The sequence below is a fragment of the Leptonychotes weddellii genome, chromosome 14, assembly GCF_054177405.1.
Source record: "Leptonychotes weddellii isolate Sample4059 chromosome 14, ASM5417740v2, whole genome shotgun sequence".
Taxonomy (NCBI): domain Eukaryota; kingdom Metazoa; phylum Chordata; class Mammalia; order Carnivora; family Phocidae; genus Leptonychotes; species Leptonychotes weddellii.
Window position 1 is genome coordinate 24,761,183 of NC_138382.1, and position 138,261 is coordinate 24,899,443.

Here is a 138,261-nt window from a genome sequence, read left to right on the forward strand (position 1 = left end):
GCATGGAGCACTGGGTGTTATGCACAAACAATGAATCATGGAACAGTTCATCTAAAACTAATGATGTAATGTATGGGGATTAACATAAGAATAAAAAAAATTAAAAAAAAATTGGTCAAAAAAAAAAAGAAAAGGCTAATGGTACCTTGTTTTTTGTTTTTTTTTTAAAGATTTTATTTATTTATTTGACAGAGAGAGAGACAGTGAGAGAGGGAACACAAGCAGGGGGAGTGGGAAAGGGAGAAGCAGGTTTCCCATTGAGCAGGGAGCCCGATGCGGGGCTCGATCCCAGGACCCTGAGATCATGACCTGAGCCGAAGGCAGTCGCCCAACCAACTGAGCCACCCAGGCGCCCCTAATGTTACCTTGTAAATACAATTTAAAGTCCACACAATTTTTAGGTAATCATTATTTTATCAATGCAGTACATTTATAATACTTATAAAGAGAAATAGTATTCAATAGTTTGTGCCAAAGCACAGTGTTTCCTGCTTTCATCATGCTCCATTCCTTTCCTCTGGGCAACTACTATCAACTTTTTAAGCCATTTTTTCCTGGCATTTACATGTCCATAATTCAAAGTATTGTGTGTACCCTGACCTCTTTTAATTTGCCCATTTTATCTACTTGCTTGATATTACCGTAGAAGATCCATCCCCTCAGCCTTCCCTCCTCTGTTCCCCAATATAATTATGTCACAAATTTTAGAATTGATTAATATTTAGTATTTACATTATTAAGATTATATAAATATTGTTCTCAGCTGAGTATTACAGAGTACTCTGATCATAGTACCTTCCTTACTTTTCCTTTTTGTAGTTAATGATTGCCTTTCTTTTTCTTTTCCTTAGTTTTCTTTCCCACACCTTTTAATAACCTCTCAGTACAACTTTACATGGACAGTCCTCAGGCTTCCTTGTGAAGAAATCTATCTGTTCTATTATTTACTTAGAGACTTACTTAGAGACTTCCCTCCTGAAGACCTCCATTCTCCCTCCATCTGGGCCTATGGTACAGCTATCATCCTGAGCCTTCTTTTCTGTCATCCTTGGACTTGCCTTGCTTTTCTCTGGGACTGTATTATCTAGTTCCTAGATCTTATATCTTCTCAAGGGAGGCCTGGAAAGGATGGGGCAAAGAACAGATATATACCCCCCCACACACACATATATTTGTATACATACACATTCATTTATCATATGTTGTTTATTGCGGTACCATTTGTATTCAGTAAAAAGCACAGATCTTAACTATATAACTCAGTGAATGTGTATCCCTGAGTAAGATACAGAAAGTTTCTATTTCCCAGAAAGTTCTCTTGTGCTGCTTCCTAGATAATTCTACCCCATACTGTCAAAGCAACCACTGACCTGATTTCAATCACAATAAATTAGATTTGTTTTGCTAATTCTAGAACTTTATATAAAAAATATTTTTGGAAATCTGGCTTCTTTCACTCAGCATAATATTTTTGAGATTTATCCATGTTGTTATGTGGTTTGTTCATTTTGATTGCCAGAACAACTGTACAGTTGACCTTGAACAACATGGAATTTAGTGACACCACCCCCATCCTATGCAATAAAAAATCCACATATAACTTTTGACTCCCCAAAAATGTAACCACTAATAGCCTGCTGTTGATCAGAAGCCTCACTGATAACATACACAGTCAATTAACACATACCTGGGAGGACAAGCCTCCCCAACAGTGGAGGGGGCATGAAATAGATACTTTTTTTTCTTTTTTAAAAACTGAGCAGAAGGTACAGAGATTTCTCACGCACTCCTTGCTTTCACACATGCAAAGCTCCCCATAAACAACATCCCCTACCAGAGTGGTACATTTGTTACAATTGAACCTGCATAGATACATACTTTGGGTTTGGATTTGCTTCCCTACACACCTTGTTTCTTCCAGCAATTGCATTCATGATTTATTGAATACCTTGCACATCTTTGTGTTTTTGACAAAGAAGCTCATGAAACTCCAATGAAGAAGTAAGGCAATGGAAAAATGAAAATAAGTTTCACTTCCCACATATGCATTTGACTTTGCAGCAAAGAAGCCAATTAAAGATTTGGTGTGTTGCCAACAACATCTTGTGAAGTTGGTATGTTGTCTTATGGGATAATATTATATACTTGGAATCAATGACCAATAGTGTGGTTTCTCCCAATGCCAGAATTAATGAGTTGAAGAGGGCATGACACCTCTCATTATTGGATTTATCATCCACTTAAAAATTTTTCCTTATTAAAAAAAAAAAATTTTTTTTCCTTATTGCCACTTGCAAAGTTTGTTTATTGGCTCTGTAATTTTAGGGTCTATTGATTTAGAACCTTAATTTCTAAGAAAGGAATGCTCCCAATGGGCACACAACACTGAGTTAGAAGCTATGACTTTCCTCTTGATCATTTGAGGCTCTTCATACCACTAAGTACTCAAGAAAAAGTTGGACTAAGCACTGGTTAGGTTGATTTATTCTGCTTCTCCAGGAGAATAGGATTTACATCACATAACTGGAGTAGGGAGGAGTATGAGTGAAACTCAGAGGACACATCTAATGGTTTGACCATGTTCAATGGTAAAAATTAGTGGAAGACCACAGCAACCCTATGCAGTGAGACAAAGGGCTCATATTTCTGTTAATAAAGATTTGGGCCAGTCCACTGGATAAATAACCCTGAAAAGTAAGCCCCCAATCAAAAGGGAACACAGAATGAGTAGTGGAATGGGAGTGAAACCATCAGTACCAGTTAAAATCTTACAACCAGTTACAGACATGAGGATCATAGCATCATTCTCCTTTTTTAGTATGAGCTGGCATCACTTTAACCAATATAAACAATATAAATTTTTTAATATAGGTTTCTATGTATTTCATTCCAGTCCACTCCATTGCAAAGGCCACACCACAGTTCTTTTTGAGGTATGCCATTCTCTCCAGACTTAATTATTGCAAATTAGGGCACATGAAGCTATTGTGGAACCATGTGCCCTTTGGCTTCTAGGAGCTCTGTTATCTAGCTTAATGGGTCTTCTAGATGCTTACTTATTTATCTGCATGGAATAGGAAACTATAAAACATGGCAAACATGTTACACATATAAAAATGAGTCATACAAAACTTATAGAAGAAATGTTTTAATAAAACCAACAATTAAAAGATTTGTTCAGTAGTAGAAGACAGAATCCATGAACTGCAAAACAGAACAGAAAAAATGATCCACTATGTCACATATAGAAACAAAAAAAAAAAAACGGCAAATATAGAAAAGAAGGTAAGAGTTATGATGTACTGAGAAAATTCTAACATATATTTGATTTTCAAATGAGGAAAAAAAATAGCAAAGGTAGTATTGAAAAGGTAATGGATAGGAATTTTCTAGAACTGACTAAAGACATGTATTCACATATTTGAGAGGCACACTAAACCTCAAGCAGGCTATATTCATTTTCTGTGGCTGCTGTAACAAATGATCACAAACATAGTGCTTTGAAACAACAACAGAAATCCATTATCTCACAATTCCGGAGACTAGAAGTTTGAAATCAAGATGTCAGTGGGGCTGTACTCCATCTGGGAGCTCTGGGGGAGAATCTATTTCTTGCCTCTTCCAGCTTTGGATGGCTACCACCATTCCTTGGTGTCCTTTGGCTTATGGACATACCACTCCAATCTCCATCTCTGTAGTTACATTGCCTCCTCCCCTGTGTGTATATCAAATCTCCCTTTACCTTTCTTTTATAAGAAAATTTGCTGTGGCATTTATGACCCACCTAATAATCCAGGGCTATATTCTCATCTCAAGATCCTTCATTTAACTACTTATGCAAATATTCTTTTTTTCAAATAAAGTTAATGACACATTCCAGAGATTAAGACATGGACATATTTTTAGGGAGGAGATTTTCAACCTACCACACATTAAATAATAATGATGATTTCTTTTCAATGGATTAATGGACTGAAAGCCAGAAGTCAGAGGAATGATTCTTTAGATGTGCTGAAAGAAGGTAACTATTACCTAGAATTCTATACCTAGGAAAACTATCTTCCAAAAAGGAAAAAGACATAAAAACATTCTTAGGGAAAAGAACTGAGAAATTTTATAACCAGCACACACTTATTAACTTTAATTCTAAGGGCAATACTTCAGGCCTAAGGAGATTGATCCCAGATGGTAGGTCTAAAATATGTATAACTTCTAAGCTAGCAAAAGAAGAAAAATGAGAGTGATATAAAAATAGTCCATAAGAAAGAAATGGAAAAAAGTTGAGTAAAATATGCAGAAAAAGTGGGTTAAATAGAGGGTACATGATAAGTTTGTATATTTAAATGAAAATATACCAATAATTATAATAAATATAAATGGACTTAATTGTTCAGATAAGAGAAAAAGATCATCAGTCTGTCATATACTAAAACAAACAAGCACTCAACTATGTGCTGTTTAAGAGAGGCACATATAAAGAATAGAAAAACATATACCATACCAATATTAACCAAATAAAGCCGGTGTAGCTTTATGAATATTAGATAAAATGGACTTTGAGGCAAAGAGCACTATGAGAGATAAAGAGAGCCAGTTCATAATGATACACTCTAGATTTACAAGAATAATAATTTTAAATTTGTATATGCCTACTAGTATAACCTCAATATATTTAAATTAAAATTTGACAACTGAAATGAGAAATATACACACCATAATCATGGGAGGAAATTTAAAAACATGTCTCTCAGTAGCTGAAAAAAATCATGATATAGAAGATTTGAACAAAGGGGCACCTGGCTGGCTCAGTTAGTAAAGCATGAAACTCTTGATCACAGGGTTGTAAGCTTGAGTCCTACATTGGGTGTAGAGAGTGCTTAAAAATAAAATCTTTAAAACAAAAGAAGATTTCATCATGATTAACAAACTCAACCTAAATTATACATAGAATCTGTCTCCAGGAACTGCAGAGTATGCAGTCTTTTCAAGCAAACCAGGGGCATATAAAAATTGACAATCTAATAGGCCATAAAAGCAAGTCTCAATAAATTTTACAGAGGAGTGTTCTCTGACAGCAATGAAATTATGTTAGAAATTGGTCACTAAAAGTTAAATAAATAATTAAAAGAAAACATTTTTTTTTGGTTGGAAATCAGATAAAGACACCTAAATATATTGAATCAAATAAGAAATTATAATGGAGGGGCGCCTGGGTGGCTCAGTTGTTTAAGCGACTGCCTTCGGCTCAGGTCATGATCCTGGAGTCCCGGGATCGAGTCCCGCATTGGGCTCCCTGCTCGGCGGGGAGTCTGCTTCTCCCTCTGACTCTCCCCCTCTCATGCTCTCTCTCTATCACTATCTCTCTCAATAAATAAATAAAAATCTTTAAAAAAAAAAAAAGAAATTATAATGGAAATGAGACAATATTTAGGCTGCTCGGCGGGAGGCCTTCTTCTCCCTCTCCCACTCCCCCTGCTTGTGTTCCCTCTCTCGCTGTGTCTCTGTCAAATAAATAAAATCTTTAAAAAAAATAAAAATAAAAATAATATTTAGAAAATATTAAAAGCATGCAGAATATAAAAATCTCTCCAAATCCCGTAAATGTGTAGTTTTGGTGTATTTCCTTGAGATTTTTAGTGTGTGTGTGTGTGTTTAAAATAAATTTGATCATGTGGCTTTGACAAAAGTAATATACATGCACTGAAAAAAAGTTTAGAAACTATACAGAAGTATTTAAAAAATCATCCATAATCTCAAAAGCCAGTGGACCCCTTCCAGCTTTAATCATCTTGCTTCTTTATAAACATTTTAATACAACCCAAGCAAAGCAGCTTTGAGGCTGTACATTTAAGGTGAGGGTTAGTGAAGCATTTTTCCACTTCAATGAAACTAGGAAATCAAATGGGGTCTCCTTCACCCAGTCAGCGAAGGAAGCTGGAGCCGCATAATAAGGCTCTGCAGTGGCATGTATAATTAAGGGGGTATGTTGGTAAATGTATCATGAGCAAAAAAACAATTACAAGATCTAAGGAGCCAAGCATGATGGATTGCTTCAGAGCAGGCTGCTTACCAAGAGTGGCCTATGTCTTGTGCAAGACAATCTCTGCAAAGAAAATCACATTGTTGAGGATCCAAAGGATGTATTTAGATGGACGAATAATACATTTAAAAAGTCCCTTGGATGGCCATCTGAGTGGTGCTGCCCTCTTTCAGTTTCAGAATTTCCACCTGTAATTTACTTCACCAAACCAAACTACCCTAGGTCCAGTTAGTTTGCAGTCTATTTTTTTTCCCCATTGCCACCTTGGACTAAGATCTTTAAACCATTGTTATTTTTCTCCACACATATTTACCTTTTTCCATCAAAACAACATATTAGAGTCTACAAAAGTTCTTTAAGATAAAATTCAAATTCTGTCAGTGTTTATGTGCTTGGTCACAGATGTTCCATTGTAAGTCAGTCAGAAAACAGAACTTTTCTCCAGGTCTATAAAACTGTGGTTATGCCTGTATCAAAACAGAGGAATGAAAGTGAAGTCAAATTTGGATCATTTACTATCGTAGAGACAGATACCTCAAAATAGTGAGTTGCTTCAGTATCTGAATAAAAATATAAAGATACAGACAAAACATAAACAGACAATAAATTGGATTTTCAAATTTTTATTCAATTCCTTGAGTGTTATAAAGACACAGTAAGTGCCCAGAATTAAAATAAAAATTGGAGGCAGAAAGGCAGCAAGGAACTGAGCATCCAGCTCAGGGTCTATGTCAGAGTCATTTCATCTTCCTATCATCCTTAGAAGAGTTGCCGGAGCTTGTGCTCAAAATATGTTTGTTTGTTTGTTTGCTGGAGTGGTGGGGGGTGGGAGGGTTGGGGTGGCTGGGTGATAGATATTGGGGAGGGTATGTGCTATGGTGAATGCTGTGAATTGTGCAAGACTATTGAATCACAGACCTGTACCTCTGAAACAAATCATACATTATATGTTAAAAAAAGAAGAAGATAGTGGGAAGGGAAAAATGAAGGGGGGGATATCAGAAGGGGAGATGAACCATGAGATACTATGGACTCTGAGAAACAAACTGAGGGTTCTAGAGGAGAGCAGCGTGGGGGGATGGGTTAGCAAAAAAAAAATATGTTTGTTGATGGACGGACTGAATGAATGAGTGAATTAGTGTGTGAGCACATGGAGCTGTAGCCTGTGCTGTAGACTGTGTGTTGTAGCCTATGAGTGTTGCTGAGTCATTGATTTTATGACTGTGTTGGCACTAAAAAACAAAACAAAACGAAAAACCTTTTAAAATATAAAATCAGCAGATGAACAACTTTACTCATGAATGTGTGCTAGAGGTTGTAAACACAAAGATGGATAAATCTTCACAAGGGGAACATGTTGGGTTGAGATTCAATGACAAGTGAACATTAAATGCATTTGTGAATACTGAGAGCCATGGGAAGAGTGAACAGCTTTTAACTGAAGATCTGCCGATTCCATACACCAAAATTAAAAATAGCTTTAAATTCTACTTATTATTATGAAAACAGAGGGGGAGGCAAATCATAAGAGACTCTTAACTATAGGAAAAAAACTGAGGGTTGCTGGAGGGGAGGTGGATGGGGGAAGTTAAAGATCATGCAAAAATAAAAGAGAAACAAGATGTTCAGGAGACATAATGGCTCACAAAGACTAACAGCATCTCTTCCCAACTCTGTGTTCAGTGACAACCCATTGGTAGCTTGAAATCCACCATGGAGGGAGGATAGATACCACAGAAACTGGCAACAGCTACAATTCAGCCTACTTTCCCCCTGGAGATCTGGGTGTTAAACATTTATCAGCACACCACTGCACCAATCAATTCCTTCCCTGCCCCCACCACAACTGTCAACATCATCTATTAAAGAAATTGTATTTTGCAAGCTGACATAAGAAAGCACTCTTTATCTAAAGACACTGCCCACAAAATAGCTAGAAATTGAAAGATCAAGATGACTTCTTACAAGATAATTGTAAAAAGAAAACAAACATGTTGATGGTCACATTTGAACGGATAAAAATTCTCCTCCCAAAGCCCATTCACAAAGCAAAAGAAAATTTAACACAACTCTTTAAACTGAATTAAGTATCCTAAAGAAATATATGGAAATGGATTTTTTAAAATCTTTGAATCATAAATTTAAAAAAACCTAAGAATAGAAATGGTTGTAAAACAAGAAGAAATGCAACACGAATTGATTGAGAGATGTTAAAGAAAAAGATGCAATTATCTGAGAAGGTAAGAATAAATTAAAAGTCCCACTGGAGAATAAATTTCAATGGAAATGTAATAAGGGACATCGAAAAAAAGTAGACAAACAACCAAGAGAATTAAAATGAGATAAAGAAGTTAAAAAGATCCAAGAGAAAGTGGCTAAAATGGAAGGCAGATGATAAAGGTCCAACACATGAATAATGTGGTCTCTGAAGAAGCAAACAAAACATTGGAATGGAACTAGTATTTAAATTTATCATCTAAGACCATTTTCTGGAAATAAAAGAACATTTCAGTCTACATATAGAACTACAGGGTAACTTTGAAAATTGACATGAGACAATTACCTCCAAGACATATCCTAGTAAAACAATTAGACTTTAAGGTCACAAAACAAACAAACAAAAACAAAAACAAAAGACATCCTCAGAGCCTCCAGGCAAAAAGATCCAGTAACTTACAGGTAAGAAAATCAGGCTGGGCATCAGCTTCTCATGAGCCACATATGAAGTAAAGCAACAGTGAAGCAGCATTTTCATGATGCTCAAGGAAAGAAAGTGCTAGTCAAGGATTTTATACCCACCTCAGCTATCCAAACCATGGAATACTGTGCATATGCCCTTCCTGAAGATTACAGGAGAAAATGCACTTCATCCAACTAAGTGATAACAGAGGAGATTTTAGCAAAATAACCAATGGTGAACACTTAATATAGTCAATTGCAGAGCTAGGAGTAAAACAAGAAAGCAAACATGGGTGGAAAACATAAATATTATATGTTCTCACAAAGTAGAAAGAAACATCCAAAAATGTGAGGAGCCAGGATAAAGACAGGGAGAGCAGAATAAGATTGTTGCCTATCATAGTAAGTGAGAGTCAGAAGATACCACTGATGGGTCAGATAATAAGAAGATAAGTAAGAAAAAAGGGACTTAAGGAAACTATACAATATAGAAATACAAAGGAGAACAAAAAATTCTCAAATACCAAAAAAACATTTAAAATTAATATATGTGATAGAATTAGTAGAGAAAGAAGCATAGCAAATATAGTATAATATTCACTGTAATTATAACATAAAAAAATATGACAGAGTTGAGACCAAATGTTGGTCATCTTGTTAAATGTGAATGGGTTTAACTTGCCTCTATGTGAAAAGATCTTCAAATTGGCTTATAGGCTTATATAACAAAACCCAACTCTATGCTGTGATCGAAAAGACATACCTAAAACAGTGAATCAAGCAGAGTAAAAATAAAGAGATGGACAAAGATTTACCAGGCTAAGGACATGATAAGAATTCAAGGGTCATTATTGTGATATAAAACAAAGTAGAATTTAAGCCAAAATCATTAAACAAGATTAATAAGGGCACAGTAAAGTTAAAACCATAACTCACAAAAGACTGGAACCTCTATTGGAGGGGAAAATGCTATAAAGAAAATTATCGGGGTAATACTGTCATATTTGGAATATGGACTGTGGTTTAGATAAAAAAATGTCATAACAAAGTCAAACTTCCTAAATAAGAGACTAGCCTTGCTCTTAGGAAATACACAATTATTAAGTAGTAAAGGTACATGACATATGCAACTCACGACCAGTTAAAAAAAAAGTAGTGAACCTGGGTAAAGGGCAAACGAGAGTTCTTTGTATTATTCTTGTAACTTTTTGTTAAATTTGAAATCATTTTTTTTAAAAAGGTAATTTGTGTGCATTGGTTAAAACTCATCTGAAGGTCCACTTGACATTTATGCATTCCTCCGTATATAAATTTTACCTAAAAAATTCCACAAGCCATAAACAAATATTGAATTCCAATTAATAGATGCACACTGAAGTGCTTCAGGGGGAAGTGTACGTCAGTGACTTCCAGATCCTTGCAGAATAAGATGGCCTGCTGGACACGTGAGTGGGAGGGATGAACGGTTTCACATGTGATAAAAGCAAATAGCAAAGTGTTCATCACAGAATGTAGGTCGTGCGTGTTCGATTCTTTCAACTTTTTCTATATGTTTGAAAATGTTCATAACAAAATGGAAGGAAGAAAAGGTAAGTCAGGAGTTTGATGCTGTGTAGACTTTATCAACAACTAGAGGGCTGACCAGATTTTCCACTTTCCAGCACCTTCTCTGTTTACTTGGCCTCTGACAGCCTCTACCATCCCCGTCTGGTCCCACGAAGTCTTGGAAACCCCAGGACGGCCACCACCAGCTGTATCTCACCTGGGTCTGCCGCTCTGTGGATGGGCAAGTTGGTTCACCTATAGAATGGGCCCCACCAAATTAGCTCTGTTTTCCTTTGTCTCTACCTTGGAATAAATTAGGCCAAGGCTCTTCACACTTTGAATTTGTTTCCTTTAAAACACACACGCACACACGCACACCTGTCTTCGCCTGGGTGAGGCAAAGCTAGTTCTTACTGCATGGAAGTCTGGTTCTGGTTTATTTTTTAGGGTAAGAAAAAAGGTCATTAAAATTCTCTCTGATGGTTGCGTCGGTCCTTGTGGGGGGAGGGGAGAGACGGAGCCAAGGGAAGAAATGTCCTGGTAAGCACAACCCCACTTAAAAATTTTCCCTTTCTTTTTGTTTTTCCTTTTTTCCCTCTTGAAGCTGCTCTCCGTGGAGTCAAAGCATTTTACAAAAACAAACCACTCCAAAGCTTTCAAGTCCAGGGAAAGCTCAAGCAAAGTTAATTAACATGAAGGTTCTCACAAAAGTTAATTAACATGAAGGGACTCACAAAAGCTGTCTGTTGGCATCTGCTCGCCTCCCAGTTGCAGCGGTCCCTTTGTCTGATGGCAGACCCCAGCCCGGTTCTGCCCCACAGCATCTCCCAGGGGCCAGGCTGCCTTCGTTTCTCCCAGAGTGCCTGTGAAGGCTTCACGATGTTCTAAGAGGCTCCTTGCTTCCGTGAGGATCCATGGCTGCTTGTATGCAGTCCCTGAAGAAAGCTAGTTTTCAAAAGGGAAAAGAGGAAAGAAGGGTTGGGATGAAATCTCTCTTCATAACATGACAACTATTTCTCACGGAGTAATGAAGACATATAGATACACATAAAATCACCAGAAACAATAATATACTGAAATGGCATAATATAATAAACAATGAATAATGCAGCACATTAAGTAATAACGTAATTATTAAATAATATTACATTGATATCAATAAATAATACCAAAAACTATTTGTAAGAATCATATCATGAAAATGTACACCCTCTCTGACTTATATGAGGTACCTATTTTTTTCATAATCTGCAGTTTAATTGATCAATAGATCATGAAGTTTTTTCAGTATCAGTAAACATAGAGTTTCTGCAGGCCCACAAGGATTTTCCCGATCTCGCAGAAAATCAAATTGTCACAAATAAATACGTATATAGGTCTTGCTATGTCACGTTATCAGGCCTCTCATATGTATACAGCCAAATACATGTGTGTGGGATTTATTGAACAAACCACATGAAGCAAGGTTATTTCTCTTAAACAGAGGCTTACTATGAGGATTCTTTCCCAGAAAGAAGTTGTACAATTGTGCCAGGAAAATCCATCAATTTAGATTTATGGAGTTATGTATCATTTACCTAGAACTTTGATATTGGGGATGTTTGCTAGGAATGCTGATTTGGTTCTCTCTAGAGACTTCAAAATGTCTATTTCAGAGTTCCTAATGGTTACAAAGGAGTCATACTGACATATGTGTAAATCTTTCTTCATTCATGAACTGCCCACAGTGAACCATCATGGTTCTTTGCTTATCCAGAAGCTGGCCTAGGTGTGTTCACTGGGATTTATTTAGGACTTTCTGGGGTACAGGACTGATGTGACCAGGACACAAACAGAAGATCCAAGGAAGAACTTGATTTTCATTGCAGATATTGCCTATTATTGTTGCCAGCTTTGTTTTCTTTGTTTTTTGTTTTATTTCGCAAATGCTTCTTATAATTCCAAATATCACTAAGACCACAGGGTTTAACAGCCCGGTGACTGCTTGGCTAGCTTCCATAAATAGAAGATTTTGAAGCAACTGGCTCAGGAAGAAGAGAGAGTTCCACACACTGCAGCCTTCCCAGTGCTTGAGGCGATGTGAACAGGTAGAAACACAGTGGGTTGCTTTTATTTGCTCCTGCTTAGAGAGGACCTCCAGTTTCAGAGAAGTCTGCCCCCAGTGACAACAGGGGAAACTGTGGATGTAATAGGCAAGTGCAAATTTAGATAGTAGAGACCAGAAATGTTTCTAGACAAGTCCCAGACAGGAAAAAGTCCCAAATCTGAAAAGGTAAGAAAGACCATTCTGGATCACAGGAGGTGTACTGTGGGGTTTAAGAGCCTGTCGTGGATTTGAATACTGGCTTTGCTGCCTAATGGCTGGAGGATGTTGTATATTACTGGGGTGGACTGATGCCCAACATCCACCCAGCCATCTTACCTCTTAGAGGTGAGGAACTAAAAGCACTTCCCAGACTCCCTTGCAGCCAGGAGTCAGGATGTGATAAATCACCTCCCAGCCATCCCTGTGCAGTCCGAGAAGGCAGAAAACAGAGGGGAGTCTGAGGAAAGATTTGTGTTGCTTCTGGTGTTCCTCCTGGTTGTGGTGGCTTGGTTCAGGAGCTGTCAAGAAACTTTCCAGTGTCACTGGTGGCTTCTTCATCTTAAGAGAGGCAGAAACCCTCTTGGTAGTCTGCTTCTGCAGCTTTGGCATTGTTCCTCAAACCCCAGCCCCCAGTTTTTTTCTCCAGCCTTCTCAGTAATTCTGTTATTGTTTTCAAGCATTCGTTACCTTGTAGTGACTCTCTTCTTGCTTAAGCCAGCAAGAATGGATTCTGTTCTTCATAATGGAGTCAACAGAGTTCCTTATCCTCTCTGTGGTGGCTTCTGATGGTCTCCTTGGCTAGGCTCAACTATGGTCCCTAGCATTCTCTTTCATTAGTTTCTGGTTAGGGTTATTCTCCTTCAGGAACTGGGGCGTCGGAAGGGAAGCAGTGGCCATTTTATAACATGTACCCCTTCTCCAGTATTTAATCAAACGCTAACACAGGTGCTGCTGTGAAGGAATATTACAGCTGTGATTAAAATCCCTCATCAATCACCTTTAAATTGATTAAAAAGGAGATTATCATGGGTGGGCCTGACCCATCAGTTGGAAGATCTTCAAGAGAGGTTTCAGGCTTTCCTTGAGTTTAAAGACTCTCTTCAGGTCATGCCTCTGGGGTTCCAGCCTGCTCATTATCTTGCCTTCCTGTCTGCTCTACGGAAGACCTTAGACTTGCTTAGCCAGCCCCACAACTGCATTAGCCAATTTCTTTAATAAATCTGTCTATCTATCTATCTGTCATCTACCTATCATCTATCTGTCATTTCTTTTATTGGCTCTGCTTCTCTTGTTGGACCCTGACTGGTACACTCTCTGAGCCTCGGTATGATTAGTTGCACGATGGAACTTAGTGTCTCATACCAGGCTTGCTCGAAGGGTTACATAAGAAAGTGAATGTAAAGCCCAGTACCCGGCAAAGGTATCAACTCTATTTTGGACACTGTCTCTGCTCCCATCTGATCCTGGACATTTATTCACAGGGTGCCAGTAGCTCCGCCAGATCGGTAATTTCAAAACCTGGTCCTGCCTCCCGCAGAAATATCAAAGTGATCCTGCCAGTTCACAATGATCTGTCCTGCTTCTGAATTTCTAGGTTCTGCTTACCTGGTCCTGAGGCTTACCCCCATTTAGCATCCTTTAACCATCTGACACATAGCATTATACCTCATTTACTCCCTCCTAACTCCCACCAATGTACCCCAAATTAGGGCATACACTGGTTAGATTGACTCCAAACTCAGATTCTGTCATAAGCTACATAATATTCTTTGCAAGTAAAATACATACATTATTAGGATCAAAGGACCCATTTTAATCTTCCTTTCCTCAGCTCACCCCCAAGAACAGGTGGTGATGGGAAAGGGAGGGGATACAGCCAAATCCATGGTTATTCTGAGACCAAATGGAGCATCTCTTTAGTACCAAAGACCTGGAATCTCAGAGGTTAGGCCATTCCTTAGGATGGTCATTTGTTTGGTTTTATCATTATTTGTATTTTCAGATGGGAAACACTCCCAATATTCCTGTATGTCTCTCTTCTCAAATGATTAAACATAGATTTCCCACATGACCCAGCAATCTCCAAAAGAAATGAAAAAAGTATGTCCATACAATAATTGGTACATGAATGTTTATAGCAGCACTATTCATTATCACGAGAAGGCAGAAATGACCCAAATGTCCATCAACTGGCTAATGAGGAACAAAACATGGTATAGCCATCAGTGGAATATTATTTGACCCTAAAAAGGAGTGAAGTACTGATTCATGCTACCACCTGGATGAACCTTGAAAACATTACACTAAGTGAAAGAAGCCAGTCACAAAAGACCATGTACTATATAATTCCATTCGTATGAAATGTCCAAAACAGAGCAGAAAGTAGGTTACTGGTTGCTTGTGGCTGAGGGAGACGGGGAGGATAGGGAAGTAACAGCTGAAAAGGAGATGAAAATGTGCTAAAATCGACTGTGGTGATGGTTGCTCAAGTCTGTGACTATACTAACAACCATTGAATTGTACACTTTAAATGGGTGAATTGTATGGTATGTGAATTACATCCCCAAACAGCTTTTAAATGAAAACAGAGAGTAGGGATAAAATTTATTCAGCAAACATACTCTCACTTTTGATGACTTTTATGTATTAGTCAGCAAATACACATGCTTCAAGTACACCTGTCCTATCCCCAGATTCCAGATTCTTCCCCTAATTTAACTGCTCATCAACTGACTAACCACCACCCAACTCATTTGCCATCACCTTAAGGTCCCTGGCCAGCGAATGCTCACAGCCTGGCCCAGCGTTAATATCCGTATTTGCTATTACTACTACTCTCTTGGAATTTGCAGCACTGCCTGGTTCTGCTACCTCTTTAACTGCTCCTCTTTTCTCTTTTCATGGGTTCCTTTTCTTCTTTTTGCCCCCTAAGTTCCATCCTCCCTCCTTTCCATCTCCACTCTCTCCTGGCAGGTGCTCCTCAACTATGCTTTCCATTCCCACTCTTCCCAGATGGATGTCGGTCTGGACCTCTGGGAACATCTCTTCAAGTGTTTAAACACCACCGGTTCGGAACTGCCCCCGCCCTCTCCCGGACTGCATCCTCTTCTCCTCCGTCCCTCACTTCAACTGCAGGCATCCCTGTCCTCACAGCTGCACACTCAAGCAGGAAGCCTGGCTGTGGTGAATGCTGGGCTGCTCCCGCCGCCCAGAGACTCAGCATTCTGCCCCGCTGTGGGCTTGTTGACAGCTGATGGCTCAGCTCAGTCTCTCTTTGGGAGTTACACTTGGTGGAGGAAACACACCTGACCCAATCTCATGCCCCCTTTCTGGTGGCAGCGTGTATCCAGTGACTGGTCGAATTGAGAGTGTAGAGCTCTATAGTCTCTTCACCCTAATTTGATTCAACTCCGCAGGGCCATCTTGGCCTCCACAGGACCAGCAGCATGGCAGTTCAACTTCTCCCTCTGCCCAGGGCTGCTGCTTCCACTGTCCTATAGGGGTTGACCCTGGGAGCACTCCCCAGTGAACGTCCCACACACGTCTCCTTCTCAGAGTCTGCTTCTCATGGAATCCAACCTGCAACACTGTCAGTCACCTTTGACTTCCTCAATCTCTTCTCCTCTCAGTGAAAAGCCACTGTCGGTGTCCTGTGAATCTGTGGCTCCCCTATCAAGCCCAATGCTTGAATAGGTTTAGGTCATTCAGGACAAAAACACAAAACAAAAAAACCAAAAAAACCTGCCTCCAATTGGCCAGAACACTAAGACTTTCAGAACTGAAAATTTTGAGAATAGATTAGCTTTAGGTACAGCTGGATCCAGGGTTCAAATGACGTAAGCAGTTTTGACTTCATCCTCTTCTTTCCTTGGCCCTGCCTTTTGCACTATGGGCTCCTTTCTCAGAAAAGCTATCTCTCCACTCAGCAAGGAGGCTGCACATTTCTCAGTGGAAAGCAAATCCTACCAAAGCACATCTACTCAGAGAGCCTCACAACATCAAACAGATTCTGATTGGTTCATGCTCCCATCCTTGAACCAGTCACTGTGGCCAGGAAATGATGCTCTTATTGGACAGTCTGAGTCACATGATCAACCCTGAAGCCTGGATGGCTCTACCTGAAGCAGATGAACTGAAGGTCAGGAAAGTGCTGGTTCCTGCAGAAGAAAATTGGGTTGGGAACCCAAGCAGTGAGCGGATGTTGGGAAACACAAGTAATAGGTCTTGCTGCTGTAATTGCATTTGGCAGCCCCTGCAACAGCTTCCTATGCTCTTCCTGCTTCAAGGTTCTATTTCTGTACCTCTCATCCATCCTTCAGAGCTCTGAAACACAGGCACGATCAGGTATCTGCTTAACAGTCTTCAAGAGGGCAAACGAATAAGGCCACTGTCAGGCTAGCCTTCAAGGTCACCTTCTTCCCATGTGCCCTACACGTGCCCATCCTAAACTTTTGGGAGCTTAAGAATCAGGGGGCACCTTGGTGCCTCAGTCAGTTAAGCACCTGCCTTCGGCTCAGCTCATGATCTCAGGGTCCTGGGATTGAGCCCCGTGTTGGGCTCCTTGCTCAGTGGGGAGTCTGCTTCTCCCTCTCCCTCTGCCCCTCTCCCCACTCATGCTTGCTCTCTCTCTCTCTCTCTCAAATAAATAAGTAAAATCTTAAAAAAAAAAAAAATCACCTAGAGAGGAGCACCTGGCTGGCTCAGTTGGAAGAGTACAACCACTGATCCTGAGTCCGAGCCCCATGTCAGTGTAGAGATTATTTAAATAAATAAAACTTAAAAGAAAGAAAGAAAGAAAGAAAAAGAATCACCTGGAGAACTTATTAAAACAGATTCCTGGGCCTCAAACCCAGAGATTATGATTTGGTAGAGTTGGGGGTGGGGGAGCCTGTGAGTTTACATTTCTAGCAATTTCCCAGGTCATGTTGAAGTCACTAGTCCTAGGACCACACTCTGAGAACCGTAGTTCGTGGGTGGCATCTGCTCCAATAGACCTCACATTTTCCAGACACACCCTAAATTTCTTATCTTCTGGGACTTAGCTCAGCCTCTTTCTTTTATTGATAATGCCCTTCCCAAAGTGTCTACCTATTGAAATCCTATCCTTCAAGGCCAAATTCAAATGCCATCTCCACGACATCTTTCCTGATCTAGTCATCCCTTTAAGTCCCATTTTGCTTGATTTATTCCTTTTTAAAAAACGATGCATCATATTCTATATTATATTTAGTTGTACACCTATCTTCATTTATCTAACATATTTCTTTTTAAAATATAAAAAAATTTGTTGTCTTTTTTTGTTGTTGCTGTTTTAAAAGTTGATTTTTTTAAGCAATCTCCACACCCACCGTGGTGCTCGAACTCATGACCCTGAGATCAAGAGCCACATGCATGCTCTACCAACTGAGCCAGCCAGGCACCCTGCCTTTTTTTGTTTTATTTTGAATAATTATAGAAATGGTGAAATGCTTGAAAAAAATAGGAGAAAATAAACACACACACACACAAGTCAACTTTGGGACAATCTGGGGGATTTGAATATGAATCGGGTATTATGTGACATAAAGGAATTATGTCAATTCTGTTTGGGGTAGTAAAGCAGGGTGGTTAGGTTACCAGAGGAGGAGAGAGGGAGAGGGTTGGGCAAAATGGGTGGGGTGGGCGGGATGGGCTTTCAATTATGGGATGAATAAGTCACAGGGATGAAAGGCACAGCACAGGGAATATAGTCAATGATGTTCTAATAGTGTTGTATGGTGACAGATGGCAGCTACACTCATGGTGAGCCTAGCATAATGTATAAACTTGTCAAATTGCTGTTTTGTACACCTGAAACTAATGTAACATGGTGTGTCAACTATACTTCAAGCAAAAAAAAACAATCCTTCTTGGTTAGAGATACATAATGAAGTATCTGTTGGTGGAATGGGATGATGTCTGGGATTTGTGTTAAAATACTCCAGCAAGCAACAAGAAGTTGAAGGACAGACAAAACAGAACGGGGAAATGTTACCAATTGTTGGAACTGGATCCATGGGGGTTCATTACTCTCTGCTATATTTGTGTGTTTGGAAATTTTGCTGTAATAAAAGGCAAAGTAAAACAAAACAAAAATGCACCTATATGTGTCCTTATATTTATATATTTGTAGGGAAATAGGAGGAATTAGATTTTAAGGTTCTTTGTATCAGGGACTGTGGTCCTGTTACTCTTTTTATCCTGCCCAGAATCGGGAACGGTGCCTGCATCTAGAGAGGGTGCTATGCTCAGTAACCAGCTGTGATGGGAACGCAGAGAAGAGGCAAACAGTAGTCATAGAGTTCCCACGGGTAGTGCCTAAGGCTGGCGGCTCAGAAATCCATGACTTGCATTACAATTTCTAGCGAAACTGGTAACCTTCTAGTGTTCTCATCTGTCAAGTGGCAGAAATTATAGTAGGTACTTTCTGGGTTTATTCTCTTAACAAATACTGTACTGAACTGAATGCTATGTTCCAGGCACAGTTCTAGCCTTCGGGGACACAGTGGTAAATACCAGAGCCGAACATCCCTGTCTTCAAAGAGCTAACATTCTACTAGGGTGAGCTAGACAATAAATAAGTTGGCTAAGTAGAGAGGATGTTAGAAAACACCAAATGCTGTGGAGAAACTTAAGCAGAAGAGGGAGACGGGGTGCTGGGGTGGAGGTGCGGGTTGTATTGGCAGTTTTAAAGTGGGGGGCAGGCAGGCCCCCCTGAGAAGGCCACCTTTCAACAAAGACCTGAATTCAGTGAGGGGGTGAGCCCTGTGTCTGTCTGGGAGACCAAATGTCCAGTCCTGGTGGAGGGAAGAATTAAGTGCAAATGTCCTGCGGGAAAACAGTGCCTGGTGTGTTTGAGAAATAACAAGAATTAGCATCATTGTCCGTACAGTGGCCAGAGTGTGTACATGATTTAATGGGGAGACATTATATTCTAAATCAGGGGTGGCAAGCTTTTTCTGTTAATGGCCACACAGAAAGTAGTTTAGGCTTCGTAGGCTCTGTGATTGTCTGTCACAACAGCTCAACTCTGCCCCTGTGGCATGAAAGCGGCCACAGACAATACAAAAGTGGATGAACATGTCGGCGTTCCAATAAAACTTTATTTACAAAGACAAGTGCCCGGGCCCGATTTGGCCCGAAGGCTGTAGTTTGCCAGCTCTTCCTCTCAATACATCTCTCCCTCCACTTCCTTTTGCCTCTCGGACTTTGGTGCTATTTCCTGCTGGCTCAGAGCCTCCGCCGAGGCCACATCCGGTGGGTTTGTGCGGAGAAATCCCCGCGGGCGGCCACGCGCCGAGCACGCGCCTGTGGTTTTACTGCTGGTGCCCCTGCCCCCCGGGCTGGCGCCCCGAGCATCCGGGCTCTGGAGGGCTCCCCGGGCCTTGGAGCTGAGTCGGCCTTGACCAAGAAAGGGAGGGCGGCCAGGCCTCTCAGGGGAGAGAGGAGGAGATTCGGCCGGGGTCACAGCTGACAGGTCGGGACTCGTTCCCCGGGTGCGAGTGTGCGGGCAAGCGCGGGCCTGCGTCAGGTGGGTCCTGCGCTCGCCGGTTGATGCGGGCTGTGTCCCCGCCGCGGGAGCATCGTTCATAAATTCAGCCAGCCTCCCTCGCTTGCACGTTGAAAATGCCACCTTAATTGTGTGTGCCTTATGATTACGAGCCATTAGAGACCATTAGTAAATGAACTATGAGATTTCAATCGTGAAATGCAGACTCTCTTGTGAAATGCAACCCTCGCTTCACATATTAATTGCTTCTAATTAAGGAGGAACATTTTAGCCAATTAGCTTTTGGAATTTAAGTGTAATCAGAAGGATAATTCGGAGATTTGCTAATTGCTTCCTCCACTGCGGCCGTTTGCCTTTAGTGCAGGCATACAGTGTGTGCACCTGGTTGTGCACCCACGCGGTAGCTGAGGGGCCCGAAGTGGTGGAGACGTCGGGCACCCCACCTTTGAAATTAACACGTAAAACACCGGGGGGTGGGCGGGGAAAGGGAGGCCATAAGGGAATAAGAACAGCAGACTGCACCAGATTTGGGTCCTAAGTCCGACTTGACTCCAGAAGGTGCTGGCTAATGTTGAGATGGTCATTGCACGTCCCCAGCCTTTTTGGATCTAAGATGGCCAAGGCCTCGGACAGTTTTGGCCTTCCATGATTCCTGACAAATTCCCATGATTCATGATAACCTTCCATGACTCCATGTACGGTGGGAGCTGAATAAGAAAAGAAAAAGCATCCATTGGATAGAGGGGCCAAGCGTGCTTATTGATGCTTTGGTCCCAATACAAGTATTATGGGCTGGATTCAATGGCTCTTGCAGCCCATGGATGTTTTAAAGATCTTTGTCTCTTGGCATTCTAGTCCACTCTTTTTTTTCATGCCTCTTCCTCATTTGAATGGTCTTTCCCGTTTTGGCGGCGCTTTGGCCTTTTCCATGGTATTGGCCTCATTCTCTGGACATCTGAGCACGTGCCTTCTAAAGGAAAGCTGTTTTCTCTCTCAGTTCCCAGCAGACCGCCTCCTGCTCTTCTCCCTTCCTGCCTCATCTTGCTTCTCCTCTTGCTGCAAAAGAGGCTCTCACCAGGAGTCCACTTACTGCTGCCGCTGATTGAAATTTGTAATTACAAAGATTATCCTTTTGGCATCTTCATGTGGGCTTAAGGCTGCAATCCTCACCAGTCAGAACTTGCTCATCAATGTCTCCTCCATCTACATGATTTTTCTCTTTATAAAAATAAAACCGGTTCTTATCCACCACCCCCCTTTCCACAAGAATCCAAGCTGTTGTCCATTGTGTACAAAGATGTTGCTGTTGACAGAGGTATTTTCTGGGCTTGCTTTAGTGTGAACTGTTCTCTGGGTTTATATTTTGCCTCAGTGATAGCTAATATCACACTCCTACGCCCTTGGTCCTCGGTCCTGTGGCTCGGAAGCAGATGAATGAAGAGAACACACTCGGGGAAAGAGGAATGTAAGGGGTTCAATCAACTCTGAGAAAGATGCGGCTGTGCTTGCCTCTTCTAGTGACACGGCTCACTGGGGTGTGTCTCTGTCAGGGCAAAGGCTCCCTCTCCCCGTTGAAAGGCCCATTCTCTTTGCCCCAAGAAAGGGAATTCCTAAAGGGTAGGTGAGAATCCGCGATAACAAAAACGCCCTGCCATGTAGAACGCCGCACCTGCTTTGGCCAGGCCAGCTTTGATTTGGGTCATCTCTACTGCTCACTTCTTTAGGTAACAGAGAGCCCTGGGTCCATCTGTTTTCCTGAGGTCCACCGTGTTCCTAACAGATCAGAATGTCCCTTCAGGATCCCTAAAATGGCAGTTGTCATTTCCTGGCAGGGAACCTTCACAGAAAATGGCGTCCAACACGCTCTCCATCACGACAATGTGAACGATGAAGCAGATTTGTGTTCGAGGTGTATTCTCATTAGGTGCAACCTTCATTAAAAGTAATTAAAACTTGGCAAATATTCTTTTTGGATGATTAATAGGCCATCTCCACTTCTCCTTTTGGGAGGTCAGTTGCCAGTTACCAAAAATGAAACACCTGCCTTTACATCAACGTGGCTACCGCCCGAAATTTAGCAGCATGCAGCATTCCCAAAGCTGTTAAATGTGCCCCTCGTGCCAAAAATAATGGGGCCTTATGTTTACCTAAGTCCTAAATAAATATGGTGGATTTTGGGACACAAATCTGATTAAAAACTTCTCCCCAGGCCAACATGAAAAACGAAATTAGCTTACTTAGGTATATGTAATTTATACAGAATATAAAATTGGATGGCAATGAATGGTCATTTTGGTGGTATAAAACACGTTTAAAAGAAAGCGTCTCTCAATTTGAATTCCAATTAATGCAATTAATATTTTCCATGCTCAGTTTCAGGGAGTACCTACTCCCCATGACCATGTGAGCATTATGTGTGAAGTTCACCACCGAAGGGCTTTAGTAACAGACTGTTGATTAGACCAGGAGAGAGGAGGATGAAGTTATAAGACAGGAAACCCTGCTTAACACTTTGACTATTGTTTTTTGATGAAGCATCCATTAAGGAGGACATTGTATTACCCGAGTGGCTTATTCAGTGTGGGGTCCACAGAGGTTTCCTCTGGGCCAGACCTCATCACAACCATCACTGCTTTCGACCTTCAGAAGTCTGCAAAGGACACGCATTCTCTTTAGTTTATATACAGATGAGGATACGGAGGATCCAAGGTTTCAAGCGACTTGCCCAAGTCAGAGCGAGTCACCTGCAACCCTCTCAGCAGCAAGGGTGGACGGGGGTCTGGCCTGGAGTGGCCTTCCTCCCCTGCCCGTGAGGTCAGGAGCCCACACCCTCCACAGCGGTGGTAGAGCACTGAAAAGGAACTCCTCTCTCTGGACTCCCAGACACAAATGCAGTTGGCAGGTCTCCGCTCTTTCCCATGGATGAACATGTTTTTGCAGAAAGACAAGCACAGAGGGGTCGGCATCTCTCCATTGTTTTCAGATCCGGCCTGCACTGGCCGTGTAGCCCGTGACCCATGGCCACATGCAGCCAGAACGGGTTTAGGGATCGTCTCTGCTGTTGCATCCGAACCACCAGAACCAACCAGCTGGTTAACGCACGGATTCCTGGGCCTCACTCCCGGCATTCTGACTCCATAGGTCTGGGGTGGCCCTGAAGATTCTGCTTTTCTGGAAAGCTTCCGAGGCACGCCAATGCTGCTGGTCCATGAACCCCACCCGAGTATCACTGAACCAGGATAACCCTATCTTAAAATGGGTGGACGAACACAGTAAATCACCTTAGGCTCCGTAGGCTGTGCAGTGGGTCACAACTATCCAACTGCCACTCTACCTGGAAAGCGGCCAGACTACCTGTATGTCAATGCGTGCGTCCGTCTTCTGAGAAATCTTTACAAGAACGGGAGGCCCGCGGACTGCAGTTTGCTGACCCCTCACCAGGTGTTTGTGACAGTTTGGGTCTCGAGTTCTTCCCCACCACTCCTTGCTTTCCGATGGGTAGGATATTCCTGGTCTTATTTTTCTCCATGACTACGAAGAAGATGAGATATAATCGTATCATAAACACTCAGAAAAAGCCATTCTGTATCAGGTTCAACTAGTCCCATATTGTCAGCTACCTTCATTTATTTTAATAATCATCACATTTATCTTGATCAATTTTCCCTCTAGTTATTAGGCATCACATAAAAAAGATAAGAATGTTAAGAGATGACAGAGGGGATCATCTTGAATGGTATTTAGGAACTTTCTTGGTGTCAGAAAATAACCTAGAGTTCTTATGTCAAGAATGCTTTCACGAAGTAGAACAAGAAAGGATTCTTGAGCAACGTTACTAAGACAAAACAACGAAGTTTATGGTGGCCTGACACGCTGCCTTTGTAAAACACTATAAATAAAAAAACATTCTATGGGGACACCTGGGGCGGCTCAGGCGGTTAAGCATCTGCCTTCAGCTCAGGTCATGACAAGGATCCTGGGATTGAGTCCCGCATTGGGCTCCTTGCCCAGCGGGGAGCCTGCTTCTCCCTCTGTCTGCTGCTCCCTCTGCTTGTGCTCTCTCTCTCCCCCTCTCTGACAAATAAATAAAAATCTTTAAAAAAAACAAAACAAAAACAAACATTCTATGAATAAGGGCGCCTGGGTGGCTCAGTTAAGGGTCCGACTCTTGCTTTCTACTTAGGTCATGATCTTGGGGTCCTGGGGTCAAGCCCCACATTGGGCTCCTCGCTCAGCGCGGAGTCTGCTTGTCCCTCTCCCTCTGCTCCTCCCCCTGCTTGCACGTGCACACGCACGCACACACACACTCTCTCTCAAATAATAAATAAAATCTTTTAAAAAAATTCTATGAACAAAGACATAACCAACAAGTTATATTATTTTTTATTCATGTTAGAATTTCTATCAGTGTTTGAACATTAATATTTAGAGAGTTTGTACATTTTTGCCTTCCAAGGTTTAAAATGAGAACCACACTAGGTCACAAATGGTAACTAATACACATTTCACAATTGCATGAATATTTACTCGATCTCTCACTCTCTTAACACTGTTAAACATTTTCTTTTCCTTGCTGTACTTTACAATGAAAAGTGTGCCCCACTCATGTCTCAGCAAAGTTCCAGACATTATGGATTCATCACATATAAATTCTTTAAAAATATACTTCTGTCAAAAGACTTGATGACTACTATGTACACTACAAAAATAAATTTTCATATAAATAAATTATATGGCATACTTTTATCTTTGTAATTGAAATGACACAAACCCATTTCTGCCCAAACGGGCAGACAATGAGACCCAGTTTGAATATTTATTTCCTTTAAACTCCTTACACTAACACCTACCATGAGTCTTTAATGAACATGTTATATACTCTGAACTATTTAACATTAGTAAGCACTCTATACAAATAAAAATTCTGTTCAAAAGTAAAACATAGCTGTAATAGTGTTTCCAATAGAAATAAAATCCCTGCATTGTTTGTTATAAACTGGCGTGACAAATACTGTAGGAAAACATTCTTATGATACAAAATTATAAATATCAGCAAAGATTTAAAAAAAATTAAAACATCCAAATAAACAAACAAGACAGACAAAATAAAACTATTTTAAAAAGAGAGAGAGAGAAATTCTGGCTGCCTGCCCGCCCCTGAGTTCTCCCTTTGCCAATGTGACTGTGGGAGAAAGTTCTACCCCGTGCAGAAAGTGGGGCCGTGCGAGATCTCATGCACCACACAAGCTGGGCTCAGGAAAGGAGCGAGGAGGGCATGCCACGAACCAGAGGGAAGCAGACCTCAGAATTTTGCACCGTCTCTCTCTTGAACGCAGGACCTAAGTTTTCTGAGCAGAGCTGGGTGTTAGGTGGACAGACAGTGTGGCTGACAGAGGCTCCGAACAGTAGACGCGGGCCCACCGGGGCCCCTGGCACATGAACACACACACCTGGCGGCCCCAGGGGGCTTCCAATTGGTATCTTACAGTTTTGTGGCAAGTTTTCGGGTCTGAGGTCACTATACTGCTGGGTGCTACTGGGAGCCCACTGCCTTTTGACCGAAATTTTCTGTGGGGAACAGGAGGGCACAATGGGCACCGCCATCCGTGTGCTCCTACAGCAGCTGAGTCTGGGGACCGACTGCTTCCCGGACACTTGCCGGGCCCCGGCTAGGAGCGGAGGAAGACCAAACCTCAGAGCCGGACAACACAAGCAAGACAGAAGCAAATCTTTAAAAGTAACGCCTGGTTGAGAGATCTGCCTCCAGACACGTTCTTCAGTGGGGTGTATGCAACGAATAGCTCCCTGCTCTTGGATCAGTGTCACATCGAGAGAACACTAATAAGGCCGAGAGGAGGGACACAGTTTATTTAGGAAGTGTGTGCCCATGACGTTACTATTCACACACTGAGAAGGATCCTTCAGAAGCTCTTACCTTGCAGAACTTCTGACTCCACATCACCAAACTGGTGGCTCACTATTTATTTTTCAAGAAGATACAGACAGATCCAGAAAGCCCCGACCAACTGTGCAATTTAGGAAGAGGGGGGAGTTTAAATTGTAGGGACTCAAAACATCATCTCTGGGTTTACTGTGGGCCCAGAATCAATAGGTTTTTCTACTCGTAGTAGGGTCATTGTCTCTGAAAGATTTCCAATCTGCCCTTAAGCTTTTGAGGGTGCATGTGTGTGTGTGTGTGTGTGTGTGTGTGTGTGAGTGTGTGTGAGTGACAAGAGGTACAACGAAGGCTGCGTACTCTAGAGTACACGTTCATGGCTCAGCCGAGGCTCACCACTAAGTGTGTTCTGTAATAACTCTTTAATACCAATGAAGATGAGCAGATGTTAGCTCTAAACCCTGAGGTTCCAACGTCCACCACAACGATCCATGCAACGGAGCCCGTCTCCTCTGAGGCATGAATTGGGAGTGTCTGGATAGCAGCCAACGATCGCAAAAGATGCCCTGGACCTGAAGCGAGTCTGGCTAAAGGATAAGGCGACATTCAGGGCTAGCTTTCCAGCAGCACCAAGCAATAAAGATATCCTGACTCTTCCAGCCCAAGGAGGGCAGAGCCCACTAAGGATTACAAGAACGTGAAAAGAAACAAAAAAATGAAAAAAAATAAAATAAAATCACAGTACAGTACATTGGGAAACCACACACGTGTTCACACACACACAGCCAAACAGAACCACATCCAACTACACCTGGAGAAGCCACCGGGGTTAACGTACTTTCTTCATATCTGCTCATTAAACAACAAAATTATCACGCATAGCGTGTTTGAAAGTTAACAGTAACATTTCATACTACCACAGGGTTGTGATATGCAAATTTAAAATATTTTAAACAGAAACCTTTACAAAATAATCCTATTACATAAGCAATATTTGCATAGAATTATACAGGTAAATTATACAATATTTAAGCAGCAGCAACATATGCTGAAATTTAAGACTAAGTTAAGCTTGGTTGTGGCACAGAGACCCATGCACAAATGGGGGGGGGACCCCGCGGCGGCCTCCCCACCGCCCACTCTGGGGGCAGGAGTGGAGAAAGCCCAGATCGCACTACTTTACATCCGTTCCTTCGTATATTACATATGTGTACACCTCTTAAATATTTATAGAACTATTTCACAAAATAATACAATCGGTTACAGTAACGCGGAACTGCTCTCCCGGTGCGCGCGTCTGTAGGACTCTAAGCCGTTCTCTTCAAGCAGTTCGGGGGCGGGGGCGGGGGGTGTGTGGTTGGGGGGGCTTCCAATCTTTGGCCTCTTTGCTTCAGATTTTACTCACCCTTTAAAAGAAAGAAAGAAAAAAAAGTCAAACGAAGCAACAGGTGTATGGGTCCGTATTTAGAAAGCACAAAATCAAGGAAACTGATCAATGGTATTAGGGATCAGGATGGGGGTGCTGGGTGAGGGCACGAGGGGCTTCTCGGGGTGGGTGGCGAACCCTTCCCTGGTGTGAGGGCCAGCGACATGGATTCACGGAGCCGTGTATCATACATACCTGTTATGGTGCTTTATATAAAGATAGAGAGGTGAAAGCTAGCGCCCTTGTGGACTTGCACTAACGCTCAACAGCTCGGCAGCGAGGGGAGGGACCCCATTTAGGACTGGACCGGTTCCCCAAGGACGAAAGAGCGTGGACGTGGCGCTCCTTGCCTTGGAGATCAGAAGCCACTGGGGTTCGGTTTGGGCCACACCAATGCCCCGGGGCTCCCAGAGGATGCAGCCTGAGAAGCCCCAAGGAGCTCTGCTCTGGGTCCCCCTGCGCGTCCGGCCCCTGCTGCCGAGGAGCAGCGACTCCCGGGCCAACCCACCTGCCCCACGCACCTCAGTTGGAGCTGCTGCCCCGGGGCCTCTCCTCACACTCCACGTCCTGCAGCTCTATGACTTCCACCTTGGAGTCCCTCCTCTCGCGCCGGACGTTCAAAGGCACGTGGGGGTCCTCAAACAGCCCGTGGTCAGTCTCGGGGTAGTCCCCGTAGCCCGGGCACAGTCCCCCTCGGGGGCTCCGCGCCGAGCCGGGCCCGGGGGCAGGCGGGGGGTGTACGGCAACAGTCACGGACGCCGAGGCCGTCACAGTGGTGATGGGCTGGCAGTAGCTGGGCGCCGAGCTGCCCATGGCAGTGAACGCGGGGTGCCGAGGGTTGTTAGAACGGGCTCCCCGGGGGCCTGCGCGGTCCCTATTGCTAGGGCCGGAATGCCCGTCAGTAGAAATTTCGAAAGCATCTCTGCGCGGTCTGTAGGGGGGTGGCCGCAAGCCTTCCCTGGGGGGCTCCCTCCGGGGCTGCTGGCCTGGTCGTCCGGGAGGCAGGGACTCTGAGTCCAGGGGGGGCTGCTGTCGAGGGTTTGAGGGTGGGTGATGTCTCGCTTCGGGATGGACCACCTGCAGAGGGCGAGGGCAGGTTAAAACAGGCGGGAGGATGCTAACCCCAGGCGGGGCATCGCCCCTCGCTGCGCCCGGCCTTCCCTTCCTGGCTCGGGCTCCCGCCGGCCACCCACACACAGTTCTTCACCGAGCGCTCAGTCAACCCCACAAATGGCTGGGCGAAGCCCGGGGGAGCCAATGGGGCCTTCCACCCACAAAAGAAAAACCTGTTCTTTTACAACCTCCACGACGTGGCAGAGGAAGGCCTTCTTTGGACCCCGGGCCTAGACTTTCTCCTGCACAGCTGACCGGACACATACGGCTGAGGTCCATAAATGCAGGGCTGTGGTGGGAGGGGCCCTGGGCTGCCTGGTCCCACGGTTTGCGCCCCACCCTGCGCTGCAGGGTCAGGTCGCAAGCTCCTCCTCTTGGAAAACTGCTAAGCATCTGGCTCCGGCCGGCCCAAGCGCAGCCTGTTGGCAGGACTGTCTACACCTACAGTGTTGAATACGGTAGCCACTAGGAACATACGGCTATTTACACTTAAATGAGGAAAAATGCCAAATTCGGTTCCTTCGTTGCGCCAGCCACATTTCAAGGGCTCAACAGCCACATGTGGTCAGTGGCTACTATATGGGCGAGCCCAGAGGGAGCATTTCCATCGTCGCGGAAAGTTCTATGGGGCAGTGCTGCTCCGTCCGGTTGTTAGGAATCTGGTTTCTGGGTCTCTATACAAAGCATGGAGCAGCACAGTGGCCACATCAATCAAAAGGACCGTGACCAACTTCAAAGTCGTTCAGCTTGTACCTATTTTTAGGCCCCCGCTGAACAAAACCAGATTCACACTGCAGCTCAGCAGGCAGCGCCACGGGGGGTAAGAGGAGGAAAATTTAGGTTATTTGGTTGGCCCCTCTCTCTTTCATGCAAGGGCTGCTCTGGCCTGGGACTGGAATACCCATTTCCTGGAGGGACAGCAGGAGGCCCTCAGTTGGAGCAACACGAGTCTTAGAACCTTCCTCGGGTTTTGTGTGCTGTGCTCTAGGCCTGGGGGGCTGAGGACATCCTGGGGAACAGAGAGAGTGCAGGACATGGCTGGGGCTCTGGGAGCCTCTGAGAAGGGGCTTCCAGGCTGCTCATGGCTTTCCTGAATCACTGAAGGCTAAGCTTCCCACTTCTGGTAAAGTCTTAGGCATCAATAACTGAAATCATTTTGTACCAGGGCATTTAAATGTAACAGAATTGGGAGGAAAAAGAAATCACTGTTGGCAATAAAAATACCATTACATTAAAAAAAAAAAAGTATTACTCTAAAATGACACGCAGCTTTAAAAAAAAAAAAAAAAAGGGCAGCAGCAAGGCACGCTTCCCCTCTGGCCCTGAAGCTCAGATTGTACTTAGCCTGAACAAGACACATGCCAATGCTGCTCATAGCTAGGGTTACTGGCCCCCGCCCTTTGCAACCCGCAGGACACCCCGCCACACGGAACTGATGTTTTTATAGTTTAAGAGGCAAATACTGGCAATTTCATATGATTCTACCTAATCCCTACTTTATTTTAAAGTCCTCTCTGTCTGGGATTTGCTGCTCAAAGGAGGCAGGGGCTGCCCTCCTAGGGTGACTTACAGTGGAGCGCGCAAAGACAGGGTTTTCTGTGGCTTCCACGATCACTTGGTGGGCAGGGCCCCCGGTGCCCTGCTGGGCCTCGTAGTGCCGAAGCTCTTCACTGATGCCTGACACCGTTGTCTGAGAACTGTACTCCGAGTCAGAGGAATCAGACCCATTGTTTGCATGACCGGGGGGCACGGCAAAGCGGACCACACTGGGGGGCGGCTCGGGGGAAGGGGTGGGCAGTCGGTTCAGCCCGTTGGCTGGAGATACCTATTAAAGGAGATTCCATATCAGAAGTGTTATCATCCATTTACCTGCTGGTCACACTCAAAGCAAAGCAAAGCAAAGCAAAGCACAGTCTTGCTCAGGGCTCTCTGTACCCGTCCCCCACTGCCCCGGCCTCTCCCACTCCCCTGTGCTCACCTCCCCCACTCTGCCACCTTGAGGCCCATCAGGCCTGGCAGCTGGAACACAAGAACTGCCCTCTGCTTTTACACTTCGGAAAGGCAGGCTGTGCCCTTTTTACTTTTCTTCAAGCCCGGATATTCATCTTGAGTGGAAAATGCTTCATTGATACAGAACTATAAGACTCGGGGCGCCAATCACTTGGTTTAAGACACCAAAACAAACCCAGTACATCCCCCAAAGCTGAAGAGAAAAAAGCCATAGTCATCGAAATGTTTACTGAAAAAGTAAACAGTAATGTTGAGATACCTAAACATCTAAATTCACAGGGACCCTGGGACAAGCGGCATTCTGGTGGCCTGAGAGGTGTATGTGACAGCCGGTGCAATTACTGACCTCGGGGTACGGGCCGAAGAAGGACAGAAGGACTGGGAGCAAAACCAGCCCGTTGAGAACACCCAGGATTGTTAGGATTGCCAGGACAGCAAAGAAATACCTTGAAGATAAAAGGGAAACAGGATCATTCACTGTGGCAAAAGTAAATGAAGCCAGGCTTCATGTGCCCAAATATTATGCAGCACGTCAAAACCCAAAATTAACAAAGCCCACACGGTTGCAGAGGCTCTTATAAAACTGTGGTTCACATTCAGCATGAGATTAGTTTTTTTTTTTCTTCTTCTTTTTTTTTTTTACCTTGTGACTCTCGAGGACTACATTCCACAACCCAAAGTGTTAGTTCGTGAAGGGAAGAGGGAAAAATTAGTTTGTTAATTTGCTGAAATCTCCTGGCATGTAATGTTATTTATGAATGTGTTACACAAACACAAAAATATGGAATGTGAGCTGAATGGCTGAGCGGATTGGAAGCACAAACACAATGCAGAGGGGCCCCCGTCCGTGAAAACCCAGCAGAAGCAAACAAATGAAGTGAAGGGTGTAGAATTTAAACAATTTAGCTCAGGAGGAAAAGCAGCCCACTTCTGCAGGCAGCTAATCCACTGTGAAATGCTTCTGCATCTTAGAGCAGAATCTCTAATTAAGTCTCGAGCGGATCAGGTAAGGCTTTCCCTGGGCTTTCATTAATCACAACTTTCTGCCTAGAATTCTGTGAGTTCCAGTTTTACCAAACGGCTCCAATTGCAACCTTTTTAGAACACAAGAACCAGCTTTCTGCAAAGAAAACGCTGCCCATTCTGTGGTTGCTGGGGCATTTGCGGGGGAGGGCGGCCCACAATGAGGGGGCTGCTCTGTGGGCCAATCTTTTGTTGAACAATTTAGCATCTCTGAATACTCTTGTTTTGCGTCAGCCAATTCAAACATAAAGGCCGCAGCACCATGAAGAAGAGGAGAGTGCGCAAGTGGCCCTGCTTTCCCACCATTGAGGGCTAAGGTCTGGGATCCTTCATGAATACCAAGGTAAACCTGTCAGCTCGGGCAAGCGGCTGGCCGACGCTCCCCACAGCTGCAGGGAGCGGGCTCCACGCAAGTGTACGTTTTCTGGAACTAACAATATCTAGGGCAATTTTGCTGGAAGGAGGCTGAGGTGGCGGAGAGCTCAGGATGTTCTGGGAAGAGGGAGGGCAAGATATCTATCTGTTAATGGTCCTCTTGATCATAAAACAGAACAGGCACCCAACTTTGCCATGACTATATATGTTTCGACATTAGATGAAAGGAGCGAGAATCCCTATAAAAATACAAATACCTTGCAGCTATTGTAAACACTAGAAACTTCTGAGCTGCATTAGTAAGAAGCAAGCCGCCAATGTCTTGCTCTAATGTAAACTGCAGGAACTTGAGGCTGAAGCATATATCAGCAGCAGCATTAAGACATTTGCATCCCATCCGTCTAACTGTAGCATAAACAGACCAATTAGATTTCTGACGGCTTAGCGTATACAATGTCTGCTCATTTAGTTGACCTTAGTGAGGGCTTTATCAGGTTAATCCATCCAGTTCTAGAAAATGGGAAGCCCTTTTAAGTGCTTGAAACAAGAACCCTGATATCTCTGGGAGAGAACAGGAAGCCACGGGTTCGATGAGAGCTGGGATTCTGCCCTCCATTCTGGTTCCCAGCTGGTTGCTCCACTTCTGGCAAAGATCCCCCTCTGGGGCTCACTCGGCTTCCCCACGAGGCTGAGTGAGATCCTCTGAGATCCCATCACGCCCAGCCTTTCCCATGCTTCTGAACTGCCTGTGAACTCCCTCTCCCCCCAGATTGTAAGCCACACTGCGGGGGACGGGGTCCACGTAACTTGCCGCTGTGTACCATGGCACTTACGAGGTGCTTGTTACATTGTGTCGAGGGAGACATCACGTGAAAGAAACTCTCCTTGACACAGGGGTTTTAGGCCATAAAGAAACATCTACTAATGCCCGAATACACGTACGCTAAGGAAATAAAGGAAAAGCCAAAGTCAAGTTAAGAAGCTGAAAATAAAACTCCGGCCAAAATCTTGATCTAATTTAGGCATACATCTACCTGGTATTGGCAAACAAGTATGTACTAATTGGCTTGTTAGTTGATTAACGGTGTTGTGTCGAGAAGACCAGCAGCATGGGTATCACCTGGGAGCTGGCTGGAAATGCAAACTCTGCTCCGCACCCTCCCTGCCCCCAACGAAATCCGAGCTGCATCTGCAGAGCCTCGGATGATTCCTAAGCACATTACGGTCTGAGAAGTTCTGGTCCACACTGTGATCGCCGCCCCACCTCTCCGTTAGCCCACACTAACTACACTGAGGGAACGCCGGCCCTCCTTCGAGGAAGGCTTCATCTCTGCTGCCCAACTGCCCAGTGGGGTAGGCCACAGACCAATGGCCTGATCTTTTTCCTGCAAGAAGGAAACTTGGACTGAAACTCAAAACCCTCTTCTTTTCACTTGAAAATGCAAGACCTATCACAGGCCCACACAGCGAGAAAGCCTGTTTAGATTCTCTCTCCAGATTCCTGAAGCATCCCAAGCCGGGCAGTCATGTCTCACATTCGGTTCTGCTTTACCACGGTTCTAATTCTGGACTATCTTTCGCTTATGGATGGTTCTGGCCTTGCCCTTCCACGGAGCAGCAGTGTTACATCCAAGAGCAGCTACTTCCCGAAGCCGTGGGGGCCGTTCGGAGCAAAAAATGGTCTTTCCCTGCAGTGCTCAAATTCTTTTCAGAAGGCAAACTTGCTCTCCTTTTCTATGTCACAAACTCATATTCTTCATAAATCCACAAGAAATTGCTTGCCCGGGTATCCAAAAAGAAGTATCCAAACTAAGTCTGGATTTCCAACATTTGATACCAAAGTCACACATTTACTGCTCCCTAAATCTTATCCCTAAATCTTCTTAAGAACTTGAATGTGAAGTCTAGGCATGCTACCTTTGCTTCTTAGAAGAACAAAATGTAGGTGACCATTTTAGGTATTTTGCTAAGTTTTCTTTTCTATCCATTTGAAAGAGAAGTGAAGGTCAAAGTCAGTGAGGGGGAACCAAGGTCAGAACTGGGGTACTGGGTGGTCCCCTGGTTTCACACTGTGGAACTCTTTGCTGCTAGTCACACTCTCCACTCTCCTCCCCAAGATGTTCCCTAAGACGGCTCTGGAAGAGAGCTTGTCCTTCTACCTCTCGGCAGGTCTCTGAGTTAAGAAACTCAACATTAGAGGAGTCACGGACTGTGGTGATCATTTTACAATGTACTCGTATAGCAAAACATCACGTTGTATACCTTAAAAAATATATGATTTTTATTTGTCAGTTACACCTCAATAAATCTGGGGGACAAAGAGTAGAGTCACAATGAAGACATGAAGACATCTACAGGATACAGAAGGAAATCTGCAACAGAGATCATAAGGGTGATAGTGACTGCTAGAAATTAAGAACCGTCTCCCCTCCTGCTTACCTGACAATGAAATCAAACTCAGACCCTGCGAGCATCAGCACTCCCAGCAGAGTGGAAACGGCGCCGTCCAGGACGGGTGCAAATATGTGCTCCAGGGCGAGCGCGGCCCTGCGGTTCTTATCACCAATGGCCGTTAGGAAGGCCTGCGCAATGAGAAGAGGCGGGATGAGCCGATTCCCGGACGGAAGCCCGTGGGCAGCTCTGTCCAACATGCCACCAGCTCTCTTACTCGGTCTGTACAGACCTTCTCGCATCTTCCTTTCTAGCTCCTGCAATATTTAATCGGGGTTGCTCAAGTACCTAAATCTAGGTTTATGCTAAAATGGCCTGTTCGTGATACTGTGTCATGTTTGGTGTTGATATAAATCTTGAACGACAAAAAGAGACAGAAAGCATATTTACTTTAAATTAAAAACCAAACCAAAACTATACAAACATGAGCAAAATGTCCTTTTCTTTTTGCTGCTGCCCCCCTTGGGTTTCCTCCCCAACCCGCATGGTCTCACGGCTTTCACATGGGAGGCCCACAGCGTGAAGATGACAGCATCCTTCCTGATTTGGGGGAAGGTCAAGATCTTACTTCTAAGTGGGCTTAGTTGAGGGTTGCGTGCAACTGGGTGCCAAGTACCCATTTCCTCATGATGATGCAGAACTTCCATTGCCGGGTTCAAACTAATGTGTTTGTAGTACATCTAAGCACCACAGAAGGATCACAAGAAAAATATAGGACGCGAAATTCAAATCGAGCCTGTTCTAACTCTGCGTGGTCATATCCCCCCGCTCCTTCACTTCCTAAAGCTCCACTAGGTCAAGAATACTACTGATACCAATGGCAACTTATATAGAGTAAGCCCCAGCATATTGGACTGTTGGCTTGATGGGGTGACCCAGGACCATTTTAATGGGAGTCAGTTCCTGTCATACCCTGCCTGGCCCTTCGGTGGGACCCCAACAGGAGTTTGGTACAAGTCCTTTCTCTGCCTGAAAGCTACAGGCTGCTCTGGGATATGCTGAGAAGAGAAGGTTCAGGAACTCTGTAGACCATAGCTCCTTAAAAATCAAGGCCTATCACACATTGGGTGCACTCCCATGCCTTGCATAGCTTGTGGAAGAACACTAAGGTTGTTCTCTTGAACAGATGAAGAAAGAAAAGTATATAAAAATGTGCTAGGAGTTTCCGTACTTTTCTCTAAAGTGCATGCGCTCTAGAATGCACATGCTTTTCCAGAGTGGGGAAGGCTTTAGGATCAACAGAATTGCCTTTTTGTCTTGGGAGGAAAGCACCAAGACAGTCTGCAACCATGTTACTTTGTGCCATACTTGGACCACAAGGCTGCAAGGGTCAAGTAGGGTTTTATCATCTCACACCCAACTTACGTTGTGGGAACAATGAACTGATAGGAACCCACTGATTCTTTGAAGAGTGCTCCTCACCAACCTTATTCCATCATTTTACAAACCTCAAAAGAGCAGTACCTGCCTGCTTTAAGTAGACCTTCACATACAGGACCAAGAACGCCATATCCTGTGTGTGGATGGTCTCGTGATGAAGATGGGGGCTACGAGCAACGAGCAGGGGTGATGGCTCACAAAGCCAAGCTGGCTCTTGAGCCTCCTTAAATTCTTGGAATTACATCTTGCATGAGCGGTGGAAGCATTCCTTAATTGTTTATCCAGCACTGGTGTGTGCATTTATGTTCATACTACCTCACGTGTAAGGCCCAGAGTGCCCTGACAGGCTGCAGTTTTCATTTCCACTGTGAAAACCTGTTCTAGAACACTCTTGCTTGCTATGCTGGCTACCAAAAAAAAAAAACGTGTTTTTCATTCCCATCAGAATAAAATGACTGGGTGGATTCTTCACTCTCATGTAAAGTTTTCTCCTTTTTGAAGAAATGATATTAAGCATTATTTATGTTCTAAGCTCTAGGCTGGTGGGCTCTTCTTTTTAAAAAATCCCCTCTCCCTCCTCCCAGCTCAGTGGAGGAAAAGAATTTGGGGAGGCTCAAAATTTAGAGAATGTTGCTTCTGTATTATCAGCTTTTTGTTGAAAATGGCACAACCTCAACAGAACAGTCTTTCTGAAACACAGAAGTTTATAGACTCTAAACTGCACGTCAAGGCCCCTGAAAGACTCCTTGTGGAGAAACTAAGAAGGCACAAAACAGAGCCAATGTGTAGATACGCACACGTGCAGACATGCATATGCCATGTGTTGAGCCCCAGGAAAACCAACGCTAGTGACTGCAAAAGCAAGACTAAAAGTAATGTGACCCAGGCTCAGGGCTAGGTTTCCTATCCGGGGCATTCCACACGTCAGTATTTCTTCAGTCAATAAATATTTATTGAGTGGCTACCAATCACCCCAAGGACTTAGGCTATAAGCATGAGTGTGGACAGAACATAAACCACACACTGCTAGGAGGCTTCTGAATAATTTTCTGATAAATGTACACAGTGGGTTTGTCTCTTGGTTTAAAGTCTCCTGATGTTTAACTTCCTCCAACAAACCGTTCACGGGACTGGACATGGTTGGCGGGGGGGGGGGGGATCCCTGTTGAGAGCCACCCTGGTTCTCTTATGTTCCTCTCTCTCTCTAATTTGGAGGCAGGGAGGTTGAAGGAGCTGGGTGGGCTCAGGTGGGAGAACCAGTTCCTCAGGCCTGCCTCACCCTCAGTCAGGCCGTCCTGCCACGCCTGTGAGTGTGGTCTCACTTTATCTCTGCTTTATAACTGTGGTTTTAAAAATTGTGTGCTTTTGTGTGCAATCACACACACTGACACCATCTAACTCAGGAACAAAGTTGACAACTTACACACCTCTCATGACACTAAGGACACCAAATAAGCAGAATCCTTCCTGGGCCCCTGCTGACCTGCCCAGTGAACTTTCACCTCCAATGCCCTTCTCCTTAGACTGCCCAAGAGGGAAGAAGCCCACCTAAATTTCAGCCCCTCGTCATGCCTGTGCTCTGAAGCCCCTTCACTATGACACGTTGTATGTGTGTCCTTGATGCTGGAGAAAACCCAAAAGGTCCCCAACCTGGAGACAACCAAAGCTAAAGTAAACATGTGGCCTCTCCATAACGTTCTCGATAGAGAGGTCTCCCATACCAGAGCAACATGAACGGTGAATTCCACTCCTATGCCGACGGAAGCGATCAAGATGACCACGGGCACGGCACTCAGCTTGATTCCAATGAGGCCCATCATGCCAAAGAGCTCGACCGTCATCAAAGCCAGGACCATCACCTTTAAGAAGATGCACGGGATGAGTGGACGGGCACAGACACTGGGTGCTGACAACAGGGGAAGGGCTCACTCCAGATCAAGAGCAGAGAAAACACCAGGGACCCAAACGTAATGAAAACGCTGACTTGCTTTCACTCTGGACACCTGTCTTTACTTTCTAATTCACCGCTGTCGCTGCTGAGAAGGGAGCCTTTGGGACAATTTGGGGATAGCTGTTTTGGGCCAGCAGCCTGTTTGAGGAGTGCAGAAAGGCAAAGCTTACTATTACTACCGTAAGCTGTTTTTCCAACATACCTGCTCTAGAAGGCAAACAAATAAAAGAAAAATTAAAAAAAAAAATTTCACAACTATTCCATTTGGGTCATCTAAGAATTACACAAACATGGACTGGTAACTAGCTGCAAATTTAAAATAGTTTAAAACAAGGTTATTTCCTTCTGTTTCGATCTTAATCATCAGAAACTGTCCTTCAATTTACAACAGAATGGAAACTGGAAGAGTTTTTGGTTGCCCCACCCTCCACCCTAAAGAAAGCAGATAGGACGGGTGAATAAAAGTTCTTTCTTCTATGTAAAGGCAGCTTTGCTTTTGTTTGGAGAGCCCACGGGTTAAGAGAGGATGACGAGGGAGAAAGGGGACTTCTGGTCAGCTGACAGGGGTCAGGTTACAGGCGCCTTCACTTTGAAGAAGTGAGGAGCAAGGCGGGTGGACACAGCAGACAGCTAAACCCAAGGAAAAGCTCTTATTTGCCTTCCGTCTGCCTTGTCAACCTCTGCGCAGAGATGCAAAGAAAATCTGCGAGGTAGACTTTGGAGTTTCTTGGGCCAAAGGGGAGAAAACACAAATGAAACAATAAACTTCCCACAGATGGAAGAGAAGGAGTGAATGATCTTTCCTGGCCGGGGGTGGGGCGGTGGACGGCGGTGGCAAGGGGAGGACGAGTCCAGTAACAGTTCCCTTTGCTTTCTTTTAAGAAGCTAATGAAAGATGGACAACATCAATTGCGTAAGCACCATGAAAACCCCTACAGACTAAACATTTACCTTTTAACATACCTGCTGCACAGACGTATGGTGCAGAAATGAGACCTGGTCTGTTTTTATAATTTTGTCATTTTGAAGCCTGTACCACAATTCGTGGAATTTAAACACTGCCATGATTTTATTAGACTCTACGTGAAACTTCAGATCTGAGAGTATTATACTTGGAAAAAGGATGCCAAAAAATCGGCTAGTAATACCAGTTCATCAACGTCCTTCAAACTTTAAAACCCACAAAACACACACAACCATCTCGAAAACCATTTTACCCATAGACCACTGCCCTAACTTCTCTATTTACCTCCCCCCCTCCCCTTTTCTAGAAGAATCTTTCCTATGTTAGGTCTGGGATGTAGTCACAAAAGGACCCTTTAAGTAAAAAAAAAAAAAAAAATTAGTTACATTTGTATTTAATAAATGCTCAGCGTGTTCACGTTTAATAAATGCTAGGAGCGGTTATAGAGAGTGTGTTTTAAAACTTCCCTGTCTTTACACAGGAAGTTGAAAGCTGTAGGAGAAGGGACACAAGATGAAGGCCATTAAAGGCTCTACCTAACCATGAACCTCGCCACCTCCAGCAGAATAAATATAGCAAGGATGATGCAATCTATACCCTCCTCCAGAGGCCCAGACATAAACACAGCTTCCCGGCTGCAGCAAGAGCTAGGCCGAAAGGAATCTGACGTCCACAAAAGCCCTGCGAATGAACTCACAATGATCCCGGCCGTCCAGGGGTTCAGGAGGAAGACGGCACACACCAGGAACGTGCAGGCCAGCACCACGCTGATGGACAGCAGGAGCCAGTGCCGGAGGCCGATGTACTGCTCCCAGAAGAGGAAGGGGTAGCCGTTGGGGTAGCTGGAGAGCCCCAGGCTCGTGTAGTTGTTGCAGATGGTTCTGACCTTTTCGATGGCTTCCACGAAGTCTGAGGTGTCCCGCAAGCCGTTGAGGTAGAAAGGGAACTGAGCGTATTCGATGGGCTCCGCTGCTGGGACTGGACAGGGAGACAGTGGGAAGAGGCCACGGCTGAAGGCTTGGGGCAACAGGACAGAGGGCGAACGGGCATGACCCAGGTTTGGGGGAGCCACCACACGCCCCAGGGTCAGCCCTCCCGGATGCACACCCCGCATGCTCCACCACTGATCACAATGAACGGAGAAGGGACTCTGCCACCAGGTCCCCTGACTGCACTTCTTTCAACGTGAAGCATAAACAGTACCGGGGACAGTCTTCGGGACTTTACAGTCTTAATCTCTGGTTTAAGAGAGCTTTAAGCAATAATCAACATTCTATCTTTTTTCTGGTGGGGGGAGGGGAGGGGAGGAGCCTGGGGCCTGTGTATTTATTTAACCTTTGATTTTAATCTTCTGGAAGCAGTCACTTTTGTGATGTGTCTAAACAAGAATTCAATGGCAGGAGCATTTTTTGTTCGACTGACACAAGGGAAAATACGAAGTTCAAACTGTTTTATTACGCAGTCACTTATGAGAACAAAATAGCTCGAAAGTCATGCTTTCCTGAGAAAAACGCTTAACTTTCTTATCCTTTTAGTGATCTAACACACTTAAACCTTCCATGCTTCTCTTTTAATGCAATGCTAAGTCTTCAGCAGCAGGGGAAGAAATCCTTACACAACAAGCATTTAGTTACTGCCGTTGTGTGTTCCAGACCCTTTGGGGTCATTCAGTTGACTTGCTAAACATGATTTGCCCTATTATAATCTCAACTATAAATTTTCATTAAGACAAGCCTTGGCTGCTTGCCACAAGGCTCTGGGGTTTAGATACAGAGAAGCACAACTCGCTTCCTCTCCGGTCATGTTTGCAAAGGGACCCGTCTTCTTTGTCACGTCCTCCCTCGGCCTCCTCTCCAAGGTGGAAGCTACTAGTATCTCTAACACCAATGCAAATTCCATCCATACAGGACCACCGTTCAAAGTCAGGGCTGAGCGGGGAAAGGAAGAGGACGCTGCTGCATACAGACTACCCTGCTCTGGTCTGAACAGCTTTGACAGAGTACAGGTGCTTGGTGGCTGATAGGAATGACCCAACTTGCCAAAAATTCCTTCCACACCAGAGTTGACAAAGCTAAGATAAACATATAATCCCCAGCAATAAAACTCTGCAATAGTAAAAGAACACTCAACCTGGAGGCGTCCCCAGCTTTCACATGGAACAGCTGGTGTGAAAGAGAGCTGCCTGGTGGGCGTCCTAGGGCGAAAGCTACAAACGGAGATAAGGGACTCTCATTTCCCAACGTGATAGGGCACGGCTTGTATCCATTACACATCCTCATCTGTCTCCCAGAGCTTTAAACTCAAAGGAATATATTGTTCTGTTTACACTTCTGAACCCTGGGTAAGCGTCAGCAGATGAGGGCCATGGCTGAGCTTGGGAGAACAGGGTGAGGCCCTGCGCGGCGGGTCCCCATGGAGGGCTACTTACTTCTGAGCCTGGTTTCTGGCATGTAGTCGGCTTTGTCGTGCACCCACTCAGGACGGTGAGGCCGGATGTTGGCCTGGGAGGCGGCGTAAGCCACAGGGTCATTGCTGACCCAAGCGGTCAGGTAGATGTAGAATGCGCTGGGATTGATGATGCCATCCGCGTCCACCAGGCGCCGTTTGGTCAGCTGCAAAATGGGAAGAAGAGGGGTCCTTCAGAATGGGGCTGGGAGCGGGGGGACACACTCCTGTCTGGAGGGGGGAAAAGAAGTTGAGCCCTGCACCAGCATTTGCAACAAAGCCGAGTATGCCCCCTCTTTGAACATATAAGAAAATCCCATCAGAACACCTTTGGTTTCTTTCAAAATGCACTTATCAGAGGATGCAATAATGGGTGTGTTTGTAACACACACACAGTTCTGCAGATGGTCCAGGAATTGACTGAACCAATTAAATCTGAATGCTAAAAGACTGTCTGCAGCCAAGGCAGAGAATGAACAATCTGGAGAAACATATTTATAGGAGGGGAAGGGGGGGAAAACCTGGCAAGAATCCCCATACACGTCTGTGTGCAGTTAACCTCTGCTGTTAACACTGAAGGAAATGCCACCCAGTAAATGGAGGAGAGCTATAAAAATAAAACAACATCTGTATAAATTTTGCTAACACTAGCCTCCTATGACCTGTGTATTCACAAAATGCCCATCGCCAGAGAGTGGAAGGGGTTGGTGCACAACCATGGTCTTTTCTGGGTACCCCGATTTCTGAGAGAGCTGGTCCCACTGAGCAAGCCCCATCCTAGGCCCCAGAATACTACACTCCCTCTCTCTAAAGGAGGTCCTGGGGGCTCTGCTTAGGTGCAAACACCGTGAGAGAGACATACACACACATCCACACACACTCACACACACAAATATATTTTTCCTGTTTACTTTAGATTCAGGCCTGACTCCAATGCTTTTGGCCTTCTTAACAAAATGAAAAACACCAGTGACAGCAGTTAATAGAGAAAGAGTGAAGGAAGAAAGAGTCGAGCGACAAAACGAAACTTCAGGGGTCTGGATTCAATTAATCCCCAGGATATGTAACAACTGCATGTCTTCAAGCCGTCTCTGGAATTACAGAGCACAGCTCATGGCCTCCGTGCACGCAGCATGCTTTTCTCCCTCCTGGGCGGAGGAAGTGATATCCGGGGGCCTGGCCCGATCCCCTTCACTCCATGGTGTCCCTGGTCCCGAAGGCCTGGCCCAGCCGCCGGGCATCCCCCTGCTATCTCTCCCACAGGTTCCTCTGCCCACATCCTTGTCAAACCTGACAGCGTGCCGAGCCGCATGCAGCCATAAAGCACCAAGTTCACACTCCATAATAACTCTGAACAATGTACTTTGTAAATCTGTCACCTTTAACGCCAGCAAAAAAGGGGAGACAATAAACAGAGCTGCTGGGAAGATCATTAGCATGACGGTTTTCTGCCTGAGGGGGAAGCAAGTAAGCTACGAGGAGCAGAGGGAGTGGGATCTGGGAGGGCCGGTAGTAGTGTTGGCCTCATTTGAAATCCGAAGGGTCCAAACACACTCCCCAACATGCCTGAGGAATCAAAAGGGATATGCTGGAATCCGAGCATCACAGAGAAGATGCAAATGCAGTTGGAGAATATGATTACTGAATAAAAACAGCTCTTATTACCCAGGGGAGTGAGCAGAATGGCGAGTGCACTCAGGTTCCAAGGACTGGCATTTCTGTTTGCCTCACTCGTGACAGAGCCGTCTGTCTGTCCTCCTTCTCCACCTGCTGGGCCAGGGTGACCCCAAGGAATCGAATGCAACCGATCCTCCCATCCTTCTAGAAACCTCTCTGATCTCCTAGCTCATCCATCCACCCTAAATTCTGCTCATTCAAATGACTGTTACCATTCTTCCAAGTTTGAATAGAATCAAGACCAACATGGTAATGAGTACTAGAATTCAAAAGAGAACAGTACAACACAGCATTTCTAATGTCTGAAAGATACTGCCCACTGCCTCGAGGGTTCTTGGTTGGAACCACGGCCATGGAGGTAGGTGGTCCACATGTCCCCACCTGACAGAGGAGCAGACTGAGGCACTCAATCAGCTGATGGGATGAAGTGAATTAGAGCCAACTCAATATTCTACCAGCCCCTGATGCCCCAGGTCTCCAGAGAGCACAGGCTGGGCGGGCAGGCTGTCAAGCAGTCTCTGTTCTATCATGCCCTGGGAGCTTCCAGGGTGTAGGGCAGGGAGAGTACCTGACTGATGTCAATGGGTTTATCACGGCTGCCGGTCTGCACCAGGAGTTTGTAGGCAAGGACCCCATCATCTGATCCATTTTTGTAATTGTTTGGCATGATTTTCCCAGTTTCCCAGTCACTGTCAAATGCATCCTGAAGTCCTAGAAAAGGCAAATGTATACAATGTATTATGATTCTTAACCACTATGATCCAGGCCGTAACGGGGTGGGCTGAGGACACTGAGCAGGACAAGGAAGTACCTGACATCAACCTCAAACACTCTGTGTGCTACTTGTTTTCTATTTCAAGTTCAAGTGACACTATTAGATTTTTCATGGATGAACTTCAGGTTGCTAATAATCACTGCTTCAAAAAGACAGAAGAGGGGAATACTTGCTTCTGGGAAACAAATATACATGTTTTACCTTTACATAAAAAAAGAAACCCCTTCTTCTCCCCCATGGCTATTCCGAAAGAAAGGAAGAGAGAGAGCTTGGGAGAGCTGGCTGGCTGGGTGAGGAAGCCACACAGGCTCATCAGGCATTTCACGCTGCCGTCAGGTGCTAAAGCCGTGGATTCTCCGATACAACCAGAAATCCCACGCAGAGGGGGAAACACGCATTCGAACTCCCAGCTTCAAACAAGCACTTAGCTGCTTCTCCAGCCCAGGGCGAGTGAACACGAGTCTGTCAATTTGTTCCATCTGTTCGACTTGTGGAGCTAATACAAGCTGTGGGATCGGCTGCCAGGTTGTGTAAAGATCACAGCCAACACCTATTCACTCTCCACTGTTCCTCTTTGCCACCCTTCCTCAGAAGGGGGGTGTGGGGGGGCGCGGGGAGGGATCTCGTGAGCGCCTGTGTGCGCAGGGAAATGCCTCACGGGGTAAATTTGGATCAGATTGAGAACAGGAAGCCACAGGCCAATACAAGGGGGCTCTGTGAGAACAGATGACAAACCGCAAGCACAGGGAGGGGAAGGAAAGGGCTTTCTGGGTGTGGGGGATGGGCGAGCCCACCAGCCCACCACACACAGCTGCGCTTGGCCTCTGTAATCAAAACCATCATTACAGACCTGACGGTTTGGCTACAGCTGTAAAGAGATAAGCGTGCTGGAAGAGAAAACAGGGCCCTGGTGACCTGGCCTTAGGGGCTGAGTGATCCCCTGTGCACACACTCTCCCCCGACACCCCCACCTCCTTTCCACTGCCCTGCTTCCCCCTGCCCCCCATCCCCTCCCAAGTAGAACTCCCAAGCCCCAGCAGCTCAGGAAACCACATCTTTTGAACAAGCTGCGCTTGCAAGGGTTAGACATGGCCAGTAAGAAGGGAAAAGGGTTCATTTCATGACATGCCTTGAGTGACTTCAAAGACACCTCCCCCCTCCCAGTACTGGTTCCCTCAGTGCTCAAAATAATTAAGCTCTTGGGGTTTGAAGCAGGCGGAGAGGGGAGCACAGGCCCCTGTCCCCCGTCTCTCTCTCTCTAAACCTTCCTGCCCACATTGCTGTGGGCATTGTTTTTACACGAACAATGTGGGGATGAGGCCCGTAGGCCTGGTGCTGAAAGAAGGCCATGTTGGGGCGAGTGTGGAGGAGCGGTGGGCGGGAGGGACCACCAGCACGGCCGGCTCCCGACTCTCACACAGACTGTTTTTCAGAGCGGGGCATGCACACAACAAGCCGTACTGAGCAGATGTTATTTTATTACCTAAAGCCTTTTTTTGTTTTTGAAAAAAAATAAGCAGGAGAGCAAAAACAAGCCCTCCTCCCCTCCCCACCCCCCAGAAGAGACCTGGTCTGTTTTCCTCACCTTAATAGAATTTTCATCACTTCATGGCCTGTATGAGACTTTAACCCTTTCCCTCTTGACCCGTCAATCCTAAGGAGCCACTCGTGCTCAGCGAGCGTGGGGCTGTCTCAGCATTTTACAATGATCACTAGTGTGCTTCTTACAACCACCTCACGAGACAGCCCTGTTAGCATCATGGTTCCCACTTTACAGATGAGGAAACTGAGGCGTGGAAAGCAACTTGAGCAGGGCCACCCAGCAGGGGTCCAGGCTCGGCTCGAACCACGGCTGCTCTAAATGGCCTGGACACACAGAGGTGCTCAGGAAGTTCTCTGCTGAAGGCACAAATACGATCAGCAGAGTTACTGTGGGCACCAATGATGTCTAGGGGAGAACGGTGTTCCGCAAACGTTGAGTGTAGTTTTAAGATATTTATGCACTAAGAATCGGGGAACACCCTAGATTGGATTTGGGGATGGCAACCCTGTGGGCAACTCAGTTCAACTCGTCATCCACGCTGCCAGCCTCCCGCGCCATCAACTGTACTTGGAATACAGACACAAATGAGAAATAGTCATTGACCTTAGGAAAGAGCGAAGTCCTCATGATTAGATTATTTTATTTTCTGACGAATTACCAAAAAGCTCAGTAACAATGAATTGGCCCAAGAGTACATGTACAACATAAGATTCTAGACACAAAGTGAGGGACAAGGATTTGCCTCCACTGCCCCTTGGCCAACATTTTATACTCGAACACATGTGCACTGTAGAAAACATTGGTATACCTATTTTACAGCAAAATGTAAACGTTCTAGCTAGAACTTTTCTCATTTTAAATTTTATACTAAATATTATTTTCTAGGGGGGAAGTTCTGAGCTACTTATCCCAATTGTCAATTTCTCTTTGATATGGGCCCCTAAAAAGAAAACACTGATTTAAATTTTATCTGCATAATTCAGTGTGAAATACAAACGAACACCATTGGTTCATGATGCACAGTGTGGTTTTTACCTGCAACTTCGCCTTACTTGCATGTGTGTTTAAAGATGACATGTGATGTTACCACTATGTATTTTTATGAGTTAACGCCCCCCAAACTTGTGGAATGTTGCTAAAGACCAACAGCGCAATATGGTTTTTAGTGATAATTCCACTGAAAACCAATGAGGGGTCCCAACACTTAAGAGCCTCCCAAAATGTTTTTAAACGATTCAAGGACAGCTGATTCCTTGCAGGAAGTGTTCAAAGACCCAATCAACCACCTGACAGGCCTGAAAACCGTCTAGGCAGCCCAACGGTCCCATTACCTGGCCATTCTGTGTCCAGTGCTCTCTGCTGGACCTCATAAGAGTCACACGCAGAGTTGTAGAGCTGGCTGGGACCCCGGCTTGGGAGCAAGAATGGATCTCATTTGGTCTAGGTGGGTGCTGTTCACTTAGCAATCAAAACAACATGATTCAATTGCACCTTTAAAAAAGTGCGATTCTCAAGCCCAACCGCTTTAGGTCTTTAAAGGGAGAAAGCATAGGGATAATTTACAATACGCTATAAAAAGGTTAGCCCTCACCACCGCCTGGAGACAGTACCCTCTGCCCTCTTCCCAAGCTCTGCCTAGCAGGCCGTATTGAGCATCCAAAGGAATGGCTGAAGACGCTGAAATCAATTCTACAATAACCCTCCTTGGCTCAGATACTGGCAGTGCTGACAATCGCTCTGTCACGGTGGCAAGCGATTTGCATGTCTTTGGCCAATGGGGGAAAATGAAAAGCAGGGAATCTCTCAACTGCCTGGTCCTGTTTTGACTCATTATCTGAAAAACACAACCTCCCAAACTACTGTAAAAAATAAGACTTGGAACAAATTCACGTTAGTCTCGTGAGCATGTTAAAAAAATTATATTAACGTCGTGCAGTTCTCTTTGCCTTCCTCAAAAGAAGAGGTCAAATCTGGTATACACACATGAACAAAATTCTAGCAACAAAAGTCAATGCCAGAAACTGTATTGAAGAATTTTCAGTCAAACTCAAGTTGTTTGCCATTTCATGCAAACGTCCAAGGAAATTGGCTGCTTAATCTTTACATACAAGTGTATTGACTTAAGACCAAAAAAGGCACTCAAATCTGTGTTTAAACAAGCCTAATTAAGTGGTAAATTAAGACAATCATTTGGATAACTTAAGCCAAAAAATGTTGGGGGCCATAATTATTTGGGTATTTCAGCAAAAGCATTTTTTGCCTGAATTGTGTGGATAATTATCTTGATTCCCCACTTCACTTTGCATGTGTCAACATGGAATAAATGAACAGATGTTCTTGGAATCACTGAATACATTCATATTCAGTTGGTAGTTAGGAACAAATTTAAGCCATTTTTTTTTTTCTCCAGTTGACTACTATTTCCTAGAAATGTTTCTAAGGACAAGGTAACAAATGCTAAGAAAGGCATTTTAAAGCACAATTCGATTATTTATGAAATACTGTGAGATGTGATTAAGCATTGATAAGTTTATTTCATATGCCAAATCAAAAGATGGTCCAAATATGGAATTTTACATTATATTCTCAAATGATGCAAAATTTACCGGTATAGTAAAGCCATAATTTGTCAATAAGTCAGTCTAGAAATTCCATCAACACTCTGATTTCACTTGATCATCAAACTAACCACCATCCAAAAAAATAGCACTAGAAGCATCAGCTCCCGATTTTATAACATATTTCCCATTTCCTAATGTGCACCCATAAATTCATACAGAAGTTCCCGAGTCCCCCATTTGAATTGTTTGCATCATTTTATAGGTAAAAGCCGGATTTGGGAGGCTGCCCCAGAAACAGTCCATAGAAGAATTTTAAGCATCACTTAGAAGTCAGTGAAACATGTTAGTGTTACGTAATAATCTAACACTTTAATAAAGTGAACAAAGGGAACTTGTGGAAGCTGAACATACCAAAGACCGAATGGTGAAAGTTTACAAAGGGCGAACACCCACTAGCAGCACCTCACCTTGGAGCCAGTCTCTGAAGTAGTGCAGCCACATTTTGGGAAGCTGTTTATTTTCTTCCAACATGACATACTTCACATTGCTGAAACTCTTGTGAAGGTCGTAAAGTAAGTGCTGGATATTTGGGTAGTCTGCTTTCTGGGTGACTATATACATGTTGTAGAAAGAAAAGTATTTGAATTGTGCAGCAATAAAGTCATATTCTCTGGTTTCCCGAGGCACAATGTCTGTAAGGTCCAGCCCATCGCGCACTCGGGTGGTCCCATAAAGGCTGACCCCCAGCAAGCCCAGAAAAAGGAAGATCACCACGACCTGTAACACAGTAAGAGGCATAAGATCAGAGCCAGAGGACAGGACCAACTCTCCCTTGACAAAAGCAAGCTGTTTGGTTCAAACCTCACTTTTACCCCCAAAATGGCCCTAATGAAGGATGTAGGGGTCATTCTCCAGAGGGAAAAACAAGTACTCATAGTAATCACATTTTCAAACAAGCTCATGAAAAACAAAATGTTTAAAACATAAGGAGTTCATCTAAATTCACAGAAACATTTGCTACATAGAGATTCACTCCTGTAGAAGATGAGCTCATTAAAAGGGCCCCACATGCTAAATGGACTGACTTTTTAGGAGGTCTGAAATAAGTCACACCCAAAGAAGCAACCTGATGAATTCCAAAGGAGACGGTTTTGTTATTTCTTGAAGACAGGAAGAATCTTCTGTTTTGGTAGATTACCTTGGCTTTTGGTTTCAAGAGGAAAGGAGCATAGTGTTTCTCAGCAAAAGATGAAAGTGTCCACTTGGTGCAGGGGGGCTCAAGGCAGTGGAGGCTGGAGTCGGAGAACTGGGAGAGCAGGTCCCTCGTGGAGCTGGTGCTCTCGGGGCTCTGGCAGCTGAGGGTATCCTGGGTCATGGTGACAGGCTGCACGGAGATCTCGGAGCGTGGCTCGGCAGTGGTGTAGTATACATGCGTGTGGGGGTCGTACTCTGTGCGGAGCTGCACTGTGGACTGCATGGTGATCTGGGTTTCATGGGTGAAGCTGTGGCTGCTGTAGGGGGGCGGGGGGCTGTAGCGGGTGTTATCATGAGTCTCCGTGTAGGCCTGAGGTTCAACCTGAATCACTCTGCTGACGCAGGGGCTAAGAGGGGAAGATATGTTGCAATGGTATACTGAAACAGGGAAACAGTCCTTTCATTTTTGCCAGTGACCGACAGTATCCATTTTACATAGCTCTAATTTAGAAGAAAAATATCACACTGTTGAGTTCCACAAACATCACCTGATTTAACCACCTGGACACAAGACACTAGTAAGTCAAAGGAGACCAAATGGATGGCCGATCCTGAATTTGGCTGGCAAAATCGAAGTTACATGCTGATGAACCCCTTTCAAAGCACAATTCCTAAAAAACACACAACCCCTCCCCCCAAAACCCGACAACACCCAAAGGGCTGTATTTTTTCTGGATGGTTGGTTTTCAAACCTTTGTTCTGCCTGAATCAACAGAGATATGACACACTCCCAATAATCAGACAAAGCGATCCATAACAGAAATAGTGAGCGTGTGCATCACAACCCCAGAGCTGTGAGTCTTTAGTCAGGGGAGGGGAGAGCCTGTGACTCAATATCCCCAACAAAGCATCCTCCATCCATTATCTCCTCTGCCTCCATCACACTGGTAACAAGCTCTGTTAGCTACATTTTCGTCCAAGTCTACAGGCTAAAGAGTTCTCTAAACCTACCACCCTGCACCCAACAAATAAAGGCCATAGCAGCTCATGAAATTGTACCTTGTAAAACAGCAGAAAATATCCAATCTCCTGTCCTCACGTCGATACAAATCCATGCTGAGAATCGCAGGAAAAATTAGCAGAACCATAGCAAAATTGAATACCACTACTACGGCTGCCTGGAAGCAGGGGGAAAAGAAAAAAAAGTAGAGGTCACCAATATGTCTCCTCCCAGTCAGAGGACTGCTCTGAAAATAAAAGAGGTTTTAAACAACATCTTTCTCTCAATTCCCTATTGAAGTGTTTAAACTTGAAATAGATGTTGGAGTTTCTCATCATTTTGCTTCTCTTCCATCATTAAGAGACCATTTGACTAGAACAGGCCCCATCATTCTGATTCTTTTCATCTTTTAGAATTTCATGAACCCATGATGTACAAACACAGGAATAAAATGAGCGTCTTGCTAGCAACCTAACCAAACCAAATCTACAAAGGCAGAATACAGAATATACTTGAGATGTTTTAATTGAAAACAAACATTCCCCATTCAGAACATTTCTAAGAGTTTCACGCTACTCTGATTTTATACTCAGAATATTTAGACGTAAAGTGGATTGGGTATATCAAAATGTCACCTTTAAAACATGAAATAAAATTTCAAACACGTCCCCTGAGGTTTTTAATAGGCACATTCCAAATAGCCTCTGGAGTAGCCTGTGGTGTGTGCGAGCACAGTAACATAAAAGGTCAAGGAGAGTAAGGCAGAAAGAAATTCCTGTGTGTGATTATAGTATGCAGAATAAATAAGTACAGATTCAAAAGTCACTCCATAACCTAGAATAAACATGGGGCTAGATTCTGTAGTGCTTTGGCAAATCTCCTGCTGACCTAGTAAAAATTACACAATTGGGCTGTTAATAGGGGAAAGTCAACAGAGGACAGTTGAAAGGGCTCGCCCATTCAGACAGGAATGGAAAGAAGCGGCACAATAAAAAAAAAAAAAAGGAACTGGAATGCTAAGTAACCAAGAAATCATCAGAAAATTTTTTGAAAATTAAAAGGTCTCAGGAAGTTTTTCAAAGAACTACTTAGTTCTAAGACGTCCTCCAACTGGGTAAACGTCTCCGGGTGAGAAAAGAAAACCTGCTTGTAGCAGACACCTAACAGAATCAGAAGAGAACTTTGCAAAGGGCTTCTGATAAAAATTGTGCATTTATGCTCAAGGTGAAAGAGCAAGGCCAAGGTCTGGAAAGGTACCTTTCAATAATTAATTCCCTGTCAAGTCCACAAAACCAAAAAATAATCAAGAGTCTCCTTCTAAAAATTGCCTAACTCCTCTCTTCTCAGTCTGCTTTGAAATTCCTCATCATCTCAAAATACATGAAACCTGTGAACTTAACCGCTCTAATGAATGGTCTTTAAAGACCTAAAGACTAAAGGATTCATCTTAGAGACAAATACTTTAAAAAGAAAAGGGAGGACACAGAGAAAAATAAGACAAAATCCTGTTCTCAAGGACCACCACAGCCAGACCTACCAACAAACTACAATTCAGGCTAATAAATGTAGTAATAAAAGCTTGCATAGGGTTCCAGAGCAGCTCAGAGGGGGAAGAGTACCCGGGGGGGGGGGGTGTGGGTGGAGGGCAGAGGGTGGTCAAGGCAGGGTCTCAAGGAGGTGTAGAAGACAAAAAACAGGCCTCTCGTGGGGCCAGGGAGGAAGGATGTGCCATGTGGAGGAACTTGACAAGCTGTGTCTGAGAGGGAGACCTAGAATTCTGTTGGGGGCAGAGAAAAGGGGGAGTACTGGGAGACCAGGTAGTTAACACACAATTCTTCAATCCCCACAGCAACCAGGACAGCCATTATTACTGCTCTTGACACAAGTACCTAACAGACTCCGTAGTACAGAGGATGGTCACCTGCCGGCAGTCATGGAGTAAATCAAATTCAAACACAGGCTTGATGTCAGTGCCCTCAGCCTGACTGCGACCTGGGAGTTCTTGTCACCTGGTCACCTCCTGAGGGGATGGACATGGGCTGGGTTCGGCCTCCTGACCAATCTGACCACAGGGGTCCTGGCAAAGATGGGTCTGATTCTCAAGGAGATTTTTCCAGAAAATTCAATTCTGGAGGTGGAGTCCTTTCAGCTTTTCTTTCTATTATAGGCATGTTTAGAATTCGGGGGTGGAACGCCGACAGAACACTCTCGGGCATCTCACTCTGGACAACAGTTCCTGAGGATGCGGAACCCAAGTGGCCCAGATGCTCTGGTAGGAACAGCACCGAGGCTTCCACAGGGGCTGGGGACACATCTGATATCAGCTTTATCCCCCGGAGGCGTCTGTGGAGGACACGAAGAACCCCCCAACTCTTAAGTGCAGCGTCCTGTCCACGCTCACTGTCCGGCGGCATACTGCGTACACAGGGAGAACATATTCTGACAAGAAAACGGCGCAACTTCAATGTCCCATTCAAGTGCACCCAAACAGTAAAGACCAACAAGCTGCAAGGACTTCTCAGCAAGGGAGAAGGGTCATTGCGGGCACAAAGGGGAGCTTAAGACATTGTAAGAAAATCTATTGATGGGGATGATTTGCACTGTCAATCAATTCTAATTACTGTACTAGAAGGAAACGTCCCCATCTTCTTTGTTGCCCCCCAACCCCACCCGCAGCAGAGCATCCGTGGGGGCCCTGCTGACACACTTGCAGAGCACAGAGACAAACTGACCCTGCCCAGAGGGCCCTCATCTAGACCCCCTCACTGTGTGGAACAATACGGCGTTCTGTTCTGGGAGTTTCCATTGAAGAACACCATTCAATTATGCAGGGCTTTGGTTCCTAAAGAATTAGACGGTGCCACTGCTTTCTGGTATAGAGGTGGCATTTGGTCAGATGGATGGAGACTGACAAGGAAGTCTAAGACGGTTTCTCTGGGGGAAAAAAAAATTCTATTTATTTTGATAAAGCTAGACAATTGGAAAAGTTCCACAAAGAAAAATCCTAAATTAATATGGATTTATTAGTGTACAGAACCACTGTGGGTCTCTTTCTTTTGAGGCTTAATCTGTAATATCCTGAAAACACAAACACAAATGGATACCCAGAGGCACAACTTAACACAGTTCACTAAAAGAAAGAGAAGCTACATCATGACAAACTTTGAATGTCAATATATTTAAAAGGAAACCAGTGTAAATTTCTGATGGCTACAGCAAAAATCATGGCACATTCTTTTTCTTTTCTTCTTACATTTTCTTCTTTTTCTTTCTTTTTCCTTTTATTTTAAGTTTGTTTTTGACAGAGAATGAGCCAGTTATTATGGGGTCTTTCATAAATGAGGACTCCTGGAAGTCCTCAATTTTCTAAAGTGGTACCCCAGGGGCTTGGAATAGAAATGCAAAACTCACAGTACTCATTTCATCTCGGTAAGGTGCTTACCTTGGGAGAACTTTAGCGTACTGGATTTTCTAAAAGGCGTAAGGAAAACTCATGTAGCTTTTCAGACCACCACACCATAGGATATCATTAAAGGAGAGTATGCCTTGATGAATCATCAGTGTGTACTGAGAGAGGAGAGGAGAAAATGAGAGAGAGACACAAGAAGAAATGAAGGAGCGTGAGGCAGAGCAGAAATAAAGAGCAGCGAGAAAAAGGCAAGCGGAAAAGGAGAGAGGCGGGAGAGGGTCCCACTGTTAGAGGAGGGGGACAATTTCTCAACACCGGCATCTGCTGTATGTATAAGCAGCGAGAACGGGAGACTGCAGGTGGGTGTGCAGATGCCCGTGCAAAAAGGCATTCTAGAATGGTAATTGTACCAATTCTTCAGCGGGCACTTTTCACTTATGTTCCACATCACTGAGCAGTTAAGCAGTTAGACATATTTTCATTTTCCTGTGCTTCGGTCGTTCAGATTTAACCTTAGTCACTAATTCACTTACTTCTTCTACTTTTAGATATTTATAATAAACCCTTTATTATTTTCATTTTTTTAGTATTTTTCTTTTGGGGGGTGGCGGTCACAGTGATTGGTACAAAAATCTTTTCTCATGTTCTATCTTACACTAAATATTAAGTAAGTCTAGTGTCCCAAACACAGCTGGATCGTTAGTTCCTCAGGTCTTCATTAGCCATTGGTGAAATGAAATTAATTCAAATATGAAGACTACAAAAGAGTGAAGCGTGTTGACAAAAGCATAAAGAGAAACCTAATTTATGATTTGTCAGTTGCTCTTCCTGGTCACAATCACCTTTTGGTGATTAACCAGAGTAAAGCAGTAGGAAGAAGCTGGATGTAATAACAGCTTAAAAAGTGACACCAAGGGGCACCTGGGTGGCTCAGTTGGAGAAGCGACCCCAGCTCTTGATTTTGGCTCAGGTGATGATGTCAGGGTTGTGAAATCAGGCTCTGCGCTGGGTGTGGAACCTACTTGAGATTCTCTCTCTCCCTCCCCCTCTGCCCCCTGCCCCTCTCCCTCTCAAAAAAAAAGTGACACCAAAAGTAATTTCCCTTAAAACCTGGCCATCTCATAAATTACACATCATACTGTAAGAGAAAAAGGGGGGAAAGCCACCGTGTCTCTCTTGGAAAATAGTTGAAGCTTTAAAATGTGAATTTAGGGGCGCCTGGTTGGCTCAGTCATTGAGCATCTGCCTTCGGCTCAGGTCATGGTTCCAGGGTCCTGGGATCGAGCCCTGCATCGGGCTCCCTGCTCCGTGGGGAGCCTGCTTCTCCCTCTGCCTCTCTCTCTCTGTCTCTCGTGAATAAATAAATCTTTAAAAAAAATTTAAAAAAAAATGTGAATTTAATTCACAAAACTTCAAGAACGTCTTTGTAATACCAAAACCTGAAAACATCTGGGGCTTAGGAAGGTCACATCCCAGACTGGTCAGTTAGCTGTCTTCATCCGCTGTACTGACAGATTCCAGGATTCCTTAGAGTTTCAAACAGCAGCAGAGCCATGCCAGCACTCCCGGCCGAGCACAGAACGGACCAGAGCTGTGTCCCCAGCCTCGGGAGCTCTCCATTCTTACCGTTCGTGTAAGCTGGCTCTCTGCACAAAAGAAATATCCTGGTGGCCTCTAGGTGTGGAAGGGCCTGGTTTGGGAAGAGAGAGCAGAACAATGCAGGAGCCAAACTGCTCTGCAGAAGGAGGGCAGAGGAATTTTGAGTTTTCTTGTGCAGCCTGAGAGGGGAGTAGGAGACCAAAAGAAGAGAGAAGAGATGGAGGAGACTGTGGAGAGACTAAGGAGAGACGTGACAAGCGAGCGCCCACCAACAAACCCCCTGCAGGCAGAGAATGGCCGGACGTTTGCACGGTGGAAGCTAATGCGGCAGATCCTCGAACAACATGGGTTTGAACTGCATGGGTCCACTTAGAGGCTGTTTCCAATAAACATGGTGCAGCACTCGAAATGTATTTTCTCTTCCTTATGATTTTCTTAATAACATTTCCCCCCAGCTCATTTTGTTCTAAGAACACAGATTTAACGTATAAACGATGCGTTAATTGATTATGTTATCAGTAAGGCTTCTGGTCAACAGTCGCTATTAGTAGTTAAGTTTTTGGGGAGCCCAAAGTTGTATGAAGATCTGACTGTGTGGGAGGGGTGTCAGCAGCCCCAAACCCCATGTTGTTCAAGGGCCAACCGTACTCAGTTCTAGGTTACCGCCTAGCTGGTCTCTACTGCAGCCTCTTCCTCTGCGTTGTACAACTGCCCTGTGTTGGGGCTGCTTTAGGGAAATAGAGAGGGTGGTGTGCTGGGGCTGAGGTGGCCAGCAGGGAAGGGAGTAAGCCCAGAAACCCAGTGGGATTCAGAAGCAGGCACGGCCAAGAGCTGGCTGCACTGTGGATGAAACCAGAGGACTTCCCGCTATCTGGAACGGGGGCTTCTCAGCATCCCCTGCAGAGTGGCCCTCGTGTGGTTTTCGTCTCACTATAAAGGGAAGGGCCACTCCCTAAGGCACCAGGTCTTGGGGATACCCGGACCCCAGGCATCTGGGCTCTAGGAATGAAAGGAGGGGAGGAGCCCTGGCATGTGTTTTAGAGGGAGTGTCGGGGCTGTTGCTTTAAGAAGCTTCCACCCTGAATGGCCCCAGATGCGGACAAGCTACTTGTCTTCACGTTAGTGGAGAAGGGAGATGGGATGCTCGGCCTCCGTGCGGTGCTCGCCATGGATGTGACCAGTGCAGACTCACCTGGAGGGAGAAGGCCCGCAGGGCGGGAATGGGGATCAGTGCGGCCATGAAGAAGGCGGTGACATTGCTGATGGAGGTGAGGGCCACACTGGCTCCCGTGCGCTTGAGGCACTCTCCAGTCCTGTCCTGAGGACGAGAAACCACGGTGCTGAGAGCCGCACAGCGCAGGGGCCCCCAGATCACAGATCGTGCCAACAGTCCAAATTCGCGACAAAGTGGGACAACAGGTAGTTTATCGTGCTGACGTCAGGGCATAAGGAAGGGCTCTCCCCGCCCTGCCCCCCCGACACTGGCATCGAAAACGTTTTCAGGACTATCTACACGGTCCTGCGTTGTACCTGGCTACCACATCCAAAGCACAAAGCTGCAAGACCATGATTTAAGTCAATTTTTAAGATTTAAAAGGTGTGTGTTGGGGGGGCAGGAGGGATGGGGACAAAGTGACCACAAAACCCCACAAAAAACCCAGAAAAGCAAATACAGGCTTTGGAATAATCGTTCTGCGGTTCTTCTGATTTCTTTTACTTATTTAGAGCCAGTAAGATGTCACTGACTTGGGACTGAAATATTTACTAGGCCAGATTAAAGAAAATTAAAGGACAAATACTCAAGAACAGAGGGGATTTTGGCTGGCCCCAAAGCTTTCTTCTTTTGTTTTTCTATTACCTCAAAAGGGATTCTTTTATTCTGTCCTGTTTCACTAAATGCATGTGCCAAAAGGAAAACATCATCCACACCAACGCCAAGAGCAAGAAACGGCAAAACCTGCAGCGAACACAAAGGGCAGCGCATTAAACACACGAAGTCCAATTCAGATAATTCTAGAGCCACTGAGAACACTGCCCCCAGCAGCTACCCCAAGGACAGCTCACATCAGCTTACGGTGAAGAACCTAGTTCCAAGAGTTAAGATTCCCCGGATCTAGCCGTTTTAGCTCACAGGAGGTCTTACCCATTTCTATTTTTAAGCTCCGCTATTTTATTTTTAAAGCTAATACATGGGAAGGAAGCTAACTCATCAAAAGCAGTGGTTCTCAGAGCATGATCCCTGGACAGGCATGGTTGAGAACTGGTAAATAGAAACTCTGGGGGCGGGGCCCGGCAGTCGGAGGTGTGGCCAGCCCTCCAGGCGACTCTATGGCACACTCAAGTCTGAGAACCGGGGCATGGCTCTAAAGGACGGTCTTCACTGCACTGGTAAGTGAAACATCTCTACGATCAACAAGCCCGTGCAGACCTTCCACCCCCCGCCAAGTGCTCCTCTCTGAGACAGCACCCCCCTCTGAAGTGTGGCATCCTGGCGGTAAAGGCCGGAAGACCCTGTAGGTGACATGGACACATAGGAGGCGGCTGGGCCAAGCCCGCGGAGGGGTGTTTGTCAACAAACAGTGGATAGGTGGCTCCCTTAGTACCTGAGTTGTTGCAGCGTTAAAGGAAATCCCGATCAATGAGCACAGGCCCAATCCTGCAGCCACGGACAGTGCAACCAACAGGACGCCAGCCAGCCCCACGGCACCCTGGGACTTGGAGCAGTCCCAGCGCAGCATGGTTAAACAGGCATAGGCAAGCTGCGAGCAGAACAACGGGGTGAGGGGCAAGGGAAGGAGTGAGGAGGGGGAACCGGGGGAGGGGGGAGACACAAAAGCCCAACATTAGAACGTGTAAGGATTCTAATGTTTTCCCCCACCCATCACCCCAAATCAAAAGGTAGAACTAATTAAATCCAACAACAACAACAATTTACATTACAGACATCACACGGAATGATACGAGTCAAAGATGGGCAAACTGCAAATGGGAGAAAATGCTTTACACGACCACTTTTGAAATCGTTATGAAGCCGAGCTCTCTCTGTCTTGGATGCACGTGTGTGTTAAGAGCAGTTAAAAAGCAGGAGCGGTCATGGAAAGGTAAAAACTAAAACCAAACCCACTCGCGCCCCGCCCCCCCCCAGGAGAACTGAATTGACTGTTACCATCAGTAGGTAGCCACTGGCCACTCGGATGACACTGACATCAGAGAAGGACTTCAGGATGTCGTCCAGGGTCGTTGTGGTAAAGGAAAGCACCTTCTGAGTGGAGTTTGGAGCGACACTTTGATGAACCACCTGTGGTCACAACATAAAGTCCCAAATGGAATGAGAGCTTCAATAGCACAGACCTCGGGGGACACGTCCCCTCCACTCAACCCTCACTTTTTTCTGATGCCTTAAAAAGAGCGCTACATGATTTGGGTTTGAACTTGGACTGAGGTGACATGACCCTGGGCCCGGGACAATGAAGGCCACCGCTCATCACGTGAGAATGGGGTGCCGCGGTGAGCTGGCCTCATCTCTATGTACCCTCACCTGAGACTACCTTCTCCTCTCCATGGCTCTACAACAGATCTGCGGTCCCATCGGCTCCCCTGCCCCGCCCCAATCCAAATCGACTCAGTCTTGTGGCCACTCCTCCCCACTTCGTTTGCTGGCCACTTTTAAAAGGTCACATGCAGCTCAGTAGAGGTCACTGCTTGGGAAAGGCCAGCTCCTGTCACATGGCCTAACCAAGGGGATTGCAGCTGTGACCAGATTCTATGCTTTGCTAATGTTTTCCAGACACTTTTTCTTGCTAACCCAGTGTTTTTTTAAACACTGTTACGCCTTCGCCCTGGAGTTCACAACTGGTTACTCAGAACGTTTCAGGCGTCCCAATTAGAATTAGCCATCAGCCAGACACGAAGGTGTTCCGTATCTAGGAAAGGAAAAAAAGTTCTCACCCCACCAGGTCCCCAAAATGACCATTTGTTTTGCAAATAGATTCTAATGAAAACAAATGTTCTAAAACATGGCGACAATGAAGTACGTGGTGACTAAGGGGTCTGTACCCAGATTCCAAGGTGGGTGTCGGAATGCCGCCGATTTACCTCCACGTACGTCCTCTGCCAAGCCTCCAGTACGGCGGCTGCCTTGTCCTCGTTCCAGTTGATGTGCGAGACATACTCGTACCCCTTGAAGTGTTCGTACATTTGCTTGGGAGTCATTAACTGAAACATGGTCTGCAGAGCGTGGGCACTGTGACAGGGTGGCAAAGACACAACATCAGCGTTTCCAGGAAGTTGTCCTCGCTGCTGAAAATCCTGAACGCGCGCCCCCACCTCACTCGCGGCCATTCTCTCCTTCTACTTGAGCACATGTTTCCATTAAACGGGACCTGGATGGTTATTTTACTCAATAGATGGATGTACCATATTAAAGGTGTAACCTTACAAACCTTTTACAGATAGACCCCAAAATTAAATTAATAAGCAATTTCCTTTCTCAGTTTCTATTCAGCGAAACAGGGAGGGTAGGGGAGTAGATAGCTTGACCAGATACGCTGGGCTCGGCGCTACATGCTCGCCTATGCAGAAATCCCAGCCGACGGCTCTCCCAAGGGAGGGATCTCAGACGGAGAGTGCCTGACGCTTGACCGAGCGGAGTCCGCAAGGGCACAGGGGAGAATTCTTCGGCAGCCGTCAGTTGTTGGTCAGTCTGGGACAGAGCTTAGCTCACACCCCTCCACCCTATTGCTCTGACCACTGTTGCCTGCCTGCCTTACGCTTGCCCCCACTTTCTACATAATCGATCTTCTAGTCTTACAGTCACTAACTACAGTCCCGATGAAAACAGCCAATCTCCCCCTGAGAAACTCCCCACAAGGCAGTTTTTCGAGCTGGTCTGGTCCACTAGTATTTCCTAATATTCTATTACACCAGACTGCTGGCCAGGAGAACAGTTAAGTATTAGTACAAGTACACTCGCAGATGTCAGGAGGGAAGTGGTTTCTGAGCAAAGGACAAAAAAATAGATGGCTTGGATTTTTCCTCCTTGTGCTGGATTACCTGACAAGCTTCCCAGTACTATTCTTGACCGTGCCACCCACAATCAGTTCCTCTTGCCAGTGCATATACTTTCTGGATAATCCATGACATCCACCATTCAAAACAAGGGCCACATCAAGAGGCTAAAATAAAAAGACAGCCACATAATTACGGGAATTAGTAGGCAGGTCACATGCCTTGTTAAAATCCAGTGCATTAAGGGCTTATTTGTTTCAGAGAGAACATTAATAACAAGGCTAATGAGAGGCGTACGGCAAATCTTACAGCAAAATTTAGCTCTATAAACAAACTTAGCTCCATAGACAAAAAAAGGTCGTTGAGAATCAAATCTTAAAAATGAAAATAATAGGACTAGGAATTGCGGAGGAAGACGCCAAGCTTTCCTCTCAGCCCCCAGGAGCAGTATCAATGACCGTACTCACTTTGGTCGCGTTTTTGTTGGGGGCTGTGGCAGGGCAGTCTGGATCAGCCGGGTTGAGGCAGGGCCGGTCCATGTAACCATGACCAACTTCGGCCTTATTCAGCATTTCCTCCCAGCTGTCCACTTGATAGTTTATTTTCTTTAACTCTTCCAGGAATTCCAAAGGGTCAAAGTTTGTCCACTGCAAAGGAGGCTTACCTCTGTGAAAGAAATTAGAAGGCGAGACCATGAAAAGAGGCTTTTCCAAGCCTCCGAGCCTGCGCAGATCATATATACTGCGTCCGGATCGCACTAGGCTTTCTGGGAGGGCGGCAACGCGGGGAGACCCTGGCACAGAAACCGAATGCTCCTTTCCTGGGGATCAGTATGCAAACCCGAGTCAGGAAAATAATTCATGAATGGAAATGGCAAGCAGAGAGCTTGTAAATTAATGAAGAAATCAAAGACTCGTTACTGGCTGATACGTCATCTTTAATACCTGAAATCAAAATTTGCCGAAGGGTGCTCCTAAGCAGAAGACTGAGATCCAAAATTAAGGGGGGCGGGGGGGGGAAGAAGAGGGAATCACAATGTCAAATTAGCACTTGCCAGCCTAATAAATGCTTCGTAAATGTCATCAATCACAATATTTGATCTCCATTACCTTCAATAATCCCATACTTATGAGCTCTCTCTGACAGCCTGGCAGTCGACCCCAAACGCCCCCTGCTGCCTCTGCCATCACCACCATCAGGGCCACTTCCCCCCACACTCACTTTTGAATTTGTGCTGTTGACAGACCAGAAAGGCTTTTGGCTGCCTGTTATGTGGTTCAAACCACACTGTAGCTGCTTAACCAGGCTGAAGTCATTATTCAGAATCTCCCAACCAGAAAACACAAAACCCCTTATTTCCCATCTAAAACTGTACACTGAAGGTCAGGGTATGGCCACTGCAAATTGCTTTTGCAGATATGTGTAAGCCAGGACAGAAACAATAACCCAAGCACGAACTCTTGCATAATTAACTGAAAACGTCTACACTGATTAACAATTATTCCTTAAATGATGCGGTGTATATAATATCCAACTGCTAAATCGTGAAGCATCCCCTACCATGGCCTTCAAAGATAGCGGATTTCCCCCTTCAATGTCATTAATGTGATCCAAAGAAAGGTTAGTATTTTACTCTGCAGGAGGATCTTGAACTTTAACTCAATATATTTAATTCTGATACGTACGCACTAATAAATTCTCTCTCCTTAGAAAAGAACTCAAACATATGGCAGTGCTTGGTTAGCAAAACTGCAAACATTTTATTAAAGAGTTAAAAATCATACATACTCTGAAAGAATTTGCATTTTATTTGCATATAAATAGGTTGGTAAAAGTGAATGAAATTTACTGGTGCCTTCAGAACTTTTTTTTGAAAAGAGGAAAAACATTCTGCTGACATCCCCTCTCCCCCAGCTATTCACTCAAAAAATGCCCACGGAATTTCAATGTTTTTATTTCTTGTTCAAAACTGAAATAGAATAAACAATGATCAAGGAGCATCCGAAACATTCTAAAGTTTAGAAATCACAGACATCAGAAAACAAGATCACACACTTACAGTAGGTACGCTGTCCCAGATTGTAACTTTGCCCCTTCCCAGAAGCAGTCCAAAGGTGTAATAATTAAACAAGGGTAAAGATATTCTATTATCTGTCAAAGTTAAAAAGAACAGGCCACACGTTAGGCTAATGCATACCACTGAGGAATTTTTGAGAATTTCTTGCAAAAAAAAAAAGAAAATATACCTGATCCATGTAACCTGTTTCTGTGATAAGTTCTCCGGATTTGTAACACAAATGTTCCAATTTCCACTGCCTAGTAAAAGAAAAAGCAGAGACAAACATTCTCATTATAGTAACGTAAGGAAATCAGTGCAAAATCGGAACTATAGAACATATATAGAAACTGCAATTTCTATCACTTTTAAGTATCTGTCAAAACGAGCACAACTTTTGCCAAGTAAAGACTCAACAAGCTTGCTTTAATGAATAGATAATACTCAATTGTAATTAACATCTGGGTGTTTATGTAAATGAATGTTACCAAAGTACATGAAAAGTCTTGTTTTCTGAAGTGTTCTCCCAATAATCTTGTTTACACCATTAATCTGCTTTTCTACATACATTGAACAACTTCAGGGAAGATAATTCAGAGTTGAATTATCAGAAATTCAAAATAAGTGGAGACTAATTAGTAAAGTTTATAATACATTAACATATTTTCAGGTAGGAAAATATTACTGACTTTTTTTTTTTTTTATTGGCAGTTAATGTCCTTATTAACAGATAGTGTTCGAAATGACTTCTGCTCTTAACCATGAATGCTATAAACAACACTGCCAGGTAGATAGATTTCCTACTTTACAGTCTTTTATTCTTGTTCTGTAGAAATGATATTAAATATACTGATCAACAATTACCTCTATTATCTATCACCTATCTATTATTACAGAGTTCTGTCAACTCTAGAAAAATGCTCTGTAAGCCCATGCCTTTCCAAGTGCATCAGGGAGATAAACTTAACTTGAAACAAAGAGGAAATTTGAAAAGGGTGGGGATGGGAAAACCAGATGAAGAAAAAAATGTTTTTAAGTCTCTCTAAACTGCTCTATTTTATTGGTCTCCTTTCTTTTTTTTTTTTGTATTGGTCACCCAAAGGAATGTTCTAGACTTAGCCCACTTCCCTGTGGAACCTTCACATCTATACCGCAGGGTTCCCAATGAAATGCCACCCCTCCCACTAGGCTTTTTTTGCCCAGAGCTACGAAAATCACCCCTTTCTCTTGAACTCCAGGGCACTGCTGGTCCGATCTGCTTGACACCTGGACACCTGGGCCGGGGGGTGCCTGTGGTTGGCTTTGTATGTGCCCATCTACACTGATGTCTTCATTCTTTCTAACTAGACCGTCAGTTCCTGAGTGCAGGGCTCAAGTTATTCATCCATCCTTCCATCCACTCATCCACCCACCCACCTATTCAGGCATCTATGTATATGTTCATACTGAACTCCACACAGCATCTCTCTAAAATAAATTAAATCTAGCATGAGGAGGTCCTCAATATCACTTGGTCGGTGAACTCATTTACACTTCCTTGAAGGGCATGGCTGTGCATTAGAAAAACCCCTGTCTTGGAGCCAGAAGAAAGGGTTTGAAACCTGGCTCTAATGTTTAATAATTGTATGAACTTGAACAAATGCTCTAATTGATCTAATTCCTGGTTTTCTCGCCTAAAAAATGAGATGGGTTAAACTAGGCGTTCTTTAAAGCTCATTCCAACGCATAAATGTTCTCGGTTCCATCTCAGATAAAGAGTGTAATTTTATGGTACAGACACTCACATCTTCTCCTTAAGTGTGTTAGTGACAAGTCCCTTCAAGATAGGGTCCCATTATGTTAAAAATGGGTCAGCATGCTTACAGTGGCCCTGGAATGCCCATTTCCAGGTTCTTTACAGGACCTCTACTTACTAATTTTCCAAAACTGCACTGGGTAGTTGCTTCCTCTACTGAATGGGAGGGATGTGTTGAAAGGAGCGGGGTGTGCTCGCTAGTCAAGTCAGCCTGACGAAAGTGCTAGAATACCTCCTTACGTTTTCCCTGTCATCCATTACATATATCTCATTTTGTTCTCAGGGCCTCCTGAGGATAGTAGACCACAAGTGATCAGTAATTTAGTTTACAGATGAGGAAACAAGAGCGTGTGACTCATGCTGGACCCTAGGGCTCTGTCTCTAGCAAGGTGGGTCTTAGAGCCAATCCAGTTAAGCCATGGAGAGTGGAGGTTACTGTAGCAGTGACAAGTACAGATTTTCCTTTTATTCTCTCCCCTCATTCTCCCTGGCCACTGACTATGTCTACAGGGCCACTTACTCCCCTCTCCTGTGAAAAACTGTACTATCAACCACTCAGTTAAAAGGTGCTTCAAAGGGGCGGCTGGCTGGTCCAGTCGGTTAAGCATCTGACTCTTGGTTTTGGCTCAAGTCATGATCTCATGGGTGGTGGATCGAGCCCTGTGTTAGGCTCCACGCTCAGCGTGGAGTCTGCTTGGGATTCCCTGTCTCTCCCTCTTCCTCTGCCCCTCCCCCCAACTCGTGCTCTCTCTCTAAAATAAATTAAAAAAAAAAAAAGAAGAAGTGCTTAAAAGCCTTGGTGAGGGACAGAATGGGGTTAGGTAAATGTTAACTCAGTGGTCCCCTGGAAACCGGGTTTAGTGATAGTCATCTCAATAGTTCAAGGAGAAGACCCAGTTCAAATTTACAATCTAGGCAGTTGGTCAATCATCAAACTCTTGAGTGCCCACCCTGATCTAAATGCTGGGGTGCAAGGATGGACAAGAGATGTGGTCCCTGCCCTGAATAACTCACTGTTTAAATAGAGAAGAGAAAGGACTGTCAGTTTTGCTCCAGAAGTCTCTGTATGTTTTTACTATACCCACAGCACTGTTAAATTAGCTATGAAGTTAAAGGGTAATATTTTGTGAAGCTGTGTATGATTCCTGTCAGTAAGAATTCACCAGAGTGGCTCAACCTGCTACACACTCTGTAACACATACCAACTGTCAGTAACTGTGGGGAATTCGAAGAAACCAGAAGTAAGTTCTTACTTTTTCTTTTCCCATTCTTTTTAAGTTGACTGAAAGCAATTCCAACTGTAACTGCTCCAAAAATATCTTAAGCAATGAAACATCTTCAGAATGGGTGTATAGCCCCCCAGATGGCTGCCTGAAGGATCATACTCATTTTGGGTATATAGTGCCAAGATACTTACTGAAAATACATTATCAGTATTTGATTTATTACCAAACTCTAGAAACAAAAATCAAGATTTAAAAAAAAAATCACTTCATTAGAAAACTATCTGAACTAACACTCTAAGCATATTTCCAGGGTAACGTAACTTACTAAAACCAGCAGCTTCTTCCCACCAGCTTACCTGTTATACATATATACATGTACTCGGCTGGCCTGGAGTGCGGAGTCCAGGTGTTGTCGGAGAGCTTCCGTGGTCAGGACGTTAGCACCTTCTTCTTTCGGGGTCTGAATCATGAGTTGAGGATTAAACATAGCCTCTTCTCCAATCTTCTGGCGAGTATAATTTAATTCACGACTTACTCGTCCACCAACTGACAAACATGTACAGGTTTCAATTAGAGCAGCAACATCCCCACGAATTCATGTTCTGTTATCTCACTAAGAGGTGCACGATACATGATAAGTGCTCTCTGTTCATGAAAACATATGGCTGATGTTTGGGGGGGGGGTGGGTAACATTCACTTTATGATTATTGGCAATGTTCATTTCACCAATAAAAAACATAAAAAATATTCACTAAACCCATGAACAACTGTCCTGCTCGTTGCATATGCAAACCTAATGCATACGTGCTTTGTGCACCTTCTAACTAATACACCATATGTATAAAGGAGGAGGGGGAGGGGGAGGGAAAACTTGAGACACCTTTTCCTTGCAGACCAGACCAAATACCCCTGTTACAATTTCTTTCACTTGTGTAAACAATGTGCCCCTGCAGCCCAGTTCAAGATAAATGGCTTCGATTTACACTCTTCTCCTAAATAATCTAGCAAAGGTAACAAGGAAATGTTTCTCCCCATTGAAAAAGAAACAAGGAAAGTTTAGCACAAAACTTGCCAGGAGAAGATAAATAATGTGATTCACATCAGATGTACTTGAGAGGAAGCAAATGTATCAGCCAATGGCCCGGACGGCCAGTCTCTGGGTCCTGGCTCCATCAGACTCACCTGGTCAGCATCCTGGAAACAAAGATGCCAGGTTCTGAGCTGCCGGTGACAGGCAGCCCGTGTTCCAGAAGCTCCCCCACATGATTCTGAACCTGCTGCTGGGGCCAGAACCCCTGCCCTAGTACCAACCGGCTCTCCAGCAGGTCGACCACAGTGGGACAAGCCATAGGCCAGGGAAACAAGGTGCAAGGGACATTGGTACTGCAAACTGCTTTTTTGCCTTCTTTCTCAGGTCCTACGTTATATTTCAATTATGGTTTTAGAACAAGCCAAGCTCAGAATGCTGCCACCTGGCTGGGAGGTATGGGGGGAAGGGAGTTGCAGTTCCCAAAAGGGTAGGTGTGTGGGGATGCGGTTGAGGAGAGTGCTCTTGGAGAGGGTGCTTTGATCCAATAGGGTCACAGGGAAGGGGCTATTCAGGAAGGGGCCAGGAAGCAACAGAGAGAGAGAGAATCCTAGAACAGCACCCCCCCCCCCTTCTCCCTCTCCCTACACACACACTCCAAGCCTAGCTGGTGAGTCTGAATAGTTCCTGAAGTCACTGATAAGTTGCATGTTTACTGAAAGACAGGCCTTCAGCTGCAGTGTAGAAAGACCCTTCAACAATCATCCTGAGCTTTCCCACGAGGAGGAATCCTTTTTCTTCAAATTTAGTATTCAAGGACATAAACATTTGGTTTGGGCAAGTAAGTAAGTATTGGGAACAGCAGGTTGTTTGGTTCTCTTGGCATATTTTATAAACAAGGGGGCAGGCTAAAAAGCAAATAATGCCCTCATTAGGAAAGCTAGTCCAGATTCACAGACTGGCAGGATCATCTGTGTGGGTCCACGCAGATGGCCAAGGCCACTGTGGAATACTGTGAGGGGAGGCCGAACATACTGTGGGGTGTGTCAAAGAGGAGGAGAAACGGTGGGGGGGGGGGCATGGGGGAGAGGGGAGGGGCAGAGAGGGGGAAATGATCAATCGGTTACACAAAGTATTAAGACTCCTTGTGCAGAAAACTTTGACAGATGCCCTGGGGAATTGCTGAGGACCCTGCAACCAATTTGAAGTTAAAGAAAGACCACAGGAAAACATAGGAAACTTGCAACAAAGGATAAATTTACATGAAGTCACAGGCCTTTTCAGGATGCTCTTCTAAAGCTGCCTGCAGGCAGGGTCTGGCTCCTTCTGGCAGGAATCACAATGCATTATTTCAACCAATTAACTAGTGAACTGAATTAGACTCAATCCACATTCTCTGGAGATACAAAGGCTGTTTGAGGCTAAAAAGCCAATTATTAGTCCAGAGGTCACTTCTGAAAAGCTACAGAGCTCCAAGCCAAAGAGCTCCAAAGAGACTTTTCCGGGAAAAAAAGCTGAACTCCTTCCTTTTTTCTGGCTATATGACATCAATGCCCCACACCTATAAATCCTGTGTATTTCCCCGGGATCCTCAAGCATTGGCGTAGCGCATGATCCCTCGTTCTGCTTACAAAGTCCTACTTCCTTCTATCTTTCCTGAAGCTTAACTACAGGTGAATTAAAACCACGAGGTAAAAACAAACGAGTAACAACAAACGGGGACCACAGACATCCCCCATCCTCCTCTCCCCTGCCTAAGAGCAGCTGCCTGTGACTATAACCGAAAAAGGTGAAGACCCAAGCGAAGAGCGCATACGAAAATAAAGATCACATACAAGGTTCATGCTCCTGAAAAGAATGATCTACACTCTTCCAGACCAACCTCACAACAGATCAGTGATTTTATTACAGGGGTTTTCAGAAAGGATGCTATTTCCTACAACATACAAAATGGACCCCAGGGGCTTTATAGTGTCACTTTTTAAATGGTTTAAGATGTATATTTAAATAAATGGATATTTTTTAATTAAGGTATTTGTCATGTCTCTGGAATTGGAAATCTTTTTGTTCGTTCATCTCTTTGCTCTAGTGATAAATCTAATATTTTGCTAACATGACAACCAGTTTCAACCGAGACAAGACTATCATCGTAGGTAGATAGAACAACTGAGTTGAAAGACCCTGAATTCTGAAGTGTCCTCAATCACCTAAGCTGTATCCTACCTTTGGGTACTGTTAAATTCAACTTATTTTTACATATTACATGCCATATTTTATTTAACATTTCATCTTATATTTGACCAAATATGCATGTTTTTGCAAAATTATTCAGTAACTTTAAAAAAGTTTCATTGACATCCACTTTACTCGACAGGATTCATTCATCCGGCGAGCGTATAAAGGTGCCTGTCGTGTGCTCAACAGTGGGGTGCTATGGGGGGGGTGAGACTGGCGTGTTCCCTGCCCCAAAAGGCTGGCCGGCCAGTGAAACACACAGGCAACAGACAAACACATCAATAAGCTAATCTCATGGCATGACAAGTGCCACAGAAGAAATAAAGATGGTGATGCCACGTGAGCTGGGGGACTAGTGCCTGGGCAGAGGAAGCAGCAAGTGTAAAGACTCCTGTTTGGCTTGCTGCTGGAGGAGAGAGGAGGCCAGTGGGGCTGGAACTCGGTGAGGCCGTAATTACGTCATTCACTTGGTTGCGCTGGTGGACTTAGCTCCTTCTCAGGTGTACCTGTTTCACAAACGGCACAGCCTTCATACGCTTTTTTTTTTTTTTTAAAGACTTATTTACTTGACAGACAGAGACACAGCGAGAGAGGGAACACAAGCAGGGGAAGTGGGAGAGGGAGAAGCAGGCTTCCCATGGAGCAGGGAGCCCGATACGGGGCTCGATCCCAGGACCCTGGGCAGATGCCCAACCTACTGAGCCACCCAGGTGCCCCAGCCTTCATACGCTCTTATATCAGCATTCGCGCACGGTGCTCTGGAACAAGTTACCAGAAACAGAAACCCTTCTGGACAGAGCGATTTTATGGACTCACCTGACTTCTACTACCCTAGCAAATAAATGCCTATCAGAAATCACAACTGAGTGACAGCCCAGGGCTGTTCCTTATCTAGCCAGTCTTCCTCATCAGGCATCAGTGTGAAGCTCCACCTGCCAGGAAGCCCCACAGAACCCCTTTCAAGTGGCTGAAATTACAGGTGCAGTCTGGGGGAATTGGTTTTTCTCCCTTTCTGTCCCATTTTCAAGGTCAAGGTCCCTTCTTTATTATTTAAAAAATAGTCTACTGTTCATGAAGTACTGCATGATTATTTTTGACTACTGAGCAGAATGAGCCGTAATACTCAGTATCTGTGATGTAGATGTAGGTATACTTGGACAATATTTACCCATTTCCCTTTTTGGAGTTTACTGCTAATTCTTAATTTTTCTGCACGGAACAGGTACAATTAAAGACTTCCGTGTGACAAAAGGAGAAAAATATGAAAGCTGCTTGGTAGGGATCTGAATGAAAAACAAGCTCACTACAAAAATAACATGCATATTCATCATATTCCGAGGTCCTCTTACATTCTTTTCCTTCTTCCAAACGCAACAACTTTTAACTTATATAAAATAACAACCAAACTCTTTGAATAAGACTCATGAAAAATGTTATCTTGGGATCCTGGGACACAAAATAGCCTTTTAAATTTGTGTATGTTTTGCATTTGCAAAGCCATTTCACATGCATTCTTTACCTATTTATAAATATTTTGCTTGGTGCTGCTCCCCCATCAAGCTGGGCCAAGCTGGACTGGACAGTCGGGTGATGAGAACCAGGATCAGAAGGGCTGGGTTCTGAGTCGCAGCTTTGTGACAAGTCCCTGACCCAGCTGGGCCTCGGTAATCATCTCTGTGAAATGGGATGAAAATGCTACAACTAACCTCGTAAGGTGGTGTGAGTATTAACAATGTGTGGGAAATTTCCCACACCCTTAACCAGGTGCTGAGCAGGTCATTTATTCATTTATCACAGGGCATGTTGCATCACCCTTACTTTACAGAAGAGGAAAAGCAGCTGCAGTTTGGTTGACTGGCCCAAGGTCACCCAGCTGATAGGAGGTGGAACCGACCCTCAATCCTGCATCCAACTTCCCTGAGAGCCTTGTGGCTCCTGAGCACTTGTTGAGGATATACCTCTAGGAGAGCCAAATTCCATATACCCGACAACATCAACCTCACAGCTAGAGCTTTTAGAATGCTCGAAAAATATTACGCGGGACAAACAATTGGTATTTTTTATTTAAAGGACAACAACATTGTCTCCCAGAGTGTTTACCGCCACTGAGGAGATCGTTTTTGGGTGGCCGCGGACAGGCCCCCGTTTTCCTTCTGGTCCCCAGAGGGGCCTTAGAGGGGGGCCTTAGAGGGGGGCAGAGATGAGGGCACACAGAAAGCAAGCCGTCTTATGCCTCTTTACCTGCAAATTCTCTAGAAATCTGAGGCTTAAGCCAATTCTCTGAAAGAGGTGGGGTAAAAAGCATCAGTTGTGCAAAGAAGTTCTTGCTGAAGCTCTGCTGATCCTTTCCTCCCTAAATCAAACCATTACGCTTTCCAAGGTGAAGAAGGGCCAGCACAGGCGGGAAACCATTCCACCCCCGGGGGGTCCATACCTCTGGGCCAATGCTATTCCAATCCATGGTAGACGAAAGATGCTCCCCTCATGATGCTCTCCTGTTGTGTACCATTCCTCAGCATGGCCTCTGTGCAGAGCTTAATAAACGCCTGCAGCATTCATGCAAAAAGCTTTTAGCAAAAGCTTATTGTGATCCACATAAAGGTGATCTGAGGGACCAAACGAAGTGCTGTTCCCAGTAAATTCCAAGTCCTTTCAGGGAGGCACTGCCTGCTGCCCACTTACCTCGGCACACTAGGCGCATGCGCACACTCAGCGTGTCAGAGGAATGAATGAATGAACAGCCTCAATACAGAGCCTTGGGAACAGGCAGTCATCTGTATAAGATATTAATTCTTCCCAAAGCCTCAAAAAGTCAATCAGTCAAAACAAATGACCCTTTCAGCCTGAAAAGTACCCACTCAGAGTCCAATTAGGAAAATGGGGTCTGTGTATATGCAAGCTGAGCATTTGCATTTGATTAATCCCATGAATTATCTAACAGCCTCTAGAGAGATTTTTTTTTCTTCCCTTTTAGTTACTTCAGGTCCTTCTTTCAATGTTGCGATTAGTTATTGTGAGGGTGAAAAACTACAAATCTCCAAAAGGGTGTAACTGCAAAATTATTAGCACCAGCTCATTTTCTAAATTGAAAAAAATGAAGATTCAGTAATTTGGGCAATTGGCTGAAAACTCCTGAGCTGTGAGTTTTAGTCACTCTTCCAGCCATCTCTTTTATTCATGACTAGCCAACTGCTGCTTAAGCTTCTGGGCTGTTTTTCTCCTCGTGGGATTGTGCCCTTGGGTGTTGCCATGGGAAAGTGCTAGAATCAGATAGCCCAAAGAGAATTTGCCTTCATGAAGTGAGCCCAGTGAGTGAAAACCACAAAAACAAGACAAGAGCAGGACACATCCCCACACCTCCCCAGGGACAGCCTGGGGGGGGGTGGTGGTAAGGAGGGCGGAACTCGGTAGAAGGGGGAGCGGGCCTGAGCATGTGCCTGCCACAAGCCCCCACACCAGCTGTTTGTGGTGCCATCTGTTACCGCCCAGGCTGCTTCTCTGAATGGCTTTCCCTGAAGCTGCCCGCTCACCCTGTCGGACACGATCAGGTCAGCCCAAGCACTGTGTCCACCCTGGACCTGCCGCCTGCCACAGCTCCCCCCGACCTGGTATTCTCTCCAGGGCCACCAGCTCCCAAGATGACACTGCATCTGTTGGGAGACCCATTCTTCCTCGGTCACTTGCTGCTGTGGCAAATGAGAGCTGCGGTCAACCCCACCAAAGACAGGCCACATGAAGTCGCAGGCTGCGAACTCAAGGATGTTCCTGGCGTCCAGCAGGACGTAACAGAATGGAGCTCTGCTCTATGCCTAAGCTGCGTACTTGCCCAGTGTGAACTGTCCCAGGCCCTACCATGATTTCACCTGGAATGCTCAAGTCCACAAGCCAAGTAGATGCAAACCCAAGTCCTGTCCTTCTGCAGGAGCTGAGCAAGCCTGGGAGGGTCTGACACAGAGCAGCATGCTCAATCAGAGGCAACGCTGGACCAAGAAGCAGAACCCGGGACCAGAGACAGCGTTGTGATCAAGTCCCAAGGTCTTAGTTAAGGCTTCCTCAAGTCTTCATTAAAAAAACAAAAACCACACAACCCAATCACAACAACAAAAGCCAAGTGCTTGCTCGGTGGTGGGGCTTTCTAGCCCAGCATTCGGGCTGCTGAATAACATTAACCCAGGCTCCCTTCTCCCAGCTTCTGTGGGGGACTGACATCACCTCTCTGTTCTGAACAGTCTTCCTGCTGTTGTCCGGCCCAGGCCTCTTTGTACAGGCCTTCTCCTTGAGCAGCACAGGGGAGAAGACAATGTGAGTCCCCACCTCCATGGGCAGGCTCCGGGGGCCCTGAGGAACATCAGGCTGGCCTGCTTTAGCTCCCATACCCTCCCCAGGGGGTACTTTCAGGATTTTGTTGCCATCAGGATTAGCTGGATTAGGGGCAGATGCATAAGGACCCCCTGGCGTTGTGAGGAAGTTTCATCACCAGGTCAGCATGGTGCGACCTATATTCTGTCACCACCACCACTCCTCATAGCCACCAACCGGAAAAGGGGAGGGGACAGCAGGAGAAGTGCTTTGAGTGCAAAATGCATGAACTCGGTACAGCTATAAATTCCCCCATCATGCACTTCCAAGGGTGTGGGCCATTCAAGACCGTCCTCCTTTCAAGCAAGAGCCCTACTGAAATGGGTCTGACAGTGGCCCTAAGTGGAGTGGTAAGCGGAGCTGCCCCAGAAAAACAACACAAAGAAACTTCTAGTCCTTTGCTAAAACCAGGCAAGCAATTTGGGAAGAGAACTGTGCTGTTGGAACCTTATATTATGGTCCTATCCCATGGAGGGGGGGGGAGGCCTCCAATTTATTTGAAGGAAAACAATGTGGGCAGGAGTGGGGGCTGGGCAGTAAGAGGACAGCCTGAAACAGAGGAACAACTCTTAACGCCTTTTAAAAATTCAGTGACTGAAACTTTTCCTCCCAAGAAATCACTTGGCCCTTTTACCTACCGGAACCCGCATCCTGGCTGCCACTCACGTGCACCCTGCATGAAGTAAACACGATCAATAGAGAAAGCAATGGGATTTCTTGCAAGTGTGTGCGTGTGCGTGTGTGCGAGTGTGTGTGTGTGTGTGTGTTATAGAACAGTCCCTCTTGCACAGAACTGGGCTGTTCCATCAAAGCCGTATCTGTTATATTTCTGTCTTTCTCTTCTGTTTGGCGTATTCACCAACAAGAGAAAAGGAGGTAAGCTTTGGCGGCCCTGACCTGCAGCTGGAACACAATACTTTCGCACAGCCCTGCCGACCCCTGACATAAATTTTACACCGCAGCTGGCATTTACACACTCAGCATTACCATATGTATGGTTGCTCCGTGCTAATTATGCTAATCACCTGTCTAACTGGCTGCTTCGAAAAATGGTTGTATTTAGCACTCCAGTGCCTACCAATGCGGCTTACTGTGTGGCTGAAATGTACATTCAGACGGCCCTGAATGGCAAGATTTTTCCACGTTGCTGGCTACATTCAGGCCTCAGAAAAATTTATTCAAGTCAACTGGTTTCGGTCCGCAACAAAAAAGTTACGAGAAAAAAGTGAGTGTGTTCTTGCCCTAACATTCTGGATCTGCTTGCAAGCAAAATGATAAATCAATTGGTGTGGGAAACAAAAAGGGAGAGAGATTTCTTTTGGGAGCCATGTGAAACTGTAGCCTATTTAAAAAAAAAAAAGAAGAAAATAAAGGGTCATCCTATTCCCCAAATCTCTAGAAAGAGCAGTTAATAGATATTTAGCCCTAATCCCAATTCTCTCAAATTGCAGGCTTTGTTTGCAATTAAGCAAGGTATTAAACATGTGCAATTTTCTTTTTTTTCTGGATCATGTGTGGACTAAAATGATGGCACCATATTTATCATTTTTAAACTTATTGCAACAATGTATGAACCTCATGGGGAAAAAAGCCAGGTAAGAGGAAAAATAACTTCTTAGGCAGCTAGGGAAAATTCTTTTATTATGCTCTCTTAGAAAACTTCCATTTAAAAAGACATTGTGTGATATTTACGTCTATTTTGTGAAGTTTTCTGGTTTGTCCCCTAAAGGAGCAAAGGAAATCAGGGAATGGGGGTGGGGAAATGGGAGAATTCAAAACAGAAAAAAAAAAGTGCTGGGGGAGGGGTAGAGAGTCAAGAAGCCTACATTTTCCTTAATCTCAAAATTCCCATTTTTACCATCACTGTTTCTAAAAGCAACGTTCTCAGATCACTCTATAGTATGGACTTCTAAAATCGGGATAATATTATTGCAGGCTGTTTAAACAATTCCCCAAGTTCAAACTGAAACCCCATTTCCTTCTAACTCACAAAATACCTTCATATTAATGTTTAAAAACCCTAAATGTAGTCAGTCTAAGGACTGCTTAGTATGAGATTATTTGGATGTACAGATAATGTCTAGGCGGTCCAATTTCCCTGAATCGCCTACAGCACTGTAAAAACATGTTTTACTGGAGGGGCAGCCCAAAGCGTCCAGTTACTCTCTTACCTCCAAAGGATCATCATTAGTAGATGCTTTACTGAAATCTAGAAACTGGGAGCAAACTGGAAGTCCACTTATTTTGCAAATATATCTTGGGCTGCCCCCCAGTGCTACAAAACACCAAAGCAGCTTTGTGATCAATCTTAGGTGTACACACAGAGAAGGTGCACCGACCCAGCAGGCTTTCTCAGACCCAGGAGAGGGTGGTGAGAGAAGCTGCTCTCTCCTCGCCTCGCTTCACCCACCTTGCAATTTAACTTACAGCAGATGAAAAGGGTGACGCTCACTGATGCTGCTATGAAAACAACAGCTTTGTTCCTATCAGCCCCTCCCCACTCCGTTCAACATTTTATAAACTTATCTGACCCAGTGAAGCAACATTATCCAAGCCACATCTTGCTCTCTTTGGCATCCCAATTCAAGTGGCTTTTGTTTGCCAGTAAAAAGTATTAATTCATCTAGGTTTTTGCAGTTCCAAATCTTGACCGTACAGGCAAAAATCCAAACACCATGACCACTACTGAGCCACTGTAGAGCTTACCTCTTTCCCTCCCGATCTCGCTCTTCTTTAATAGGAGATGGACCACCCTGCCTCATGGCACAGAGCAGTGTTTACATTGCAGTACTTGACTGTGTAATACATCTGGCATTTTTGGGCAGGATTCCTGAGCTAGGGGCCAGAAGCCCTTAAGCAATGATTTAAGGGGAAAAAAATCATGCGCATTGACTTAACAAAGCCCACTTCCAGTTCCTTTTGCTTACTTCTGTACATGTTTCATCAATAACTGAAAACTCTCTTGGTTGATAGTTTCTGGGGAAACCTACCGTTTCTCTTCATTTATCTTAACGATAATAAATCAAGCTTGTGTGGTGGCACAGAGACTTGCTTCTCACTAGTCTCATCTTCATGGCCAGTGGTGTTTTGGGACCCACGTGCAGTGTGGACTATTTGGGCCAACTCACACCTGGGTTTCTAGAAATAAGGTCCTGCCTCCACGTTATAAATCTCTCCAACAACAAACTTGTCATTCATTAGCAGGTACCTGACTGCCCACCAAATTCAGAGTTTGGAAACAAAGAACAAGTAATAAAAGTGCTTATATTTTGATGACACTGATGATATCTGTGGAGTCAAGAAAGGCTCCCACTAAGAAAATCCCAAGGAGTTTCCTCATTATGAACTGCTGGAAGCGCCTTCATGAGCAAAACCCTCTACTCTCTGGGACCTCTCATGTGGATGGACCATCTAATGTGGCAGAGTTGACCAAAATTTGGATAAGGAAATCTGTCCTTTCCATGTTCCTTTTGGCTTTGGTGGGAGTTCCATCCAGGGAGAACCTGAAGTATGGTGCCTGGGTGGGAATGTCTTGGTTTACATTTCACTTACCATCTCAAGAAATGCTAAAGGACCCAATTCTTCCATATTTCACACAACACATTAAACACAGGGGACCAAGACTTATTTTACACTCCATTTGTCAATGAATTCTAAGGCACCTCAAAAGTCCATAAAAATGCCATGACTCTTCAATAGGGGAAGTGCATCTTCTGCTGACAAGACCCCATCAAAGAGTAAGGTCTGGGAACCAACCCTTACCAAGATAAGAACCTCAAGGATGCAAATGGCAGCTTTGCATTTGGTATCTCCCACAGCTGGTTTGAAATAATACATTTTCTAATTCCCTCCTGTCAGTTTGTGATTAACCAGATTTACTACCATTTCAGATTTCACACTAGTAACTCCAGAGATCCACTGGGAGGAAATGATTAGGGCAGTTTAGGAGTAGGTGGGGGGGAGGAAGGATGGGAGGGAGAGAAGAGGGGGAGGGAGAAGAGGTTCTGGGAGCCAGTGAGGGGCAAAGGAAACAGTATTATAATAATAGAATCACACAGGTCTGGTGATTATTTAGGGATGTCTTTCTTCAAAATAGTATCAAACTAGTGCTGAGCTAAAATGCTATACTTCTGCAAATCGGCCTCTATTAAATATGGTCTCCTGCATAATAATTTTAAAATATTTCCGTATTTGTTTTAAAAGCTAAAAAGACCTTTAAAAATCAAACCCCCTCCACCTTCCCTACCTCCCACCCCCATAAAATAGACTACTCTTCTGGGTCTAAATCTGGGCAGATAGCTGGCATGAAGCTGGGGCGGGGGGGGTGGTAAACCACAAATGCAACCCCTTCCGCTGCACAAATGTGAACCCCCCCCCCCCGCCGCAACAGGAGAAGAAGGGCAGACAAGTTACAGCTTGGCCTGAGTGGACAGAGCTCCGGGGGTCACGGGGAGGTCAGCTTTGAAGGAGAAATCCCAATGAAATATAAACACAGCATTGTGGAAACCAGACAAATCTCCCATAGCTTGTCCAGCCAGCGTTAATCTCGCCATCAGCTGTGGTGCATAATCCAAACAAACGGATCCGGCGGTTCGTACATCTGGAAGCTGTCATCTTCTGGGGCCTCCAAGCGGCAGTCCGTGTATCTGATACAGCCCATCGCCCAACCTGGCTTCTACACCCCTTGGGAGGGTCAAGAGTGGCAGGCAGCAAAGAGACATGGAGGATTCGGAGGGTCAGGTGCCCTGGGGAGAAGGCACCTGAGGCTGTTTGGTATTTGAAAGCAATTATTGTTGGGTGTTAATTTCTCAGTCATTTTCCTCCAAATATGACGAAAACCACAACTCCTTGCACCTGTATGCGGGCGCCCGCTATTGCAATCTAACCAATACCTACCTAATAAGCATCTTCATTTTTTAAAATGCACAGGGGACCAGGAAGAAGAAAGGAGCTGCATTTCAGCAGGTCTTTCGATCCCTTGTGAAAGGCACCCAAACTGACAGCCCCAGAGAGCAGAAACTGGGGGATCACTTTGAAAAGGGGCGGTAAAATCAGAGCCCACAGGGCCCATACAAGCTCAAGGCCTCAGCCCCTCACTGTGCCCTCGGCTCTGCTGCAGAAGGGCACCTGGGGGAAAGTGGTTTGTGACGGGAGCATCTGGAGGAGAGCTAGACCACCAAAGAGCTAATGTACTGCGCAGGCTGCCGAAAGGAGCTCTCATTTCAATATGAACTAAGTCCACTGGTGTCTTTTCCTGCTTTTTACAAAGTCACCTTCATGCAAAAACCTTCATCTTACTGTTCTTGAAATGCAACAAGGTCTGTCTTCAAAATTAAATGACCCAAAGGAAGAAAATATTCTAATATACAGCTTTTTCTTTCTTCCATGGCTTACCCCCTCCCATGTCAACTTGTCATGCTGGTTTTTTTTATTTGATATTTAATGTAATTCTAAGAAAACACTTAAATTATTAGAATAAAAAAATTAGTTACCATTAGTTACCTAGATCAGTAAATATGGAGATGTGGAGGGGGCATTATCTTAAAGAAGAAAATTCTTTTGCATTTATGGCGGTCTATTTGCAGCCACAACTCCATCATAATAAAATCCTTCCATCTGCACAGCAGGGGGTCTTCCAATTGGAATCTATTATCTCAACCAGCGCTTCTCAATTGGGGTGATTTTGCGCATTCTCCTGCCCCTCCACCCCCATTTGGCAATGAGAAGAAACATCTTTGGTTGTCACAACTGGGAGGTTGCTACTGGCATCTAGTGGGTAGAGTTCAGGGATGCTGCTAAACATCCTACAATGCACATGGCAACCCCCTTAATATAGAATTATCCAGCAAAATGTCAATAGTGAGAAAACTTGCTCTGAACTGCAAGAAAGGATGGTGAAGTTCATTTATCTCCTACAACTGCCTGAGTTCAAGCCAAGAACACTGAAGGCGTCATACTAGCAAGGAACAAACTTGAGAGCACTTACAAACATCAAGCAGACATTAAAAACATTTTTAAAAATTTTTCTTAAAAAAAAAAAAATCAAAGTCACAACTTGCGTCCTCTCCCCTCGCTAGCCTCCAGAGATGTTAATAACCAAACACAAGGCAATATGGATTCATTTCAAGGCTGTTACTACCCTTTGCAGTAAAAGAAGCCAGGGGGTGGGCAAAGCTTGGGGGGGGACACGCTCAAAGAGATAAATGAACGTTCTGTCACTGGAGAGCTGTCAACAACAAACTTGTGTCCGAGACAGCGTTGGAGGGGGCGTAGATATTAAAGGAGACGGGAGGATAAAGGTGCTAAGCCAAAAGGAAAAGCCAACCGAGAAATGGGCAAGATTACAAATAAAGTTATTTGCCTTCTGTGCCCAGAAGGGTGAAATCCAGGTGAAGCACACCAGCAACAGGCAGCACCCCAGGAGCCAAATATGCTAGTGTGGAGAACGACACAGGCAAAGGGGCTAAAAGGAAGAGCCTGCCACTCAGCCAAATGCCCTGCACACACCAGAGACCTTCCTGCCATGTGGCTCGGCATTGGAGGCCTCTGGGCTCCCCACCTCAGACTGAAGTCCCAACCAGAGGCAAGCACTTGGGAGTTCTCCTGTCCGCTGAGCCTTGCTCCTGGAGCACCCCAGCACCCCCAGCTCTCCAAGCCCTGCGGCCTGGCTCAGTCCCTCCCTGTCCAGGCTGTCCTGGACGGCGTTCCTGCCATCCTGCGTCCGGTCTGGGTGCCCCTGCTGGGGTGGAGGTCCTCTGAGAGCACGGACTGTGGCCTTTCACCAACACCTCTCTGGAGCTGAGCGCAGTGCCTGGCATAGAGCATACACAGAGAGCGTGTGCTGAAGGAATATTTTTACATTTAAAGAACAATTAGTCTCTCCCTGACCTTGCCGCCACGGGCTTGTGTTTCGGTAACAGATGTCCACTACATCATTCCACATACTCTTTTCCTGAACCTCATGACTCCAATCACAAGTGAGCTACATTTGATATTTTTGACTTGCAAATACTATAACCCTAAGACCTAAGCTAGCACCTAATGCATATTGAGTTTCTTAAAAGAAACTGGTTGCTGTTGCAATGATTACAGCAGTCACTGTACGAACATTTTAACAACAGAATCAAAGAATTCTTATCACCAGTGCGATAAAAATGAGAGAGTCTTCCTTATCTAGCTTATATTGGTCTGCACAGTGTGGCCCATGTATTCAAATGGTCTTTATAAAGCCACATTCCCCCAGCACGCTGAAGCATGAAAGTCAAATCAATGATACAGCCTAGCAAGTGGATCCTTTTAATTTGCTGACTATATTAAAAAGATAATTATTTTGGCAAATACAAGGATATATGTAGTAAGTCTATGTGGAGACACAAATACAAAGGTAAGTGGAGATATACACAGTTGAACAACACAGGTTTGAACTGTGTAGGTCTACTTATATGCAGATTTTTTTTCGATAAATACAGTTGAGTACTGTGAATATATTTTTTCTTCCTCCTGATTTTTGCAATAATGTTTTTTTTCCTCCAGCTTACTCTATTCTAAGAATAAAGCATATGATACATATAACACACAAAATACGTGTTAATCGACTTTATGTTATTGGTAAGGCTTCCAGTCAACACAGGCTATTAGTAGTTAAGTATTTGGAGAGTCAAAAGTTACACATGGGTTTTCAACTGTGCAGGGGTCGGTGCCCCAAACGCCCCACACTGCTCAAGAGTCAACTGGTAGATACATGTATTCATGTATAGGTATGTAGATATACATATCTCCAGTTGCTTTTGCCTATTTAGCTATGTAGTGTGTGTGGTATGTCTTTTTTTTTTTAAAAAAATCATGGGGGAAATAAGCATTTTCCCAAACTGTCCCTCAGCATTCCTCTCTCCTTAAAAATCTCTTATGTTTTTCTCAGTCTTTCGCTTTTTAACTAGGGGAATAGGCAATCTCTATTCGTTTGGTTTCTTTAGTGTAGCAAACACCCTCGTTTATGCTCAGAACATTTATAGTCTCCATTAAGAAAACAACCATCTAACACTTCCTTGCTGATAGTGATGAGTAATTTATCAGAGACTAAAGTACAATTAACCTGCATCCCAAGTTGCTCCTCATTTTCCTCTGCTACAGTCTAGGACAGCAGGAAATTCCAACTCCTGAAAAAAAACGCTTACACTACTTACTGTCGATATGAACACTAAGCTCACTACCTCATAAACAAGAACTCCTTACTGTTACCTCTTCTTTGAACTTAAGTCAAAATTATAAAATGACATGGTGGTCTCACGAGATCCCGGGTTGGGTTTACCTGTATTTGTGAAACTATTGCTTCTTCTACATGGGAAGAGTCTAGCACACAATGAATGAATGAATGGATGAATGAATGAATGGATGACAAATCAAGAGACCAAGTTGACTTAAGTCATTAGGAGGCAAAGTGGACATTTTTGTAAAATGGAAGAATAATTCAGTTATTACAGGTAAAAACATCACATACACTATTGTGTTATAAAAATAAGCATAATAATAGATAACTACTTTATTGAGTTGTGAGACATGTGTTAATAAACAGTAATGGTAGTTGAGCAACAAGTGATAGTTATTAAGTAAATAACATTTGGTTAAAGAACCAGTGAGCCACACTGAAACCACCAAAACAGAAATGGGAAGAAAAATAACTGAGGCCCAAAGTCAGCAAAATGAGTCCTGTCTGAGGTGTCACTCCTTCACACTCTCTCACTAAGCTAGAGCTCAGGTGACACTGCCACTAATCATGTTCCTCCTCCTTCCAGGACTTGAAACAAACTGTCACATGCAGAAACAGTTGCTTCTAGAAATATACAATGTTAAGAAAATAAATCACATTATTTCTCTTTACACTTACTAAAGGTCTACTGAAAAATCTTGCTCAAAACAGCAAAAAATTATCTTTTGTCATCACCACTGACACCTAACAAATTTGTTGGTCTGAGTGGCGTAAAGTGAACAGATGCACAGAGCTGGGAGGCCCCTCAGCTCGTCCCTTGTTCTGTCCTAGGACCTATGGTAGCTCCCCACAGTCTAGCCAATCACATCATTTCCCAACTACAGCCTACTGTCTTGGGCACACCTGCATCATGGCACCCTATTCCCACCACACCAGGAGCCTCCACTCAGCTTGGGCCTCTGCTTGACCCCTCTTTCTGAGCTTCTGCCCAGACATCCCTCCTTCCTTCTCTTTCTCTCTCTTTCCAGGTCATCCTAATTTACCTCAGCACTTCCATGGAAGCTTTTTTTCCCATTTGACTTTCATGGCCCACTTCAACTGTGAGCTCAAATTTACTGCAAGCGCACTCAACACCAGTATTTTTAATTGCGAGCGTTTGTGCACAAGGAGTGTCTCACAGACGGGACATGATAGGTACTCTGTAAACTTGGTGCTAAGGTATAAGACATATTGGTGTATATATAAGGTATAAGGTATATTGATGCTCAATAAAACTCTTCTTTTATCTACCAATGACAGGGAAATGCTCAACTGAGGTAAATTACCCCACGGATTCAATCCAAAGAATAGTTTTGTATTAATTACCAACCTACTTAAGGCAAGAATGTTTTCTCTTCTTAATTCTTTGGACTATTATTTTAATTGTCACTTCTCAATTAAAGACTCCACCACATGCTTGCAAAACACTGAGAACTGAATCTTCACAAACAAGGCAAACTTAACAAAATATTCTCCAAGGTTAGCTTTCCAACAGCATTCTGAAAAGGATCAGTGACGTAATTACACATACAACTCTCAGGCTTCCAAATTTTGTGTTAGGTAGCTTTCACTAGGAATGCTCTAGGTAGTCTGGTTTGAAATACCTACATAATTACCTCAATCCTTCCTTCCCATCCCATTGTAAGAGATATCCAAAGCAATATTTAGGGGTTAAAATGTTTCCAAACAGCAAGACTGTCACTTTCCAAAAAAGATTTAAAAAAACAACCACCCACAACAAGAACCCAAAAAAACAAAAACCCGTATCACCAAAAAAATGTAAAATGTTTCCGTCTTGAGGGGCGAGGGGGATCTATTTTAAATTTACAACTGCTTTAAAAAAAAAAAAAAGTCTTCAAGAACCCCCAAATGGAGAAATGTTGGATAAATGACTGGCAGAACCCCTTGGAGAGCTCCTGTGTGGCCCCTCCCTCCAAACCTGAGTTTTTAAAACACATTTCTTCTTTCAACTTGCAAAACGCAGCCTTGCCCCGAATCATTCCATTTAAAAAGCCCCCACCCTCGAGGAAACATTAATCTACTTTGCAAACATGCGTTCCAGTCTATGCTTTACTGTTTTTTATTTCAACTCCTTTCCTCCCCACCCCCACTTTTTTTTTTTTTTTTTTTTGTACCTTGAGACAAATGTTTTTTTCCCCCAGAGTTGAAAGCTGTCCAAAAACAGGACCACACACGCCGCTGCCTCCGCAGGCCCGCGCTGCGCCCGCCCCCGCCCTCCCCGGCGCAGCAGCCGCGGCCGCCGGGGACGCGCACACTCCCTCCAGCCGGAGGGGTGGCCTCTCTCTGCCCCCCCCTTTCTCTTTGGACGTGCTGGGTGGGGGTGGGGGAGGGAAGGACACCGAGGACGAGAGCCAGGAGCCGAGAGGCCTTCCTCGGGCCGCGTCTCGGGCGCGGCGGCAGTGAGCGGCGGCGGCGGCGGCAGGCCCCGGGGGCCCCCGGCCGCGCGGAGTGGTCCGTCCCGCGGAGGGGCCCCGCGCCCCCGCCGGCCCGCCCTCGCCACTCTCTCCCACAACACCTAGCAAAGCGCAGCGCCCCGAGTAGATTACAGCGCGGCCTTTGTCGGGCGGGCCTGGCTCCCGGCCAGGCGCCCAAACAATAAACAATTCCCCCTGGTGCGGGCAGGGGGTTCTCGCTCGCCACAGAAAGGCCCTAGGTGTATGCTGGCAAATATCTTTATCAGTTGGAAGGAGGCAGGGAAAGGGGCCCGGGCTGGGGGACGAGAGGGCGCCGCGGCGGGCGCTGGGTCTCTTACCTTCCACCCACAGCTCCTCCACGTTGGTCTCGAGATTAGCTGCCTTTAATCCCACAGCGAAGGCCCCAAATATGAGGAGGCCCACAACCAAGAACTTGCCGCAGTTTTTTTGAATGTAACAACCCAGTTTAAATAAGAGTCTCTGAAACTTCGCTCTCAGCCACAGCGGCGCTTTCCGGCCAGTAGCTTTCCCCTGAGGATGAAGCAGAAGGGAGGAGTGAGCGCCGGGGAGTCGCGGCCCGCGCGCCCACGCCCGCTTGCGCGCACCCGCCTGCGGATCCCGCGACAGCCGTGGGGAGGGGGGGTACCCTCGGGCCTGGATCCCAGGCCGGCCCCGGGTAATGCGAGCGGCGTGGGCCTGGGCATAAATCAACGTCGGGATGCAGCGTGGGAGCTGCACCTTGGCGACAGCAGGGGCGCCCCCACGCACGACCCGCGCAGCATCCCCGAAGGTGTCTTGGGGGCGCTGGGGAGAAGGGCTGCAAGAACAGAGGGAAGGGGAAGCCGAGGCAGAGAGGAGAGAAATCACTCAACACAGGCAGTATTCACACCGGAGCTGGGAAGGGAGGGGCTGCGCAATCTCTGTGTTGGAGCCCACCATTTAAGAACCAGCAAACCATGGGTCGATTCCCCGCAAGTCAAGCGCCATCCTTCACCCCTCTCCGGATGCCCCGGCAAAGATGGGGGCTGGGGAACGAGCGCGCTCTGGGAACAATGTATTGCGGGCTCCCCGATCCTGACCCCCGCCCGGCGTGGTAGTAAGTGGGGATCCACGTGGTGAGCGCGGCGCCGGAGCTCACTCGCGACGCATTTCCAAAGCGTTGGGAGACGCTGTGTGAGCTGAATTAGGAAGTGGGGCAGCCATCTGCAACTTACGACAATATTTGTGATCGGAAGAGGGCAGCCACATGGATCTTTCCCTCCTCTCCCTTCCCATCTGGTTAAACGTAAAAAGTAGCCAAGTGCACAGGGGAAGGGCCCAGGCCGGCGCAGGCGGGGGTCCTGGCTGGGCTGTGGCTGCTCCCGGCGGCGGCGTTTCCCCGGCGCTGGCCGCTGCCCCGGCGGGCCCCCGTCTGGGTGCTCGCCTTCCCCGGATTCCACACATTTCAGCGAGCCTCGTAAACACAATGAACCCGGCCGCTTGGCAGACCAGCACCGCAGATTTAAGGTGGCAATTTGTTTACAACTTTCCCTTTCCCCCCAGGCTCTAAGAAGAAGTGGCTCAAAAACTAAAAAGGAAGAGGGGAGATGCCCTCTTCCAAGGATAATTTTTAAGGGGGCAGAGATTTCATGCTCCACAAAAGCAAAACAGGCTGCCAAAAAAGGAAACCACCTTTATTTCGGCTCCCTCCCCCCCTTCCTCTCTCCGCCTCCCTCCACTCCGCCTCCCCCTCCAAGATGTTAAGAAATGTGGCAGCATTACAGGGGTTTAGGTTGCAAATAGGGGCAGGGGCGCAGGAGCAGGGGTCTCCGGGGCCGGGGGCACTGGGCATTGCCGCGCTGCGGCCGCCCTAGAGGTGGTCCACGGTGGACCGCTTTCCAGTGCTCCGGAAAAGGCATGCCGGGGAGGGCGCGTGCACACACACACACACACACATACACACACACATACACACACCCTCCACCCCCTGCGGACCTCAGACAGCCCTTTCCTCCTAGGACCGGAGGGAGGGTTTGAATTTTTCAATCCCCACTTGTCTGCTTCTTTTCCTGGAGAGGTGTGTGTGAGTGCTTGCGTGCGTGCGTGCGTGTGTGCGTGTGTGTGTGTGTGTGGCGGGGGCGATCCCAAAGAGGAAGAGGAGGGAAGAGTGGGAGGAGAGGAGAGAGTCTGAAATGCACCTTGGAAATCTGCTCCAGAGCGAAGGCGGCGTCGCAGTAGCTGGGCCGGTGCAGATAGTCCCGGTCCAGCGCGGCGCTGCGGCGCAGCCCCCCGGTCCGTCTGCGCCTCCCGCCGCCGGCCGGCCGGCCCGGGGCCCCGCTGCAGCTGCCGCCGCCGCCGCCGCGGTCCTGGGGCTCGGCGGCGTTACCAGCCGAGGCCATGTTGCCGCCGCCGCCGCCGCCGCCGCCGCCGCGGGAACCGAGGCTTCCCGGGCGGCCCGGCGCGCTGCTGCCGCCGCTGCGGGCTCCCGGCGCGCCCGGGCGCTCGGCTGGCGAGGACGCTGCTGGCCGCCGGCTGCTCGGGCTGGGGCTCCGGTTGACAGACCTGCTGCTGTCGCTGCTGCTGCCGCTGCTGCTGCTGCTCACACGGCTGGCGCTGCTGCCGCTGCGGCCGCAGCCGCTGCCGGGGAGTCAGACCCTGCGCCTTCCATTGCCACATTGCGCGGGGGTCCCGAGGTCTCTGCGGCCGCCGCTGCCCACATCCAGTTCTCGGGAGGGCGAGAGCCGGCGCGCGGAGCCAGCCTGTCCTTCGGACGCTCGCGCGGCGCTCCTCAAGATCCCCAACTCCCCCTACCCGCCCCCCGCCCCGCGCCGCGACCCCTTCACTGCAGAAAGCGCCAGCAAATCCCCGCCGCTCCCGCCGGCCTCGCCGGCTCCCTCGGCGCCTCCCGGGTCGCTCGAGCGGCCGCGGAGGGTAAGCGCAGAGCCACCGCCGCGGGGTCCGTGCGTGCCCGGTGGGTCTCAGCGCTGCCGGGCCGGGGCAGCCGCCGCCGCCGCCGCTGCTCTCGCGGCGGCTGCTGCTGGCGGTGGCGGCTCCTGAAGCTGCTGCTCGGGCTGCTCGGGCTCTGGCTGCTGGGTTCGCGGTGGCTGTTCGGTCCCGGACTCTGCTTTCTTGTGCTCCTCGCCGACCCGCTGGACCATTCTGCCCCAGTGCAGCGCGCCTCACTCGCTCCCGGGACCTGGGGACTCCGCTCTGTGTGTGTGCAGCGGGCAGCGGCCGCAGCAGCTCCTTGATTCAATAGATGAGATGGAAGAAGAAAAAAAAGAACTCTCTCCATTTGGAGAAAGAGGAGGAGGAGGGGAGGGGGTGGAGGGGGAGAGACCGAGCGAAAGAGAAAAAGGCTGGAGCTCCCGCCCCCGGGGCTGTCAGATGGCTTGGGTTTCTGCGACGCGATTGGCTCGCGGAGGGCAGAAATTACTCAGCAAACATGACTATTATTAGCTGCTTAGCAACAGCTCACCAAAGTAGAGAGACCACCCAGGTAGGCAACCCCAGTGTGTGCATCCCCGGCTTCGGGGGGAGCCTCCGAGAGCGCCAACCTTCTCGCATGCAATACTTCCATTAAGGAATGCTCCCCCCCTCCCTTTTCTTTCTTATTCCTTTTCTTTTCAACAGTGTCTTCTTTTTGTAAGACGCCTTTTGCGCGCGCGCACACACTCACACACACATACACCCACGAGCATTTGCCTCGCGATAGACACGGGGGGAAATGTAATATTTTTTTAAGCGCTTAAACAATTTCTGAAATTCCTCAAAGAGAAAACCCTTTCAGAGGCACCTTGGCCTCAAGCTGCAGCAAATACTGGGAGGTCCGGCTTGAATTCCCAGGCCTGCACCAATAATGACAGGGTGGTGGATAGTGCGCCAGTGTGTGCCAGATTTTTTTTTTTCCCTCTTCTCTTTTCTTTTCTAACTAAAGAGAAGACTTAGGCTCTCGCAGGGAACAACGCCTCGCATTAAGATAAACAAAATGGAAAGTTAAAGAGGAAAGTAAGGACGTTGGGAAAAGCCACCCTTTCTTAAAATCCTCCCCCCACCCCACCCGAAAACCCACGGCAGCACAGTCCCCGTTTGAAGGAGTCAGTGCTTTAAAAACGTGGAATCCAGACACCGAAGCAATCTTGTGGAGGCAGAGGCGTTTTTATTTGAATCTTTAATATGACATATGTAAAAAAGAAACAACAGAATCCTTTTAACAACCAGGAGCAACGGAATTGTTTTCACTGAGAAAGAGAAAAAAAGTTTTCTTGACTATTTGGGGTTCATTTGGACTCCCCCCTTTTATCACCCACAAGTCCTTGTTTAAATTATTTAAAGTCCGTTTTAAACGTTTTATTTTTTTTTTTTCAAAAACTGGTACGCATCCTGTTATATTTAATAATAGCGTGACGTTGGGGAGAATAAAGGCTTTGATGTTGGATTCATTCGAAACAAATTGTGCGCTGATTGCGAGGACTTGTCAGTACACTGCGGCCAGTGTCACCGAGACATCCCGGGGATTCGCTTCCCGTTGGGGAAGAAAACACGCGACCCTCTGAAGTGGATCCTGGGGCCAGACATCTTAAACTACCTACATAGTTCCGCTTTTTACTTAAAAATATAATTTTTGAAGAGCGTAGTTTGTTTTTCTTGTTTGCAAGTTATTAAATCCTCCCTGAGATAGCGACCAGAACCACAAACTCTTCGATTCTGCTTCATTTTATTATTTTTCCCTTTCTTTTTTAAAAACGTGGTTGAACTGCAGAGGGGGACCCGCGGCAGCTAGAAGCCGACTGCAGCCGTGAAATGGGGCAGTGTGGCTTTAAGATGCACACGGTGTGTGTTCATTGAAAAAAAAGAAGAAAGAAAGGAAAGAAAGAAACCCAGATGGAGGGAAAGGGGGAGGAGCGGGGAGAAGGCGGAGCCCACGCGACCACGTGACCCAGGGCCGGGCCCGGGCGGCGCGCGCTGGGCGGCCGGGAGGCCTGCACGCGCGCGCGTGCGTCTGCCTGCGCGCGCACCCGAGCTCCGGGACTCCCCGCGCGGCCCAGGCGGAGCAGGTAGGGAAGTCGGTGCGCTTGGCTCGCGCCGGGCGGACTCCCAAGTCTCCAGCTCGGCCTCCCGGGAGCCCAGAGGAGGCTCGCGCCCCGCCGGCGCGGACGGACGTGCCGGACGCGCCGTAGTACATTCCTGAAGGCGGTCCGGCCCCCTTACGTTGCCCAATGTCCGCGCGGCCTCCCGCGGCCGGCCAATGGCCGAGCGCACGGGTCCCTTCCCATTCAGCGGCCGGGTGTCCGCGGCCCCGGCCCGAAGGGGACTGCGGCGAGGCGAGCAGGCCACCGGGGCAGCCCACGCGGCTCCCGCGGGGGGCTTGTCGCCAGCCCTCCCCGCCCTCTTCCTGATCCTCTTTGGCGGTTTCCCTCTCCCTCCTTCTTTCCATCTCCCCTTTCCTTTCTCCTTCCTCTTTCACCCCTTTCTCCTCTCTATCCAGCCTCACCGCCTTCCTTCTAGCTTTTTCTCCTTCCTGGTTTCCGTGGGAGGCCCTGTCTCCTGAACTCCAAACCGGCGGAACGTGATGCGGTACCCCGGGCGGGGTAGGGTGTCCCGCAGAATAGAGACAAAGACAGCAGAAGTGTCTGAGGGTATTTACGAGATCAAGAGGAGGACCGGAGTACCCGGCCAGCGCGGAAATTCAAAACTCAAAACTCCGAAGGAGCACGTGATTTTGTGCGCCGCTCTGGGAGGGCTGCTTAAATCCAGAAGGGAAGGCAAGCACCGTGCGATTAAAATGACACATTAATAAATAATATCGCAGGGAGGAATGGGCTCGACACATAGCAAGTTTAATCTTGAAGCGAAATCCTGATTTTTATTATGTTTGATAAAGAACAGAAAGTAGGAAAGGAGATTTATTCCAACTTTCCTTACTGAGTGGTTCTGCAGACGTTTGAAGTCAAACTATTAAGTGCTTGCCGCTGGAAATTATTTTTTTAGAGTTGGGGGTTGTACCCCCTAGTTTTACATGTCAGTCTCTTTATATTTGAATCGTGCTGTATAGCAAGGTAATCATGTAGTCATAGGTTGCTTCGTTTGTCTCTTCAAATTCCTTTACAGCGTTTTAGACCAAAACAGCTGTGCCTCCGAGTCTTTTATTTACAGCAATTTAAGTTTAGCTGCTTGGATTATGGAATTCTAAAATGAAATTATGGGCTATGTACACATCATGGTTCCTTATTACTCTCTGCACGCAGCTGCATATTCTCTCGTGCTGACTGCTGCTACATGTGCACCATTTCAATGGCAAAGCCTCTTCCACTCGGGCTCATTTCCCTCAGTTGGACTCTTAATTCCTAAACGTTTTGAACATTGATCTCCCGGGTTCTCAGCGCCCTCAGCCTCCTCACCCGCTGTTTGATAGGTTAACTTTTCAGCATCTCAGACAATAGTCCCGGCCTGTAAATTCCACCCATCGGTTCCAGGACGCAGTCCCCAGCCTGGGCTCTAACAAGCGCTATCTTAATCTCCCCACCCCCACCCGCCGCTTCCCCTGTGGTCTGCTTTTTTCATACACAGAGATGAATTACTTTGAGGATCTAATTGGCCTTGTTTCTGTAACGTTTTAAGAAAGGGAAGAGGAGCCAGTGTAAAAGCCTGCTCGACTTGGGTGGTCAGGGCTGAGGCTGCCCCCAATTTGCCTCATTGCTGATGCATGCGAGTGCGACATTCCCAGCGATAATGTTGTTCCTAATCAATCTGCCCTTATTTACATTTGTAAGCGTTGTCGGCTTTAATATGCATGCCCTGTGCAGGGGACTGCTGCGCCACACCGGGTTTGTTAACTTCAACTAACCCTAAGAATTCTCCAGACCTGAGATGAGGCTGGCTGGAGGAGCCAGGCCTGTGAAGGTGTCTGCTGGGAAGACAGTCCCTTTAATGGCCTCTCTGCAGTGTGGCTCCCCTCCTGAGAGTTACCAAATAAGTGAGAGCTTGGGGCCTTTTCAACCAGCAGGAGTTGCTGGCCCTCTTTGGAGCAACCGTTGAGTGTTCTATTTCCCCTTTCCAAGTAAAGGGGAATGCATCATCTCAGTGCATCACTTGTCATTTAGGTCTTCCCACCATGATGCAAGACGTCATAGGACTCTGTAGTTTTCAAACCGATTTCTTTAAACTTTTAAACTATGAATATGAAAAATATTTCCCCTTCTGTGCTCCAATACTTAAAATATCTGTGGCCACACCACACACATCTCAAAAATGACATCCGATTATCCAAGTGATAACACTGAAATGAAACATCTGCCCTTTGTATTTGGACATTCCAATGATAAGCAATTGTGGGAGCTGGACTTGGTTGAGTAATGAGAAACCATAGTGAGATTTAACTTCTCACTGGTTTCTCAGATCCAACGAAATGGGTCTTGAAAATCTAGTGTAATTTAGCAAATTTTGCAAAGTAGAAATGAATAAAGGGGTAAATGTATTCTACTAAGTTGACCTTTGGGCCTTGTTATAATTTTGCCTGAGTTTAATGCTCTTTTCCACAAATGCAAAGAATTGCAAATGTTACATTAAGTCCCACAGTATGCCTGTTGAGAGGCTGTGATGGGGAGAGGAACTGGGGATTTGATGTAATATTCTATTTCTGGGTGGGGAGCCCAGGGTACAGGATGTGAGTGATGGGCCTGAGCCGGAGAGGTTGAAAGCAGGTACTTTGGATAAGGAGTCTCGACTCATTTCAAACCCGTATGCCACCATCCACCACATTTTCTTGGCTCTCTAAGAATGCCTTATTATTTTCTCATTGGCAGCTTTTGTATTTACTTAAAAGGTGATGGTAGAAAATGAGTCTAAATGGTTTCAGGGGGGAGGGAAAAAAAAAGATTCGGCAGCCACAGAATGAGAATCCCCTAAGCATGACTCCCCTCCCCTTCCCCTTCTACCTTCTGTTTCCTCCCCCTATTCCCTCCTCCCCAGGACTGGAGGAAAGGGAACAGCTCTAGCCAACTTGTCAAAATAATGCTGCTAATTACCCCTGATCTCCTTTAATGGGAAGCTGCTCCCAATTCCACAAAGGAGTAAATGAGGGGTCTACAGCACAAACCCAGGAGCACTGGCATTTTTTTGAGCCTGCAGTGAGCTTGGGATGGGGGCAGAGGGTGGCAGAGGGGAGATGTCCTGAGAAGGTCCCAGAAATCTCCACATTTATTACTCCAGGTTCAAATACTAGCTTGAAAAGGGGAATTAGACTTTATGCGGTGCCAAAGCTTTGGGTCACCAACTACAGAGAAAATGTTCAGAGCCTACAATGAACTTGAAAGAAAACATAGCATTGATCCTTGTACTGATTTCCCCCCTTCTCAAGTATCTTCTTAGCCACATTACTCCAGTGGATAGAGATGTATTCTAGAAAGACCCAGACTCTGAACATTTTTTTCCTCCATCTCTCTCTTGCCTCATCTCTATCTCCGCATCTAATATATCTATATCAAGCTTTGCATTTGGCAGAAGGCACACCATTCATTTCAGTGATCTCTGCCATTGGGTCTTGCATGAAAAAGAAGCTGAGCAACATGATCCCTTTGACCCACTGCTGGAGCAACAAATTTATTAGAGATATAGGCATGAGAAATGAAAGGGAAGTAAAACAATTCCAGCTTATTGTGTGTCTTTCTTTCATACTGCTAATCCGGTTTACACATCACGCCTACATGTCTCAATAGGGCTTTATACACTGTGGCAGAGGCGGGAGAAAATAAAAGGTGTGTGTGTGTGTGTGAGAGAGAGAGAGAGAAGAGAGGAATGAGGATAAAAACAGGGAAGACATATTTTAATCCATATTGATTTGCTTCATCAGTTTTTCTATCGGTAGAAAGTTGAAGACAATTTGTAAAAACAGTCTCCCCCCCCACACACACAAAATAATTCCAAATGGTGTGAACTCCTATTCAAATAGCCTGTTAGATTAGGACTAGATTATAACCAGAAATTAGAAACACTTCTCACAGTGAGTTTGAAATGAAGCTAATACCCCAAATTGAGAATGGGCCTATTGGCGTCCACCTTGATTCAACATTTTAATACAAAAAGATCTTGGACTCAAAGGCATTTTACAGCCTTGTGGAAGGAAGCTGGGTGACAGCTGGAACACACACAAACTCACAATTGAAAGCCCCTTGTTTTACAACATGGGTGCACAATGCACCTGAGGCAACAATTTATCCGAGGTACCACCCAGAAATAATAAGTTACAGTAACAAAGGATGACACCAAAAAGCATTGTCTTTCTTTGTGAAGGCAATTAATTCTGGACTGGAAGGAAAAAAAACTGTTGAACTACTGGAAGGAAAAAAAAAATCGAACACACAGAATGCTGAAAAAGGACTATTGTAGTTCAAGACCTCAGTTATACAATTACTAAATATTTAGGGCCGCCCATTGTGGGTCTTTATTATTTGCGTCTAGTTCTTTTAGATTTCCCCTCCCCAGGGAGGAAGGAGGGATAAAAATGGAAGAAGACAGTCTTCTCTCCCAGGTCTAGGAAAAGAGAGGTCTCTGGGTGTCTTCCACAGACAACAATCCATATGGTTCTTCTTAGATGTTGGAAATTGAGATCTGAAAACTTTGGACTGATTGCTCATCCACACACTAGGAGTCATTTTTCACATGAACTTAAATAACTGGAGGCATAGCACACGTCATCCCAGAGGTACAGTCCCTGGAGGTCCTGTGGGCCCAGTGTCGGCATCGGGTCTAAAGGGGTTTGAGTCGGCCCGCCCCAGCTCAGGGCTCCCCTGAGGCCACACTCAGCACCCCGGCTAGCCGCCGACCTCTTTAATGGGTGGCAGGCACCAGAAGGCCCGCTGCCGTGGGAGCAAGCGTCAACACGTACCTCTCTCCCACCCGTGGCCCCCTCCTGAACTCAGAGCAGCACTCTGGCCTCTTTTCCCACCAACGGCGGCGGGAGATGGGAAGTGTGAGCCCGGGGTTTTTAAGGTGCTTCTCGGCTAGCCCCGGCTGTCGCACTCCCGGCGTGCGGGTGCGGGAGCGTGCGCCCGTGCCCTCCAGCGGGTCTCCACGAGCGCCACCGAGACGAGAGGGCTCGCTCCGCTGCGCGCGCGCCCTCGGCCCCCACCCTCCCCCCTCGGCGCTGTCACTCTCCGCACCAGCCCTTCCAGCCCAACTCTGCCTCCGCTGGCGAGTCGGGAGCCACCAGCAGGCTGAGGAGCGGAAGCCAAGGTGGCGACCCTTTCAAGCGTGAAAATGGGATCCCAGGCGACCCCCTCCGTGAGAACTCCCCCCGGAGCCGTTCCCCCAGCCGGGCCCGCCGCGGTCGGCCCCCTCCCCGCCCCGCGGGGCCGGCCTCGGGGGGCGGGGGGCCCGCGGCGAGCGAGCGAGCGAGGGAGCGTGGAGACGCGGGCCGGCGCTCCCGCGCCGCGGCGGCGCAGCCCACCCAGCCCCGCGGCCCCGGCGCGCCGCCAGCCCCTCCCGCCCGGCGCCCGGCCCTCCGTCCACCGCGCGGGGCGCCCGGCCCCGCAAGCCCGCGGCCCCGGGACGCACGCGGCGCGAGGGCGAGGCGGCGGTGGCGGCGGCGGCGGCCGCGCCGGCTGCACTCACCATAGCCGGCCGTCAAGCCCTGCCCGGAGCGCGGGTGCCGATGGCGCGGACGCTGGGCTTGGATTTCACATCAATTCCTTTTTTTCCCCTCGCCCCCCTTTCCTGGTCCTCCGCTCCTCCGTCTTCTCCCCGTCTTCCCTGGTCTCCCCCTAGCCTTGTCGCTCTGGGTCTCTTTGTCCTCCCTGTCGTCGTCTTTTTCTTCGTCTTCGTCTTCGTCTTCTCCTCCTCCTCCTTCGTCTTTACAAAAGGAACGGAAAGTGTAAAAACCCCGGCGCGCTGGGCCGCCGGAGGCTTTCGGCGGAGTGCAGCGCGGACTCACAATTACAAGCCTGTTTCTATTAAGCAGTTCCATGGCCCTCGGCGTGGGTGGTCTGCCGCGCCATAGGCAGGACCTGTCAGGGTCACGTGACAGATCCGAAAACTTTACCCCTTTACAATAAACTCAAGGAAAGCAAAGTAAACTCGAGGAACGTGCTATCAGCACAGCCCTCCTGGGTAAACAGGCGCTCCCCTCCCCGCCTTCCTGGGAGGCGCCCAGCCGCGCGAGCTCCGGCGAGCCCTGGTCGCCCCCTCCCCGCCCCCCCCCGCGGCCCTCTCTGCGGGGGGCCGCCGGGCGGGGGGGCTCGGCTCGCCACCTTGCCTTCCCCACCTTGTGCTCTCCCACCCCCCCCACCCCCGCCCCACGTTATTTGCTAACATTGAGCCGCTTGCCCGAACCCGGGGGCGGGGGTTGCCAGGGGAGCAGGGAAGCTCACTGCAGCATCCCCAGCACTGCGGGAAATGCGGGGTGCCCAGAGCGCTGCCGAACACCACCACCTTGCCTGTCCTCAATTCTCAAAGCCCTTTCCTGCTCGCATTCCCACGGAAGCCCTGAGAAGCTGGGAGCATTCTGGTTGACAGGCCCACAGGCTGACAGGGAGGCAGAGAGCCAGGGACGCCGGGCAGATAACAAGAGCCTCCCTGGGGAAAATGTTCAGTGCACCAAGATGTATGTGGATTCGCGTCGTTTCTGTCAGAGGGCCCTGGGAAGCTGCTACTTCTGAAGAGACCAAGGTGGAGTCCCTTGGAAACCAAGATTGGTAGCTGGCTGAGGAATTACTAATTGATATTTGCTTTTTTCCCCTTCCAATTACTGTGGTTTTTGGGGTATGCCACCCAAATGCTCCCACCCACACTGCCTTCCCAAACGAGGCAAGCTTGGGTGATGGGGTTAGACGGAAGTGCCTCTGTGCTGAAGGGCTCTCAGCCTCTTGCCCTAAATGGAAAGTCCTATTCTGGAGAGACCCTGCTACAGTGTTTAACATTTCATCTGCTCAAACCTGCAGGGTAGACTTGTGTTTCACACACAGCTGAAAGGTGCTATTTGAAATGGTCCACATTATGAATATAGATGAATTACAGATGAGGGAGGGTAAGATAATTTATTGAAAATATGAAGAGTTAACTAACTGGTCTTTAGGTAAAACCAGCCTTTCCTCACCTCGTTCTGGGCTGACAGTGTGATTAGGGGTGTGTGTGTGTTATTAAAAAAAATAAACACCCATGCAACCAACCTAGGAGTCACAATTTGTCTCCCTCCCCACAAAAGATGATATACTGTTCTTTAATAGGGTTATTTGAGTTTCCAGAGTGCTTATGTTTGAGATGCATTAAGTAATTAAGCACTGGAATGCTGGGGCAGCCCTGTGAATTAGGCTGGTCCAGAAAGTCTTTTCATACCAATTGACTTTAGTAAAAAATGGTCTTAAATGGATATTATCCATTTATCCAAGCTGAGCGTGGATTCTAAGAGTCATAATAATTGGAAAAACAAACCCACCAACATTTCTCTCAGAAACGCTGCATTTTGGTGTCATATCCAAAGACTCTATTCATACCTTGCTATGAACTTGGGTGGGGTGAGGAAGAGGAAGATAAAAATACATCTCCAAAAAGAGTAGTCTAGAATATGAAAGAGAAAGGGGGGGGGGGATAAGAAAAAAGAGAAACAGCTTAGCAAAGGACATTTAAATGGCCCACAATATCAAGTCGGTAGGTATGCTAATTTTGCAGAGAAATTCCAGCAGACCTGTGGAATTTGCTTTTCCTAATTAAAATGACACCCCCAACCCCAAACACCTCCCACCTCTGCCCTCTGCAAGCAAGCTTGGCTACAGGCTCCTTGAGTATGTCGCCAAGGATGATAATCAGGGATAGATCCAGGTTTACTGGGGCCTGAGGCTTATGCAGTTTGGGATTGGGGGGGTGGGGGGAGCTTCTTTAGGAGCTCCAAATCACAAACCCAAAATCAGTACTTGGCTTTGGAAGGGGTCTGTTCAGGGAAGAGGCCTGAAGCTGTGTGAGCTTCCTGTCCCCCTTTATAGTGCAGGACAGGGAGATTACAAAGCTACCCAGATTCTGTGGTCTTGCATCCATTAGTTAAGACTGAATGTGTTCATATTATGTCCTATTTCAGTCAACTGCTTTACAGTTGGGAGCAAAGACAGCTTGATTTGAGTGCAAATAGTTGGAGTTGGCCAGTGGAGATGTAAAGAATCAGGGAGAACGCCTTTGGTGTTGGAACCTAAAAGGTCAGCAAGGAGGGGACCTCACTGGAAATCCTTTCTCCCAGGAGCAGCCTGCCCTTCTTTTCCTTCCTCTGAAATCAGTCTTTGAAAATAATCTCAGGGCTGTGCCTCTCTTCCCTCTACTCTTAGATGCTAGAAACGTTAAATCATCAAGTCTGACATACGTGTTCTGCAGGGCCCAGAGCCCCATATGTTGTTACCTTCTGGCATTTCTCAGAGACTCCCCACCAGGGCGGGCTCTTTCTCATCAAACAGCTGCCTCCACCCTTCTAAAGTTGCCTGTGCCCCATCCCTTCCTGCAAAACCAGCTATAGCGCTGATTACCAGTCTAATAACCCACTTGGCATGGATATATCAATGACTGACAAGGCTCCCAGGCAGCAGAGCTCAGCTCTAGCCTGAGTCCGATAAGCCAACTGACATCAAGGTGTTAACGGCTGCCCAGGTTACTAGACAGTATTTTTGAAGGTTAACTTGGACTTGTGGAACCATACCCAAAGGAATAATTCTAAAGTTGGAGATTTCAGGGCATTAGGCAGGACCAGATGGAGCCATTAGGGACATATCAAAGGAGGGGACAAGAGAGGGACTTTTTGAAACAGGTCTGAAACAAATCACATGGGTGTAATCACGTCCATGGCGGGGCAAGGTCATCCTTGGCTCTGCTTGTCTTTGTGAGTATCTGTCGCTGCTTGCAGCACACACACACACGGAGCCGTGTGCATGCACATGGACACATTATTCATTTTATGCTCCCCTCTTCCCTGGCTCCCGCTAAATGTGGGTGCCAAACACTTTCACTCAATCCCTCTCTCAGAGCAACCTCCAGCAACTGGAGTACTTCACATGAATAATTGAGGGTTCAGCAGAAACGTTTGTCCACATCTAAGAAGCCATCCACCGCTCTTGTACACACTCATCTTGGGTGCAGCCATTCTTTGATCCTGGATCAGACGGATCAAGCTCTCATAAAAAGCAATTTGCTCAGTGTAGGGATTCCAATTCTAAAATGATTACCCGCCCCCACCTTCTGCCTCCTTCCTGTCAGGAAGATACCCAGAGCCAAGCCAACTTGGAGAATTAGGGCTTTGAAGACTGGAAGGGTAAGGAATATTTAAAGGTGGTTGGTTGGAGTTAGGAGACTGGATGAGCAGTTGAATAGCAGCGCTGAGATACTCTGAAACAGTAAAAGGAGAATTGTTTAAACAGCAACAAGAAGTAAAACAGGATTGCAGCACAAGAAAATCTAAATAAGCAGCTTGGAAACACAAGGGGTGGGGTGAGATCTGGAAAGTCTGAAACCAAAAACTCCAAGGACCCATTACTGAATAGGGAGGCTCACGGAGGCACTGAAGTATCCAAAGATGGGACAGCAATCTCAGGAAAAGAAGAAACAGGAAGAGAAAGATACCAGTGGCACCCCTACCTCAAAATATGAAACTCAAGCAAGTTGCTTACTCTTGCAACTGATGTCCACGTAGGACTCTTTCTGATGACAGTTCCCTCTGTAGAAGGCCCATAGGGGACAAGCCTTGCCAATGACGAATGTGGTAAGAAATGAAATGCCAAAGAGGATTTTTATTTTATTTATTTATTTATTAAGATTTTATTTGTTTATTTGAGAGAGAGAGAGTGAGAGAGAACATGAGAGGGGAGAGGGTCAGAGGGAGAAGCAGACTCCCCACTGAGCAGGGAGCCTGATGCGGGACTCGATCCCGGGACTCCAGGATCATGACCTGAGCTGAAGGCAGTCGCTTAACCAACTGAGCCACCCAGGCACCTGCAAAGAGGATTTTTAAACCATGGGAAGCAGGTGTGGCCAGGCCGGCCGGTGGCGACGGTGATGGGGATGGTGGTGGGTCAGGGCCAGGAGAAACAAACAGCTTATTGCAATCAAGCAGGTCAGAAAAGTTACCACGAGGTTCTAATTGTTCCTAGGAAGGCTAAAAAGGATGTTCAATGTAGTAAATGTTAAAAAAACAGCCTCTGTCTGACCAAAAATGCTGTTTTACACAATTGGCATTCTTGCCACTTAGAGTCCATCACTTGTCTTGATTGAGATGGTGGGAAGAGGCACAGAACCGGAATGCACTTACCTATGCTACGTGACTAAAACTCTGGAGAGCTGAGCCACCATTCCTGTTCTCGCTGTGAGTGAGGGGGGTGTGAGAAGCAATGGCTCCGTGTGGGTGAGATTTCAGGGGGAAGGTTTGAGGTGGAAGCGGTGAAACATCCTCGAGCCCTGTCACTATGCTGTGTTCTGGGGGCCAGTCGGCCACGGGCGGGACTGTCGGCAGCTCTGAAGACCCCTCATATATACAGACAGTTCCCCTCCTCTGAGGAGCAAGGGCCTGGAGAGAATGCATGTTCCTGTTTCCCGGTAGCCCCGTGGGGAGGGCCCTGGGGCCAGGGGCACCTTCTCCTGCACCTATGCCCAGTGGTTGAAGGAGGCCTGTTTTGTGGGAGTAAGGAATGCAAGCCCGGGTCTGCCTGCCCTGCCATCTGACCCCAGGCCTGGTGCCTTCCCCTCCACACCTGTATTAGCTTGCTGGAGTTGCCATAACCAAGTACCACAGACTGGGGACTACAACAACAAATTTATTTTCTCGTAGTCCTGGAGGCTTGAAGTCCAAGATCAAGGTCTTGTCATGGTTGGTTTCTTCTGGGGCCTCCCTCCGGCTTGTAGATGGTCGTCTTCTTCTGTCATTACATGGTCTTCCCTCTGTGCACGTCTGTGCCCACATTTTCTCTTCTTGTAAAGACATCAGTCATATTGGATTGGGGCCCACCATATGACCTCATTTTAATTTAATTACCTCTTTGAAGAGCTTAACTCCAAATACAATCACATTCTGGGGTACTGGGGGTTAGAGCTTCAACATAGGAATCCGGGCGGGGTATACAGTGCAGCCCCTAAAAACACCCAAATGTTGAAAGGAGCTGGCATTGATCTGAAGGGCAAGTTCCTGTGACATTCAGAGGGAGGAGTGGGATGGACAGGACCTGGGTGCTTCTTGGCTTCTGGCGCTAGGAGGACCTGACCTGCCACCTCCCAGGAACACCTCCACAAATCTGATGTGGATGACACATTTCCTAGGAATGCTGGTGGTCTAAGAAAATGGCTTTAGGCACCCAGCAGAACTTTAATCCCCCCACAAAGAATGAGCCCTGCTAGGCTAATTATAAATCTGTCTTCTTTATTTATTGCAGCGAGTTCCTTCAGGCAATGGTTTCCAAGGCTGGCTGCTCATCAGAATCACCTGGGGAGTTTAAAAACAAAAACGAAGAAACACAAATAGAGTCTTTGCTCCCATCCCAGAGCTATAGAATCAGAATCTCAGCCCTGGGGAATTGACATTTTTTCAAAAGAATCTCCTTAGAGTAAGTGTTGTAAAATGCTAATGGTAGGATCCATGTTGGGTATTTACTGTAAAATCCTTCCAACTTTGCTGTATGTTTGAAGTTTTTCATAATAAAATGTCAATGAGAAAATAAAAGGATACCTGGGTGATCCTGATGTGCAACTAGCTTGGAAGACTTAAGGGACAGTTAATTTACAAATATGTTAACATTCTCCTCTCTAACGGTACTTGTCACATTGCATTATTGCTGTTGATCATCAGATAAAAGATTTGTGAGCTCCCACAGCATGCAGACTCTTCTGTTAGGTGCTGGGAATTGGGGAATGAAAAAACCCATCTTCCTTAAAAACACCATGAAATACTATTTCATATCCATCAGATTGGCAAAATTTAAAAGTCTGACCATAGCAAGTGTGAACAAGACCAAAACAGTGGGAACTCTGGGGCATCACTGGTTGGAGTGCAGGCTGGAAAATTGCTTTTGGAAAGTAATTTGGCATTGCCTAGAAAGTTTGAATCCCACTCCTAGATATATTTCTGAGAGAAAGAAGACGCCCAGGAGGGGCATTCAAGAACATTACAGCATCAGCGTTTGTAATGGCGTAAAATGGACATGATCAAAATGTCCATCAAAGTAGCAAAGATAGACTGTGGAGAATTCATACAATGGAATTTTACCAAGAGATGAAAATACACGAGCCCTAGCTACTTCATAGCAACAAAGATGAATCCTATGAACATTATCTTGGGTGAAATACCTGGGTCAGAAACAAGTCTCATAAAAGTGCATACGTAAATTCCATTTACACAAAAGGCAAAACTAGGTAGTACTTAGAAAAGCAAAAGCATGACAAACCCACTCAGGGAAGCAGTTACTTCTAGGGGTGCAGGAACCAAAGGGATTGGGAAGGTCAAAAATAATTCATTTTGGGGCATTGGGCTGGCTCAGTCAGTAGAGTGTGTGTCTCTTGATCTCAGGGTTGTGAGTTCAAGCCCCACATGGGGTGTGGACCCTACTTAAAAAAATTGTAAAAAAATAATAATCCATTTTATTATTGTTCTTGAAAATGTGCATACAGGTGACAAACACACTTTTGAATGTATGATTTATTTCATAATGAAAACATTTTTAAAAAATAGGGGCGCCTGGGTGGCTCAGTCATTAAGCATCTGCCTTCGGCTCAGGTCATGGTCCCAGGATCCTGGGATCGAGCCCTGCATCAGGCTCCCTGCTCAGCGGGAAGCCTGCTCTCCCTCTCTCACTCCCTCTGCTTGTGTTCCCTCTCTCGCTGTGTCTCTCTCTGTCAAATAAATAAATAAAATCTTAAAAAAAAAAAAAAAGACACCATCGTAATTCTAGACAAACTCAGGGTCTAGCAGGGTATGAAGAACAAATGACAGGTGCTGGAGCCCTGGAGCACAGGGAGTGTGAGCCTGAGCCCTGTCTCCTGAAAGGGCGGAGTGTGGGGAGGAGGTTGCTGAGGAAAGGAAGAGGAGCTGTTGACCATATCAAAGAAAGAGAGAAAGGGCATTCTCCGGGGAGGGGAGACCCAGAGGAACCCCCATCGCAAATCCTGTCCTTAGAAGCCCCTACTTCCGGACCCCAGCTTGGTTAAACTCTGAGCTACCACCTTCATGCTTTCCCTGTATCAACGTGACACCCTAGGCACAGACTAGAAACCCTGAGTAATCTTTTCTGAGGGAATGAGGCTGTATAACCTGAAAGTTGGGGGAGTGTGTGAATTCGATGGCGCTTTATGGGCCCAAACCTGGGTTTAAAAAAATCTGCACCATATAGTCAATCCTTTCATGGGTCATCTTACAATGACATTTCAGTTATTCTTTGTATGTAAGGCAATATTATTTATTTACTACAAGCACTGTGAGGAGTTATAAATGTTAACAGTAAAAATCCATAAAATGGCAACCTTAACTCTCTTCCCTGGTGAATTTGCGTGGTACAGGATTTTTTTTTTTTTTTTAAGTCACTTCACTATGGGTAAAGTGACAATCTGCTTAAGAAATATTCAGTTACAAACAAGTGTTGGCCTAGAGGAAGCCAAGGAGAAGGCAGCTTGAGAATTGCTGTTCATTATTTGCTTATGCAGGAGAACACTTCTGTGTGACCTTCGTGGTCTGAAACAGGCTACCAGCCCACTCTCCATAGAGTGGCCCACTCAGTTCCATGCCCCCACCTCTTCTGCAGACATATACTTCTACCTGGCCTCATCAATCATTCTTGATACCCTCTCTGCTGGTGTTTCTAGCACTTTCTAGCTTTTTATGTCACAATACACATAGAAAGAATGATAATATTGGTATAACACAATGGAATAACCTGTGAGGAATTTGGAGGTTTTACCTTTTTTTATATTAGAAAATTATAGCAGAGATAAGTAAATAGATAGGTAAATAAATAAATATTTAGAGAAAACATTGTGTCTGAAATTTGTATAAAATTTCCAAATGAAACCTTTTCAAGTGTTTGATTGAGAAGGCTGAACTGCCTTCCAGTTTTTTTTTTTTTATGTCAGCTTTAATGCCTAAAAGGACTCTGAGGAAAAGTCTCAGAGTAAGACTTGAATGATGATCTCTTCAAGATGTTTAAACCATGATCTCTTAAAATTTTTTCTAGGTACCATGATTTAAAACTTTGTATAAGCAGTTGATAGAAACTTTAAAACATTTTTTTAAACATGCAAAATTGACACCTGTTGAAATGGAAATCAAAAGCACAGTGCGATATCTCCCTCACACATGTTAGGATGGCTATTATCAAGTGCTGGGGAGGATGTGGAGAAAAAGGAACCCTCATGCACTGTTGGTAGGAATGCAAACTGTACAGCCACTGTGGAAAACAGTATGGAACTTCCTCAAAAAACTAAAGATAGAAATACCATATAATTCAGCAATCCTACTTCTAGGTTTATATCCAAAGGAAATGAAGTCACTATCTTGAAGAGATATCTGTGCTACTCCCATGTTCATTACAGCATTATTTACAATAACCAAAGTATGGAAACAACCTAAATGTTTATTAATAGTTGAGTGGATCAAGAAAATGTGGTGTGTGTGTGTGTCTGTGTGTGTGTATGTATGTGTGTGTATATATATGTATATATATATATATATATATATATAAAATGGAGTACCATTAAGCTTTTAAAAAGAAGGAAATCTTGCCATTTGGGACAAGATGGGCGCATCTTGAGAGCATTATGCTAAATAAAATAGCCAGACAGAAAAGAAAGACAAAAACTGCATAGTAGCACTACTTATATGTGGCATCTAAAAAAATAAATAAATAAATGAAAGTGGGACTCCTAGAAACAGAGGAGAATGGTCGTTACCGGGGGCTGGTGGGTGGGAATAATAGAGTGAGGCTGGTAAAAGGATACAAACTTTCAGTTAAAAGATGACTAGGTCTGAGGCTCTAATGTATAACATAGTGACTGTAGTGGATAACACTGGATTGTATAACTGAAATTTGCTAAGAGAGTAGAGTTTATCTGTTCTCTCACACACACAGAAGGTAAATATGTGAGGTGATGGATGTTAATTAGCTTGACACGGGTTATCATCACAATGTGTTCATATATCAGATCATCACATTGTACACTTAAAATATCTTACACTTTTGTCAATAAAGTTGAAAGAAACAAAATTTACATCTGTTGAAATTATATTTAAAAAATCTAACAAATTCCTTGTTGGACAGATTTCCTTTTTTTGCTTTGATGAATATCATACTGAAATGTCATATGATAATGTAAATGGATTTTTAATTTTCTATGTGTATTTTTTTTCCCTAGGGCTGTCATAACAAAATACCACACAGAAGATGGCTTAAAATAAGAGAAATTTATTCCTTCACAATTCTGGAGACTAGAAATCCAAAATTAAGATCTTGGCAGGGTTGTTTCCTTCCACGAGCTCTAAAGGAGAATCTGTTCCAGGCCCCTCTCCCAGCTTCTATTGATGGCCGGCAATCCGTGGCATTCCTTGGCTTGTAGATGTGCCCTTCCAATCTCTGCCATCATCTTCACATGACATTCTCCCTGTGTGTCTATCTCTGTGTCTGTTGTTTTCTTCTAAGGATACCAGTCCTTGGACTAGGGGCCCACTCTGTTCCAGTATGACCCCATCTGAACTAATTACATCTGCAATAACCCTATTTCCAAATAAGGTCACATTCTGAGGTACTGGGGGTTAGGACTTCAACATCTCTTTCTTGAGGGACGCCATTCAACCCATAACATCATGGAACTTTTGAAGCTCTAATTTGCAAAGTAAGTGCATGTGGTTAGAGCAGTCCCCCCTAAACCAACTCAGATACCATTAAAATAGCGTACCAGTTGCAAAAAGGAGAGACACATTCAATACACATGAAAACAGAGATTTAGGATTCCTGGAGTCTGTTTTCTGTCTCACATCCTCAAAACCAACCAGCTACAAGTGAAACATGACCCTGCTCCAGGCAACTCATGGAGCCTTATTTAAGGTGTGTACTGCAGCTGGCCCCTAACACTGGGCACCCCCAAGGAGGTCAGTGGGGACCCCAGTGGTCTAATCCTACTTCACTCCACTCCAGGAATTCCAGCTCAGGCAGCTTTGTGGCTGGAGAGACTGTCCTGGGCTCCAGACTCCTTGGCCAGCAGGGCTGTCCTGAGGACTGACAGGTTGTTACCTTGAAGCACTCTGACAGTCCTTCATGACACATTCATGCATGCACTGCAGCATACAGTGGAAAAGTTCTCTTCTCCTGCTTGGCCTCTCTTCTGCTTCTACTTCTCTGACTGTTCCTCTCCAGCTTCCTTTGCTGGTCCCTGCTCTTCCATCCACTCCCGAAAAGTTAACATTCCCCAGGGTCTGTGGCTGACCTCAGTTCTTTTTTTTAGCTTACTCTTTTACTCCTATAGGTGGGACGGTGAGCCCATTGGCACCCCAACCTCCCTCAGCCATTTACCCTGAACTTCAGACTCTATATCCAGCTGCCTCCTGGACATGGATGCTTCCCAGGTACCTAAAACTGAACATGTTCCTGCCCACCCCCTCCAGCTGAATTCTCTGTCTCCAAACCTGCTCTTCTGACTCAATTAATGGCTCTTCCATTAACAAGTGTTCCAGCCAGAAATTACCTTTGATGATTCCCTTTCCATTACCCAAAGGAGTTTACCAGACACCATGTCCACATTCTTTGGTGTGGTTTATAAGGTCCCTGGTGAATTGGTTGGTTGCCTTCCTCTGCAGCTGTATCTCCACACTCTGCTGCTCTTCCTGAGCGAAACAGAATTATGTGTAGTTTTCTGATTTTTTTTCACTTCCCTCTGCCTGCGCATTTGCCCTTCCCTCTATCTCCTTCCTATACCGTCTACCTTTACATACATCCTATAAGGTGCACATCGAATGTCCCTTCTGCCGCGTGCACAGAGGTGACATCAACTCTGCGTAAGGGGTCAGAAAATAATTTACAAGTAAGTTTTTAATGTTTTAATAATTTAATGTTTTGAATGTCTCAAGTATTATTAGTCATTTTGAGGTTAAATGATGAGTCGTTAGTAAAATTATCAGTCATTTTGGTATTAAAGTCTAGAAGAGTGGTCCTCAAAGTAGTGTCTGAATCAGCAGCATCAGCATCCTCTGGATATTTGTTAGAAATGCACATTCTCAGGCCCACCTCAGACCCACTGAATCAGAAGCTCTGGGGCTGGGGCCAGCAATTTGTGTTTTAACAAGTCCTCCTAGTGATGCTGATGCGTGCTAAGACTTGAGGGCCAATATCTAGATCTGGCCTAAATGGAAAGGTAAAAGGCCTGGTGAACTTGGTCTCTGTAGGTAGCTACATGGGGCTCCCCTTGGCCATGATTTGCACTCACTCCTGTCTCTTCCCCAGGTTCAGCCGCTCATCTGCCTGACTCACCCCAATACTCCAAGATTGGTTGCCTACCTAGCAAAAAAGATTATAAAATGCTCCCCAGATGAGACAGAAATGGTCTCAGTATCAGAAAGTTGGTGTTTATGGCCCAGACTCTTCACCTCTTTTTCTTTTTCATCTCACTGCTAGGGATCTCCTGGTTTCAAATTATTGGCCTACTATTTGATCAATTGTTTTCCTAACTTCTCATCAAACTGGTCGGCACCATATGGCTGCTTCTCCAGAATAGGAAACACCATGTCACCCAAACTGCCCCGTTTTCCCACCTCCAGACTAGTCATAGGTGTTTGATCCTCCTTCATCCTATTTCTCTTCCTGTAAAGGACCTAGAGATAGATTCTCTACACAGAGCCTGGGTTCATGCTTATGTTCTAACTTGCTTTTTGAGCTTGCCTCTCCTAATCATACGGAAAGTTGAATAATTTAGTAAAAAGGAATCAAGAACACGGGAATAGATTCCGGGAAATATGAGAGTTTAATATCTGACAAATAACTGACTTCGGTGGGAAAGATTTAATGTGAAACGTGATGGTGCTGACCCAAGTGGCTATCTCCTGGAAGAAAATATAGTTGGATCCCTATCTCAAACATTTGCAAAAATGAGTTATAGACAGAGTGTTTATATGTAAAAAGTAAAACAATAAAAATAATATAATTTAGGGGACATAAAACATGACCTAGAGATTTAAGAAACCCTTTTAACAGAAGTAAGAAATTCAGTCTATAAGAGAAAAGAAAGACATATTTTAACCAAAAAAAGTAAACTTTTTTTATTTTATTTATTTTTTTAAAGATTTTATTTATTTATTTGAGAGAGAGAGAATGAGAGACAGAGAGCACGAGAGGGAAGAGGGTCAGAGGGAGAAGCAGACCCCCTGCTGAGCAGGGAGCTCGATGTGGGACTCGATCCCGGGACTCCAGGATCACGACCTGAGCCGAAGGCAGTCGCTTAACCAACTGAGCCACCCAGGTGCCCGTGGTAAACTTTTTTTTCAAGTACAAGGAGCACTGATCTTTTTTCTTTTTTAAGATTTTATTTATTTATTTGACAGAGAGACAGCACAAGCAGGGGGTGCGGCAGGCAGAGGGAGAGGGAGAAGCAGGTTCCCTGCTGAGCAGGGAGAGGGATGTGGGGCTCGATCCCAGGACCTCGAGATCATTTCCCCAGCGGAAGGCAGATGCTTAACCGACCGAGCCACCCAAGGCACCCCTAAACATTTTTGAATGGTAAAAAATATAATAAATTAAGGGGTGCCTGGGTGGCTCGGTCAGTTAAGCATCTGCCTTCTGCTCACGTCATGATCTCAGGGTCCTGGGATCGAGCCCCACATCGGGCTCTCTGCTCAGCAGGAGCCTGCTTCTCCCTCTCCCTGCAGCTCCCACTGCTTGTTCTCAATCTCTGTCGAATAAATAAATAAAATCTTGAAAATATACATATATATAATAAATTAAGTAACCAGAGAAATACAAGCCTCATATGGGGGAATCGCACTGGGAAGTGATAGACAGTGTGGCTGCCGCAGATAGATTGTTGTCATGCCGGGGCGGGGGCGCGGTGCGGCCAGATGTTCTGGTCCTTCAATTCCTTTATGATTCGGGACTTTTATAAACTCTACCTGAGTTGTTTATTGGTACCCCAAACTCCAGATGTCAAAATGGAAACTATCAGCCTCTTGCCAAAATATCCTTCCTCTCCCTCCCCTCCCTCACCCAAGAGGCATCAACATCAGTCCACGCCTGACACCTTATGTACACACATATTTTTATTCTTTTCTCTTGGCCAGCTTCCTCCCTACCCCCATTTCGAGCAGTCCCACAGCTGTCTCCATCCCACCTCCTCTCCCACTGTCCTTTTGCTCACGCTCATTCTCTTCCCTCACAGGCACCCCTGGTCCCAGGCACTCAGGACTTCTCTCAGGGACTATTATAAGGGTCTTCAAGCAGGTTTCCACCCATGATGACAAAGTCCCATTCCTAAGGCTCAGTTCTTTTCAACCAAGCCCTAGGCTAGGAATCTTCAGTGGGTCCCCGGCACTCAGTGAATGAAGGGTGAGCGTGCAGCCCGGCTGTCAGCACCTTTCCATCAATGTCCTGCTCTCTCCCCTGTGCTCGTGCCCAGAAATTAATGATCACTGCCTGGGTGTCTTGCCACACTCTCTAAGTTAAAACCGAACTCTAGGACTTCCTGGGGCTTTCCCACCTTCCTCCGTGTAAAGGACAGAGGAGCTGGAGTAGGCAATGCCATAGTAGCTTGTCTCCAGATCGTTAAGCATTGGAAGTGAGTGCAAATCTCACTTTCTGGTTTCTGCGTTCCTGCAAAGTCTCTCCTCATAGGAAAGAAATTTCCTATATTATCACGTAAGACCTTGCAACAGTTTTGCAAACAATTTTTAAAACAATTAGCCTCAAAGATATTTAGACACTTTTTGAAAATCTTCCTTTTTAAAACTGTGGTAAAATGCACATAAAATAAAACTTGCCATCTTAGCCATTGTTAACTATTCGGTTCAGTGGCATGAAGTACATTCATGCAGCCGGCACCCCATCCATCCCCAGAGCTCTTCTCATTTTATGAAACAGAAACTCTGTGCCCATGAAACACTAACTCCTCATTCCCCTCTCCTCCAAGTCCCCAGTAACCGACATTCTACTTCTTGTCTCTGAATCTGGCTACTCTAGGTATCTCATCTGGGTGCAATCATACAGAGTGTGTTCTTTTGTGACTGGCTTATTTCACATGATAATAGTAACATAATTATCCTCCAGGTTCATCCATGGGGTAGCCTGTGATCATTTCATTCCTTGTTAAGGCTGAATGGTATTCCATTCTATGGATTTACCACATTTTGTTTATGCATGCATCCATCAGTGGACACTTGGGGTGCTTCTACCTTTTGGCTATTGCTAATCACACTTTTATGAACATGGGTGCCCAAATATCTCTTTGTAGGCTCGAAGATTTTACATGTTCACCAATGTTAGTTTTGGTCAGGCCAGTGTTTGCTGGTGTCAGCTCTTTCATAATAAAGCTAATTTTAGAAGATAGATTCTGACCCAATCTGCATATTGGAAGGAGTGCTGTCTTCTTCAAACACTTAGATGACTTAATGATTAAAGTTAGCTTTCACAACGTGTAGCTAGTCAAACCTTTAGAGTACTTTGCCTACTTACCCAGAAACAACTTCGCTAAAAAGTTTATGCCACTTTGTGAATGTTAGAATTCCAAAAATTACACAGATTAGAAAGAATAAGTGAGATGGCATGGAATCAGGATTCACTTTAGGAAAAATTAAGACACTGATAAAACACTACTGGGGGTGTGGGTTGTGGGAGGCAGAATACTGCTTCCCCAAAGATGTCCACATCCTAATTCTGCGAACTTGTGAATATGTTACATTACCAGGAAAAAAAGAGACTTTGCGGATGTAATTAAGTTAAGGCCTTGAGATGGGGAGTTTATCCTGGATTTTTTGAGTGAGTGGGTCCAAACTAGAATCTTTAAAAGTAGAAGAGGGGGACAGGAGCATGCCATTTGAGAGGGACCGCACCTGCCATTTCTGGCTTTGGTGGAGAAAAGGGCCATAGTGAAGAATTATGGACAGCCTCGAGGAGCTGGAGAAGGCAAATGAACAGATTTTCCCGAGTCTACAGAAAGAAACACAACCCTGGCGACACCTCGACGTTAGTCCGGTGAGGCCCGTGTTAGGCTTCTAATCTACCGAACAATAAGATAATACGTGTGTGTTGTTCTAAGCCACTAAGTTTGTAGTTGAAAATTTAAGAGCCGATTTTGTTAGCCTGAGAGTGGCTGCCGATCATCTGATGTTGAAGAGGATTCTGAGCCAGTTCAGGTCAAGCAGCAGTGTGACATGACGGAGCAGAAGTGTCTGCTGTGCGTGGGGTGACAGTACATGGACCTCATGTTTACCACTGCCGTCCCAGCCTCACCATTCACCCTTTCTTTCAATCCGTTTATTCCTTTTGCTGCTTTCCACAGAGCCCCCTGTAACAATTTACAAAAGCATAAGAAAGGCTCTGTCTGGTCAGATGCAAGCCCCAGGAATGTTAGGAACCATTCCAAAGGTAGCTGCCAGAGACACTCGATGATGGTCGGTAGGTCACAATATTGACCCCAAAAGCCAGGGACAGCAGTGCTCCGCCATACCTCTCAACTCCCAGCGTGCTCTTCCGGTTTCCAGCTACTAGAAGAATCTGCATCTCTGTGTGTGACATTGCACTGGGGCATATTTGGGCTTTGCCCCCAGTTCCTTGCACCAGAGCTTCTAGAACGCTTGGAATTTCCTGAGTGATAGTGGCGAGAGGAATGTCTTATAATAAGCCCCTTTCAATCACACCTAAGTTTGTGCTAATGAGGTGATTCTGCGTGGGCCCCCAGAGAGCTTTAGGATGGGAGCTGGTTGCCAGAGGAACCAACCTTGTGATCAGAGGGGTGGAAGTTTCAGACCACCCCACCTCCCCATCTTCACTTGTACCTAGTGTTTTACCATCTCCAGGGAGGGGAGAGGGGCTGGGGATTGAGTTCAATCACCAATGGTCAATGATTTAATCAATTGTGTCTCTAAGATGGAACGTCCACAAAACCCCTAGGCGTTGGGGTTTGGGGAACTTCTGGGTTGCCAACTCCATGGGAATAGAAACTCCTTTATTTGAGACCCTTCTGGACCTTCCCTATGTACCTCTTCACCTGGTTGTTCTTTGTATCCTTTATAATAAGCTAGAAATAGTAAGTAAAACAGCTTTCTGAGTTCTGAGAGGGATTATAACAAATTGTCACACCTGAGGATAGGGCTATAGGAACCCCACACAGAGGTGTGGGTCACCTGGGGACCCACTACTTGTGGGTGGCTTCTGAGGTGGGGGGGCAGTCTTATGGGACTGAGGGTCTATGCTAATTCTGGGTAATTAGTGTCAAAATTGAATTAACTTGTAAGACACCCAGTTGGTATCCACAGAAAATCAGAGAACTGCTTGGTGTCAGAAGTGTTGTGAGTGGAAACGGATCCTAGTACTCTGCCTGAAGATTCTTCTCCCTCCCAAGAGCCAAATCCACACTGCCCCACAGCGCCCAGGAATCAACCCCCACCCCCACCCTCACCCCCACTCATGTAGCAGCTCAAAGCCGAGTCCAACTGTTGTAGACGGACTCCCAGAGGTTGGTGCACCAATACCTGCCTCCCTTAGCTTGGGTTGGATAATTCCGAGGCTTGTGTTCTGTGTCCAGTTTCCCTGCAGTGTTAAGCTTCATTCTCCCATCACCCACCCACCCAAAAAATAAACTCCCCATCTCAAGGCCTTAACTTAATTACATCGGCAAAGTCTCCTTTTTCCAGGTAATGTAACATATTCACAAGTTGGCAGAATTAGGGTGTGGGCGTCTTTGGGGGGACCAGTATTTTGCCTCCCACAACGTACCCCCCTCAATAGTGTTTTATCAGTGTTTTAATTTTTTCTAAATGGAATCCCGGTTCCATGCCACTTATTCTTTCTAATCTGTGTAACTCTCTAACATTCGTGAAGTTGGATATTCTGTTTCTCTGTTCCTGCTTTCTCAACAGGCTATGCATTCCCAAATATTCAGTACCTAAAAAGAAGAAATACACGCTCATGATAAAAAGCCAAGCAGCATGAAAGGGTGTATATACAGAACGGAGAATAACTGTCCTTGTTCTACTCTTGACCTCAAATCCTCCAGATCCTCTCCAGAGGCAGACGTCATTTTAGGATTTTGTTTCTCTCTTAAGATTTTTTTTCAAATATAATTAAGCCTGTATACGTGTCAAACTACCACTCTATCTTCTACTTTAAAAAGTTTTAAAGTATTCCTTTCCATATCAATGTACATGGTGCCTAATTTTTTGTATTATCCTTTATCTGCTAGGCTTGAAGATAGGGGATTCCTGTGTCTGTAGGTCTGAGATAAACGGCAGCTTTACCCTCACCCCCTTTTAAAAACAGTGAGTCTCTAATTCCCTAGCCTCTTCTTAGCACAGCCTACGGTTTTATCGCCACATCTGTGCTAACATGCACAGGTGATACAGTCTGGCCGACACACGTCAGGATCAAGATGTCACCATGGGCAACGCCAGCGCCAATACCTTGCGATTTTCCCCTCAGCGCAAACTCGTCATGCGCATTTATTTTTTTCTGATCGAGTTTTTATTATTTAGGAGTTATTATTGCACGTGAAGCCTATCTAGTTCATCTCACAATTACAGCTATTCCATTGCTCTAGGGAGGAGAACATTGTAGTAGAGAAAGTGCATCCTTTAAAAATGAACATGAACCACAGTGCTTTGGAGCTGGTCTTCAGAGGATGTGTCTCTGAAGGAAGCCCACTGTGGCTGGGGGAAAATGAGCCAGTGGTTGTTTAAACGGGAGGGGACATTACAGGAACCTCAGCATCCCCATCACTGTCTTTACAAAACAATCATTCCCAAGGCCACGTTTTGGTGGTTTCCTCTCAGGGGTAGCTTAAATGCTCTTTCATGCTACTGTAAATTGGCCTTTTTACAACGTCCATGTTAAAAGAACAAGAAACCGGGGCGCCTGGGTGGCTCAGCGGGTTAAGCGTCTGAGTCTTGGTTTCTGCTCAGGCCATGGTCTTGGGGTCGTGGAATCAAGCCCAGTGACGGGCTATGCTCAGCACAGAGTCTGTGTGTCCCTCTCCCTCTGCTCCATCCCCGCCCTCTCAATCTCTCATTAAAAAAAAAAAAAAGAAAAAAGAAAAGAAAAGGAACGAGAAACCAAAATCCCTCTAGAAGAGGTGATCTCAGGGGACTCCTTATCAGCTGGAATACAGAAGACCTTAATGTTTCATGATCTAATTTGATTTTCAAGTTGTTCCAGATGCCTTTCTGCAGCAACACTCCTTGTAATTAATTGTTGCAGACAGTGGAGCCGGCTCACACTTTTTTTTTTTTTTTGTCTCCAGAGAATGCAAACCGTGGTAGAAACTTTGCATGATAGAGAAAGTTAACAGCATCAGGCAGAACCTGGAAGATTGGTTATGTCAGCTGAGCTCCTAGCTCCTGAATCTCCTCAACATTTGATCTTGTATTTGCTACAATTATCTCTTTAGTTGTCTTTTAATAGTTTCATAGTTTTAAAAAGTATTATGGGGCAAATTATTATTTTTTTCTTAGTAGTGGGCTTTCCATAGAGTCGAAGAACTTAGGGAGATTCTTTGAACAATAATAAAAGAAAAAGTGAGGATTCTGAGAAGTTAGAACTTTTAAATAATTTGGGTTTTTTCCAAAACAAAATAAAAATGCTATGACTTTAATATATAAATGCATAGGAAGTTATTACTATACTTTCTCAGAAGGATGGGAATTTTGTTGGTTCTAATTTACTTTGAGTATACACAGCAAGTTCCATCAAATAAACACCTTTATTACTGTAACAGTCTATTAAAGGGAGGTTATTTTAGGTAGGTGGATTTTTCTCTGTTGAAGGGAAAGCCTCTGAAAATAATTTCATGGTCTAGATCAATGCCTTAACTGGTCCAATTTTGTGTCGTGATCAGGGACTGGAGGATAGCAAGCTTTTATGATGTGATTCATTGTACAATTACCAGCTATTTCAGGAAATTCCTTTCCAACTTCAGATAACAGTTACTTTGTGCCCTGAGCACTGGGACGACCCCCTTATAATTGTATTCGAGCTCGGGTGGTTCAGGCACTGCTTTTAGTCATACACCATGGAGATTCATTAGACCTTCTTTCTCACTGAGCACTTGGTCATACGGAATGTTCATTTGGAAGTTTCAGTGAAAGGCCCATAGAGCTCCGCTACCCTGCACAAAGTTGTCCTGTATTTGGTCAACTGACTGTTGAATAATTGGCACAGCTCTCGATGCCAATGTGAAAGAACCAGTAAAGGCAAAGAGTGCAATGGCCTGGCAGTTAGGAAGGCTACGCTGGTCTTGCGTGAATTCCACTGTGTGCGGAATGGGTGGTATGTATGTATTTACTGAGCACAGCAATAGTTTCTCCAGTATAGGGTGGTGGTTCAGAACTTAGACTTTGGAGCTGTGCATTAGTGCATGACCTTGGAGACCTTAACTACCCTCTCTCTTTAGTTGCAAAGTCATCCTAATAATATCTACTTCCCAGGGCTGTGATGAGTTGGGAAATGAAATCATCAATGTAAAGAGCTCTGCCCAGAGCAAGCACTCAATCAGTGGGAATTATCTCTGTACAGTCCATCAGCATGGCAGATGCTATCCGGACACCGGCCATAACCCGCACCCCCCCCCCGCCCCCGCCCCCCGCCCTCCGCCCTGGCCCTACCACTGCAGCCCACGCCGGCCCAACTTCCAACTGTGGGTAGCAGCATTTCTGTGCCACGGGGCTTTTCTCTAGCCGCCAGACCTGCTCTGCTGCCCAGGCTGGAGGAGCTGAGGAATGCCCTCTGGAAGGAGCCTTCAAGTAAGTCTTGACTGGCGTATCCATACCCCAGATCTCTTGCCTTTGGATTGGAAGAAATCGGAATCTCACGCTTTCCACTGGCTCTGGAACTCCTCGGGGGGTGGGGGGGAGGGTTGAGTTTCAGTAATCCATGGGGATGGCTTTCGTGAGGATGAACCTTCCGTTGGCTGTCTTCCCTTCCCTTCTCCCTACTGCACTCCCCCACTTGCCATTCCAGAACAAACTCCTTGCACCCAGATCCTTCCTCAGAGTCGCCTCTGGGGAAACATACATTAAGACATTCACTCTGAACACGAGGAAAGAATTTTCATTGTTAATGTTGGACTCATTCATGCCTCTTTATACGGGTCCTGGTCCCGAAATTCCTACAAGGAATCTTCTTGCCAGCAGGATTTGAGGCCTTTTAACCAATTGAGTCCTAAATGGTTTTTTTCTTAATCAGTACAATCGATCTAAGGGGCAACTCTCCAGGAGCTGCTGCAATGAAAAGACTGGCCACCTCTCCCGGATCCGCTTCTCCAGCAGCTGTAATTCCTGATGCTCGAGTCGTCATTCTTTCCGCCTTTCAGCGGAGGTGCCCGTTGTCATGCAGATTCAACCTGAGAAGGTGGCACAAAAACATCACAGCTCTTTGATTACACAGAGTATCTTTTTTTGAGGCAAATAGGAACAATAATACCGCCACATGTTGGAGATTCAATCTCTGGACGCTGTTTTGAACTGAACGCCTCCTAGATATTTTTGCAGAAGGGGGAAACATTTAATGAAAGTTTTGAAGCTGGCGGTTATTTATTCCAGGAGCTTATTGCTGGTGGGTGGTGAGCACGGAGGCCTGAGCCCTGGTAATAAAAAGATCAGTGAGTCCTGCTCCCGCCATGGTGGAGGAAACGACCCTGTGAAACACTGACCAAAATATATAGGTCTGAGTTCTTGAAGCTATTTTTACAAAGCTTGCCTAACACTTTTGAAATTCTATAATACTTAATCAGCAATATCCTGATTAACTTTCCATAAAGTCATATGGATTGTTCAAAGTAACATTTGAAAACTATTTTTTGTTTTATTTTTATTTTATCATTTATTTTAAAGATTTTTATCTGTTTATTTTAGAGAGAGAGGAGTGGGGAGGGGCAGAGGGAGAGGGAGAGAGAATCTCAAGCAGACTCCGCACTGAGCGCAGAGCCCGACCCGGGGCTGATCTCACCACCCTGAGATGTTGACCTGAGCTGAAATCAAGAATCAGATGCCTAACCAACTGAGCCACCCAGGTGCTCCTTATTTTTATTTTAAAAAGTGTCCAATTATATGTTACGGTAAAGGATGGGATGAAACAGCTTTTGATTTGCCATTTCTAGTTGATTCCTTCTGTTTAGTGAAAGAGTGTCTAAGAAGGGGCGCCTGGGTGGCTCAGTTGGTTAAGTGTCCAACTCTTGATTTCAGCTCAGGTCATGATCTCAAGGTCGAGGGATTGAGCCCCTCTAGGGCTCTGCACTCAGCGTGGAGTCTGTTCAAGATTCTCTCTCCCTCGTTCTCCGCCCTCTCCCCACCCCCCCAACGTGGGCGCTTTCTCTCTCTCTCTCTCAAAAAAAAAAAAGTGTCTAAGGGGAGGGACTCTGATATTTTTACATGAGTGTTGTTCTAGTTTTTCACTTCACCTTGAAAAGTTAAATCAGATGAATCAGCAATAAAGAAATGTTCTGTCCAGGACTATGTGTGGGCATAGCTGGTATAATAATGACTGAGGTAGGAGCAAAAACTTGTGGAACTTATGTTTTGGGAGATATTTTTTGGTTAATAATTCCAAACCCTTCCAAATATCCAAAATAGATATTTTTAGAGAAAAATGCACACACCTGCTTGTTCATGAATTTATTACTTCAGCAGATAGTTATTGAGTTCCTACTATGTGTGAAGCACAGGTCTAAGAGTTGGGGGTATAAGAGTGATCCAAAAACAGATATGAAACTTAGGGTTCAATAAACAGATATCATTTAATTAAATAAATGAATGTATAATTACATAGTGAAGAATGTGTAGAGTTATAAAGAGATACATGTGCTCTGAGGTATAGCTATGTAGTTCCATGAAATCACCCAATAGTGGAACCTGACCAAAGGTGAGGAAGAAATGTTTGTGCTGAGATATGAAGGATGAGTGGGGTTACCAAGGCCAAATGGGTTAGGTTACAGAGTAGGGGCTAAGAATGTTCCAGATAGAGGGAATAGCAAGTGCAAAGATCCTGGGATAGGAGGGAGTTGGTGTAATTTGTTTTTTGTTTTTTTTTTTAAAAGATTTTATTTATTTATTTGAGAGAGAGAGAGAATGAGAGACAGAGAGCATGAGAGGGAGGAGGGTCAGAGGGAGAAGCAGACTCCCTGCCAAGCAGGGAGCCCGATGCGGGACTCGATCCCGGGACTCCAGGATCATGACCTGAGCCGAAGACAGTCGCTTAACCAACTGAGCCACCCAGGCGCCCGGGAGTTGGTGTAATTTGGATCTGAAGGCAAGTCTGAGCCCAGAGTGAGCAGGGTCAATGGGCCAGATGACACTGGAGAGATAGGCTGAGGCCACGTTCTGAAGACTTTCTAGGTCATTTAAGGAGATCTATCCTTATCCTGTGAGCCTCGGGAAGCCAATGAAGGCCTTCATATAGGAGAGAAATGTGATCAGGCTTGTCTTTTGAGAAAACAAAAATATTCGGATTGCTATCAAATATATTAGGGTGGGAGTGGGGAAGGTCAGAGAGGATGAGGGGAGGGATGGATAATTAGTAGGCTACAGTGGAAATCCAGGAGAGAGATGGCAGTTCCTTGGAGAAGGGTAGAGTGATGGGGAGAGAAAGTGACTAGGTTCTAGAGGTAGAGAGGATGTGAAGTTGACAGGACTTGGGGATAACGTAGCTATGAAGAGCAAGAAAGAGGGAGGTGTCAGAGATGGCCCCTAGTTTTCTGACTTGCATTTCTGCACGGAGGGTGGGGCCATTCACTAGGATTTGGGAGAAGATCATAAAATCACTCTTCAACATAAAAATTTTGAAGTGCCTTTGAGTCCACTAAATGGAGTTGTTGAGTTGGCCCTAGTATATAGATCTGGAGACCAAACTGTTCATTTTTATTATTATATAATTTGTTCTTTCCAAGTTTTAAAAAATTAAATAAAATATGCAGAGTTTATGTTTGCAAGGGCATATGGGTTTCTCATCCATTTATATCATCCACTTTAACTCATAAAAATCAGTTGAAAAATACATAAAATGGAGTCTTCTACCCACCATAGGAGATTAAAAAAATGCTCTTCTTATGTTTTATTACTCTGGAGATGATTGCATGAAGGTTAGTACTGGAATTCTGATGTATAATTTTAACTGGCAATTCTTTTGCAATTTCTACTAAACTTGAACTATAGAGAGTCGGTATTGGTGTTGGCAGTGAGAGTAGTGGAGATGCCCAATGATGATCTGTTTCGATGTGCCACTCTGACCACTTCTTATTCTTTGTCTCTACCTGGACAATTCTCTCACTCCCATGAACTTCCTGCTCTTCACCTAATAGTTACTTATGGTGTACCCTGGTTCAGCGGCTGGATATACAGGAGTGAATAAAACACACAAAACAAACAAAAATGAGTGAATGAAACAAACAAAAATCCACACCTTTGTAGTGCTTGAATATGGGAATGACTCCCAAGTCCATGTTCACCTAAGACTTCTCTTCAGAGATTTAGACACATCTACATGCAACTATTCCTAGGGCCCCTCAAATTCAAGATACCTAAAATCAAACTCCTTATCTTTTTTGTTCTGTATCTGCTCTCTTGAATTCTCTTTCTGTCCAACAGTGTGTTCATCCGTCTTTCCTCCCAGTTGCCCAATCCATTGACCTGGGAACCATCTTTAATTTCTCCCTGTCCCTCACTCCTAAATCCTATCAGTAATCTAGTCCTCCTATTGCTTCTAAAATAGTTCTCACATTTGTCCCCTCATGTGGCCCCCAAGTGCCCCTGTCTAATGAACTTGGCTCTCACCATCTCTTGCCTGGACTGGAAGAACCACTTTGCTGGTCTCTCTGATTCCGTATTGTTTCCTTTAAATTCCTCCTCCATGCAGCTGCCAGAATGACTGGCCTAAAAGCAGATCTGGCTGTGATCCTTTTTAATGACTCTAAGCTCCTTAATGTGCCATTCACAGCCCTTGGTGATTGTCTTCTGCCCACCTCTCCAGTTCACCTCCTCCGGCCCTGTCCTTTTTTCAAATACAGCAACAAGGAGGGGCCTGTGGTTACCATTGCCCAAACCTGGAAGATCCTTCCTCAGATTCTTCATGCATCTACTGCTGCTCAGCCTCTAAGATGAGGCTCACATGCCATTTCTTCCATGATACCTTATCTTGCCCTCTAACTCCCTCCCCAGGACCAAGCAGATGGCCTCCAAAGCACCATGCCAGCATTCCTTTACGTGCTGTCTTGGTATTTCCTGACTCACATTGGGATTGCCTGTCTTCCTCATGCTTTGAAAGTAAGAACTGTGTCTTAGCCAATGAGTGTAGCCTCAGCTCCTGCCCCAGTATTTGGCACACAGAAGGCCAACGATCAATGTATTGAACTGAGTTGCTGAATGTATGTTAGAATGCTTTTCTATTGGGGAAATTTCAAGAGCATAACGTGTGATTTTTCTTTTCGTGGAAGTACTAGTATAATGTAGAAGGAGTCCTTTAATCTAAACTGTACTTGAAAGACAAGGGGAAATAGGACTTTCCGCAGTAGAAAGCTCCTATCTGTGGCTAAAAAAAAAAAAAAAAAAAGGGTGAGACCATGAAAATGCTGTGGTATCTAGAAGTCTCAATATGCTGTTGGTTTTCTTTAAAAGAAAATTGACTTTTACAAATGTCTCAAATGTAATAATAGCAAAGGATATATGGAGCAAGGGAGTCACTGATTATTTTACCTTCTGAAAGGTTCAGCTTACAGACAAGCTAATGCTCTGTTGAATTTGGTATCCTCTCTTGACAAAGATATGTACACAATTGATTCTATCACCTAGTTCTTTCCTGTCTTCAACTTATTTTCCTACAACAAAGGATGGAAAATATTCACAACTCAGAACATATGTATATTTGGAATAGTTGGTCCTTTCTGTTTTTTTTTTCTCCTCTGAAAAAATATACTTTGATCTTCAGCGTACCACGTGAAGGTCCTTTGAATGCGCTACCTAATGGGGAAAATAAATAAGCCAAGAGCTGCTGTAACTTAAGATGTTTGCCTTGAGATCTATTGGTCTTTCTGTCAGTCTGTCAGCCTGCCTGTCTTCGTGGGTGAGACTCTCCATTTTGACTGCCAGTGTTTTGTGTAAGTACCTTAGAGGTTTTCTTTTAATATCTAAACATGAGCTTCTCCGTGTTCTTGCCAATTGCTGTAGAATTCTTTCATCACGTAGCAAGGGTGAATTTTCTTTGTTTCTTATTCAGCTTTGCTTGCTAAAGCTCTTAAACGGCTAAGGAAGATCTCTCCACAGACTACAAAGGATGATTTTTATCTCTTAACTGATTTAGAAAAAAAAAATCCCCAAAGTTCACATTGATTTGGTGAAAATGGAAACTTCCAAGGTGTAGTGGATGCTGTAGTGTGTGGCCCAGGTTCCCCCTTCAAGACAGGGTACTCATTCTCCAAGCTGCCAGGGACGGTGGCTGATAACAGCTCATAGTAAAGTCCCTTTTTGGGAATTGACATCAGCCCAAGAAAGCTGCCTGAGCAAGCTTCCTGGCCTTCCCCACATACATCAGAGTCCCAGAAATCTTCCCCAGCAAATCCAACTTAAGACATGGGAATTCAACAGTGACTCAGTTCAGGGAAAAGACTGGTGTATTAGCCAGAGTTCTTCAGAGAAATATTATCAATAGGGGAAATATATATATATCTTAGTGTAGAGATCATATAATACGTATCCCGATATATTTGATATATATCCTTATATATACCATATAATATATCCTTACATATGGAAATAGCATACATCCTTATATATCTCCTACTGGTTTTGTTTCTCTGGAGAATGTACAGTTGACATTTGAAGAACACAGGCTTGAACTGCGCAGGTCCTCTCATATGTGGATTTTTTTTTTTTTTGTATAAATGCAGTATGGTACTGTAAGTGTATTTCCTCTTCCTTATGATTTTCCTAATAACATTTTCTTTTCTCTAGCTTACTTTATTGTAAGAATACAGTATGTAATACATATATAAAATATGTGTTAATCAACTGTTTATGCTATCATTAAGGCTTTTGGTCAACAGTAGGCTATTAGTAGTTAAGTTTTGAGGGAGTCAAAAGTTATACACAGATTTTTGAGCAGGCAGTGATACCCCTAACCCCATGTTGTTCGAGGTTAATTGTGTGTGTATATATATATAATATGTAATATACATGTAATGTATATATAAGAAAAAACACATGTAATATATTACATACATAATACATATATGTAATAAATCAATCTCTATCTATCTAGCTGGCTAGCTATTTATCATCTATACAAATTCCATGCCCTGGAGTAGAGGATGGCTAAGCAGGGACCAGGAAGACTGCTAATGTGTATAGGATTTCTTTGAGGGACATTGGACATGTTCTAAAATTAGATTGTGGTGATCTAATTCAGTGTATCTTTGAATCAGTTTAAGCGTTGTGTCAAACACAATTGCCTTTTTCAGCTTAGATTTTTGGAATGTTTGAACACAAACATTGCCTTGGAGATGCTCTGGTAGCTCTCGGACTGGAGACAGACCACGGATTGAGAAAGTAGCAACTCTGTTGATTGGCTGAGAAGATGAAGGCTGAGAGGAGAGCACTGGGGACTGAAGGGTCCATAGTTGTAAGGTTGTTCACTCACAAAAGTTCTTCTTCTTCTTCTTTTTTTTTTTTAAAGATTTTTATTTATTGGAGAGAGAGAGAGACAGAGATGGTGAGAGAGAGCACGAGGAGGAGAGGGCAAAGCAGACTCCCCGCTGAGCAGGGAGCCCAACGCGGGCTCCATCCCAGGACCCTGGGATCATGACCTGAGCCACACAGGTACCCCCACAAAAGCACTTCTAACTCTGAATTTTCTCCAGCTCCTTCACATAGAGTGGAGGTAGATGAGGTCTTGTTGGGACAGCCACATAGCCTGGTAAATAACACACAGCCTGTTCTGTGTTAGGAATATGCTATTTTTGCTTTATGCAGTTTCCCAGCATCCTTTTAGACCAAACATTTGAGCTTGTTGGTCCTCTTAGCTGTAACAGCGTTTTGGACCCCTATGTTCAGGGAGTAATCTACTATAACAAATATTTATTGAGCACCTACTGTGTGTGAGGTACTATTCTAGGTGCCGTGGATTTGTGGTGAACCAGTTTGGTAAGGAATTATAGAGTCAACATTCGCTCATCCTAAAACCATGTATTGAGCACCCACTGTTTTTCATGGACTGTGCTGGGCTCCAACTAATGATGAAAACTCCAAAACAAAATTGCAAGTATAGAAAATCATGTTTTAATGAATTGTGGAGTCAAATAAACCCAGGTAGGCAATCCCAATTTCCACCTCTTACAAGTTGTGTGACTTTGGGAAAAATAATTTACGCCAAGAAACCTCAGTTTTCTCAGCTGTAGAAGGGATAGAGAGAGTGGAGGAATCACCTGTGTCATATCTTGTAAATTTTTATTGAGAAAACATATCTCACTGAACACCCAGCTCAATGCTGGTCCTCACTAAAAACAAATAATAGTTCCTTTCTAATTTTTAGCTCACTCCCATGGATTTGGGTTATGGTGCATGTAGAAAGCCATTTATTTATCTATCTATCTCTATCTATCTATCTGTCATCTATCTATTATCTATCTACCTACTTATCTATTCTTGTAAGGGTCTAACATAATTCTTTTATTTATTTAATTGAAGTATAATTAACATACAATGTTATATTAGTTTCAGGTATACAACATAATGATTCAACAATTCCATACATGACTCAGTGCTCACCCTCTGGGGTGCCCGGGGGGCTCCGTCGGTTAAGCGTCTGACTCCGACTCTTGATCTCAGCTCAGGTCTTGATCTCAGGGTCGTGAGTTTTAAATGTTCTGAGATTCCACAGTGAAACATCCAGGTTTAAAGATCACGCTAGGCCCTCCTGAGAAGGCAAGTAACAGAGACAGAAAAGAAACAAAGCTCATAAGTTACTGTGCTGTGTTAGAAGAAAACTGAACCAGGAATTGAGTAGCGGGGCTGGCTTTCCATGCTGACCTTGCTGTTAACTACTTCTGTGACCTTGGGTAAGATTCGGGACTTTTCCGGGGCACAAGTTTTCTCACCTATAAATGAGAAAGTTCAATTATGAGTTATTGAAATGGCGTTCTACATTAAGAGGCACAAATTTACTTTATTTACAAGGTGAATAAGTCTTGGAGATGAAAGGTACAGCATAGAGAATATAGTCACTAAGATTGGAGTGGCGTTGTTTGGTGACAGAGGGTGATTATACCTTTTTTTTAAGTGAGCACAATCATTCCAGTTGTGCAGAAGCAGATGGAAAGCAAAATCAGAACAGTGTGTACTCACGGCAGGTCTCAAAACTGGCCTGGCGGCAGGAGCAAAGCTAAGATAATAGTATGAAGGGAGTGCTTAAAGCACAATAAAAAGAACCTCCGCTGTTATCTCTGGGCCATGGCACATCCCCAGGGAGGGGTGAATGTGCTTGTCCCATGAGAGCATCAGAACCTGGAGGAGAACCTGGGTCTTGGACTGCTTCCCCGTGTTCCTCCACTTTAACTGCACACCAGGATCCCTGGGGGCCTATAAAAATTCCCAAAGCCCTGGCACCAATCCAACCCCATTAAATCAGAATCTCTGATGGAGGGGCCTGGCTTTTAATATTTTTTAAAGAAGTTCCCAGGTGGGGCGCCTGGGTGGCTCAGTCAGTTAAGTGTCTGCCTTCGGCTCAGGTCATGATCTCAGGCTCCTGGGACGGAGCCCCACATGGAGCCCCACATCAGGCTCCCTGCTCAGTGGGGAGTGTTTCTCCCTCTGCCTCTACCCCTCCTCCCTGCTCGTGCTCTCTCTTTCTCTCAAATAAATAAATAAAATCTTTAAAAAGAAGAAAAAAAAGAAGTTCCTAGGTGATTCTAAAGCGAACCAGGGTCCCAAACTGCTGTGCCACGCCCAGCCCTCGCCTCCCCGGAGCCAGCGACATCCTTGACCTGCTGGTCCCGCCACGCCTGCCCCCATGACTTCATGAGCCTTCATCTAGCTGTTGGCTTTCCAGCTTCGGACCCCTTGCTGTTTCTGAATGGCTGCGTCCCTGCTTCTCCCCTGCTTCTTACATGTGTGGAGTTGAGTTCTTACTATGTGCAGTTACTTTGTACTGGACATTTCACTTTGTCTTGGCAACACCCTCTGGCTGCATCCCTGCTTCTCCCTGGCGGTGGAGGCTCTAACATCCACCGTTTATTGTGGGCTCTTGTATCTAGAAGCGCCCCTTTGGTGGGTTCGACTGTGGCTCCCAAAAAGACATGTCATATCTTGGAATGTGACCTTATTGGTGAAGAGTCTTTGTAGATACAATTAAGTGAAGGTTCTCCAGAGGAGATCATCCTGGGTGTCGGGTGGGCCCTAAGTCCAACAAGTGATCCTTAGAAGAGACACCTAGGGAGGAGGAGAAGGCTGTGTGAAGCCAGAGGCGAGAATGGGACCACAGACTGAGGAATGTCCAGAGCTACTGGAAGCTGGAAGAGGCAAGGAAGGATTCTCCCCATGATTTTGAAGGGAGCATTGCCCAACTGATACCTTGATTTCAGACCTCTAGCTTCCAGAAGATGAGAGCATACAGCTTGCTCATTTTAATCCACTTGGTTTGCAGCATTTGTTATGGTAGCCTGAGGACACTAATAGATATGCTTTCTCCACACCCTGCTTTTTGCTTGGTTGTGATGTGACAGACAACCATCCAATTCAACACGCTTCCTTTGGACTCACCAAATTTTGCCTTTTATTAATATTAAATCCAGACAGTTTTGAGGTGTCCACTAGGGCAAAGCACCCCTTTTCTTCTCTCCCTTCCAGCCTTCTCTCAATCCAGACCGAACAGCACCCACCAAGAATCACCTCAGAATGACCACATCCTGGCATCTTCCAATCATTTCACAGGTTTTAATTTTTCCATATCATGTTTCCTTTAAAACATACAAATTTTTTTTTAAAGATTTTATTTATTTTTTGACAGAGAGAGACAGTGAGAGAGGGAACACAAGCAAGGGGGGGTGGGAGAGGGAGAGGCAGGCTTCCCCAGGAGCAGGGAGCCTGATGCGGGGCTCGATCCCAGGACCCCGGGATCATGACCTGAGCTGAAGGCAAATGCTTAACAACTGAGCCACCCAGGCGTCCCTAAAACATACAAAATTTATGCATGGTTGTACACAGTTGCAACAATTTAGGAGAATAACTTCTGCCTTCTCCTGCTGGCTTCCTCCATCCACCTTCCCATACCCACCTACGGTGACCACGGATAACCGAGGGCAGTACAGTGAATATCTTCCAATCCTTTTTTCCAGGCAGATATTTTGTAAGCGATAACTGACTGACAGGAAACGGAAGCTCTGGGGTGCCAGGCTGGCTCGGTCGGTAGAACCTGCGACTCTTTATCTCGGGGTTGTGAGTTCGAGCCCCAAGTTGGGTGTGGAGATGACTTAAAAATAAAATCTTAAAAAGAAAGAAAGAAAGAAAAGAAACAGAAGCTCTGACACAGGTGGAAACAGAACGCACTTGTTGAAGCAGGCAGGGGTGGGTGCTTAGAGCCCAGTGATCATTTCTCAGAGGATCTCTCTGAAGAGTGCTCAGGACAAAGGAACAAAAACCATTTGGAAACCACTGGCCTTAGGAACCAAGTTCCGGATGAGGGTGAAGCAAAATGTAAGGAGCTGCTCTCTCTCAGGGCTATGCATACCTTGAATCTTCAGGTTGGGTGGTGAAGACCCCATCAATGGCAGAGGAGGGGTCCTGACTCTCTCTATGTGTGGCTTCTGGGTGTTTCAGAGAGGAAGAAGCTGCAGCACTTATTTCTGGCTACATACATCAGTCACACTGTGCTTGAAAGCTCCAAGGTCTTCCCATTACATCTACAGTGAAAGCCAAAGCCCTGAACACTGCCCCTGACATGATCCCTCCCTGATCCCAGCTCCCAGTCACTAGTCCCAGCACTTACCTGACTCTGGTCACACTGCCCTCCTGCCTTTTCCTTCAACACACCAAACGTGCCCTACCTCGGGGCCTTTGCACTTGCTGCTCTCTCTGTGCGTGCAAAGCTCTTTTCAGGGATCCAGGAGACTCGCTCCCTTACTTCCTCCAGATCTCTGCTCAGAGGCCACCAGGTCAGAAAGGACTCCCCTAACTTCAAGGAAAACAGTTCTGGCCAACCTCACCACGCATTGTCCCCCGGACACCGCTTCTGTTTCCTGTGTAGCGCTGATTGCCAGCTGACTTTGTAGCTTCAGTGGTCAGACCACTGCAGGTTTTGTGAGAAAGGGTACAAAAACAAGCCAGATGCTTTCCCTCACTGATTTCACTGAGCACTGGCTGCTGAGTGCAGGACCCATTCTGTTGATTTGGGTTCCCATCTGAAAAGCCCCAGAGATGTCTTTTGGAAATGGGGTGTAGGGAAGCCACACATCCCTGAAAACATTGTTCATGTGTTTGTGAACTCTCTGTTCCAAGGTGCTAATTGTGTATCTATGGGCTGCCTTTTTCTCTTTGGCTCCCAGGAAGTTTGGGGCCAAATTTGAGACAGAACTGTAACAACTCTATGGGACTTGAATGTCTTACTCCCTGGTTGGAATTTTTCAGACTTATTTACATTGTCCCAACCCTGGTTATTTGTTCCTGTTATGTTATTCTGTATAGTTTGTTCTTTCTGCAATCCAGGGATGAGGCGGGAGAGAAGTAAGCTAATTATCGAGGGCACGGATAATATACATGTGTGATGAGAAGGTGGGCCTCTGGCCCAGCAGGCTTTGCTGGAAATGTAATATTGCCCGGAACAGAGAGGAAAAAGATGGGTAGCACAGTTAAGTCTTGAGGTCATGGTTTTGCTCACATAGTTCTTACACGTAACAATACGACTAATGTGGACCCATAAATTTATAGACTCTCTGAGCTTGAAGAAATTGTTGGTAAATCCAAATACTTCCTCACAGAAACAAGGAAACTGAAGACCAAGCAATTTGCGTAAGGCCCCAAACTATTTATTGGCAGAAACGAGAAGAGAATCCTTTTCTCTCTCCTCCTGGCCCAAAGCTTTTTCCATGATACCACCCACAAAGTTGCAGTTCTTCCCATTTTGTGTATTAAATTTTTTCATTTGAGATCCTTGGAAAAGATGTTAAGAGGTTATGCCTGCATTTGTATAATACTTTTTCCTCCACAGACTTTCCAAATTCAATAAAGTCATGGAAGCAGAGTGCCCCCTGATCATTTTCCTCAAAGCCCACCCTGATTTTAATGCTCCGGCTCAGGAACACACTCTTTCCAGCAGCGCCCCTTGGCGAATGGGCTTGTAGCTGGGAGGGGGAGGCTGAAACACAGAAGGCGTTCCTCTGGCTGGTGGGAACCGATGGGGCAACAATAGAGCTCGGGGAGCTGGGGCCTGGGGATCGGAGGTGGGTGGATTCCAGGTGGCAGGTGGGACCATCAGAGCACGGGGTTTCCGGGGAAAGCTGCCAGCTCAGGCCAGGAAAGGAAAGATAGGGATTCCAGATGTGCCCCAAACACGTCTGGTTTCAGTCAACATTGGAGGACTCCTAAATGTAGGTTCTCAAAAAATCATAGAACTCAAGAGGGGTTGAGGAGCAGGCTAAAAAGAAAGGGAAGACCCCGCGCGTGCAAATATCACAAGTCTCCAGGGACCTGAAAGGCAACCCAACCCAACCCAACCCAACGCAGAATCTTTGGCGGGCAAGCAGCATTAGGGATTAGGACCTAGCTTTTAAGAAGCAAGTTGTTCTGATGAATGGGTATACTTGGCTAGTTCCGGCTGAGTGGTTTTCAATGGTGACTTCAGCCCAGCGCTATCACTGCTGCCTGTTTACCAGTCAGGCAGGCACAGAGCCCTGCGGGTGGAGGGGGGCGTGGGTGGGGGGCACCTGGAAGGAGCCTGGGGCCCAGGAGCTGCTGCCCAGAGAGAAAGCTCTGCGAAGTTTTGTTAGAAAGGCAAGGGAACAGTGGGCCTGCTCATTCCGTGCTCCTGCATTCTGTGAGTTCTTCTCCCGGGAAAACCAGTCTTTTTCTGCAGGGCATTGTACTGCCCACGAGCAGTTAGGGATTTCATGCCTCCACCAAGATTGGGCCTGGTTTTCTCTTTCACACATTGCAAGATAATGGCCCCTGGCACATGATAGGTACGCAAAATGATCCCAATGATGATCATACAGCTGCTATTTTAAAAGCTAAGAAAGTGATCCATTGTAGTTAAGAAACTGCGCAATGGTCAATTTTCTCATGAGACAGAAAGCTGTGACCTTCAAGACTGCGGTGCAATTCCGAGCTTCTCCCTCACTTTGTTTCCAAGTTTACTTAAACCGTTGCTGGGCTGCAAGCGGTCTTTGTATCTCTGTCCCCTACCAATGGGCTCCATGCCTGGATCAAAGGAGTTCTTGAAGGCACGATCCTGAAGCTCCCCCCCAGCTCATCGTGCCAAGGCAATAAATTGGCAATCTGGGTGAGCTTATTGACTGTCCCTTAAAATCCTTTCCAGCTAAAGGTCGTCAATCTTTATTTCCCCCAGGCTGGCCTGAGGACCACCTGCATTAGAATCTCTCGAGTTCTTTGTTAAAAAATGTAGCTTCCTGGACCTGAGTTATACTCATTGAGTCAGACTCTCTGGGACTTGGCCTCAGGAATTGGTATTTTCAATAAGTGATTCTTATGCATATTTAGTTTTTAAAAAAAAACAGTTCGATATTTATCTGAAAGCAAATACTTATGTAGCTATCACCCTGGTCAAGGGATGGAACTTTATCAACAATGCAGAGACCCTCTCATGTCTGCACAGCTCACCAAAGGTAACTAGTATCCGGATTTTATGACAATCGCTATCTTGCTCTTTCTTAGAATTGGTGTTTTTACATTTAGGGATACATTTAAGCATGTATCTTTAAACACGATAGTTCAATTTTGTCTTTTTTTTTTTTTTTTTGATTCTGTATGAATGGAATCATACACGTTGTAGTTTGGGCATCTGATTTTTTTTTTTCCCTCCTTGCCATTATGTTTGTGAAATTCATCCGTGTTGCTGCCTGTGGTTGTAGTTGTTTTATATCGCATAAGCTCTAAACCATAATTTATGTATCTAGCCTACTGTTGGTGGACACTGGGTGGTTTCCAGTTTAGGACTATTTATGAATAATGCTGCTCTGAACATCCTTGCACATGTTTCTGTTGGTTATACAGTAAGAGTGGATTGCTGGGTATGCTTATTTGTAATGTTAAGAGATAATGCAAGCTGTTTTACAAAGTGGTTATTGCAAGTCCAATTTCAAGAACCTTTATCTATCTATCTATCTATTTAAAGATTTTATTTATTTATTTGAAAGAAAGCTAAAGTGAGAGAGAGGGAGAGGGAGAAGCAGACTCCCCACTGAGTGGGGAGCCCGACGCAGGGCTCGATCCCAGGACCCTGAGATCCTGACCTGAGCTGAAGGCAGATGCCTAACCCACTGAGCCACCCAGGCTCCCCAAGAACCTTTATCTGTATTTTTGCAGAGTGGAAGGTGGAAACAACCACAGTGAGCTTCATACGTAATTCTTTGTCATTTCCTCCCCCCCGTTTATGAAGGTGCTGGCCGATTTGTTTCCAACCAGGGTTTTGTTGATTCAATCCCGCCTTGGTTGCTTATTGCTAACTCCTTCTAAACTGATATCCTAAGCAACTTTTTGATCTGTCCAGAAATGAAAATGGATATGCACAAGAACCTGCTATGTGCCAGGCACGGTGTTAGGTTCTAGGAACACAATGGTGAACAAAACAGGGAAGAGCTCAGTCTTTGAGAAGCTTAAAGTCTAGCGGGGAAGTGACATAAACAAGAGAAGAGAGGAGTAAATATATAATTACAAATTCTGAGACATTCTGCAAGAAAAGAACAGGTGCTGGGAGAATAGAAAGGGCCTGGGGCAGGGGGGTGCCCAACAGTAGGGTGGGACTTACCATGTAGGCAGGAGGGTATGGGGAGGGAGTGGGAGAGAGCCTGGCTTGAAAAGTGGCAGTTAGCTCAGAGCTGAGTAAATCCCACAAAGAGTCAGTGAAGGACATTCCAGGCAGATAAGATGTTCTCTTGTGTGGGCTCTGAGAAAAAGAGAGGTTGGCCTGTAAAGAACTGGAAGGGGGAATGTGATGGAGTGTGGGGGAGGGTACGGGAGATGAGCCGGGCAGGGTGGGCAGGCCCCAGGCTCGGCGTGCTGCCCTGTGTGAAACGTTGGCTCTGGATACTATACAGACAATGGCCAGTCGGAGGCCAGGTGTGGAAGCAGGCAGGCTGGTCAGTAGGCTACTGGAGTCGGCCAGGCCAGAGATGATGTTCAGCTGGACTCGGACGTTGCCAGGAGGCTTGGAAAGACGTGCATGAATTCAAGAAACATGTTGTAGTTGGACTGGAGAAGTCTGGTGATGGATCACCTCTGAGAAGAGAGAGAGGGAGGGGAGTGAAGAGTGTAACTCCCAGGTTTCTGGCTTCAGTACCTGCGTGAGAGGAACTATCCTTGACTAAGATCGGGACATCTTTTTCATGAACATCAAATTCCTTTTATAGTGCTGAAAACCTACTCTATCTCCATCCTCCTGATATTTTTCTATACTCAGTCTCAAAATAAAAGCAATCTAGTTTTGGAAACCAACTTTCTTTTATTGTCTTCCATCGTTATTTCTTATTTACTGAGTAACTATTTGTATGCTCGCTGTGTCCAGAGTTTCTGGGTCATAGTTTTCATGCGTGATTTAGTGAATGAGTTCTATTTATAAGTCAACCTCCAGATTTATAATAAGGGGAGGCTGGCCTGACAGGAAAATAGCAGATATAGACCCGCTTCTCAGAACAAATGCAGTTGCTTAAAAATTATCGTTTTTTTTTTTTTAAGGGGAACATGTATGAAACATGGAAAACTTATGTTAAAACCTAATAAAAAAAGTTCTGAATTCAGAGATGTAAAAGAAATGATAGAAAAAAACCAACTTATCAAACTTTTCACGAAAGAATTGGACTACACAATATTTTCCTTTCAAATTTCTTTTTCTTAAAAGAATTTTAATTATTTTGAGGCCACTTGAAGTGGGCTTCCTGTATAAAATATAGGATATACTTAATTTCTTCAAGATACGCTCCTTTGAACATAAAGATATCAGAAGTGTTTCCAGGGTAGAGTTTGTGAGGAAATTCTGAACTTTTCAGATTGGCCTATGAGGTGTATTTTAAAAATTTGGTTCTGGTCTCTTAGCTGGTCCATCAGAATTGTCCTTCGGGCCCTAGAGTCTTAGCTGGTCATTTGGGAGCACTGGAGAAGAGAGAAAGTTATGAATGGATTGTGTGGCCAATCACCTGCCACCTCTTTGCCCGCAACCATGAAGAGGCCGGATTTTCTTAATTGCGAACGACAGAATCCACCCAGCTAGTTTAAGCAGAGTTAGTACAGAATTTCCAGGAGGACCAGGGAGCTAAGCTTGGATACTACATAGGAATAAGCAATCAGAAGAAGCACCAACCACAAAAGGAGACTTTTCTAGCAGAAGCCTCACAGTCCCCAGTGCCAGCTAACCAGGCCACATGCTGCTGGGACCATAGAGGTGCCCTGGGCCTCTGTGAGAACTAACAGCTCCATCTCCATGCTTTGCTCCATGATCCCACTTCCCTCACTTGTGCTGCCTTCCATCGCTCACTGCTGCTTTCCAAGTCTCTGACGGATGCATCTGTTTGGTATAATCTAGAACACTTTCTTACTCCCATAAGAATGCAGACAATAATCAGTTCCAACTGGAGAGCAACAAGTGCTTCTTAAGGGAGTCTGGGAAGGACGGAGCTCCCCCTTTTAGCCCCCAGTTCACCCCCCATACCCCTCTCCAGAGCAGGGATGTATACTAGATGGTGTCGGAGGTGATGTTGGAAATAATATGCAGTATCGGCCACAGATGACGAACAAAATCACTTAAAGAAATGATCTCAAATCACCGGTCTCCTTCTCCCAGCACTAATTCCACTCGGGAGAAACATTTACCTGGGTCTTGCCTCCATTTCTCAAACTTGTCTTTGCAGGCATCCCCTCTGTCAGAACGAGGTCAGCGTCACTCTGACAGAGCACACGGGATGCATCCGTGTGCAGCCAGGAGACCCGGACAACCCCTACTTTCCATGAAAGGCCCTTGGACAACAAACATCAAGCAGTTTCTTCTAGGTCAGTGGCTTTGCTTCTCCCTGACTTCTGTTAGGTTTTTCGATTTAGGTCAGATCATGGATCAGAGGGTATTTCTTATTTTTAGAACGTAATTCTAGAGTTTACTATAAGGTAATATAAAATGTGGTGTGCAATGGAGATAGTTACCTGCAATGATGCTGTTATAATTTTAAAAGTCATCCTTTCCCCGTTCACTGCAACTTGAAATGCAATACATTTCAAATAATTAAATCTTAAAGAAAAAGGGATAACGTAAAATGTGGATGGTGGTAATGATGCTCACTGTCTTGTTTTGTGGTATAGGGGTGGAGACGAAGGGGTTTTAAAAACTTCTTGGGACTTTTTGTTTTCCAGTTCGGCATGTAAGGCGCTTGAGGCCACCACTTTGTCCTCACAGCAAGTAGAAACATAAGCAGATGGAAAAATCAACAACTCTTCTTTTTTTTTTTTTTTTCGAAGACTTTATTTATTTGTCAGAGAGAGAGAGCAAGCAGGGGTTCTACAGGAGGAGAAGTGAGGACACAGGACGAACCGCTGCCCCCAGGGCCGGGGAGACAGGTGAATACAGGAGGTCTCGGCTTACCAGTGCAGAGCCCAGCAGAAGCTGTGTGAGAACCAGTGCCACGGGGGAGAGCAGCAACTGTGACTTGATACATGGTGGGAAGCTCAGTGTAGACAAGTCTAAGAGTTAAAAACTCTCCAGGAAGACTCACCACAAGTTTATGAGATTTACCTCCAGGAGCTTGACTAGGTCCTCACAGTAAACACCAAATATCCGGGGTGGGGGGTGAGGGAGGATTCCCTTGTCTGGCAGGGGAGGAGAGAAGGAACCATTTTGAAATATGCCAGGGCAGTTAGCTCTTCTTAACAAGGCCTGCCCTCAGGGGAAACTATTTTACCAGAGCCTAACCTGGGGAAGGAAATACCCAACTCCAGCCTACTTGAGCCATCCTGTCCTACCTAAGGAAAAAAAAACTGAGCAACACTTGTGAAGTTCAGAGTCCAGGGGCACCTACATATCCAATCCAGTTCACCCCCCATACCTTACTACCGTGTTATTAAGGCCTATTTACAGCAGTTCCTTTTACCCAGTACATCGTGTCCAGCTATCAAGAATAAATCCAAGGCATACCAAAAGGTAAAAAAAACAAAAAAACACCAATTTGAAGAGATGGCGCAAGCCTCAGTACCAGACATGGCAGGGATACTGGAATTCTCCAGCTGGGAATTTAAAACAATTATTCTGAAGGCTCTAATGGATGAAGTAGACAGCATGTAAGAACAGAGGAAGCAGAGAGATGGAAATCCTTAGAAACAATAACGACAACAAAAACAAGTCAGAGATCAAAAACACTGTGACAGAAATAAAAAATTCTTGGATCCAAGGTGGTGGTTGCGGTCACAGTCCCTTGTGTTAGAGACCCCAGTCTTGCAGCTGTGGATGCAGTGGTTCAAGCAGTAATAGCTTTCTCTCATCCGATAGGAAGAGAACAGCACTATGTGGACAAGGATTGATTTTAACTGGAGCCTAACCAAGAAAGATCTTGATGGCTGAAAGTATTAATACTCCCATGACCTCCTCAAGGATGAGTCTGACGTCTGGCTTGACAATATCACCATATACCCCAATACTGTCCCAGAAACTGCATTCGGTGAGGTAGATGGGACAATACCAAATGTCTAATTGATTACTTCAAGCTTTTGAACCGGGAACCTGCTCAAGTTTATTGGCTCATCTCATGGCTCTGGGTCTGGGCCCTTGGCTGGCAGTGGAAATCCTGGATCTGATTTAGAAGCATAAAGAATGATAAGACCAGTGAAGATCCAAGCTATTGAGATAGAAAAGAGAGACCTTTGGTAGCCTTGGACCTGACTTCCTATGTCTTATTCATGGTTCAACTTCTAATAAGACCTGAGCTCTGACACACTGCCTCCCACCCTAAACCAGTTTCACTGAAGAGTTAAAACAGGCACTGATGCAAAAACCAGAATCACTGCTGGGTTTCACAGTTGGGATGCCCATGGAGGCAACTTATAGCCTCTCCCTGCTTGGGGGAGTGGAGAATTCTGGAGATAGGAGGTAGGTGAAAGTTGATAGACAGCCTTTTTGGCTTTGGGAAATAAACTACTGATAAAAGCTGCTTACTAGTTTGTTTGTTTGTTTTTAAGATTTTATTTATTTTTTTGACAGAGAAACAGCGAGAGAGGGAACACAAGCAGGGGGAGTGGGAGAGGGAGAAGCAGGATCCCCTCTGAGCAGGGAGCCCGATGTGGGGCTCGATCCCAGGACTCTGGGATCATGACCTGAGTGGAAGGCCAGACCCTTAACCCACTGAGACACCCAGGTGCCCCTCCCTTTTTAAAGATTTTATTTATTTATTTGACAGAGAAAGAAAGAGGGAACACAAGTAGGCAGAGCGGCAGGCAGAGGGAGAGGGAGACAGGCTCCCACCCAGCAGGGAGCCTGACATAGCACTGGATCTCAGGACCCTGGGATCATGACCTGAGCCAAAGGCAGATGCTTAACAGACTGAGCCACCCAGGCACCCCAAAAAGCTGCTTACTAGTTTAAAAAAAAATGAATTGGAGGAGGAAGAGGAAGAAGAAGAGAATCCTTAGCAAATTATTAATAAAATTATGGCTATCTGGGACATATTTGGTGTGTTCTCTCCCTAACAGAAAGTCGTGGAAATAAGGCAGGGAGAACTTAGGAAAGCCGACATATCACGTATCATCATTGGAGAAAGTCAAACTTGAAGGACATGATGCTCAGGGACTGAGGTTTATTTATTATTTATTTATGTATGTATGTATTTATTTATTCACTACCTTTTAGGATGTGTTTGATTTTAAAGTCTACATTTTTAAGAAGGGCTTTCACGTTGGGGCAAAGGGGGAAAACATCAACTCTTCTAAAAATGTATTCCAGCAGAAACTCTTTGAATTTCCACACCGTTTTTAGAAAAGCAGATGTGCTTAATCTGCCACAAATGATTCTTCATAAGCCATTCCTGGCTCCTTTGGTCTGATTTTTCTGTTTTAGAATCCTGCACAAAATGGAGTCAAAGTTCACAAGGTGGTAGGATCCATGTCCTGCCCACCTTTATAAAACTCAGACAAAAATTTGCCATGTCTGTATTTTCGGCACTACTCCTGTGATTCATGGTTCCTCAGAAGTCGGTGGCAGAGACCTGGTGAAAAATACCCATGTTCTTCTAGTCCCTGGGCTGTACATTTTCCTCCTGGCCTCCCCTAGTGTCTCATCTGTGTTCCCAAGTTCTTTGGACCCCGGGCCCAGAGGTGTTCTCAGGCTGGCTCAGGTAGAGGAGGAGTGTTGAGCCCACCATGTCAGTAAAGGAGCCAGGCTCTCTGGAGGTGAAATATGGGGTCTAGAATACACCTGGGGCTCCTTTGGTGATGCAGCATCGCTCTTGAGAGTGCCGCCATCTTCTCATGAATGTTCCACCTTCTCCTCGGCTTGGCCTCTCTCTCAGCCTCTCCTATCGGTGTCTCCTTGCTCCTCTTTTCTTTATTAACCAGCCCTTCTCTGGTCTGCTCATGTTGTTTTCTTCCTCAGGACATGGCTTCTTTATAACTTCAATGTGTTCATGGGCTTTTGTGGCTTCTCCTGTATTTCATGTGTCTCCTCTTTCTGCATTCAGTTTGGGTCCTGAGCTTGGATTCTCTCTTTTCTCAAGCAAAGTTTGCAAGAGTGAGAGCACCCATTGGCCCAGCTCCTTCTCACTTGGCTAGCCCGTGGAATGGCTACACCTAGGTCTGATCATGTGGGCGGGCGGGTGCGGGCCTGTGATAGAACACATGACACCTAGGTCTTTGGAGACAGTGGGGCCTGTGTGAGCACTGGACACTGGGATTCCTCAACTTACTATTGCTTTTAAGCTGAATCCATAACACTCTATGGAGCAATCTTTGTGATAGAAAGGAAAACTAGATAGCAAGCAATATTTTTCCAGCCTAGTTGAAAAGGAAGCAAATGGTAAGGTAGAAATACTGATTGCCTTATTCTCGATTCCTAGAGAATTTGGGATAGGATCAATATCTTCACTTTACTGGGCTTCATTCTAGTTCCAAGAATTCACCCTCCATGTTCATTTGGTCAAACTCAAAGTGTAGGTGTGTTGATTTTCTCCTAGGCACCACAAGTCCTCTGTTGGAAGGGGCTGGAACCCTTCCCCCACCACATGTCACCCTGGCACTTTCCTACTGTGTTGGCCCAGCTGCAGACACTGCATTAGAAACTCCCTGAGTTCGGGCTGGGGAAAATCTTGACCTACGAGTGTCTGCAAAGGGAGAGTATGGTGGAAGTTTCATATCATTTAGGTTTTAGTTATCTTCATCTGTCTGTGGCTTGTTCCTGAAACTCATGATCACTTGACGTTGCTTCTCCTTATCTGTGAGCATTCACTTTCCTCAGTATCTCCTAACCGTCCTGCCCTTTTGTTGCTGTTAAAGGCTCCTCCGCTGACCTGACACATAGTTTTTCCATTGAGGGATCAATGAGCCAGTCTGCTATGTTCAGGCCAGCAGGGAGAACCTGTTACGGGGTGTGTGACGGGACAGGGGAGGAACATTTATGAGGCACGCATGAGCTTTGATTTCTGCTTACCTCCCGAGCTTCTCCCCTACGTTCCCATGTCCTGCTCCACCTGAACTACTTGCGTGACTGGGCATCTGCCACGTGACTGGCATGGCTAAGCTTTGCTCCTGAATTCTGTCTGGGACACATTCTCATTCTCCTTGCCTTTTTCACTCGTAGATGTTTCCTCTGAGAAGTCTGTCCTGATTCCCCTCTCTCCAGGCAGGCCTAGAGTCTCTGCCATCCACACCCATGTGCTCCTAAGGCACCTGGGACCTTTCCTTTTTGCTGTCATTGCCACTCGTTCCCTGAAGTGAGGACTCCTGGAGCGCTGTACCCCCAACTTTTGGTGCGTGGAAAGTGCTCAGTAGCTCCTTGCAAACGGTTGAGGGTGTGAGCGGAGTCTTCTCATTCATTCTGGATTTGGGGTGAAATTATGCATTCCGGTAGGAATCCCTTGTGGTGCTTCTTTAATAACAATAGCCAGTATTTCTAGAACTACTACAATGTATCCTCAGTGCCCCATTAAGTGCTTACACGGATCACAGGTTTTTACCTCTGTCACTCTTTTCAGCCAGTGAGGTAAATACCATTTTTAACTGCATTCTACAGACTGGGAAATCTGGGCTTAGAGAGGGGAAAGGAAGGGCCCAGACCACCCAGCAGGTGCATAGCCCAGGCGGAGTTGGAACCTGGCCCCAAGCCTCTCTGCCTGCACTGACTTCTGCCGCCGTCGGGCCCCTGGAGCTCCTCCGCTCAGCTTAGGGGTTAGGGACCCACAAGAGACTTATGATGAAGCTCTTGGTGTCTTATAAGTCTCTCTGCTTTCCACTAGTAACCCTGAAAGTGTCTTCAGCTTTAAAACAAACAAACAAACAAACAAACAAACAAACAAACCAGCAAGGTGTCCTGCCAACTAAGGTGTTTTTAAAAAGTTGTAATTCTTATTAATTTCTTGTTCCCCTCCTCTGTTATTTTTTGTTGCCTTTTGTTGCCTCCTTATGCAAGTAATACCAGAGTGCATTTTTCTTTCTCAGAGATTCGAATGAATTAGGAATACATGCAGAAAACTGTGAAAAACCTCTTCACCACTGGCTTCTCCTCACTGGGGATTCCATTTTCTTTTTCGGAGATAACAATTGTTAACAGTTTGGAGTGGATCCTTCAAGTCCTTTTTCTGTGCATCACACACATAGATGTGGCCATGGAAAAAAGTTCTCTTTCCACAGAAGTGGCATGGGTTTGTCACTTGATTTCCTTTTTCCTGCTGGACACTGAATGTCAGCGATCAATCGCACTCTAGTTAAGAGCTCATAGTACTTACCATCTTTTAACTCTTCCCTTAATGATGGAAATGTAGGGAGTTCCCAGAAAAATGGCAAATCACAGCTTGCTTCTTCTCTGAAAAAGTATTTATTTTGCTTTAAAAATGCTCAAGAAGAGTGCTTGGTTCGTATAGGGCTTTACTGCTCCTTTTCATACACTCATACAATCGGTGCTGCTCACACTTTCTAGAATGTGGAATGCAGTCCACTTTGTTTTTGGTAAAATTAGTGACTCACAATGTCTTCCCCCTTCCCTTCACCCCTCCCGGCTGAGAGAGGCCCCGTCTGTTGTGCTCTTGGAAGTAGCACAGGATGCTGTTACACTTGGCTACCCAGTGGCACAAAGGTCTCCGACATTAGGCCCAGCACTAGCGAAGCCCTTGTTCACTCTTCAGATACTGACCATCGACTGGCACTGTGGGGCTGCCACCTGCGCAATCAGGGCTTCCAGGTACGCGTGTGGAGATGTGTGATGTGTGTGTGTGGTGTGTGTGGTGTGTGTAGTGTGTATGTACGTGTGGGGTCTGGTATACGTGTGCGTGTGGTGTGTGTGCGCGTGTGTGGTATGTAGTATGTGGTGTGTATGTGTATGTGTAGTGTGTGTGTGCTATGTGTGGTGTGTGTGTGGTGTGTGTGTGTATGTGGTGTGTATATGTGGTGTGTGTAGTGTGTGGTGTGTATAGTGAGTGTGGGGTGTGTGTGGTGTATACATGTGGTATGTGGGGTGTGCGTGTGTGTGTGTGGTATGTGTGGTGTATATATGTGTATGGCGTGTGTAGATGGTGTGTGTGTATGGTGTGTATGTGTAGTGTGTGCAGTGTGTGATGTATATGTATGTGTAGTGCATATGTATGTGTGGTGTGTATAGTGTCTGAGTGGTGTGTGTGCGGTGCGTGCGGGGTGTGTGTGTGGTGTCTGTGTGGTGTGTGTG

At 45.5% G+C, this 138,261-nt stretch overlaps 1 protein-coding gene across 5 annotated transcripts; it reads right to left on the bottom strand.

The window, feature by feature from the left end:
- Positions 1 to 24,238: 24,238 nt before the first annotated feature.
- Positions 24,239 to 93,778, bottom strand: PTCH1 (patched 1). Of its 5 annotated transcripts, none has more exons than XM_081802930.1 (24): positions 93,647 to 93,778; positions 83,395 to 83,587; positions 65,111 to 65,300; positions 61,924 to 61,993; positions 61,737 to 61,828; positions 60,145 to 60,343; positions 59,723 to 59,844; positions 58,766 to 58,913; positions 57,837 to 57,968; positions 57,274 to 57,429; positions 56,529 to 56,627; positions 55,863 to 55,988; positions 49,722 to 49,840; positions 48,667 to 49,069; positions 47,936 to 48,245; positions 43,158 to 43,300; positions 40,896 to 41,079; positions 39,165 to 39,445; positions 37,274 to 37,411; positions 34,161 to 34,303; positions 30,670 to 30,769; positions 29,884 to 30,138; positions 27,722 to 28,277; positions 24,239 to 27,180 (listed from the first exon to the last, which is right to left on the bottom strand). In XM_081802930.1, the coding sequence occupies exons 1-23, from the start codon at positions 93,647 to 93,649 to the stop codon at positions 27,723 to 27,725; spliced, it is 4,161 nt and encodes a 1,386-aa protein (XP_081659056.1). In that variant the 5' UTR covers positions 93,650 to 93,778; the 3' UTR covers positions 24,239 to 27,180; position 27,722. The 5 variants fall into 5 exon arrangements, with proteins under 5 accessions (XP_081659056.1, XP_081659054.1, XP_081659057.1 ...); XM_081802928.1 differs by lacking the exon at positions 93,647 to 93,778 and adding an exon at positions 85,234 to 85,449; XM_081802931.1 differs by lacking the exon at positions 93,647 to 93,778 and adding an exon at positions 84,271 to 84,580.
- Positions 93,779 to 138,261: the final 44,483 nt, after the last annotated feature.

What these genes read in the sequence shown, in the direction of transcription:
- PTCH1 (XM_081802928.1), bottom strand. Translation starts at nt 85,434, where the DNA reads ATGGCCTCGGCTGGTAACGCCGCCGAGCCCCAGGACCGCGGCGGCGGC. An exon ending in CCAGTGGCTACCTACTGATG is followed by an intron (nt 57,430 to 57,836) that starts GTAACAGTCAAT and finishes TTCTGCTCGCAG; the next exon opens with CTTGCCTATGCCTGTTTAAC. An exon ending in ATAAAAGAATCCCTTTTGAG is followed by an intron (nt 55,989 to 56,528) that starts GTAATAGAAAAA and finishes TCTCGTCCTCAG; the next exon opens with GACAGGACTGGAGAGTGCCT.